The 135,311-nt window shown below is 54.2% G+C and overlaps 4 protein-coding genes across 6 annotated transcripts; 3 read left to right on the forward strand and 1 right to left on the reverse strand.

The window, feature by feature from the left end:
• Positions 1 to 9,217: 9,217 nt before the first annotated feature.
• Positions 9,218 to 52,210, forward strand: CREB3L1 (cAMP responsive element binding protein 3 like 1; the record flags this gene model as incomplete). The annotated part of the gene is made up of 12 exons (XM_080619517.1): positions 9,218 to 9,325; positions 33,113 to 33,341; positions 37,786 to 37,946; positions 39,561 to 39,639; positions 40,575 to 40,735; positions 41,344 to 41,493; positions 42,217 to 42,275; positions 44,109 to 44,177; positions 46,129 to 46,228; positions 50,921 to 51,041; positions 51,480 to 51,726; positions 52,127 to 52,210. 12 exons carry the CDS (start codon positions 9,218 to 9,220, stop codon positions 52,161 to 52,163), a joined length of 1,521 nt encoding a protein of 506 aa, XP_080475643.1. The 3' UTR covers positions 52,164 to 52,210.
• A 13,743-nt stretch (positions 52,211 to 65,953) lies between these two features.
• DGKZ (diacylglycerol kinase zeta) lies at positions 65,954 to 108,043 on the forward strand (the record flags this gene model as incomplete). Of its 3 annotated transcripts, none has more annotated exons than XM_080617938.1 (32): positions 65,954 to 66,012; positions 73,634 to 73,732; positions 86,854 to 86,962; positions 87,661 to 87,756; positions 88,520 to 88,597; positions 88,894 to 88,950; positions 89,276 to 89,344; positions 89,800 to 89,871; positions 90,179 to 90,295; positions 90,388 to 90,459; positions 90,745 to 90,840; positions 91,106 to 91,188; positions 91,522 to 91,582; positions 92,449 to 92,562; positions 92,970 to 93,110; positions 93,595 to 93,673; positions 93,975 to 94,030; positions 95,396 to 95,458; positions 95,667 to 95,740; positions 95,852 to 95,963; positions 96,265 to 96,464; positions 97,077 to 97,177; positions 97,301 to 97,380; positions 98,838 to 98,907; positions 100,710 to 100,750; positions 101,327 to 101,517; positions 102,015 to 102,046; positions 102,794 to 102,834; positions 103,187 to 103,307; positions 103,809 to 103,845; positions 104,121 to 104,220; positions 106,956 to 108,043. In XM_080617938.1, the coding sequence occupies 32 exons, from the start codon at positions 65,954 to 65,956 to the stop codon at positions 107,070 to 107,072; spliced, it is 2,838 nt and encodes a 945-aa protein (XP_080474064.1). In that variant the 3' UTR covers positions 107,073 to 108,043. The 3 variants fall into 3 exon arrangements, with proteins under 3 accessions (XP_080474064.1, XP_080474063.1, XP_080474062.1); XM_080617937.1 differs by lacking the exons at positions 65,954 to 66,012; positions 73,634 to 73,732 and adding exons at positions 85,386 to 86,140; positions 98,503 to 98,547; XM_080617936.1 differs by lacking the exons at positions 65,954 to 66,012; positions 73,634 to 73,732 and adding an exon at positions 85,401 to 86,140.
• Positions 108,044 to 115,805: 7,762 nt separating this feature from the next.
• MDK (midkine) lies at positions 115,806 to 116,762 on the forward strand (the record flags this gene model as incomplete). The annotated part of the gene is made up of 4 exons (XM_080618460.1): positions 115,806 to 115,884; positions 115,978 to 116,139; positions 116,216 to 116,377; positions 116,737 to 116,762. 4 exons carry the CDS (start codon positions 115,806 to 115,808, stop codon positions 116,760 to 116,762), a joined length of 429 nt encoding a protein of 142 aa, XP_080474586.1.
• Positions 116,763 to 119,250: 2,488 nt separating this feature from the next.
• CHRM4 (cholinergic receptor muscarinic 4) lies at positions 119,251 to 133,431 on the reverse strand (the record flags this gene model as incomplete). Its single annotated transcript, XM_080618526.1, has 3 exons — positions 119,251 to 120,728; positions 120,947 to 120,988; positions 133,377 to 133,431. The coding sequence occupies 3 exons, from the start codon at positions 133,429 to 133,431 to the stop codon at positions 119,251 to 119,253; spliced, it is 1,575 nt and encodes a 524-aa protein (XP_080474652.1).
• Between the last annotated feature and the right edge of the window lie 1,880 nt (positions 133,432 to 135,311).

Below are 135,311 nucleotides of genomic sequence, written 5' to 3' on the forward strand. Positions count from 1 at the left end.
AATGTGGCTCAATCTATGCAGCCATAAAAACATTTCACATGTTCAAACTCTTCTCAAGCTATTAACTTCAAGATGTGGCTGGGTACAGTGACTGTAGGAGGTAAGGTTAGTTTCAAATCAGCTGTGGTAGAAAAATGGCTTGGCACTGCAGCTGGGGAGACATTAAACCTACCAGAGGAGGATTAACCTAGAAACCATTCCCCAGTCTTAGTCATCTATGTGAGGAGACTGGATTCTTGGTTCAAGTTGTTTTCTGCCCCTTCCAAAGTGTCTGTCAGGGTATATGATGCCTCTTGGTGCAGCTCAGGTCATCGGGAGGGCACCCAGATACCTCCCTGTGAGCACTCTGCTTGCTCAGGATCCAAAATGAAAACCATAATTCAGAGCTCAGTCAATAGGGGTGGTCTAAAAAGAACAGGACTGAAACCAATAAATGATGGTTTCTTAGATTTGCCCATCTGTATCATAGCCAAGGAGGTGCGTTTGCAGCCAGTGCCCTGCAGCCGTAAGAAGTCTCCTAAGAAAAGAGCAGGGGAGGTGAGAAGCTTCCATGTTCCCAGGACTCCAAGTGCTCAGACTTTAAGGAAACTACTGAATGTCCTGAGATGCTACAGAAAGAAAGACCTGGCAGCTCTGTTAACCCCCTTTGCCACACACACCAGAACCTCTCATTTCTCTGGTACATCAGAGACCGTTAGAGAGGCACAGGCACAGTGCCACAGGTGGTGAATTCCAGCACTTCAGAGAGCCTTTTCCTTAGTGCTGCTGCCTGTGGGCATGTTTCGTGCTTCATGTTTTGGGCTGCTGCCATCATACTCAAGCTCCCGATGAATCAAAAGCTTGTGTACAGGACACAGCAGCACCAATGGGACCATGCTCAGCATGCCAAGGAGACGGGTACTCTGGATCAGAGGAGCCAGGGACTCTACTGCCTTGCCTAACCTATCTACACCCGAGTCAGCTGGAGAAACCACATCTCTGCATCTCTGTTTCCTTGCTGGGCATCTATCTAGCAAGGGGGTTCTTTGCTCAAAGGGGCTTCTGGAAGGCAGCTGGTAATCTCTTCATTTCGGAACTTGATCAGTTCATGAAGGGGGTTGTGTTACACGCTTGGCTGCAGCTGTATGAGACTTGTTGACCCAGGAATTCCCTCTCTTCCTTTTTGCAGGTTGAAAAAGCCGCACAAGGGCTTTTCAGCCTGGAAATGCCAGTCAAGCAGGGAACTCTGCAAACACCAGAGCTTCCCCAAAGTGGTTCTTGCTCAGCGAGAGGGCTCAGGTGAGCTCTCCCTAGGCTGGGAGAACAGCAAGGCCAGCACCAGGCTGCTCCCAAGAGCAGCAGCATGCCCAAGGAGCACGGGCAGTGCCAACTTCACCCTGCCCTCCTGCAGCCAGCCCCTGTACTGCACGGGCAGGGAGAGCCATGCAGGGCAGTTCTCTATGAGAGTGACACGTCCGCATGTGCCTGACAGCATCTGTTACCATGACGATGCGTATTTGAGCCTGAGCGGAGCCGCATCTTCCCTGAAGTTGTGAATTGAGCTTAGCTTTATTTATTTAAGCCCAAACATAACGAGTGGTAGAAAGAGAAGAGACACTACAAATCCCCCTGCGCAGGCCATAGCCAAGTGAGTCAGAGGCACTGCAGGCTTTAATCAGCCCACCTGACGTCAAAGCTCTCCATCAGAGGAAAGTGCTGCCTGGAAATGTCAACATGCACAAATAGAAGGGCCAGAAGGTAAATCTTTTCCTGTGCTCACTCACCGAGTAGGAAAGAACAATTAAAATGCAGCCTGTTCCCCAGACACATCTTAATAGCAATCTGATTGAATGCTTTCCTCCTCCCAGTCCTCTCCCATCCACGCTGTTAGCTGCCAGGGGACAAGGCCTGTTGGTTTGAAGGATCTGCCTAATGCAGCATCAAGATCCTGCAAGAGCAAGGTGTTACCAGCAGCAGCAGGTAAACTCTGTCACTGAAATGAGCTCTGAAACAAACACTGAGCTAACCATGCCATGGTAGTGGTTCCCAGTTTCACATGTGTGAATGCCCAGGGGTAGAAAGAGCAACTTAGCTTGGAACTGTGTCACTTGATGACAGAAAGTTGGGATGAGGAAGAAAGCAGGAGGAATGAGACCATATTTGCCAAAGGTGTCAGCCACCTGTAAGCAGGTCAACACCAACCCTGAGAGATGCACCACAGTGACAGGAAACAGTTGTAGGCTGTAACAGAAGCATGTCCTACTGGGGAAAAAAAGTCTCCTGCATCCTTTGTAACAGAGCTTAAACTTTAGGCCCCTGTGATACAGCCAAGGTGAGAAGGAGCCCCCGGACTGGAGAGGGACATTTCGCAAGGGCATATATTGACAAGACAAAGAGAAGTGGCTTTAAACTGACACAGGGAGATTTAGATTAGACATTAGGAAGAAATTCTTCCCTGTGAGGGTGCTGAGGCGCTGGCACAGGGTGCCCAGAGAAGCTGTGGCTGCCCCATCCCTGGCAGTGCTCAAGGCCAGGTTGTACGGGGCTTGGAGCAACCTGCTCCAGTGGAAGGTGTCCCTGCCTGTGGCAGGGGGTTGGAACTGGATGAGCTTTAAGGTCCCTCCAACCCAAACCATTCTGTGATTCTATGATATAAGAATCCTGGTTTTGCCTGCATACCGTAAGTTAGGTGTGCAAAGGGGTCAGCCAAGGACACCTACAGATTTATCTGCTCCTTTGAGGAACATCAAGCTGGGAAGAGAAACCATCCCTTCCCAGCCTGCTGCTGTTTGCCAGGGGTGACAAAGGGACACATGCAGACACCAGGGGACAAGAGCATGCAGAGCAGGAGGAAGGAAGGAAGAATGTAAGATGCAAACCACACCACTTAAAAGCAGGGCAGCTTTCCAGTTCCTCCAAACTGCTCCCCACACCCAGCACTGTACAGCAGCCAACCTGGTGGGCTTCTCATCTTCCCCAATCACTTAACACTTCTCCCTCTTTTATTTTTGTCCTTAATGTCAGCATTTTGCTTTGGTGGCTGATGCTGGCAGCGTGCCCCAGACATTACACTGGGGTTGCTTTTACTCTAGGAGATAAGTCTGTAATGAAAGTTTCCTCTGCTGTGTCTCTTTCCCCATAGTCAAAGTCTGTAATTACCACTGAGGGGCGAGGCGGAGAGTGCTCAAACAATGTCATTTGAAGGGGGGTGAGACATGCCTGAATTGCTGGGTTGTGCTTTTCTCCTCGCAGGACTGCTTGTGAACCCGGACCTTGCTTTTAACCCTTGGAACGCTGTCACTTCACTTCCACAGCCAGCCTGCATGTGCTGGATCTGCTTGGCTGCCGTTAGGGCAGATCCTGTTAGATGTAGCCAAGATGTGAGTGTCCGACTTTTCACTGTGCTCATGGGGTCAAGTGGCACAAAACAGCAGGGATTGCCCCCTCGTCATCATGTGGGTAAATGGGGGGTTTGGAGTTGGCTCTGTGGCAGAGCTGTTGCAGTCTCCTTGCCCTGTTCAAAGAGCTCCTGCTCCTTGATGCAAGGTATCTTCTTGGCATAAAATTCAGTCAGAATTGGGTGTGCAGCTACAGCCCTCATCCTTCCCAGGAAAAGGTTTCAGATGTAGGAAATTATTAAGAGAAATAAGGCAACACAGCCCCCTCGGAATGACTCTTCATGTTGCCTGGGTCCCTTCTGCAGTCTGGCCTTGCAACCATGCAGGATAGAAGCCGAGTAGAGTAGAACAGAGTAAATACAGACTAGTGCATGGGAACCTGAGGCAGTCACCCTCCTCTGCTGTCCTGCAGCTTCCCATTCACCTGAGTTTCCTGAAGGGGAGTGAGTGGCAGCATTTTCAAATGCTAACAGACAGGAGATGCCCTCCTACTGGAGTTCCTCTTTATTCCGTTAGTCACCCTGAAAGTTGTCTGGAATTCAGGGAGATTGACAGTGGAAAAGAAAGGGTTCTGGGGAGTCTGCTCTTTCTGAGGCACACAGCAGGGAGGGCAGACTGTGTGTGACAAGGTAAAGAAGCAGTCTTAGCCCCCATGACGAGGTAAAGGAGGTACAAAGAGATTTTCCCCCTTTATCAGTTGCCTTCAAAGTGGTGAGTTTTCAGGTTATATCTTTTGTTCTAGTGCCCATTTACTATTTTGGAGCTTTGCTTTCTGACATACCCAATCCTGCCGCAGGCAGCTCGGCTGCCTTCCCAGGAGTTCTATGGAGAGATGTTCCTGGGATCAGGTGTCTTGAATTCAAGGATTTCCTTCCCCTAGGTCTTGCATTCCCCACTTCCCTGCCTGTCACTCACTCCTTGTTTGCAAGGCCAACTTAGATCTATCCAAGGGCCTTAAGTTCACCCCTGAAAGAATAATAATTGCAGTGCTGAGCTCTGTGGCTTCCCTTTCATTCCCCACATAGCATTAAGGTGCTCACTGAAACCACAGCATTCATGGATCCCTGCCATATGCAAACATGCAATTAATATGCTCTTCACTTTCCCCTTTACTTCCTAAGCAAGAGGGGAGGGAAAAAGCACAAGTCGTGGTGTACATTCCCTTAGCACACAGGAGTGCTCCAGCATGGCTCACACCTATCTCGAGTTGATGGTTACTCACGTGCAGGCAGACTTGTCATTCGATGCAGCACCAGTTCTGTGTAGCTGCACGTGAAGCAACACTCAGAACACAACTCGTTCCCTCTTTGAGCTATGGCAGCTGATCTATGCAGGCTCTGGTTTTAGTAGGGGGCTGAGATAGTGATGATGTCCTGGCTGGCTGCTCTCCCTGTCCCACTGCTGCTCACTGGTGGTGGGATCAGGTGTGCTGGGTACCTGGCTGGGAAGGGGCTGAAGCTGGCTGGAGAGGGAAGTGTGTGTGAGAGAGAGTTTAAACCAGCCATAGGAGGAAACCGAAAGGGAGCTGGATTCCTTGGGATGAGGTGGGGCTATGGAGCAGAGTGCAGAGAAAGGCCCCAGCATCTGCAAGTCCTTCCTCAAAAACTACCTTTTGCTAGAGGATGTTTTTCTGGATTCCTTCCCTCCTATCTTGACTTTTTCATGGGTTTTGTATTGCTCCCACAAAACCAAAATGAAGAAATCACAGCCCAGGTGTTGGAGATGTGTCTACTTGTCCCATCACACGTGGCCTGACTCCTAAAGGGCTGTCTGGGGACTATAGTGCCTCTTTGAACGAGGTTGAAAGTCCCATTTCCACCCTCACCTTGTTCTCAGTGGGACTTCAGGAGCAGAGACCTACAACTCAGCAGTTGCTCCCTCTGTGTTGCACAAAACAGTGAGCAAAACCACCTCCAGGCAATGCACTGAGAGGTAAGTGAATCCAGAGGAAAGCCAGAGAGATAGAAAGGCAGAAGTGCTATAAAGAGCTAGTGAAGAGCTGAAGTACGGAGCCTGCATGGCCCCAAAAAGCCTTTGTGGCTGGGAAGAAGGCTTGTGGCAGAAACCAGCTATTCCGTCCATAGGAACACCAAAGCTGGAAAAGCAAACAGGACAAATGGTATTTGTCACCAGATTTGAAGTAAAAGCTCTGCTATGGTAAATCCTAAAGAGCCTGACTCCCGAAGCAACCAGCTATAACAGCGTGGATCATTCCCATATCAGCTCTCCAGCTGCAACCCCAGGCAGACAACCCCTCCTGTAACAACAGCGCCTGCATGCAGCAAACCAGAAATCACCAACGTAGGCAATTCACCCCACATTCCTCAGGAAACAGTCATCCTCCATGAGTTTGGGAAACCTCCTGCCTCTGTCTGGGTGGGGGAACCAAAAGCTTCAGCTTTGCAAGCTGGGTTGCTGGCTATGCATGCAAGCCCAGGGGCTGCTTCCCTTGTGCTCACAACAGTGCAGGGTGAAGGCAAAGTGGGACAGTGAGAGACGTGCAGTCCTCTGTCCAGGGGTATAAAGGCAGGCAGAGGCAGCAAGACAAGGCAGGATGGAGCACAGGCGAGTGGGATCGCTTTCTTATGAGAACAGGGTTGATGATTCACTTCTCAGCACTGATAAAATGAGCTTGGTCAAGCATGTGCATTTGCAGTATCAGATGTGAGGCCGGGAAGGCTTATCTGCTGTCAGTTTGAGACTTGTTCAACCTAAACATACTCGGTTGCTGTTTCAGTCTCCTGCAGTGATCAGATTGCAGATAAATCTAAATAGAAAATGAGGGAAAATAGGGCTGAAGAGGAATTTGAGCAATCGTGTGATTCCAAGCCATAGAATCATGAAATGGTTTGGATTGGAAAGGACCTTAAAGATCATCCATTTCCAAACCCTTGCCACGGGCATCTCTATAGACCAAAGAAAGCCAATTCCAATGTGGTATTTTGGCTAATGCCATATTCTGCACCAGTCCTCTGCAGAGCAGAAGGGGAACTTCACATGCTGAAGGCTTTGTGGGAGGATTCCTACACCTGTATCCTAGTTTGCCATTTACCTTTTTCATGGCCATGTGATGCTGTTAACACCATTCACGTGTTGCAAGCACTGTAGTTGCTAGGCCTCTGCTGTCCTTTCCCCATCGCTGCAGCAGCACATCTGAGTCTTCCTGAACTGCAGCCACCTCCCCTCTCCCCATCAACACTTCCCCTGTTTGCAGGTCTCTTCTGGAGCACAAAACTGCAGAAATACCTCCAGTTTAGGCTCCAGAGGCTCAGCAGCAACACCCTGAACACAGGGTAACGTTTGCATTGCCTTTAATGGACTGCACTCCTGTCTGACAGGGGAGAAATGCTCATTCCAGAGCTCCAGTGCCAGGGATGGGGGTCCCTATCAGAGCTCTGGGATATGGGACAGAGCAGCTTTGCAGTACCAGAAAGGGAGGTTGATTCTGAGCCTTCCTTGCCTACAAAGGTAGTAGTGATAGAAGTGATAGAAAGGAGTTGCATCCACACAGCTCTTCTCAGTGGTAGAAGTACTAACAAGAAGCAGGGGCTCCGAGGAGGCAGTTCCATTTCTTCCCGAGCTATTTGAATCTCCAGAGCGGACCTCACAATCCCTATCTGAACGTGCCGAAGCATTTCTCCTTCAGAGCACAAACAAGTGAGGTTTACTTTGCTTGACCTCTCCTGTGACACTGCCACCCATGCTGTGCAAGCAGGCACTGGGGCTGACACCATCTGAGCTTCCTCAGCCTGGTGCTGAGGGTAAACACAGCGTGTGGCCTGAGAAGAGGCTTCCTATTGTTAACTTGGAAGTTAACTGAACCAGAAACTGTCATCGGTGAGTCTTCACCGTTAGGGAGGTATATCCGTGTTTGGATAGTGGCAGGAGGTGAAGCTGGCCCTGGTGTGGCTCTGCCTGTGTTCTATGACTCTGGGCTGTCACACCACTGCTCTTGCAGAGCTCGGTCCTTCTGCTCCTAACAGCAGGGAGCCCTGAGGAAAGACTCCCTTCTCCTGGCTGGAGATAGAGGTTTGTTTCTTGATGAAGGGTCGGGATGTATTTCTTCTCCCCATCTTCCCATGGCAAAGGTTTCTGTGTTTCCTCCTTTCAACCTGCTGGCACTCACACTGACAGAGGTTTCTTCACCATTAAGGAAGGAGGAACAGCATTATTTTCTCAGCACAGCTCCATCCTGGTTGAATTTATGTTTCTGACCTTTTACCCAAAGGCTCTTTACACTTGACTGAAACATAAGGTAAAAGGAAATGTAACTGAAAGAGCCCATTGTGTGTGCAAGTATAAAGGCTTTTGTGTGCAGGAGGCAGCACGCGGAGTCGCCAAGGAGCACCTTGGGTTGCTGTTGGTCCTGAGACCCGTGGGGCAAGAGCCTGGATGGATGGAAACCCAGTGTCTGGTGCAAGCACAGGTTAAATCAGCACTTCTCAACCAGGACCCTCACCACTGACAACTCTCTGCCAGGTTTATTCCAGGAGAGATGCTGCCTGTGGGCTTTTTCTCTATACTCCTGTGACCAGGAAAGCCACTGCTCAGGGCTGGGACTCCAGTTCTCTATGGAGCCATAAAAGCAAGGACATTAATAAAACCTCAGTGCTTCTTCAGCAGGATTATTATAAGTGGTTTTCCTGAGTGTTGGTTGGAGTAAGGATCAGAGAGGACAGGGATCCATAATCCTGGTTATCTGAAGCCATATAATCTTCCTGAAGCTCTTTAATGGTGCCCAACTCTTTAATGACAGAGCAGCCACATGGGCTGCTGCAGGCAGGCCTACCTGCAAGCCAGCTTTGGAGAGCAAGAGCAGGGGGATATCCATGCTGCTCCTCCTTGGGCATGCACCCTGCTCTGCTCCAGTTCTGCTCCCTGAGGGAAGCTCACCTGCAGAAATACCTCTCCTTTCTGGTTCCAAAGGCTCAGCAGCAACGCTCTGAACACAGAGTGATGTTTGCATTGCCTTCAATGGACTGCACTCATGGCTGACATAAGGGAAACGTCTGTTACAGAGAAGAGTCTGGAGCACCAGTCTGATGAGGAGCAGCTGAGGGAACTGGGGGGCTTAGTCTGCAGAAGAGAAGGCTCAGGGGCGACCTTATCGCTCTCTACAACTGCCTCAAAGGAGGTTGTAGTGAGGTGGGGGTCAGTCTCTTCTCCCAAGTAACAAGTGATGGGACAGGAGGAAACAGCCTCAAGCTGCACCAGCAGAGGTTTAGACTGGATATTAGGAACCATTTCTTCACAGAGAGGGTGCTCAGGCATTGGAACAGGCTGCCCAGGGCAGTGGTGGAGGCACCGTCCCTGGAGGTGCTCAAACACCGTTTAGATGAGGGCCCCAGCGATATGGGTTAGTGGTGGCCTTGGCAGTGCTGGGTGAGCTTAAAGGTCTTTCCCAACCCGGCTGATTCCATTATTCAACCCTGTGGATGGGGTCCCTATCAGAGCTGTGGGAGGGTCTGCTCCGTCCATCGCCCTGCCGGGGGTCGGCACCATCCTCGGGCCTTTAGGGAGCCGCTGGCGGCCGCGGGGACTGTGCTCGCCGTCGGTGCGGGAGGATGCCCGGGAGGCGGGCGCGCTGCCTTAAGGGGGTGTCGGCGAGGGAAGTCCCGCCCCGCCGGCTCCCGGTGCGCGGCCGGGGCCGTGCCGCAGCCCGCCCGGCGCTCGGCAGCGGGGCGCTGACAGCTGCTGCCCCGGGTGCTGCGGGCCCCGGTGCGCGGCTCGCTGCCCCTTGGCCCCGCCGCCCCATGGACCGGCGCCGCCGGGGCGCGGGCCGGAGCGTGCGGCCGCAGTGAGCCCGGCGGAGCGCGGCGGGCGGCCGAGCCGCGGGCACCATGGACAGTATCCTGGAGCCCTTCCCCGCCGAGCGGCTCTTCCCCGCCGCCGGCAGCGGCTTCCTCGACCTCAGCGACTTCAGCGAGGCGGACTTCCTCAGCAATGTGGTAAGGGACCGCCGGCAGCCCGGCACCCCCTGTCCTCCCCATCCTCCGCAGCGCGGACGGGACACGCCGGGGCTGCGTGCCCCGGGGTCCCGTCCCCGAGCGCGGGGTGTGCGGGGTGTCCGGTGTCCCCGGGCGTCCTGCAGAGGGGCGCCCGCCGCGGAAGCACAGGGTTTTCCTCTTACAACGCGCTTTGTTGGGGCTCGATCTTAAAGGTCTTTTCCGATCTCGTCGGTTCTGTGATTCTGTGAGTGACGGCTGGGGGCAAAGCGAGCGGTCCCGAGCGGGGAGGGAACAACCTGCCCGGCTCTGCTCGGAGGCACGGCCGGTGCCGTCGGGAGAGCTCCGGGCTCAGCGCCTCCGCTCCCGTCTGCTTCTAACTTTCCCTCAGAGCGGCGTTTGGAGATGAAGCATCTCCTGCTTGGCGCTGGGGCTGGGCTGATTTACTTTGGAGAGAAGGGTGAGGGAGGAGAGTGACTTCGGAGGAAAATGTGTTGCCAGTCCCAAGGAACCAAAGGGGCATTGTTCACCTCTCGGGAAGCTGCCCAGCGTCTCCGAGGAGTCAGGCGAGTCCCCAGACCAGCAGCTCTCCCCTTGAGAGGCTTTCTGCTGCCCTGCCTGAGCTCCCTGTGGGAGGCTGTGCTGCGGATCCTGCAGCACCTCTACCACAGGACCCAGCCCGGAGGCAGAAGGGGGGACCCGGGCAGCCTCTGAGCAGCCGCAGCAGTGGGGCAGTGCCTGCCCTGGACACAGGCTTTAGCCATGGATTGTTACTTCCTTGTCACAGCCCTTCAGCGATCCCACTGTAGTGCTATGAGTGACTCTGGTGACTACCTTTAGACCAGGATCAGGGGAGATGCCAGCACCGCCACACAGAAGTAGGGGACAGGGAGAGGAGGGCTGTAGCCATCGAACATTTGATGAACCCATTTCTGCTTTGCTACCCAATAGATATCTAAAGCCTTTTATGCTGCCTCCCTTGTGGAGGAGACAGTGGAGATGCAGAATGTGCATCAAGGTTCAGTGCACCACAGTTGGGGTGTGGAGACCCAGCGGGTCTGGGAAAGAGATTTTGCAGCCCCGTACTTTGTGACAGGACCATTTATTCCCTTAGCAAAGTGAAAGCCATACGGACGGGCACCAACCCTTTTACCTGGGTGCAAGGTGGGCTGCAGTCAGAAGCCAGGGAACCCCTAACCAATAGAGGTGGTATCTCTATAGCTTCAACACAACTTCTGCCTGCGAGCAGACCCTGTGAAAAGGAGCTTTTGTGTAAGAGTGCCATCTGGTGCCACCTGCCAGGATAGTGTGTTTGAAGCGTGAGGTGGCCGTGTGCGGGCTGGCTCTGTCCTGCCTCATTTAACCGGCCTTTCGCTGCTTCTGGAAGTAGCCTGCCCTTGCCTTCACGTTAACTGGATTGAGTGACTCAGGCATCGTTGTGCTCAGTTTACAAGTACAAAGGATCATTAATTCTTTGTGTGGGTTTTTCCCCAACTGCCAGCCCCACAAACTGCTGCTGGAGTGTTAAAGCCAAGCTGATGCTTCCTCTTCTTGCAGATGATAAAAGAGAAGGGATTCTGTAGCCGCTTCTCGCCTACCAAATCTGTTGGTGATCCGGGAGCCAGAACATAATACATCACCCTCTTTGTTCTCCCTCTGCATGACAACATGGGGGGAAGGAATACACTTACATTTTCTTACTAAACCCAGCAGATCTCCTGGGATCTTGAGATGTGTTGAGAAGTTCTTTTTGCAAAGCATCACCGTGCACAATAGCTCACAAAGTTGCCAGTGCCTTTGCTTCAAAGATGGGCAAACTTTTCCAGATATTGTTCAAGCATTTTCTTCTTGGAGCAGGCCAGGAATTTTGGTCATAAAATGCCAGTATGAGACTGAGTCCGAGGGTAATCTCTTCTGTTCAGAAAGGAAGCGGAAAGAAAAGATGGATGGACCTTTGCTGCAGAGGCTGTGCTCCTTTGGGACAAGATTCAATGTCTCTAAACTACTCGCCTTTCCTGAACATTAGCACTCCTAATGAGTCATCTTGGTCTTTAAAAAATGGTTCTTTGTATTGTTCATCTAAATTGTGGCAAAGAAGTAATTGTGGCAGGTCTGTAGATGTGTCCTCAAAAAGGTCTGTGTGCTTGACACTGAAACAAATGAATACTAGTCTGAATAAGTGTGGGGCTGCCATTCAGAGGGAAGGAGGAGGAATGGGTTGGCAGAAACCTCATGGAATTCCGCAAGGACAAATACAGACTCCTATCCTGGGGATGGCTGCACTGACCCAGTGCCTCTGCCCCAGCAGCAAAGGCAGCAGCTCACAGCAGGAGGGTGGTGATAGCCAGGCAGTAGGAAGGGATTATCCCTCTTTTCCTGACAACTGTAAAACTGAAATACAAATCCATGTCCAGCTCTGGACAGAAAGATGCTGGTGAATCTGAGTGCATGGAGGGGTGAGCACCGAGACAGCTGCGGCTGAGAGCTTCTCCTCTGAGGGAGCCGGGCTCAGCTGGAGGAGAAGCAGCTCAGGAGGAGTAGGAGCTGCCTGCACTGGTGAGGAAGTTACTGAAGAGATGGAGCCAGGCTCTTTCCATAAATGCATGGCAGGAGGATGAGTGGTCATGAATTGGAACAGGGAAGGTTTAGACTGGATATAAGGAAACTATTTCTCACTGTAAGGAGAATTAGGAGTGGATGAAGCTGCCCACAGACACAGTCCTGGAGGTTTCCAAGACATATCTGGACAAAGCCCTGAGGCTCTGGTTTTAGTGTTGGCCCCGCTCTGAGCAGGAGGTTGGATTAGAGACCTCCTGAGCTTCCACCCAACCTGCAAGAGCATGTGATTATATGATGGGTTTGGATTTTGGTGGAGAATCTTAAGGAGACTGATGTCTGCTTGGTACTTGGAGGGGAAATCTCCAAAGGACACAAAATGCTTCTTTTACTTCACTTACCTCTGCTAACAGGACTTACATACAGTGATTGCTAACAGCACTCTCAGTCGCCTTTTGCTCAGGAGGCCGCACACTGCTCTTGAACTTAGGCAACTTTGCTCATCTTTTTCTGCCAGAAGGACCCACCATAACTGAATCTAACCCTCCATGCAGTGCCTGCTTATCCATTTCACCTGCCTCTCTCCTGCCCAGGCCAGCATTTCTGTTCCTGTGAGCACCCATCTCTTCACTTATGGTCTCTTGCAGCTGCATTCAGAGAGCTCCTACTTTCTCTCTCAGCTCTTATCAGTATGTGAAACTCTTCAACAGCCTTATCTTTTGAGTCACATTCACCTCTGCGCTTTACTGGTGTCAGAATGAAGCCAGAATAAACCAACCAAACAGGAGCTGTGTTTCTTTTTAACCCAGTACCCCAGTGGGTTTGCTTCTTCACTATATTTCTGTGTTTCATAGTAGGAAAAACATCTTCAAAGATGACTTTGGGTGTTCATACAAACACAGCTCTGTTTTGACTCTATGCTTTTCAAAGTATTTTCTTTACCTCCTTCTAAAGAGAGACATCAAGACAAGAAAACAGCCTACATGCTAGTCGAGGTCTTCACTGTTAGAAGTTGCGAAATGGCAATTCAGGCTGTCTCAGTAGTGCTAACCCAGCTTCCCCAGGGAATGCACAGTGATGTGCTCCCTCACTGTGTGATCCTGTATGCCTGGGCAATGTGACAGGCAGCATCTTCTAGAGCTCATGGCGGGACCACAGAATGGGAAACTATGGGCTCTATGGGCTGCTGCTAGAGTGCAGACTGGGTTTAGTGTCTACTGTGTGCTTCCCTTTAATGTTGCCCTGGCCAAAAGAGAGGAGGAGAGTAGCAGGACTGTGTGTAGTGAGCAGTGCTGGTACAACTCATAAGGAGAGCTTCCCCTGAAGATAAAGAGAGGCTATTCACTATGGATGACCATCACTCTTGAAAGAAGTCTGTACACACTTCTACTCCTCTTATGCCTACAACAGGGACATAAATAGCACTTAAGTGGTGTTTATGTCTTGGACTAACCTTTGGTCTGAGTGAGTTTCATGTTGGGTAAGCTCCTTCTCACCATCTCCGCACACAGGGAGGATGAAGAGCTCAGGCAGATGTGGTCATCGGCTTCTTACCTCTTCAGCTCCTAGACAGGGGACCTCTCCTGTAATGGGAGGCTGGGTCTCTGGGACTGATGGTAATCCCTCACGGGGTCACATGCAGCATTTTGGGGCTCTGTTCCATGCCTGCTAAACTTGGTCAGTGACACATCCCTGGTTAGTCAGCCAGGTACTGGGTAAAGCAAGACCTTTTTCTTTACATTTTACTTGGAATTTGCCAGTCGGAGATTCCCACGGGATCTGGAGCACAGACATAGAGAGACCTGGTGCAGCCAAAAACATGAATCCTAAAATAATAGTTCCCACATTTCCTATTTCATAAGTCTATTGGATCCATCTCATGGTTCCTCCATTTCATGTCCATGATGTTCCTTACTGTCTCAAAGTGGTACTTACACCTGCAGAAATGCTAACAGCAGGATGAAATCAGAGTTGAACACACAAGTTCCCTGAGCCTACAGCTTTGTTGCTGCAGGGTTATCACCAGGAAGCATGTTTGCATTATGGTAATGAAGACAAGGAGAGACTTGAACCTCCTTTGGAAGACTCTAGGTCAGTACTTCCCCACGGAGGTTGGGGATCATTTGTATGTCCTCCCAAAGCTGCCAAGAAACTGATAAACATTTGGGATACTCTTCCTAAATCAAAACCTTCATCTGTGGGACAACTGCCTGCATGTACTGGGGATCCATTGGCCTAAATGCTCATCTCGGCAGACATGGCAGAACCCTTTAACTGCACTGGGAGGCCAGAGCTAGGAGAGAGGTTGCAACTCAGAGCAGGAGGGCAGGAACGCATGCATCCAAAGCAAGGTTAAACAGGGGAGAGAGAGCCATCATCTTGGTGGGGAGAAGCAGGAAAGACTTTGGGGAAGTACTTGGAGAGTAAACAAAGGGAGGGCTTGGCAGGAGGTGGAAGCACATCTGTGCATGCAGTCCACTCCCCCTGAAGGAGGATGTCACCAGCACCAGATGGGAGACGCTGGAGTCGTGTACAGTATCTGCCAGGTGATCCCCATGCAGTCTGGCATAAGGCAGCCCTCCAATGCCATCACCACTTTCAGAGGGGAGGAAACCTGAGGTCTCATTTGTACAGGTGAGATTGTAGAAAGCCTCTGAGACTGGCTCATTGAACCTGCTCTTGGTGCCAGCATGTGTGCATAGTGTCTGGTGGTTTCTGAATCCCACGGCATGCGCTGGGTTCATCAATGCAGTATCTGCTGCCACCCGGGAGCTCATCTAGTGCTGCACTGCTCCCATCCCGTGCTGTGCTGGTCCCATCCATTACTGTGTGGTCTCGTCCTGCACTGTGCTGGTCCCATCTGGTGCTGTGGTGGTCACGCTGAAGCCTGGAACAGAGCTGTCTGTGCTAGAGAGGGATATTTGGAAAGAAAAGCGTTCTCTGCAGCAGTCCCTTAAAGGGAAATTTGGAAATAGGGATTTCACAGCCATGGCTGCAGCCCCGCTGTTCAGAACGTGGCCAGGCTGACACCTCTGCAGTGTGCTCCTATTCTTCCTCTGAGAAATGTCTACTCCTGTGCTTGCTCCTTCCTACCTTGTCTCAGCACTTCCCTGTGGGTTTTAAGGCTGTAGCATTTAAATAGCATTTAGTCCATTACTTCTTTACTATTTAAAGAATTCTCAGTGTTAAAGGAAGCGAGCGAAAATGCTCAACTCTCTGGAGATGTCTTTATGATGGCCACAAGGCACGTCCTCTTCTCATAGCCACAGGTAGGATTGTGCTGGATTTGAATATTTGATTCAAGACTGACGTGTACCTGACTGCCTGAGTGCGTTTCAAGGAAGGGATGAGTCACCGCACTGAAGCCTGTGTGCTGTGCTTCTGTTGTGGACAGTCCACTGCAGGAAACCAGATGGCTTGCAAAAGCCTCTCCTCGCTGCAGAGTTACAGGGGAACAGGTTGGGCACCAAGGATGAAGCAGGTCGTTACAGCTCAACTAAGAAACGGCCAAAACTGTCTCTCAGCCTGACCTAGCATGGAGATTTACCAGGGAAATCCCAGGTCTGTGCTGCAAGGTGATGCCATCACCTATGCTTCACAGGCAGCCTTGTGGCCAGCATTGTTCTTCTTCAGGAGAGGTGGCTCTTGCAGGAACCAAGTGCATTAGTCCTCACTTCCAGCCGATCTGGGTTTACTACATCCCACCAACCCCAGCTTTCTGGTGGGGACTCTATTTATCCTCCTTCACACATCTGCACTGCTGGGACTTCATGTCTCCACGTGAGACGAGAAGTGAGAGCAAGGGTGGTACCAAAGCTGTGTTTCTCAGCCGTCCCCATGCTGGCACTATGGCTGTCCTGCTGTAGCAGTTGACTTCTGTGCATACAGCTTTAATGTCACTTGGTGTTCCCTGGCTAAGGACCCTGTTTTCAGGACAGGGTGGGTGCTTGCATGGAGCCCTTTTCTTACCCTTTCCTGTCTCTGGAGCTCAGCTTGTGTTGTGAGTTGTTGGGTGTTTTCCTGGGTTGGTGCCTGCACATTTGGCCTCATCCCTCAGATCAGAAATAGCTGAAGGGTTGTGAAGAGCCGAGGTCGTGGCTGGGGTGGCAGGGGACTGCAGGTAGCATGCTGGGAGGCACGCTGTGTCTTTCAACCCAGTTGCTCCCTACACACCTTCAGGCAGTGTTTACATCCAGCTTATTCCTAGCTGATCAAGAAAGTGATTTCTTTCTTGCTTCTGCTTTCCTGTAGGGTCACATCATTTAAGGTTTTCCTTTCCCATAGTCTCCTGAGCTGACCTGAATGCTCCAGCCTTCCCTTCTCACCCACCCCTTTCTAACTTCTTCACTCACCTCTTTCTTTGCATCTCTCCTTTTATTCCTATTTTCTTACATCTCTCCATGGGTTTCCTGCCTTTGAAATCATGTGGAGCTGCTCTGCTCTGGTCAATGTCCAAGTGACACTTGACACTGATCTTGACACATGTCGTGAAGGCTGGAACCACAGATATCCAAACACTCTTTCACTCCTTTCTTTCTCTTCCTATTTTATCTTCTCACTTTCTAGGATTACAGCAATTCCTCGTTCAGGATGGAAGCAATGTGCATGGCTCCTCTCCCTCAAACTAGTTCGTAATTTAAACCAGTGCTGGGGTAATTAGTACCATCTTTAGGGCTCTAAGGTGATGCCTTATGTGAGGTCATTCATTATGATCACTGTCCAGCCCGTTCCAAAGGAAACTCACCCCTGACTACCTCAGCAAAGTTGCTTTTGGCTTCTTCACACTGTGACTTTGTCTTGATTAGGAAAAAATGTTCGTTTAGGGCAGCCTGGCTGACCCGATGAGCAAAGCTCAAAGCTCACTTAGACTTTTCCTTGAATAGATGCAACGTAACACGTTCAGCTTCAGCGATCTGTGTCAGGAGTTCCCCTGCATCAGGAATGTCAGGGCTCCCTTAGGAAGAACCTGGCAGGCAAGGCTGGAGGAGAAATACAGCTTGGGCCTGATACCAAGCACGTTACACAGCAGGGAGCTGGCTGCAACACTGGTTTTGGACACTCAGAGTGGATTGTCAGCATCCCTCCTGCAGGTGAGCTTCCACAGACTGATGCCCAAAGAACTTCCCCTGTGCTGGGGGGCACTGGCTTCTCCTCCCGATGCCATGGTACATCCAGGTGGGTGCTCAAGAATAACCCATCTCCGCTGGCCAAGGGCTACCCTGCAAACCTGCTCCTCAGTGCAGTATTTGCAGCCCTCCCTCTCGTGGGAGGAGAGCTTTTCCACCCAGAAGGGAAAAGGGAGACTAGGATGAAGAAGAGGAGCCGGGTCCAGAGCATTGACAGTTAATTGTTGCATGTCAGAGCAGCTTGATGTTAAGTGGGTCCAGTAAACTCATGGCAGTTGAAGGAAGGAGCTGGGCAGGTGCTTCTGGCTGGGCTCAGTGCTGCCCCAGGGGAGGGACTGCAAGCCAGGCAGGAGGAAACCAGCTCTGACACTTGTAAAGGCTGTTGATTGAAGGTTTCTTTCAAAGCCTTTTCAGTCTCTCGATCTGAGAGCTCTTTGCCCAGGGAGTGCTGGAAATCTGGCTCTTCTTCCCAAGCAAATGTGGCAGACTCTGAGAGCTGATGAGGTGCTGTTGAGCCACAGATATTGAATTGCCAACTGAATGATGCTGGGTTTGTTTTTGTTGTGCGGGTTTTTTTTCTCTCCTTACGGACAGAGGTGCAGGGAGGATGTTGGGAATGGAAGAACTGTATCTTAGTCTCAGCTCTGCCTGTTCTTTCATGTGTGATCCTCAGGGTGTCACTTGCAGTGATGCAGTTTTGCTACTATAAAATAGTGCACACCCTTATTCTTACTGACATGGAGCTCTGCCATCAATGGGTGAAGCAGATTAACGAAGAGTTAGATTGAAGTGGGGTTTTACTGGTAAGTATCTGCTGGGAAAGGTCCATATTGAAGTCTCTTTGACTGACTTTGTGGATGTACGTGATATTTGGAACCTTTTCGAATATCAGCATCTGAAAAACCACCAAAAAGTTTGGTGGGTCCATCCTCTGCTGATGTTCCAGCTATCCTTCACCCCTCTCCTGTTCTTTATCCCTATGGACTGCATGTGTCTGATTCTGACCTCAGATACTTCAGGCTAATCCAGAGTAATCTTCCTGTGTCAGTCTGAATGGTCAGCAGCAGGATTTAAAGTACTTGGTCCACGCTGTTGCTGGTCTGACCTCTTTGGGCCTTCCTGAAAACCAAACAATTTGTGCTTTATAAATCCAGTGACTGGGCTGTGCTTGTACCTCATCCTCCACTGCACAATTTGTGCTTTATAAATCCAGTGACTGGGCTGCGCTTGTACCTCATCCTCCACTGCACAATCAGGTCCTGGCCCGGTCACAAACCCCAAGTTCTCCCTGAGAGCACCCTGTTACATTTCTGCCCCAAACTGCTCCATGATCAGGGCTGTGCCAAATTCCGAGGCTCCCAAACTGTGTCTCACCTGGTTTGTATCTGAGAAGGATGTCATAACCTGAAAGCGCCAGCGTGCCATGGCTTTATCAGTCCCCTAGCAGGATATTTAAGTCCCGTGTCAGTCCCTCCTCCTGCTCAGTGCATGGTTTTGCACTTCCCCCTTCTCTTTGGAGATGCCTTTTCCCCAGACTAAGTCTGCATGACCCATTGTAAAGTCAGTATCACCCTCCTCCACTGGGAAGAGTGATGCAAATGTTGCTTTTCCATTCTCTGAAGCTTCTCCTGCTCTTCAGGATTTGTCAGATACAGTTGGCAGCAGCCCAGCAGCTGGATTAGCATCAAATAATGAGCAAAAGGCCTGCAGCCCTTTCTGGCACCCGGCAGAGCACACACACCTTTCATTCTTCTCTTGCATGTCTTTGAGCCCAGTTTTTATCACACTGGGGGAGAGCTGAGTACCAGATGCTGCTCTGGTCAAGGCTGAGGACAGTACAGAGGGTGCTGCACTCATTTCTTTGTCACTAATTAGTACCAGGGTGGTAGCTAGAGGCTGCCAGCTGCGAGAGCAAAACTGTTTTCTGCCTCCCTTTGTAACTGCAGCCAGGGGCAGCTGTAAGCAGCTGGGGCGAGCGGCAGCAGAGCAGGAGCAATGCTCATTCCTTAATTTCCCTGAGTGCTTCAGGCTCCAAGGGAGCAGCCCTGGCAACCTCCTCCTTTGCAGCCAGGGGCTGAAGTCCCAGGTGGGATCAAGGCACACATTCCTATGTCAACCCCAGCAGCTATGAAGTGCTGTGAGGTTGCCCAACAGCCTCCTTACCTACAAGTAAGTGTCAGAGAACCATTCCCTATCCACTGGTCTCGGATGCCTTCCTGATAGTCAATGAAACTGGATTGTGTAGAGTTGCCAGAGGATTTATTTATTTATATTCTGGGAAAGGAAAGAGGGAAGGAGGCCAGGAGGAATGGAGAATAGGGAAAGAAAGAGGGAATAGAAAGCAAAGACAAGAGAGAGGTAGCTATGCAGTTAGCATTCCTGCGCCATCTGGACCTGTTGGCATGGCCCCAGCTGGACGGGCTCACAGGTTTATCCACAGCATGATGTAATCTCCATCGTCCAGCGTTTTTCTCCTTGCTCTGGATGGCTTCGTATCTGGTGCATGTCTGGAGCGGGCATTTTGATTTCCTGTTGCTATTCATGGACTTTTCCTGGCGGATCCTCAAGAGCAGCTCGGGCGGCTTGCATTCCTCAAGCTGCAGAAGCAATGCCACCCTGCCGGCACAGAGCCTGCTGTCCAGGGAGGGGGAACCGGCTGTGGTTTGCATGGTGCTGTGCTTGGACAGAGTGGGACACCTCTGCCTGGTGCTGCTGCTGCAGCTCAGCTCAGAAGTCAGCTTCAGCACCAACACAGAGAGAGTTGTGGTACCACTTCCCTGCCCTGGTGGGTCTTGCAGCAGAACAGGAGGAAGGAGAATTTTACTTGGCCCAAGACCTATTCCTCTTGGTAGATGTCAGTAAAAAGCAACTGATGATCTCAGCCCTTCTCCCTTGCTAATGCCAGCACCAGAGAGCATGAAGACTCTCGGCTACCCTGTGAAGCAGGTGGGAAGGGGAGCTGGGGAGGTTGTGGTCTGACACTACCATTGCCAAGGCCTGTGATCTTCTTGCCTCCATCACTCAGTGCTGTTTCCAGAAGGCAGTGCAGGGAAGGATCCAAACTTGTTTTCCCTTCATCGTCTGTGGGACACAGCCATGCTTCACCAAGACCAACCATCTCTTTTTTCTTGGGTCCTTCCCAGCACATGAAATGAAGAGGGGTTTGCACATCCGCCCCTATAAAAGCACACTGTTTGAATATATTTAAGTTACAAGATCCACACAGTAGCAAAGTCATCTTCTTCACTACATAAATTCAATGTGTGGAGTGGCAAACAGTAGAACTGTAGGTCCCCTTCTGCCTTTAGAAACAGAGCAACTCTCTCCCTCCCACTGTCTGGAAAGGTCTGAGATGTCCAGAGGATGAGGATGAGATTTCTCTGCAGTGTACCACTGCTGCAAGCAAACCTCAAACCCAGCGATCTGAGGGGCCTGCTTCAGAGTACACCATTCTCTGACTCAAGAGATGTGGGTAGCTGTGAGATGAGCCATTAGGCAACAGTACTCCCTTCCTCATAATGCCTCATCCTGCCCACATACCTTGCTTCTCTTTGTATCCTTCAGGGGCTTGGGAATGGAGAAGTTGAGTGCAGTAACCCCCTGGGAGAATCCTCCTGCCTGGTGCAGCAGTTGTCCTGGTTGCACCCGCAAGGAGCAGGGCTCTGCTTTCATAACACCCCAGGGATGGCCTGTCCACCAGGGATGGACTCACTGGAACCACAGAGCTGAGGTTTTCCACCCAGCTCGGCTCTGCTGAGTGAGAGAGTAGCTGAGAAAAACGATGGCCTCTTTATAAACCAACTGGCAAAACTCTTGCATCTCTCCTGGGAGCAGGCCAGGGATTCTGAGTCACTGCTCAAGTGGGTTGTGGCCAAGGTAGTCTTACCCAAGACTTTAAGTGAGAGAGGAGAGATCCACCCAGGAGCGCCAGCAGAAAGAGAAACAGGCATGACCATAATTAATAATAATATAATGATGAAAAGATTCAGAAATGCATTGCCCACTCCAAAAATAAAGTTTGAGGGCAATTCAAATGCTATAAAGAAAGGAGAAGAGAGGAAAGAGTTGAGAAAGACCGCCAAAGCCTGCATGTCAGCTGCAGTGCGAGGAGTCCCATCCAGCTGGCCTGGGTTCAAAGAGCTCCTATTGTCCAACAGCATTTCCAAGACACCATTCAAAACTTTCAGAAAATGAACCCAAGATGCAGGGTGAGATTTATCACACAATAAAGGCAAGCCAGATGTGTGCACCCTTTCGGAGAGAGGAGACAGGAGGAAGGCAATGGAGGAGCAAAGCAGGGGAGAACCAGGCAGCAGAGGTGTGAGGGAAGAGGGTGGCATGAGAAGGTCTGGTGCTGTGAGCATCCGGGCAGGAGCACGGTCTGGGTGCATCGGTGCTGAGACACGCAGTGAGCACTTGTGAAGGTTTTATGTGCACAAGAACTCCATACTTAGGAAAACTCACTTGGTGCTGCGATTAAGGGACAGAAAGGAAAGATCTCGCTGATGCTTTTTCTCTTCTGTTGCACATAAACCCATGATGGATACTAAGAGGTTATTGTTGCTTCTGGTCCTGGGTTATACCTGCATAGTAAGGCCATGTAAGAAAGGATGCCCAGAAGCCAAACCACTATAGATTTTATCTTGATTTTCTAAGCTCACACCCTTCGTTACTGCTTTGCAGCACTGGCCACCATGGCAGGGCTGTAGCTTTTGCCACAGGAATCACTCACTTCCACCTGTGATTTGATTAGGTTAAAATCTGGCAATTAATTATAGAGAAAGATAATTTAATCTTTGAGTCTGCTGTTAATGTGGAGTTCCATGACTACAGCCTGCCATCAGTCCTCAAGTTCTCCCTGCCTGCAATAAGACCAGTGTGATTTCTGCTGTCTGCAGAATAACCCAGGAGGGTGGCCATGCCATGCTACACTCCTCAGATTAAGAGGTGACTTGGTTTTGTTCTCAGAAGGGTCTCTCATAGTAAGGACTTGCTCATCTAAGAGCAAAAAGCCTGAGAAAATATTTTGGAGGCTTAAGCTCGAGAGTCCCTCTTTGCAGTGACTCATGTTTGGTGACTGCAGTTAGCTTCTACAACAGGGTTTATTTTAGAAAGGGGTGGATTTTTCTGAAGCCTTTAAACTGAGATGAGATATTTGTTTCTGTGAAGCTCAGTTGCAGACGATGAGAAGCAGGAGGCATGAATGTAGGTCCTCTACTCAGCTATGTAAGGAGCCATGTTTGATTACCTCAGTGGTTCCTCCAGGCCCCAAACCCCATGAAGCCATCTACCGCCTCCTTGGGCTGCCCCAGGGATGTCCAGAGAATGGGTTTCCAAATCCACTGGTTTCTGCAGACACCCCTCCAGTGATGGGTTGCAGATGCCTGCTTGATCTCAGACATAGGAGCTTTCAGGGTTTCCTGTCTTCAAAGAAACATGGGATCTCTTCTTCCCAGAAGCTTCTGACCTTACTTGAGCTTACAATCCCGGGCCTCCTCACGTTTATACTTCTTTTTACCAGCTACAGGGTACTTGGCTGCTGGGCCTTGTCATGTAGATGTTCAGCTTGGAGAGGGGACAGCTGGAGAGTCAGGCATTTGGAAAGGGTTTTCACAGGCTGCCTTCCTCCTTCAGCCTTGATTTTCATCCCATGGTTGAAGTGACTGCATTACCTCTGACCAAGCAGACCTGCACCCTCATCTTTGGAAACACATGGCGTTGACTCCTTGTTCACCAGCATCGCATCTTCATTCTCTCCCCCCCAGGATGTCAGGATTAACAACAGGATGGTGTTAATCCAGGCTGCTCCAGTAATGACGAATTGTCTGAGAGGTGTTACTGCCCTTTGCGGGCTAGGAAGGATTTCCCCATTCTCTAGAGACTCTGGTTTCTGCAGCTCCACCGCTGAGGTGAAAATGATACCCTCAGCATTGGAGCTGAAGTTTAATTTCCTATCTGCTGCTCAGGGCACAGATTTTCCACTGTGATATTGGCAGCAGGTCAGAAATCTGCATTCCAAGCTGAATTGCTTTGAAAACATTCCTGGTGCGGGTCCCCATTCAGTCTGCTCTTTGCAAAACCCAGCTCTTACCCTGTCTCGCCACTGAAGAGAGTCCCAGCTCTTGCTCTTTTAAGATTTTGGGTGAAAATCCCTCACATCCTTGAGTGGCAAATCAGCTGGTCCAGACTTAGTTGCTCTGTAATTGCCCTTTACAAAGTCCCAAGGAATGAAAGCCACCAGTAATGTTTGGTATTAGATGCATGCCTCAGCCCTGGGACTTAAACAGAGCACAGCTATCTTCCTCTTCCAAGGCCTGATTTTCTTTATGGGCCTCCAGGGACCTGCCAGAGGACAAAATGTGAATTATCTCTGATTTTGCTCTCTGAACACTAAAGTGAAACGGTTTCAATGAGACATGAAACTGATTGAAAAGATAATACTTCCTCCTCTGGTTATCTCCCAAAGCAGATTTCCTCTATCTCCCAAGGCACCTTTCGCATTGCTTAGATTGTCTTTCCTGCAAGATACAGAAAAAAGGCCTAGAATCATAGAATGGTTTGGATTGGAAAGGGCCTTAAGATCATCCAGTTCCAACCCCCCTGCCATGGGCAGGGACACCTCACACTAGACCATGCCACCCAAGGCTCTGTCCAACCTGGCCTTGAACACTGCCAGGGATGGAGCATTTACCACTTCTTTGGGCAACCCCTTCCAGTGCCTCACCACCCTCACAGTACAGAACTTCTTCCTTAGATCTAACCTGAACTTCCCCTGTTTAAGTTTAAACCCATCACCCCTTGTCCTGTCACTACAGTCCCTGATAAGAGTCCCTCTCCAGCATCCTTGTAGCCCCCTTGAGATACTGAAAGGCTGCTCTGAGGTCTATGGAGGTGACAAGTTGCATAAGAGCAAAGATCTGCCAGCTCTGGTGGCTCCAACCCCATATTGGGCAGGGCCAGAAGCTTCCAAGAAAGATGGAAGAAATGGTGGAGTGGTGTTTATCCCAGTTTATACTGGATATTGAATCAACTTCTCCCTCCCACTGGCTGGTGACTGGTTTGAGTGGTACCTCTCTAATTTATTTTCAGTTATATTGAACGTTCCTGCTGTATTTCATGTCTTTTGGTGATCCTGTGACCTGGCTCCACTGCAGCACAGCAGTACAGTTCACAGAGTCACACAGAGTAAACTAGTATTTTCTTTCATTTGCTCTGCTTGCTGCCTTTCATCGCACTGTGTGTCCCTCTCCATCAAGCAGAACTTTCCCCTCAGCTGTCCAGGCAGACATACCACACACAATTCAATCCATGTAGGCTTTCTCAGGGTGGATTTGCCTCTAGATTTGCAGGGCTGGGCTGGAGTTGCATCCCTAGGTTGTGCTGCACACCAACAGGCATGGCTGTGGAAACCCAATGGTGTTGTGGTGTTGGGGCTCTGTGGGGATTGAGAAGCGATGGATGTGTTTGGGCTCTGCAAAGGGCACACCTGGGTGGAGGTGGATCAGGGTAACAGCAGAATGGGCCTTCCGAAAGATGGTGGTTTACGTTTTCACACCTGAGGAGGTAAAGTTCACATGAACCTCCTCCTCTTGATGCTACAGCAGCTGAGACTCCTGTCCCCTGTGTCATGGTGTGGAGTTCCAGTGTCACCAGGAGCCTGCTGAGGCTGCCAAGCCAACACAAAGAGGTAAAGCACTCATTCAGACAAGAGGGCAGTGACCTGGGGCACTGATGATGATACAACTTCTTTCAGAGCTACTGCTCATGTGAAGTCTCTGCCCAAAGGCTGTAGTGACCTCGGCTTGGGAAGGAGCAAAGAGGAAGAGGCCCCTGCCAGCTTGCTCAGGGGTACCTGCATTCCCACAGGGAACACTTCCCACACATCTCCTTTCAATGGCTCAGAAATAAAGGCAGATTTGTTGTGCAGCAGCCAGGTGTCTTCTCCAGTTCTGTGAGCTCAAGAAAGGCCTCGAAGGACAGACTTTTAATTGACCTTTCATGGACTCCTAGAAATAACCCCCAAATCTGCCAAATGAGGGCTAATGAGCAGCCAATCTGCATGCTTCACCCGGAGAGGGCTGTGTCCACTTCTGCTTATGCTTTAAGTCCTGGTCTAATACTTTTTTTATCAGAGTCAGCTGCAAGGCAAGCTGTAAGCCAAAAGAAATGTGGGACATTCATTGCATATGTAGCATACACGCAGCAAAAAGCTTGCTGGAAAGCAGAGGCATTCCTCTTTATCCTCCAGGGTACTGCTGCTGGGAGGAGAGGTGCTCCTATCTCTGCAGATTCAGCAAGTCTTGTGCAGCAGACACAAGACTTTGCTTTCTACCCCAGGCTAGCAGAGCCTTGCTTGCCCTAGGAGAGGCTGACATGTTCCTCCTCCTTCCTAGCATGGACATACCTGCTGGGCACTCTGGCATCTGCAGGCAGCTGGAGGGCACACAGAGAGCCACACCACTATGGCCACACTGACACATGTCTTTTGAACCACCTCAGCTTGGGCTCTGCCCCTCTCCACAGTCTTCCTCCTCGCAGGGTGCTTCCAGTCTATCCCCCATCACTGCCCATGGTGGATGCTAATCCCGGTTATGCTGAGCACACCTACACCAGTGTCCAGACTCCTCTGCCACTGCAGCAGCAAGTGCTGTTGGTGCCTCCTTCTGAGCCGCTGGGAAACCCATCCACAGGCTCTCAGATTTCAAGCTTTCCATGTGCCTTTTTCTCTCCTGTTTTTCTTCATGGCAAACCCATTTAAGTCAAAGACCCATTCCTGGGTGCCTCCCCAGTGAACAGCCAGCTCACAAGCTCTGAGCTGGTGTTACAGTCACAGCCACAGAAGTTTGATGTGGTCTGTGTGGGGTGTGTGCTGTTAACAGCATCGCCTGTTCTGTCAGCTGATAGGGCAATGGAGCTGGTGAAGAGTCTGGAGCACAAGTCCAATAGGGAACGGCAGAAGGACCTTGCAGGGGTTTGGTCTGGAGAAGGCTCAGGGGGGACCTTATTGCTCTCTACAACTGCCTGAGAGGAGGCTGAGTGAGGCAGGGTTGGTATTTTCTCCCAAGTAACAAGTGATGGGACAAGAGGAAACAGCCTCAAGCTGCACCAGCAGAGGTTTAGGTTGGATATTAGGAACCATTTCTTCACAGAGAGCATGGTCAGGCATTGGAACAGGCTGCCCAGGGCAGTGGTGGAGGCACCGTCCCTGCAAGTGTTCACAAACCGTGTAATAGAGGCCTTCAGTGCCATGGGTTAGTGGTGGCCTTGGCAGTGCTGGGGAACGGTTGGACTGGGTGAGCTTAAAGGTCTTTTCCAACCTGGTTGATTGTATGATTCTATTCGATGATTCTCATTATTACACACACACACACTGCAGTTGTATGGGAGGAGGGGGGGGAACCCCACAAAACCTTTACGCCTGCCAGAGGTCACTGCAGACCGTGGGAGCAGCATGCACCCGAAGGGGCATCTTCTCAGTGAGGCAATGTCCTCTGAGGCACTCATTAAGACATCCCAGGATGAGAAAGACCCACGGAGGGGCAGAGGCGAGGCGTCCCCTCCGGCCCCAAGCGCCCCGCCGGGCACCGCGGGGAGCCGGGGCCGTGAGGAGCCGGGCCCGTGCCTGAGGGGCCGCGGCCGCTCCGTCCTAACCCTGCACTCCTCCCGCCCGCCTCGCGCGGCCCCGCTGGCAGCCGCCTCCCATTGGCCGCCGCTCGGCGGTGTCGGCCAATGGGCGGCCGCGGCTGCCGGCCGTTGGAAGCGTGCCGCGGCGGCCGTTAAGCGCCTCACGGGGCTGGGGTGGGGGGGCAATGGCTGAGGGTACCTCAGCGGCCCCGCAGTGCTGCTGACCCCCTTCAGGGCGCCGTGCCCTCAGTCGCCTTCCCTCGGTTGTGTGTCGAGCCTTTGTCGTCCCTCCTTAGGTCCTGTGGTGCTTGGTGCTGGAAATTGTAAATCCAGGTCCTTGGCGCGGGTGCGTGGTGGAAGGAGGTTTTCACAGCGAGCTGTGCTTCAGCCTTGCTAGGACTTCACAAAGCACCGAGGACATGGTGACTGCTGCCAACGGAGGGCTTGTGGCACCTTTGGTCTGAGGAGGGAGAACTAATGGCACAGCAGGCCTGTGGGGAGCAGGTCACCACGTCTATAACCCCTCCTGCTTCTCATTCTGCATTATTCTACAGACAGCAGTAATCCTGGGCCTGGTTCCAGGTCAGGTTCAGTCAAATCCTCCATCACTTGGAGCCTGGGTGTCAGGGAAGCTGACAAATAAAGACTGGTGACTGGGGCATTGGTGACAATCTCTGAGAAGGACTGGGGGGGTGCTGTTGGTCAGGATGCTGCCCCGCTGCTAGAGGGGAATAGTAGGGTTAGCAGATGGTTTGGGTGCTTCAGCCATGCCACGCAGAAAGCAATGGGGTAGCTGGTCAGTGGCGAGCTATCCAGGCAGTGGGAGAGCAGCAGGGAGCCGTGGTGTGAGGGGAGAGACCAAGGGCAATACAAGCCAGCACAGGGGGGTTTGAGAGAGCCAAGAGCTGGCTGGCTGATCACTTGTGCCCCTCAGGGTGCACATGCACTGACTAGACTGTGAGAAGTGTGCGCAGCATCTGTCCATCCTGCCTGGATCTTGTTAACACTGTCAAGATCTTCCCTTTCATAAGGTCTAGAATCCACTGTATTTTAAAGAGAGCAGAAGGACTGTCTGGAGTGTACGGGCTCTTCTTTCCTGGAATGTAAAGGAAACCTCGGCTGTGCAGCTGGAGTGCAGGGGGCTTCATTCCTTAGTGAAAGCAGAGAAGGGAAATGCAGATGTCACAGCTGGGACAGGAGATTTATCTTGGCAAGCAAAGAGGAAAAATACTTTCAAAAAGAAAAGAGAAAACTCAGAAGAATCCCCTCCCCATCTGCACCGCCTGCCAGCACGAGCACAACCTCCAACCTGCAAAAGCCCTTCGTCTCCTGGGCCTGGGCTGCCACCCAGCTGGATTAGCCCCCTCGCCGCGTTCTCTTTGGAGCAAGACCATTGTGGTGGGAGCAGGGAGGCTGTGAGAACCAGGCTGATCCTGACGGGAGATTGTCTCCAAACAACTCAGCTGGAGGTGGGAAAGGGAAAGTCACAGTCCAGGGATGGAAGCATGAAAGAGAAAAGAAGGGATAGACACAGCCAGGGTGACCATAGAGAAGAAGTGAATTCAGGGAGAGGAAACCGTTCCCTCCTCAGCCATGTGTGGTGTCACTGGGCTACAAAAGTGACACCTTAAGGCCTTCCATGCACACTGGGGCAGGGGAAAAGGCTTAATGTCTCTTGGTATAATGCCAGCTCTGGGTGGGGGGAAATGGAGAGCTTGCATTGGAATATCTGAATGCCTTACATTAGCTCCCAGGATAACTGTTGTACAACAGGAAAGGGTGTTCAAATGAGGAGTGCACGCACGCACATACAGTGTGCTATTTAGACAACCCTAAGCATGAGGTCAGGATGAAAACATGTGGTGGAAATATGTTTGGAAGAGTCGGTGCCTGTGCCGGTCACCAGGAGTGGGAGGGAGCAAAAGCCAGCAGCTGACAGATTTGCACTCTTTCCCCATGGCTGAGGTGGCCTCAGCCCCAGCAGATTCTCCTGTGGCACAACAGCAGCTTAAGGCTCTCTGGTGGGCCTGGGGATGCGGTGATCATCGCCTGCCCCATACCTCCACATGCTGGCTCATCCTGTTTGGGTGCTGCCTCCCCATCCTCCCAGAACTGATGTGGGGGGACAGGCAGCCAGAAGTGGGGCTTGGATCAGGATATCCAGCACATCCTCACCATTGCGTTTCTGTCCCTTGGCTGCCCCCTTCCTGACCGCTCACTGGTAATACAGCTTTGGAAACACATCTCGTGCTATTTCTTGGCTTTGGAGCATAGTTAGAAAGAGAAGGAAGGAGGGTGTGAAAGGAAGGGAGAGATAGCAAGAGCGCATAATGCAAAATGGGACTATGCTGTGAGCTTCCCATCCCATCTGGAAGCTGTTTTCCCCAGTACACTTCACACCCGCTCCCTCTGGGACAGGATGGTAAAGATCATGTTTCCCAGTTGACTGGTCTCCCTTGCTTAAGCCAGGCCCATCTGTGTGGAAGCTACTTGAGATATCTTAAAGGAGAATCTCAGTAGAGTTGCAGAGTCCTTCATTGTCACGATTGGAAATTCTTGGCCAACTCTCTGAGGAGCTGGAGCTGACTGATCTCCTTCTGGCTGGAAGGTGCCTTCGAGGAGAGAACCTTGAAGAGGCTGTGAGAGGATCACCCTGCTCTTATCATAAATCTCTGTTCATCCCACCTTCATTCATGTCTTAATCCTGTGGATTCTTTCTTGGACCAACAAGTGCCACAGCACTTGCAAAAGTCTTCCCAAAGCCCAGCACAGTCTTTTCTGGCAGCATATGAAGGCCTGTAGCTGTGGGGGAGAAGGGAGGGCTAGTGGCTGCTCAGCACTTCCTTTGGCATGTGAGCTGCCAGCCAGGAGAAAGCTACCGTCCATTTGGTCAGGTGATAAACCTGCTTCTGTTTATCGCTCAGGAACTTAGAGCACTGACCCTTCTATGCTGTGCCACGATCCTCACAGGCCTGAGACACCGTACCCTGGGATGTGCAGCTCCCTGGAGCCTTCTCTCTCACATGCATTAAGGAAGAGCACAGCTGAAGCCTTCTCTGAATGTTGCCAGATAGGAGCAACTCCTCCAACGAGGGTGGGACAGAGTTTGCATATTCTGGGTTAGCAGGCTTGATCTAAACTATTTAGCAGCCGTCTTGATGGCATCTATCCAAAATAAACTCTGGGCTGCTCCCCACTATGCCCATCACAGTTGGATCTGGACAAGAGGACACATTTTCCTGTTACCATGTGGTTGCATGCATGCAATTAGTCTTTACTAATCAGAAATCTAAAGTTAATAATACCTGTTGTCATCAGCAGAGAACAGAGCCAACCCAAGAGACACAGCAGCCTTCATGGGATGGGGTGGCTAGCTCCCTGCTTGGCCTGTAGTTTTCATTGTGGATATAACCAGCTACAAAGCCATGTCATTATCTTTGTTTGCTTTACCCTGCCTTCTGCTTGCCTCTGCCTCTTGCCACCTTCTTTGAGTAAAATAGTGACCTCCAGCTCTGTGACAGCTCTAGGCGCTCTCCCTCTTTGAGTGTGTCTGGTCCCTGATGCCCCCTTTGACAATAACCATAGTTATTCCCAATCTTATAGGCTAGCTTCCTTCTTCCCGCTTTCTGTGTCTGGAAATGTTGGAATGGTATATGTATGACTGGTGAGAGCTGAAGGGCAGCTGCTTCAATGAGAAGGCTTTGCCAGTATTTAGGTGCACTGGAGGATAGGACCCAGGAGCCTAGACTGGGCTACATGCCCCAAAATGTCTGGATTCCCAGGAAATCTCTGCTTATCACCCATGTTTTTCCCATACTGTGCTGTAGGTCTCCATCTCTTGGGGAGAACATCTCTGGGAAAGCAGTGTTGCCTTCATCCTCACTTCCAAGCAGTGATTTCCTCCAGGAAGGCTGCTGTGTGGTGGCTTAAAGAACCAGAAATATGCCATTACTCCTGCCAATGCCGGTGCCCATGTTAAGGCTCCAGTACTCAGCTCCTTGCACTCATTACTCAGCTCTGAGCCCATAGCTGCTGCTGGAGAGATTTTTTTATGTCTCTGAGTAAAACCAGTGACACATCTCTGCCTCTTACCTCCAGGTTTGTCCTACAATGGGAAGACTATTGACTGACCAAGAGGTCCTTGTTCTAAGCATGGGTGGGATACTGCTGAAAGATAGTATGTGGAACTACTGCATAAATGCACCTTCTTGACTCTCTTTGCTCCCACTCTGCCTTTGTTAATACACAGTTGTGAAAGAAATGGGAAGCATGTGGCAGTCACAGCTCTCCCTGCAGCTGTCCATCCAGCTCTGCTCCTCTTCCAGGGTTCTAAGATGGTTCTAGTTTTGGTTAAAACAGTACATCTGATTTGAGTGCCTCTTGTTGGATCCTGGCCCTGCTGTGTTCTCGTGGTGCGCTGGCAGCCAGATCTCTGAATCCCTTCACTTCTCTGTGGTTGCGTTCTCGTCCTTACCGTAAGGCTATCGTATTCACATCCTGTGTTTGCTTGTGTTGTTTAGAGAAAGCAAGACAAAGAACAGCTGCTACACTAGCAGGCACTCTCTGGGGTTAATGCTCCAAACTCTTTACTCCTCCATGCTGTAGGATAGGACAAACCCTGGTTTTCCAGTGCTTTTTAAGATAAATATCTAACTCAGTTCCATCTGCTGACTCAGCTCCCTCTGAAAAACAGTTGTGCTCAGCACAGATGGGAGGTGTTTTCTGTCGCTTGATTCAAGGGCAGAAATGCTTCTAGGCAACTTGGAAATGGCTGGGTAGGTTTTACCAAGCTATCCTGCCAACTCTGCTTCCAGCATGGGAACAAGTGGAGAAAACTTCAGCCCAGACATCCCAGGGAGGGCCTCAACACTGGGATTTAGCATGAGTGTGCCTTCTCCACCTTACCTATGTATGTAGTGTCTGCCCTACCAGGGCTGGCTCACTCCTGGCAATGGGAGGAGAGGACAAGTGGGAAGGAAGCAAAGGGAGAGAAACCTTGTGTCACGTGGCAGGGACTCCCCCCCACTTCCAGTATGCTCTGTGGGCATCTGAGTTTTTACACTGAGTGGCTGAGGGGTGAAGTTGGAGGGTGAAGGGCACTGTTTCCCTCCCCCACTTGGTAGGAAGTGTGGGTCTGTTCATCTGCTTCACTCCCCAGCCTCACCCCAACCCTCTGCAGCCAGCATAATGTTGACAGAGTGGTACTGTGCTCAGGTAAAACAAATAGGAGCAGGAACCTGCAGGCTCCAGCATCCGGGGTCCTTTGGCCAACTCCTCCCTCAGTTCTAGCGCTGCACACACCTCATGCTCCTTCCTGAGCTCATCTCTCACACTGGAATTCATTGGCATTCATATCTCCAGTCTAGGACCTGCATGCTCTCTCCCCCTCTCTCTCATCCATACCCTGTTGCTCTTGGTATTTCAGTATGCTGCTTTCAATGCCTTTCTGCCCACCCAGATGCTTTTCCAGGCAGGGGGGACCCAGTTTGAGTCTGCCGAGCTCTCTCCAGTTCATTTAAGTTGCACAGTTCCGTCTGTGTAATATAGTCACTTGAATGTATCTGTCTTTTCTTTCCTCTCCCTGAGCCAGAAGCCTCATTCTGCCAACAAATGGGATAATTTTTCAGCTAGTGTTTGGCAACCACCATTTTTCTCCCTGCCCAACCAATGCTTTGTTGTAGCAAATGGAAAAGTTAGTGATTTGACTTCTGAATAGGAGGATATGCCTCAAAGGAAACAGGTTCCCTGTAGCATCAGAAGGCCAGCACTGCAGCAGCACTGGCCAGATTTACTGACTGTTACTGGAATGAATAGTGGGATGATTGTTTGTTGTTAACAGCCCATCTGTAGTGTTTAAACTTCATCGGGGAGCTGAATTTCACAGGCATTATCTGGCTGGAGGACAGCCTCATATGGTCCACAGAGGGGCTGTGAAATCCCAGAGGAAATGAAATACAACGGGGGGTCTTCCTGTTATGTCGATCCAACTGATCTTTTTTTTTTCCTCTGATAGAAATCAGCAGCTGGGTTAATGTTCTCTGGGGCATCAGAGTGCCTACTGCTGCTGGCAGAGAGCATGAGAAAGTGTCTATCACCAAGGAAAGGTGCTGAAGACGGTGATTTTCTGCCACACTTGCATGTTGTCATCACAGGGATTTCTTGCCTTGTGCTCTATTTGCTTGTCACAGTGAAGTGGTGCTAGGAAGCCAAAGATAGGTACCACAGAGGAAGGGGGAGATGTGAGAATACAGAAGAGTTGCATGAGTGTTTGTGGCATAGATAAACAGGCAGAGAAGACGTACAGCACCACAGCCCTTTCTATCTTAATTCAAGGTGGTTTTATCAAACTGATGCAGGCAAGGGATAGGAACTGCTTTTTCTCATCCAAAAAGGGCTGTGGCTGAGGTTTGCCTCTCAGTACAGAGGAAGGCTCTCAGATCCATCTTGGAGTTGACACTAAGGCTCTCTCTCTGTCTTCCCTCAGCATTTCTCAGAGAACCTGGATCACTTCTCCGACAACATGGAGGATTTCTCCAACGACCTCTTCAGCAGTTTCTTTGATGACCCAGTACTGGCTGAGAAGAACCCGCTGCTGGATATGGACCTGGATCCACCCACTCCGGGCATCCAGGCAGAGCACAGCTACTCCCTCAGTGGAGATTCTGCTCCCCAGAGCCCCCTCGTGCCTGTCAAGACCGAGGATAATGCTAATGGTGAGCGTGAGACATGCACACTGCACAGCTTTGGGCACATCTCTTAGCAGAGGCTCCAGCTGCTTCCATGTATAAGGACAAACTGGCAGTTCCTTGGGCTTGATCCACTGTTGTCAAATACAGCCCACATTTTTTTCCTTCAGTTTGTGCTCTCACAGCCACATTGCTCCTTTGCTGAGCAATGATAATTGGCTGTGGTTGGGTGTGCTGCCAGCTTCTGGCAAGCACTAGGCAATGTCTCTTAAGGACCCTGCAAACCTGGGTGTGGATGCCCTAGATCTAGGTCTGTTTTGGCATGAGGCAGCAGGGGTTTGGATTGAATATAGGAAGCATGAGTTTCTGGCTGCAGCCAGTGCTGGTACATGTGGAAAGCTAAGTGGCTTCTTTACCAGCAAATCTTTTAGCGGGAGACAAAGAGGAACAGTCATTTCAAAGCCTATTTTTAAAACAATTCGTTTCAGGATAATTTATGATGGTTGGATATTTTTAGAGCTGTCCTTGCAGAGAGTCCTGTAATTTGTGGGACTGTGTGGGTGTCCCAACAGCTGATGGGCACCAGGCTGCCTGAAAAAGCTGTGGCACAGGCTCAGTATACACAGAAGAAAGACATTCCTTTGAGTGAGAGTGAGACCTGGGACAGAGGTTTCCCTCTCATGGCCGGGAACGGTCCCAGCAATCTGGTACAAAAGACAAGGCAGAAGGAGAGGAGCTGATCCCCTGCCTCTTTGGTCCCTGCAAAGGTGCAGCCATCAGTTTGGGGCCACTCAGGGAGGTGCTGGGAGAGAGGCTTGTGGCAGGCCAAGCAAGCTCTGCCTTGTATCAAAAAGCTTTCCATTTGCATTCCTTTTTCCTTAGGTTTAGTCCCAGTATGATCTTGGAGGGCACTCAGCCCAAAGAGGCAGCCGGGCGACTAACAGAAAACAAACCAGCATGAACAAATAAACACATCCTTATTTTGCCCCTGCATATGAATATGAGAAGATGAGGCTTGGTTATGGGAGAAGCAAAAAGCATGAGTTTGTAGAAGGCAGTGAAATTAAGTCTGCCCACATGAAGCTACCGCTGAGACTCTCTCTGAGACACTTGTCAACACTTCTGCTCCTCTCCTCTGTGTCTGGACATGCCCCAGCTTCAGCTGCAGTGTCTTCAAAGCAAGACCATGACTCTCTTGAATGGAGTGTGACACTGATCCTTGGGCAGAGGCCATCACAGAGTGTACAGTGCATATCCCAGGAGAGCTTGACATGGACCTGGCACTTGCTCTCAGAGAGTGCAGATCAGCTCTATACAGGTAGTAAGGCCTAGTATTAATGTGGTAGGTATAGAGGTATCTATGCCCCTATCCCAGTCCTGCAGTGGGATAATTCAACCCATCTTTCCAGGGCTGTCTTGACTCATAATTGGATGTGAGTCATATTCTAGTGTAGCCCTGAGTCAGGTCCAGTATTTGCAACACTGTGCAGTCCTTTTGGCACAGCTCCATCCAGTCTAACTCCTTTTAGACATTCATTTCAAATTAATTACCCAGAAATGGCTTTTCTTTGACATTAAGCAAGCTCTGCTTGGTCTGCAGAGCTCCTCAGGAATGCTTGGGCTCTGTCTAGGCTTGGAGCTGGCTGAGACTTGCTATTTATCAGCTTTCTCCCAGCTTTTCTACAGAACTCCATAACACTTCCAAATCCTGCCCCTTCTCACATGGTTCCCACTAACACAGGTCAGCTAGGGCAAGCCATTGGGTGCATCGTGACCCTGCTTATCAGTGGAGTCTGCTCTCCAGATGGCTTGCACATGCAGACTGGCTGCTTTGGTTCTCAGTACCAGCCCTAAGTTCTGCAGGGTGGGATTTGATGCCAGGAGCAGGGGGGAGCAAAGACTGTGGGTGCTGGACCAGCCTCAGGCTGGTGCTTGCACCCCTATACAGGTCCTGCTCTGTGCCTCACCTCCTCAACCCAGGGCAGCTATGGATGTCTCTCAGCCATTACTTCTTCCCATTATGCACAGAGTATCTGGAGCAGGAGATGAGCTTCCTGGTATGCCTCACCCACCAACATAGAGTGAAACCTTCAGTGGTTCCAGACTGGCCATACCTCTGAAACACCTTCTCAGGCAATGGAACATAGACGTGTCCACACAAAATGCCTTCTTCTCAGTCCCTCATTGACCCTCTGATGTGTTCTGATTCTATAACCCAATCACTCCCCAGATAAATCTCCGAGGGTGGGAAAGAGAGCAGAGTCAAAATGTAGACAGGAAATGGGAGGACAGTGCATATGTATTTGGGTGTCTGCTCCTTTGACTGTCTGGACTAACAGCACTGGGAACTGCTCTCTTGCTGAGTCAAGTCTGCACAGGGAGAGCCCTTGGTGGTCTGCTCTCCCCTGTCCAGCAACTTGCTTCAGCAGCAGCCCTCCCAGGCAGAGGATGCCCCAAGCCTCTGAGAAAAAGGGAAATACAGAGCTTTGCAACAGAAAGGGAGGATGAGGAAGAGGAAGATTGAAATCAAAGTAAAACAACTTCAGATTAGCCAGAAGGCAAAACGTTCCTGTGGTGGGCATAGTGAAAATGTAGAAGAGATTTAATGGAGGAAGCTGTGGATTCTTCACCACCTTTCAGAAGGGTAAGATCAAGTCAGACAACCATCTGTCAGGACTGACACAGGTTTAGTTGAACTTGCCTAGACCAGTGGGATAAATGGGAAGGCATCTGAATGTCCCTCATCTCTGTGACAGGCTGAGACCAGGCAGTTGTCAGTCCACATTTTGTGGCTGCAAACACCTGTGGCTGTGTTAACACCTCACCTCCTTGTATCAAAAAAGGCTTGTCTGCATACTAGGGGTAACTGCTCCCCAGCACACAGAGCAGCCGCAGGAACTCATGGCTGTGCTTGAAGATGTCCAGTCACGCGAAATGAACCTCTGCTAGAGACACCTGTCTAGGCAGCAAAATAAGAAGTGCTTGACCGAAGAAATATTCCACTGGCAAGGGCAGCACTGTCTTAGCTGATACAATTCTTGTCCAAACTTTAACATCACTGTTTTCAAGTAATAGCCAGAGGCAGAATACTGTCATGTCCTTTCTTGATGGCAACAGAGACTGAATTGGGGAAAGATGATGTTAAGCTTCCTTTAAGTTTAGTTCAGATGGCAGCTCCCACAGGAACAGCTACTTGCTTGTGCTCCTTTGTGCAGGTTTTTCTGGAGCTGAGAAGGACGTTTTTCACCCTCTCCTCTTGCCAGGACATCTTCTAAACTGAGACCTGCACTGCAGAGCTGCTTTGAGCAGCAGGCAGCTGGGCAGCATCCCTGAGTGCTGAATGCAGAGTGTAGTGCAGAGGAGTCAGGGATTAAGCCTGACTGTGGTCTCATGTTCAGCCAACTAAGGCACTGTCTGGTGACACACTTAGTCTGTCCTTTGTCAAGCTAAATGAGTTTCTGCTTGTCAGATAAGAAGGGGAAGAGGAGGGATGAGGATTAGGGAGGAGGATGCAGGCTCCAGGCCAGTAGAGGAGTAACTTTTTGGCGGGCTGAAGTCTTTGAAGAGCAATGAAGGGACCAAAACTTCAGAGCAGAGCCCAGGCAGCTCTCCTGCCTAGCAGGTTTTTGTTTCCATCTGAGCTGCAGCTTATCTACCACTGCCTGAATTCCAGCTCCTGGGATCTCTGGTTCCAGTGACAAGCTGGGCTCACACCACAGATGCACACAGGACAGAGTAGGCAGGGGGTGAGCAGAGTGTGCCAACACAGCTCTGTTCACGTCTCTTCAGATACTTCCTTTCTCTCACTGCTTCTTCTATCTCTGCCAGCAATGGCAGCAGAGCCCCTGAGCAGCGCAGGATGGAGGAGGTAAGACTAAGCAGAGCAGCCATGGGAGCAGCCTCACAAGCAGATGCTACATTGGACTTCCACAGAAATGGACCTTCCTCCTCTCCCATCACGCAGCAAAGCTCTGGTACCTGGCACAACATCAGCAGGAGACCAAAGCAGCACTGTCAGCCTTTCACTGCCATCGTGCTTGCCCTCTCACCAGCTCTCTAGCACAGAGATGGTGCTATTCTTCGTAACCTGGCAGGTCTGTGATGCTGGCCATGCTGCCTAAGGAGCAACAGCCCTGCATTCTCCTCTCATTAAACTCTAAATAGAAATAAGCTGCAGAGGACGAGAGGGATACATCACTGGGGGAAGAAACCCTGCAGCTCTCCTCCAGCGCTTGGGCTGCACAGTCAGAGCAGAGCCACAACCCTTCTAGCTCTGTCCTGTTTGCTCCCTGCACGCTGGGGGTTCATTCCCTTTTGTACTCTGTGTTGTGGGCCTGCACATGCTTGTGTGGTGACAGTGCTAAACTTGGAAAGGCAGCCTCACCAGACGGGGGGAAGCTGTCTGCATGGCTTTTTATTTCTCTTGTCCTATTCTTGCTGGAGTTTGACTCTCATGTTGTGCATGTTTCAGAGCTGGAGAATGGAGTGTGGTCGCTGGGGCCCAAGCTCTGCTCCATCATGGTGAAACAGGAACAGAACCTGGCTCTAGACCTGCCTGAGTCCCAGCTAGCTGCCAGCTCCATACCAGTGCTGAACCTCAACCCTCTACAGAGACTGCCAGTCCCCGAGGAGGTGAGCCCATCTAAGATCCATTGGGAAGCTGGGCTCTCACACAGCAGCACCCCTGATGATGCAGGCCCTGCCATGTGTCCTGCTAGGGGATTTAGCTGCTGACAGACAGGAGAAGGTTATGCAAAGCCCAGATACTGCATTATTTGTCATTCTCTTCTTGAAATGGCAGTCAGAGGAGCAGCACTACTGATTCTAGGTGGAACTGTGTTCTTGATTCCTGCAGTTAAGCTACAAGACAGCTTATGCTTCCAGAGCAAACTTTGGAAGGAAGGTTTTATCCAGCACAGAATGCTTTACAGTCTTGGTTAAATGCAAGCATATTCCCTTGGCACAAAAGCCAAAGGCATTTCAGCTTGCATGTGCTGGAGGCCTCCAATCTGCCAGTATTTCTGTAGCCACTCTTGGCTTACTTTAATCTTTCAGAGAACAGTGTCAATTAAATGTGATGCCACTGACCCCATGATTCTTCAGTATAACCCCTGCTCTGCCACTGCCTTTTTCATGGCCTTGGGCTTATCATATGGCCTCTCACTTTATCAGTTGTTCACTGGAAGTAGAGGTCCCACTCCAGATCCTGCTTTGCTTTTCCCTATGAAGCAGCAGGAATCATGATTTCTAAGAAAAAGGGGCCAAGTCTTTTGGTGATATCTAAGTTCCTAAGAAGTCTGTTTGTCTGGAGGAGACTCACTTATGCCACTGGTGATGGGTCTAGGTGGGGGGCTCATGTCTTCAGTCCAACCATGTTGGATGGGAAAGTCTGACTCATCTCACACAGACCTTGGCTATCTTATAGCAGCCCAGTAGATAACAGTAGAGCATCTCTGGGGTTCACTTCCTTTTTTCACTCATGCTGAGCATCTTCCCATTTAAACAACCATCCAAAACAAATGGGTACTTCCAGCCAAAACTGTGCACAAACTTCCTCCATTATTTATACAGCTTGAACTTGCTGTGCCCTCAGAGCTCTGCTCTGTGCACTCAGCAGCCACCCTATGGCGCTCTCTCAGCTGTATTTACAGTCTGGAGGAGTTTGCAGTGTGTCTGTTTAGTATAAAAGCTCCCCCAGACGCTGGGGGGCTGGGGGCTGGTGAGCTGAGGGGCAGTACAGCCCAGATGGGAATAAATCTACTCTTTATTTAACTATCAGTCCCCTGCAATTGGAACCAGCTGCCCAGCAGCCCTGGTGAAAATCACGTAAGCAGGACAAGGGTGGTTCTGGCTGTTTCTGTACAGCCTCTATCCTCCCATTTCTAATGAAGCAGATCAAAGAGGGTAATGTATAGGTTGCTTTAATTTCCACTGTCTGGGTCTAGCAGATTGCCAAGGATAAAAGTCATCTCCCTTTTGGAGGTACTCAGTGCACCGCTTGGCAGCATATCCATTTGCCACTGCCTCTTCCTCTGCAAAAATGTGTTTGCACTGTGTGTGCCCAGCAACACAGGCCATGGGGGCTTATGTCTGGACTCTTTGTTTCTGTTACATGTGGTGAGAGGCTGCTTTGGGTCAGAACTGTGAGATGGGGTGCGACAGAGAGCAGGGGAGCAGCGGCTTGGGAGCCCTCTGGACAGGAGAGGTAGCAGCACCCAAGAGCTTCTTTCTGCTTCTCTTCCACAGACTCCCATAGAAATGACTCCAGCACCTGTGATCAAAGCTGAACCCAAAGAGGTGAACCAGTTTATAAATGTACCTACAGGTAAGAGGATAGAATTTGCTGGTCAACTTACATCCCTCTATACTACTCGGATATAGATCATTACTATACAGTGAGAAAAGATAACAGCTGAGAGCGAAGCCATGCAAGGTAGCACTGGGGCACAGCTGAGTAGAAGAGTGAGTGCTGCACTGTTCCAACTCAGATCAGTGTCTGGATCAGCAGTCACACACAGAATTGTTCATACAGGGACTCCCAGGCAAGCCAGGCTACTTCAGAGTTGGAAATATGCAAGAGAGCCTTTAAAATCCTCAGAGAGACTGCAGTGTTATCCAAAAACAACCATCTGAAAGTCAGGAAATTCAGGATCCAGTTTAATTTGAAAGAAACCCAAGCATCTGAAAATCTGCCGATGCACAAATGAAAGCACTATAGGAACTCCCACTGCTGCAGAGAGACATTCCTTAGGCATATTCCCACCTCCATGAAGGCCCCAGGGCTCTTCAGTACAAAGTGGGGACAGTTTTCAAGTGCTTGGAAACCAACCGAGTGACCGGAGCCCCTTTGGATCAAGTGTGCTGGCAAGTGTGTGAACCCTGCAGTGTGTTTGGAAGAGCTCTTGTCTTACAGAGCTTCCTGTGCTTGTGAGCAAAATATCACAGGCTTTGTATTCCGTTTTGGTTGACACCGGAGTACCTTGTTGCTTTGTAAATATCTTTAGTGTGTTGGCAAAGCTCCTGCCAGCTCTCTGACTCCTGCAGTTCCAGTTTAGCACATCTGAGGTCAGCCTCACCCCTGTCTTGGGCAGTGCTCAGTCCAGATCTGCTCTCAGACCCACCTTATCTTGTGAGAGGCTCATCACCCTCTTTTCCATCTTCTGTTATGACAATGCCTTTTCCTGTTGCTGTTCAGGTCCTTGTGCCTGTACCAACAGGCTGACATGAGAGTCATTGACTTGATCTCCTTTTATTTCCCAGTAGATGACCTGGTGCAGATGCCTCCTACTCCTCCCAGCAGCCATGGCAGTGACAGCGATGGATCTCAGAGCCCCCGGTCCCTGCCTCCCTCCAGCCCAGCCCGACCTGCTGCTCGCTCTTCTACTGCCATCTCCTCCTCACCTCTCCTCACAGCACCACACGTAAGGAGGCAGGAGGATGTTACTGGGACACAGGGCTCCTTGGTGCTCAGAGGGGGCTGGAGGCTTTCCAAGGCTCATGATGGGTATCCTGCTCTTGTTCAGGTCTCTGACCTGGAATGCTCTGGCAAGGCAATGCTTTAGCACAGGGAGTGGGAACAGGATGGTGCTCACAGGAGTGAGGAGAGGTGCAGTAAGTCTTGAACAGTGCCTACCAGCAGCTACCCTGCTTTAGCAAGTGCTGTCTTTCACCCCGTACTTCAGGATGCAGCCTATGCAATGCAGGACTTTCTGAGGAGGTTAAAGAAAGAGAAGGGAATAACTGAGAATTCCCATAACCAGGCTGTGTTTTAAACATCACCCAGAAATTCTTTGGCAGGGTCCTGCAGTGCCAGTGTGTAGCCAGCCTTACTGTGAAGGAGCAGATGCCCTCCCAAGTAAAAGAGGAAAGCAACTGCTGAGCTGTGCCCCCAGGATCAAGTTGAGAGTAGGAAAGAGCACTGCCCTGCACCTATTTGTACTGAGCCCTTAGCTGCTCTGCAAGACTTTAAGGAGGGTCACTGGGATAGAACTCCTTGCTGATGCTGATGGCTGCTCTCTGTGTGTTTCAGAAGTTACAAGGGACCTCTGGCCCACTGCTCTTGACTGAAGAGGAGAAACGCACCTTGATTGCTGAGGGCTACCCCATTCCTACCAAGCTGCCCCTCACCAAAGCAGAGGAGAAAGCACTGAAGAGGGTCAGGAGGAAAATCAAGAACAAGGTGAGTGCAAAATATGTAATCAATGCAGTTCTCATGATTCCAGAGCATGCTCAGCTGCAGTGCCACTCAGAAAAGGTGGGATCCTGCCTTTGGTACTCTGGAACAAGCCTCCCAACTCACAGAAATGGTGCCATGGAGCATTTCTCCATGCGTGCTGGGCATGCAGCTGTATCTGGGAAGTGTGGCCTTTGGTGGGACCCCCAAGCTAAGGTCAGACAAATCAGCCTGGTCAGACCTTGCTGTGGGGGCTGGGAAACAAGAGCCATTGCATGGTGCAGGATGAGTGATGCACAAAGCTCATTAGTCAGGCAAAAGCTGTGAGACGTCAGACTGTGATTAGAAAGCATCCCCTGGGACAAATAATGAGACCCTGAATTAGTCACTCAGTGACTCAGAAGTGATCTGGGGCAGAATCTGACCAGATGACCACAGCACGTACCCACGTGAGTCAGAGGTGTTCAAAGCAACCCTAAAGCTGCTCTCAGCAGCAGGGGGCACAGGCATGCTGCAAGAAATGGTTATGGCCTGTAGGCCGCATACCTACAGCATCAATCCCTCCCAGTTTTGGCCTGGAGACCAGTAGGAATGGCAGACTGGAAGGCGACTTCCCCATTTACCTTTAGGGTGCTGTGTGTGCAGGGAACAGACAAGATGAAGAAGCCCCAAAGCAATGTCTAGAGGCTTCTGATTCTGACTCCTCTCTGATGGCTGTCCCCCTCACAGATCTCTGCTCAGGAGAGTCGCAGGAAGAAGAAAGAGTATGTGGAGTGTCTAGAGAAAAAGTAAGTTTCTTCTTCTCAGCCTTACCTTTGAAAAGGAGCCCTGTCCATGCACAGCCCCCCTGGCTACTGCTTTTGTCTCTGAGTTGCTCAAAGAGCACGACTCCTTGCAAGGCTGGCTGCACAAAAGTTTGCTTTGGGATCCTGCCCCTACTCCCTTCCCTCCTAGAAATCCTATTGCAGGATAAAGATTGCTCTAGAAACCCTGCGTTTCCAACTGCTTAGTTTGGCTGGTCCCCTACAGAACACAGGCCATTTTGGCTGCCAGCAAGGTGGGATTTTGGGTAAGAGTCATGTTTCCCCACTAGAAATTGCTTTTATTTTGTCTGTCCCATACGCAGCAGGCCCTCTGAGAGCACTGACCACAGATTTTCCCCCTCTCTTTCCATAACGGTGGACACACAAGCATTTGATAGCAAGAAAAACCTTGCACTACAGTTATTCCCCACATTCCCTTCCCTGCATGAGCTCTGGTTTTCTCCTTGGAACCCTGAGGTCCTGCATATATGGTAGGCATAAGCCTAAGGTGACATTACATGACACTGATAGGGTGGAAAATAACAATTAAGGACCTAATCCTCTGATGCCTTCAGTACAAGCAGCCCCTGATGGGCATTCCCAGACAAAAAAGAAAGCCACAATCCAGGTGCAAATTCCTATTTCTGTGCAAATACCATCTTCTTCCCTGTTATTTACACCATGTGAGATCAGCAAAATGGAAGAAAACCAATCCCCAAACCCAACTTCAATGAGCTCTTCTCACTGATGCTATTTATTTATCTGCTCTAAGCGTGCAGAAACACTGATGCCTCAAAGCACCTTCAAGTTCTCCTGTCCTTCCATAAGCAGCACCTCTGTGTGGATGTCCAGGCATCAGAGCACATCACCCACAGCTCGTGTCACACCCAGATCCTTCAGCTCGGGCTGGGTTGTTGGTTGACTCCGCTCCGGTGGCAGGTCCAGAGCATCCGAGCTGCCGTGGCTGCGGTGCTTGTGTGTGCTCAGCGGTTTGTTCCGCTGGTGCATTGCTGTGACAGATGGCTTTCAAACAATGCCAGGTTTAAATGCGAACCAAAAGCAGCATTCAGTGGATTCTTTTTAAATGGAACAAGTCTTCAGTCAACTTGGCTTTCTGGCAGAGCTGGTTTGTCAAAACCTCCGCTTGGGCCCTTCAACATTCAGTTTGACACCTTCGCTGCAAGCCCAATTTTTACACGGAACGCCTGCTTCAGAGGCCGTGCTGGAAACCTCCCGCAGGATCAGGCTATGTCCCTGGCCTGCCTTCCTGCCGGCCTGGAGACACTTCCCTTCACTCATCCCAACCACTTTCCCTTCAAAGCCATGGGATGGATCCTGCAGGTTCTCTGCTGCCCTCGTGTGCCTGCAGCGGGAGCTGGCCCAGCATCTGCTCTGACCTGCCCGGTTTTCACACACAAGGCGCACAGCCAGGGCAGCTTCTCAGAGTAGGGCAGGTTTGAGTTTGTCCCCCTGTTCCTTTTCCATGCTCCTTAGGGGGGTTTGCAAATGATGGAAAAGCCTGTATAATAACTGAGTCTGTCCTGACTTGACCTGCCTGTAACCAGGTGCTACTGGCAATCCAACCCTTGGGAAAGCCCGAACTGGGAACTGTCACACGTTAACTGTCTACCTGCAATACCATCCCTGGTCCATTGGGGCTGGCTGCAACCAGATGGGCCAGGAACATCTGGCTCCAGGACCATATCTGCAGGTGATGGATGAGGCCACTGAGCTTCCACACACCAGGAGAGACAAGGATACACTTCCTTTCTCTGTCTGGCCTTTGTAACTAAGTTGCTGTGGGTTTTATTCCCACAGGGTTGAGACATACACCACAGAAAACAATGAACTGTGGAAAAAAGTGGAGACCTTGGAAAACGCAAACAGGTAAGAAGGGCCAGAGCTGCCCATGTGTGGGTAGGGCAGGGGGCAGGAAGGGAGGCAGGGGGGCAGGAAGGGAAGCAGGGGGTGAGCAGAGAAAGGCAGCTCCCCAGCTCCTGGCAGCACAAACGCTGCTCAGTGAGGCTCTGGGTTTGAGCCCATGACAGCAGCTGGGTTTGGTTAGAGAGCCTGGAATGTTTGTGTTGGGAAAGCCAGGCTGCTCCACAGCAAGGGGAGGGAGGGAAGGAGCATTTCTCATATCCCTTCCTCCTTCTCCCTGCAGCCCTTTGGGCTCATGCTGCCCTCCCCTTGCCCTCCAGCCCTCTCCTCTGGCCGTCTTCATGGCAGCTGCATCTAGGCAAGCCCCTCACACCAGCTTCTCAGACCAACTGTTTCTGCTCTTGGGCTCTTAGGAGGAATATAAGGCCCTGGACACAATGTGGCTGTTTCAGGTTTCTCTTGAGAAAGAGCTGAACAGACTTGGTGAATATAGGGGAAGCCCATTCCCCAAATAAAGGTAGAGATCCCAGCTGCCATCAAATCCAGGACAACCCCTTTGTGCATGTGGTACCCTGGCCTTTGCCATGCCTCTTCCCCTTGCAAAACAAGCCCAGAATCTCCCTCCTATCTGCTGCTGCTGTTCACTTGAAAGCAGAAAGCTTCCTTGGAAGCAAATAATAAAGACTCCCACCCTTGCCCTGGGAATGGGCAGCCCAGCTCTGCTCCCTCTTACTGGGGGCAGCACATGTGAGCAAGGGCAGTCAGCTCCAGGGCTGGTGAGGTGGGCACTCATTTTTATAGCCCCATTTCTATCACCCCAGCTGAAATTGAAGGGGAGAACTGCAGCTAGAGAGCCAGTCTCACACCCTGCCACACTCCCCCCCGCAGCCACTGCAGCTCATGAAGCCAGGAAATTATTAGGGGTTATTTTGTTAGAATACACATTGTGTTCTTTGTAATTGGGTTTGGTTTTTGAGCGCTGCCAGTGGGACACTCTGTGCTTCTCTCCACATTTCAAGGAGCAGAAGAGGATTTGGAAAGAGATAAAGCTGGGATTCTCCTGCGATCTCCTGGCTCCAAGACCTTGCATTTTATAAAAGCTCGAACATATCTGTGTTAAACAGTCAGTGCTCCCAAGGGGAAGCATGCAGTAGTCTGCATGTGAGTAACTTGCAGCCCTGGGGAACTATGTGCTCTGTAGTCTCCCTCATCCCATATTTCTCCACCAGCCCAGTGAAGGGTTTGGTAGCTCCTAGTAACACACCTTATACCAGTTTGTGTTTATGTGTGCCAGTACCCAGGTCCAGTTAAATGGGGCAGAGAGACCTTAGTACATGTTCCAGCCAGAGCAGCCAGAGAATGAATCTGAACTCAAGATCTGGCTTTGCCCATGTCCCTGTGCAGGGTTTGCAAAACTGAAGAAGCTGGAGGGGATTACAACTGTTTTCTATTTCTCTCTCCACCACTGGGACACAGGTTGAGCTCCAAAGTGTGTGTCTGAGTGAAAAGGGAGCAAACGGGTCTGTGCTCAGGGTCTGACCTGACCACAGAGTTCAGTCTCCATCCCAGAGCCTGGTTTTCATGGTAACCTGCCTCTCCATGGCTCTGTGAGGTGACTGCCTGGGCTTTGAGGCACCCAGGAGTCCTAAACGGGTCATTCATAATGGTGGGTAGTTGCAGTGAATGTTGTGGTAGATCTACTAGTGAGGAGATGGAGTGTATTACCTTAATGTAACAGCATCTTCGGGCATTCCTCCCACAGTTCCTGCACAGTTTATATCTCAAACTCACCCATTTTTGTTTCCTGCTTCCCAAGCCTGTTTGGTTGGAGAACACTTGTTCTCTTTGGGTGAGACACTTGTTTTCACAAGAAGGGAAAATCAGGGTAATATATGAAGGGAGTACTGGTACTCTTGTATCCTTATCAGGTTGTGGTTTGGGTTGTTTCCTGTCACAGGACTCTGCTCCAGCAGTTACAGAAGCTGCAGGCTCTGGTAGCTGGGAAAGTCTCCAGACCCTACAAAATGGCTTCCACACAGACTGGGACCTGCCTAATGGTATAAGCTTCATTTCCATTCTCCTTATGGGCCATGCTTCCCCAGCCAGCTCTGTTGATTGCCTGTCTCTGCCCTCTTCCCCCCTGCTTAGCTCTGTTGCCAGTTACATCTGTCTCCTTTTGTGTCACAGTCACCAGAACTGGGCCCTGTATCATAAGTACATGGGTAGTGTCAGCTGTTCATGCAACAGCATTAGAATAATTCCTGCATTTTCACTGCCTTCTTCTCTGGGCAAACCAGCACTTTGTTTGCTTTGCATTAGCTATTGGCCATTCAGAAAAAATCTTCAATGAGTTTCCATCACAATGGGGAGAGTTTTCTTTTGCTCAGTTGGTGATGCTTAATGTTTAAACCAGCAGGACAGGCCAACAGTTCAAGTATTCTTCCCAGTGGGCATTATCTTGTGATTATCAGCAAGAAATAGCATCTGTTCTTGCTATGTCTGTACATCAGGCTTTGTTAAGCCCAGCTGGAATTCTCTTTGTTTGCCCTTTTTGACTAACCAGAATTATTTGGGGTAGTCTGATCATTTTGGTAATCCTGTTTGCCTCTCCTTTCTCAAAGTGAAGCAATATTTCACACAATATTCACACGCAATATTTGCTTCACTGTGGAGTTTTGGGGCATGCCAGTGTGTGTGGCTATAGATAAGAATCAATTGCTTATTCTTCATCTAATTTGTTTGCTAGGGTGAAAGTTTCTGATCCATGATAAGAATATAACCTTCAACCCTAGGATGTCTTTGCAGCATTGTCATAGTAGCTGCTTGTGACAACTTTGTCAGAGTTAGTTATCTGCATCTAGAAATCACTTCAGTACTGTTAACAGGCATGAAATGCAAGCAGATGGTGAGGTGCTTGCCCCACTTTCTCAGCACTCCAGTGTCCTGAGGGGTTGTTTTTCACTCTTGATTCAGTTCCTTGGTTCGAGAGCCCCTGCTCTGTAATTTCCAGCACTTTCTCCTTCCAAAATCTGCTCAAATTTTGCTACTCTTTGCTGCCCCCGTGTCAGACCAGATTTTAATGCCTGACTCTCTTTTCTGTTGGCTGCTCTGTGGCTTCATTCCCAAGTTCTCTCCACATTTTCGGGTGTGACCCAGCTGAGCTCAGTGACTCACTGCTCCTTAATGCAGCAGCTCATCAGAGCACCCCTGGCTCCTGAAATCCTTCATTGCTACTACCTGGAATGAGCAAGTCCAGAAGAGGTGCCCTCCAGACATCCCCTGTGCTATAGGCTGATAAAATACCTAATTTAGCTTCCCAGCAATGTCTTATCTCTCCTTGCTGCTCCCTTCATTCCACAGCATCCCAGCCCACACACCGACTCTCTCAGGCTTCCTGGCTCTAAAGCATTCAAAGAATTTGTCATTTGCTTTTCTATCTTTGGCCGATTCCTCTCATAGGCCCCCAAGTTCCCATTTCCAAATACAGCACTCCTTATCACAACAGATATGTAGAATTATCATGCCTTGCAGCATGGGAGTGGAGCAGAGCACCCTTCTTTTTTAGTCCTGAGTCATTCCTGCTGGATATTTGTCCTTAAAGGCCTTCAGTGATGAACAGAACTCAGCTTCCTCAAGCAAACCATTCCAGTCCCTTGTTATCTTTCCCAGATAAAGCTTCCTTGCATTAGCTTAAGCCTATTAAGCCTATTGCCCACTGTAAGCAAGATGAGTTTACCCCTCTTTGTGTAGCTGTATTTTATATATTTGATAACTATGGGTTTTGAGCAACTCTCTTCAGTCTGCTCTGCTAAATCACCACTCTTTCTTCAGTCTTCCCTTGTAGGCTGAATCACTGCTTGTTCCCAGACTTCTCTTCCAGACTTTTTCCAGTTGCCCCACATCTTTATGGAAGCACAGGGCTCAAAGCTGGACACAGTGTTCCACCTGAAGGCTGGTACAGAGCCAGCCAGAAAGCCTGTTCATACTGCATGGGCTGAAGTTTGCCCTTTGCAACGTGACACTGACTTATTCCCACCATGTGCTTCATTTTAACTCCCAGATCCTCTTCTGCCTGGCCACAAAGTCATTGATGTGCTTCCTCTGTCAATCAGTCCTGCTGCCTCCAGGATCTCAGCAGGTCTTGACATTTGTCTGTACAGATCTGCTGCTGTTCTCTTGGACCACTTCTCCCCATGGTCAAGATCATTCTGAATTTGAATCCTGACCAAAAGCCAGTCTGCTTGTAGGCTCTCCCATCTGTAGATCTGACACAGTCCGTCATCCAAGCCAAGCTTAAAACTGTTGAATCTTGCCAGAGCCATAACAGCGCTCTCTGCTCCTCCATCTGCTGCTTCCCCTCAGTTTGACAGTGAACCATGTGAGAACTCTGCTTTCAGGATGTCTTTTTCTGAGTCATTTGGCCTCCACCTTTCCAACTGGTTTTTCAGTAGTTTCCCTCACATTTCAAGAGGGCAAAACAGTGAGATGGTCAAAAGCTGTGGTGGTCAAAGCCAAACCAAGAGTTATGAAGTGTTGTAGAGTTTGAACTGGAACCGAACCAGAGCATCAAAGTTAATCTGAAACAAAACAGAGTAAAACCAATGCTGGTTTGCAAAGTCCCAGTTGAAAGCCATGTTAAAGCAAGCTGTTAAGTGTACTGCTCTTTCCCAGCCCATAGAGCCTATATTGATGAAGAAGTGAAGAACAGGCTTCACAGGGCTGGCTCCCCTTTCTGGGAGCTGTGTGTTTGGCTGTGATAATTCCAAGCAACATCTATTCAAAGTTTCTTTTTCCTTCTCTTTTTTTAGTGGAATAAGAGTTCTAAATTCCTTGTGTGCCTGATATGATGTGCTTAGACATTTAATTTCCTCACTTTAAAGCCAGCCATGAACAGTCTGAACAATTAAAATCCCTCTTCACATAGCACAGTATCTCCATGCTGGTATTTGATCTTCCATATGTCCTGGAATCCACTGGTGGTCAAAATTACCTTGATGTAGCAGCTTCTGTGTGTTCGTTAGGCATGGCTATTCCTAAATGGGTGACTGTTCTGAAAAGCAGTCAAGCAATTGCTGGCTGTCCCCACAGGTGTCCCCACAGGTCAAATTTAGCTGGTTTATACATAGATGCATTGCCTCTTTGACATGCTCAGTCTGAGCACTGAGCTGGCAGCAGCTATACACCACCCATGGCACATGGCACATGGGTGTTCAGGTAACAAGCATTTGGCTCTGTATTGTTTCCCATGTGTCCCCTCTTGCTCTATACTGGTAATTAGAATCACAGAATAGTTAGGGTTGGAAAGGACCTTAAGATCATCCAGTTCCAACCCCCCTGCCATGGGCAGGGACACCTCACACTAAACCATGACACCCAAGGCTCTGCCCAACCTGGCCTTGAACACCACCAGGGATGGAGCATTCACAGCCTCCCTGGGCAACCCATTCCAGTGTCTCACCACCCTCTCAGTAAAGAACTTCTTCCTTATATCCAATCTAAACTTCCCCCATTTACGTTTGAACCTGTTACCCCTTGTCCTATCATTACAGTCCCTAACGAAGAGAACCTCCTCAGCATCCTTATAGGCCCCCTTCAGATACTGGAAGGCTGCTTTGAGGTCTCCACGCAGCCTTCTCTTCTCCAGGCTGAACAGCCCCAACTTTCTCAGCCTATCTTCATACAGGAGGTGCTCCAGTCCCTGATCATCCTCGTGGCCTCCTCTGGACTTGTTCCAACAGTTCCATGTCCTTTTTATGTTGAGGACACCAGAACTGCACACAATACTTCAAGTGAGGTCTCACGAGAGCAGAGTAGAGGGGCAGGATCACCTACTTCGCCCTGCTGGTCACGCTCCTTTTGATGCAGCCTGGGATACGGTTGGCTTTCTAGGCTGCAAGCGCACACTGCTGGCTCATGTTCATTTTCTCATCAACCAACACCCCCAAGCCATTCTCCGCAGGGCTGCTCTGAATCTCTTCAGAATCTCTTAGAGTTCCCTAAACTCTATAGAGTTCTTTATGATCAGCACTGGCATCTCAATGTGAAGCTTTACTGTCATGGCAGAACCTTCCGGAGGGGAATTTCCAGGGAGGTTTCATCTGCCTCTCTCCTTTCATCACTGCCCAGTAGCTCTGACTGATCTGCCTGACAGCAGAAGGTACAAACACATGGTCCTGAATACGTGCATGTCAAGCACATATATGTGCTGAATACGTGCATGTCCTGAATACCTGCATGTCCCTTTCCTTGGACTCTCCATCATTGCCATCAGGTATTAGGTGGCTGCAGTTCTGCTGTCATTTCTGTCCTCACATGGACAGTGGCTTCACCTTGCTGTGTGCTGTGGTACCTCACAGATTCCTGCCAGTAAGCTTGTTTTCTTACAGCTCCTACTGAGCCAATGGCCAGGTTCCCTTTGGTCAAGGCATAGTTCATCCCTTCTGTTGAGTCTCCCTCTTTCTCACCTTGTTCCTCAGCTATGCCTTCCACCATCTTTTATCAACTGGACAGGCAAGTTCTCACCATTGAACCAGAAACACTTCAAATAAAGCAACACGAGGAAGCTTCTGACCTCCCTTCTAAGATTTGCAGCAGAGATAGGCAGAGCAAGCCCTTTCCTTTTGTGAAGGACCACAGGAACCCTGTTGTCAGCCTGACCACATGCTCTCACACAGCCTTACGTCTGTGTGCTTGGGGGGAGTGTTTTTTTAGGGCTAGCAGCACTAACTCTGTGCTGATCTCCTCCCTAGGTGCTGGCACTCTGCTTCGTTCTGATCCTGGGATCCCTGATGCCCTGTCTCCCAGAGTTCTCTTCAACATCACAGACAGTGAAGGCAACACCAGCACCAGACATTTACACAACTAGTAAAAGTGAGTCTAACGTGATTCCTCCATTTCACCCTGACAAACCATTTCCAGTTCTTCTCTCAACACTCCCAGTTCAGGGATAGCATCCTCCTCTTAGTGCCTACCCCATATGCTGGAGCTCTGGCGTGTCAGTGGTACAAACTCTGATAACAGCTCCATATTTGGACCTGTTGTAATTCCCTACTAACCACTGCCCCGAAACATGACAAGTGTCAAAGGAAGGAACGTGAGGGAAGAGTCCTAGGGCAGATTGATTGTCATCTGAAGAGGCTGTGTGTCATGGAGGGCATTTGCCTCCTGAAGCTGGGGGGAGGATGGGTATCCTCCAGAACACACAGACAAGGCCATAGCTGGGTGAGCGTGTGCTGAAACCACCACTGTGACCCTCACCCATTGCAAGAGACCTTGTCCTCATTGCTAACCAACACTCCTCTTTTCCAGTTCAGTCACGGAGCCTCCTCTTCTATGATGAGGGTGCTGGCTCCTTAGAAGAGAGCTATAGCTCTTTCCTAACCGTGGACCATCCTGAGGGGTGGGAGCCTGAAAAAGGGCAGTCTGAGGAGGGAAGACCTCATCTGGCCAGGACACATGAGGCAGCCAAATATCTGAGCAAATCCCACATGGAGAATCCTGACCAGAACATAACTGACCCAACTCTCACTCACCTCAAAGAGCAACTCCACGAGAGGTAAGCGGGTGCTGGGGGAGACCCTGCAAGCCCTAAAACACAGCATGGTGTCTGGGAGTGAGCAGCAGCTTATGTATGTCCCTTCTGCTGCAAGCCAAGGACAGCTGAGCTGCCTGGGTAGTACATTAGCTGAAGAATCATGACTGGATGAGGCCAGTGCTGTCAGGGAGAGTAAAACCAAGTTTATTTGCTAGAGCAAAAGTTTGGGACTCCATCAAGCACTGGCATAGAGCTGAGAAGGACTGGGTGATTCAAGTAGTCCCAGGCTTGCTGGTCATTCGGTTCCCTGGGGAAGGGCTCCCTCCTGGACAGAGCAAACCAGCTGGGCACACAGAGAGGTGAACTTGCATAGGAGGTTGCAATAAACCTTGACTGATGCCTTGTCTTTTCTTTTCCTCAGGGAGACAAGCACCAGTGAGACAGCTGAATACTTGTAGCAGCTGCTGGACCTCAAGGCCTCATCTGTCTGATTGCAGGATTCCCTCCTCACTAAGCAACTGAGGGGATCTGGCAGGAGAGGACACTGCATTCAGACCCTCCTAAACTGGCCTTGGGTTCAGCTCCTCCCCTTTCCCATGCTCCCTCTTAGTACTGATCTCTCTGAGGGGAGTCACAGGAGTGCCAGAACCAGCAATAAACATCTGGCGAAGCCCTGTGACACCCTCTTCTCCTGGCCTTACCTCCTGATTAGATGAGCACTACCCTATGGATGTGGGCCCACCTTGGGGTGGAGGGAGATCAGAGGAAGCCCTCAAACTGTTCAGCTCACTCCCCAAGGCCTGCAGACCAAGGGGGCTGTCCCCAGGTACATCAGATGCTGTCCCTTGGCTACATCAGATGCACCTGAAGGAGAGAGAGAGAATGCTGGATTGACTGTCCTGCCTGGGGGGCTTAGGAGTGGGTGATGCTGGTGCTGAAGAGATGGCTCTGGAGAGTTTGAGCTCATTCCTTCCCCTCCATCTGTTAGTATACTTCTGCTTCTGTTGAGAGAAAACCTAGATCTTCCTTTGCTCTAGTTTTCTCTTGATGGACATGCCAACATAACTTCCACACCAACTATCTGCAAAGATCTGCACACAAATGGAGTGGGGGAGACAGATCCCAGACAGATAAACCACCATAAAAATTAGTCAGCAGCTTCTGGGCAGCCAGAGCTCTGAAATAGAGAACAATTTTCCCCCACAACCCACTTCTTCCCATGCTCAGCACCCTTGCTTTGTCAAGGGTGGTATTTTCCTTGCTGTTCCCACCTTGGGCCCTACAGTGCAGTGCTAACCAGGTCAGTGGCCTTTTCACTTTCCATTCTGCAGGCCTCATCCTTTGGGACTGAGAGAACCTGATCCCCATCCCACTTCTCCATCCCCAATTCTGCTTCATGCCAAATGGAGTCTTTCTAGGAACCTCCAAGGAGAGCTCTGAAGACCATTGGAGGACTGTTGGATAACCATAATTCCCCTCGCATCCTCCGTGTGAACAGCAGTGTTGTGAAAGCCACTGAGGACCTACTGGTATCTCTGGTGACAGGTATATCTGTCAGGAAAGAGGTGGCATGTTGGAATTGGCCAGGGTTACCAAAGACTGCTTTAGACCTCTTCCTTTTAAGTGCTGGCACCAAAGTTAGCATACTCTTCCCATACCACCCTTCAGGCCAGACCTGCCAAGTTCGGTGCTGAAATGACCTCATCTCAAGCCTATGCCATCCTCTTTAGCACCCAGACACCCACTTCTGACCCTTTTTCTTCCCCAGCAAAAGCCCTGCTGAAAGGCTCCAGTGTCTCCTTGCTCTGTTCCCTCAGCTGCCATTTGATGGAAGGACAATGTGGGACATGAGTATGGGAGATCTGGGATGTGGCTGCTTGCCCCGTGTTTGTACCTGTGCACTCTGGCAGATCTCACAGCAGGCTCCTCTTTGGCTTGTTTCTCTTCTGGACTCACTCTGCAGTGCCCCAGCCTCTCCTCTCCCCCCAGGCTGTGAGTGGAAAGGGCCCCCTGGAGAAGAAGGATGGGACGGCTCTTGCTCAAGGACTGGGAGAAGCAAGGGAAGAGCCCTCACATCCCTCTTTTCTCCCTTTTAAAACCGGTTTTGCCCCCTGAAGCCATTCAAGACAAATTTGGACACAGCTAACTGCAACCAATGCGTGGCTAGTGGGATGAGGAAGAGGAAGGCCTTCAGCATAGCCCTGCTCTTCCTGAGGTTTCCACAGGACCCGCTGGTCAGCAGATACCACTGCACTCCCCATCCTTCACCCCAGCACAAAGAATCACTGCCGGGTCCAAGCACGCCCTCCTCCACCCTGCCACCTCTACTGAGCATGTCCCTGTGCCTCCCACTCCCACGTTGTACAGAGACAAGAGCAGAACTCGTTTGTACATAATGAACCTTATTTTGTATTATTGCCAATCCCTTAAGATATTGTATTTTGGAGACTCTCAGATCCTATTTTCAGTATTGTATTTTATTAAGAATTAGTGCGGGCTTGGCATCTATGAACTTCTTCCTTGTTAGCAGCTCACTTTCTCCTTATACTCCAGCAGCTGCCTCTTCCCTCCTGGTTTTTGTTCTTTTTGTTCTGGTTTGGTCTTTTCTCAAGCCACCTTTTCCTCTCCTATCCCTGGCTCTGCATTTGCTTAGTGAAGCAAAATGAAAAAGAAAATAAAAAGATGCAGCATCAGCCCTGAGTTGACGGGTCCTTTCATTGAGGCGTGGTTGTGCCACCAGCCCGCATGCAGAGCTCCTCACCTCCTGCTCCCCCCACTGTCCCATGTGCAGGATTGGTTCAGTGCTCGGGCCTCGCGCTTGGTGTCAGGGGCTGGAAGCAAACTTGGATGGGATGTTTCCGGCAGCGCTGTGATTTCTTCTGCAGTTCTGAACAAGTCAGACCTGTTCTGCCTCAGTTTCTTCTCCCCCTCATAAAAACCACTAACGTCATCCTCTCAGAAGGAGGAAGATCATGGAAGAGAGTTTATGAGGTGCAATGAGCTCCTCCAATGAAGGGGCAACAAAGACACTGGTAGTAGCACCGTGGCTCTGGTCCCATCCTGTCTGAAAGAATACTTAAATCTTTCTGTTAATGGTAAAAGCAGAGCAGCTGAGCTCAGATTGCGGTGACTTGAGACCTCTGACAGCCCATTCACATCTGCAAACACCAGTGGGTTTTGTCCGGATTTTGTGTGAAACACGAGGCAACAGAGGGCCTAGAAAGCAAATCTTCATTTTCTGGAAAGCTCCCTATGGTTCTGTTAGAATTTGGCCATTGGGACAACTCCTTGCAATGAGGCCTCCACATCTGCAAGGCAGCCCAAGCAGGAGCCCCTCTCAGAGATGCTAACAGGTGGCTCCATCTCCCACCTCCAGCAGGGCTGGTGTAGCAGAACTCTGCCACAGGAGGAGGTTGAGGCTTCCAAAGATCTCTTTCTGTGGATTGTGATCTCTTTGTGGAGAGAGCAAAGCACTGAGCTGTTACCACCCTGCCGTGACAGGGCCGGCACTGAAGCGTGGCTGATGGAGAGGAGCTCTCTCTTGTCCTCTGCAGAGGGGTTTGACGTGGAGTCCATGCCGGGTTAGCCTGACCCGGGTTTTACAGATCCCTGCAGAGCTCTATTGCCGTACACACACCCATGGATGGATGCAAGGGAAGCCTGCCCTTGCTCTGCAGTTGTGTCCTGCACCAGAACAAGTTTTAAGTCGAGGGTCTGAGGTTTTCCCTCTGGCACATTGTCCAAATCAGCTTCCTATCCCTGCATCAGTGTGATGCTCCTTCCCGCACCCTGCAACCAGGCTTCTCTCTGCAATCACCAGATCCCATCTGAGCGAGGGGCTCCTGCTTTGCTGCCCCTGTGAACCATCACACAGGCCGATTGCGGCCTGTACCCTCCAAAACGCCAAGGGAAACGGGTGCAGGAGAGGAGCTCTTAAAACGGTAAGTTCTCAGGCTTTGGCTCCTTTAACACTGATGCAGCCAAAGCAACCAGAACTCCCATCCATCAGGAGCAAATTACCCTTCCATTGACAAATCCTCCTAATCTACAGTCTACCAGATAATTGAGCTGCTCAGAGCAGGCACATCAGGATCTTTTGATCCCTGCTATGTCTCCTGAATGGAACCAGCCAATCACACCTACCAGTCTGGCTTATTAGATTAACTAGAGCAGGACGAGAGGGCACCTTCTTTACAAGTCACCTTCAGCCTCACTCAGTTACACTGGGTCTGCTCTAAATGCCTCCAGCCAAGTCCTACCACACCAAGCTGGGCTTTTGCCCATTTGGGGCCACATTTCCAACAAGCCTCTGCACTATCGATACGTTCAAGCCCTGAACAAAATAACACCAACAGAACACGGGCTTCGTTTTTCAGAGACAAATTATTCCCAGCTGTTCTCTGTTACCAGGCCAACTTGATAAGAGAAAAGAAAACAGAATTGGCTCCTGCAGCTCACTGGGCCACTGGCAGTGCGTGGTGGGTGTATTGAGTTGGTTACAGAAGGATGTCTGGATTAGGGCTCTCAGGAGAGCATCTCCTCTTGCTGTCATGTTTTGGGACTGTGCAGGGAGTCCTCACATGAATCCACCATGGGATTGGCAGGCTTCAGTCGTGCTGCATAGCAACACCCTGCACTTTTGGACACCTTCTGTGGAGAACAGGGTGTTTGCACCTCTTGACATCCCCAGGTACTGAGGGCTTGTTAATAATGATGGAACTTAACCCAGCCTGCCTCAGCCTCAAATCCGTGTGGATTTTCTAACCTGGTGGCTGAAACAGTGCTTGCAGGTGAGCAGGGTGGAGGTTCCTCTTCTTGTGCCCAGGGGAGGCACAAGCTGAGGGCCTTGGACTCCTCCCAGAGCTTTACTCGCTGGGAATGCTGCTTCCTAGAGAGCCCGTATCCTGCCTGTGCCTGCAAAAGCGAGGACAGGGTCTGTATGACAACACCGAGTGTACTTGCACCGTCCCATGTGCCCATGCAGAAGGAAATCCCTTCCCAGGTCACAGAAGCAGCCCTCCCCTGCCTATGCTCCACGTAAGTGGGTGACCTTGTGCCAGAAGGAAGGGACTGACCAACCCCACCACCCAGCCACAGTGTCCCCAGCAGCGTCTGCCTGCACTTTCCGGGTCCTCAGGGAGCTCTGATGGCATCCTCCAAGGGAAGGATGCCCTCATTAGTGACAGACATGTGAAACATCCTGGGTGGGCACAGACGGATGCAGAAGCCTGAGCAAACCCTTCCCTCCCGTCATTCAGGCACATCCTCTGATGTCTCCTCTCCTCCACACACACAAGATCTGGATGCACAGCCTGTGTGAGAGCCCCTCTTTGACACATGGGTAGAAAGGGACAAAATCCTCTGATGGTGGCTTCTCCCCCGAGAGATGCTTTACATAGCACAGGATCAGCCCCCATGGGAAGGCAGAAGGCACCCACTGCCCTGCTGCTCTCTGCCTCAACCAGAGATGCTGTGACCCTGCACTCCGCTGTGCCTGCCCTTGTGAGCTTTCCTGCAATAAGGGCCTCTGTTTCCCTCCCAGAAGCTCCTGTCCTATGGCACCGATGCAGCCCCAAATAGCTCTCCCCTCCTTCCCGCACCCTGCGCTCCCCCAGCTTCCAACTCACGTCACCCCAGCCTGGCCATCCCCTTCCTTAGCCACTGACTCCAACTAAGAGGGACAAGACAGAAGTTTTCCAGAATCCAAGGACATGAGTGGACCTGCATCCCGCATCCTCCATAGCTCCTCTGAGCAGCCCAGCCAGTGCAGATGAAGGCGGCTCTCATAGCACATGGCCATCAGGGCACCTTCGGGCTAGGGTAAGCCCCAGGGCAAGGCAGAGAAGCATCAGTGAGTGCTGAGAAGCAGCGAGGTGCCACACATCCCTCTGCACCACCCAGTACCTGCTGCTTCTCCCTTCCCACAGCCAGCTCCCAGCATCTGCTGTGCCCGTGGGTGGCAGGAGGACACGGAGCAGGGCCATGCATCGGTGCAGGGAGCACTGGCTGGCTCCTAGGCAGGTCTCCATCACAGCAAGTGAGCATGAAGGTGGTTCCCCAGGGCCAGCTCTGCCCATGCTCCGGCTTCCAGGGGGAACAAAGCCCCTGTGGGGGCTGAAGGGGCTGAGTCATGCAGCGAGGAGGGTGCAGGGCTCCTGCAGTCACGACTGTGCGGAGGAGTGGGCCCGGGGGCTGCCGTGCCCGGGGATGCACAAATCAGATGCAGGATGGGGAGATGTCACCGTGACATTTAGGGCCAGACAAGGGTTCTGTGAGCTCTGTCTGGTTACCTGGAGCCCTGTGGTTACCAGGGAAAGGAGCTCTGCTGCTTCCCTGGATGGGGTCAGGAATGTGCCCTGCCACAGGGCTGCATAGAGGTGGCAAGAGGGATGAGCTGCTCCTGACAACTCCCAGAGTGATAAAACCATCAGAGCAGGCTGATGGCACACTAAAGCTCCGGTTGTGCCAGCCCTTCGTGGAAGACACTGGGGTTAGGGGTGACAGCAATGTGTTCTTGGTGTAATGCTTGAACACAGGACCTTGCCGTGGGTACTTGATGCACGGGTGGCTCTTACAGGCCAACGTCTCAAATTTTCCAGTGCCCAGCAGGTAAAGCCTCCGCATGTAAATCTGGGGCAGAACAAATCCAAACCAAGCAGCCAGGCACATATGGGAGCATTGTGGGGATCTCTCACCCCAGCAGCACTGGGACAGGCAAGGCCGAGGCAGCCCAGAGCTAGGACTGGGGCCACAAAGTCAGTCCAAACCCAAGACAGACAGACGATGCCACTCTCCTGATGGATGTGGGCAGAGGACAGAAGGGCCTTTCTATCTCTGGGTGCCAGGGTTGGAGGAATAATGCCTTGAATTAGTAAAAAGCAGGAATAATGTGGCTTCCCAAGTGGCAAGGACCTGAGTGAGCCGTGCTACAGCCATACCTCTCCTTGGGTACCACTGCCCAAAGCCAGGGACAGCATCCCTGGACACATCTCACCCATGTTGTACTGTCGGCCTGAGCAGCAGGCACTTGGCTCTGCTGAGGCTGCTGCCTTCCAGGCTGCCTGACCTTACCTGAGGAGTGGTTGAGACCCAGCTCCCTGTGTACCCTTGCAGGCAGCAGACGCCGTTGTCCCCGTCCTCTGCCTCCCTGGCCCATGAAGGGTTAAGTGCCAGTTTCTGAGTGTCTCTAAGGTGACACCAGGCTGCCTCTGCAGCTCTCTGCATCCCCCCTCCCCACGCACACCCTCACGCTCACTTTCTGCTTTGTCTTTTGAGGGCTGCTGCAGGATCGGTGCACAGGCACCTTCCTCTCTGCCTACCCCTGCCTGCCTCTCCTGCTGCTGCTGCTGGGGACACCGAGGGACGTGCCTGGCCCAGGGGGACCCGGCTGGAAGTACCCCAAGCTCTTCATCACTTGCTGGGAGCATCCTCATCCCTTGCCGTGCTCTCTCCTAAGACCCCATCCTCAGTAAGTGCTGCGTTCCCCACTGCCCTTGCAGTGCCGGCACCTCCGAGGAGCAGCACCAACATCTTCAGCTTTCCATCAGCTATTCCTGCGCTTTGCAGTGGCAGGGCAGCAGAGACAGTGGAAGGCTGAGCTGCGCTGTCTGAGCTGCCCAAACCGCTATCAAGAGGCTGGTAAACACCACTGCGAAAAGTTGGACTCTGCTTTTCCTCCGTGCTTGTGGAGTTAAGGGTTGTCCCACAGCGCCGGGAGGCGAAGGAGCAGCATCACGGTACCCTGTGGATAGAGACCAAGCTGCCGCAGAGGTAGTGGGAGCAGAGCAGGACCCCCTGCCTGGACAGACTCACTGCAGCATGGCTGAAGGGAGCTGGAGACACCTCACCCCGGGCAGGGACCACGGCGAGGCGGGCAGAGGGGCCACGGCGAGCCCCTCGGGAACAGTGGATGCAGCAAGCACGGGGCAAGTGCAGCACTCGGGCCTCAGCTCCCTGGACCCGGCCTGGGGGGAGATGAGCGGCGCGGTGGCGACGGCAGGGGTGGAGGAGCAGGTCCTGCACTTGGCCATCAGGAAGCAGGTCTCCTACAGGTAGGAGTCCCTGAGCGCCGGGGCTGAGCTGGGGCAGAGGAGTGCCCTGTCCCGGGGCATCTCCCTGCTATGGGGTCAGGGCTGGCTTTTCCCAGTGCCACCAGCAACCACCTCAGCAAGGGGACAAGGGGATGGTTAGCCCCTTCCCTTCCCATCCTTGCAACACCCCCTCCGCAGTGGCTGTCCCCTTGGCACCCTCACATGCCCCTTATTTCTCTTTCTGTGCAATTTCCCTTTCCCAGCCTGTGGCTGTGATGCTTCCCAGGCCCCTTTCCAGGCAGTTTGTGCCCAACAGCCTTCCTCAAACTCTGGCATGGGCCATGGGCTGGACATTTCCCTCTTAATCGGCTTATTGTTCAGTGCACTGGATAACAAGGGACCTCTGATAACATTGATTCTCCTCTTCCCTGTCCAAGGGGACAAAGCAAACATCCCCTTGCTCGATTCCCAGGTCCAGAAACCTCGATCCCACCTGGGAGACTGAGCAGCGCTGCAAAGATGAAAGGGCTGAGACTGGGGCTCAGACTGGAAATGTGCCCTTTGGGGACACCTTTCAGCACGAGCAGTATCTGTGCTGGCTTTTGGTGTGACCCCTCTACTGTGACTGCTCTGCTTACCCACCCCAGCAATGTCAGTGGAGGCAAAGGGCAGATTTCATAGCTCCCAGGGAGCTTACAGGAGCCACTGCTGGTGATGCTCAGGTGAGCTCCTATTCCCTGCTCCATACTGTCTGAAATCCTGCTTGGGTCAGCACCTCCAGGGGCTCAGCTCTGGTGAATAAGGTCTGGTCTCACCTTCCCCTTTCTTTCACTGTTTAAGCCCTTCTACCATTTAGCACCCCCAAACTCTGCAGAATGGCTCTCAGAAATCCTTCAACCCTGTGCCTGTATGCAGTATAAACAGCACTTGCAGGACTGCCCCTGAGCTGCTGCAGGGTCTGGGACCAAGTGAAGGGCAGAAGGCAGAAGCCTCCTCCTTACCCTTCGGCTGAGCTGGCTTGGCCAAGGGACATCTCTGTGTCCTCCTGGGCTGTGTCACCGCATCACACTGTGCTCAGCAAGCAGCAGGCAGGTTACAAGCAGGTGGAAAAGTGATACTGAGGATGCTGGTGCCATTCCCACTGCCATGATGGGCTCTCCTGCCACCAGTCTGGACTCAGGGACCCTGGTGCACAGAGCCCTGCTTGGGGGCACATTTGGGGCAGGAGCTATCAGTCATCCCCTGGTTGTGCTCCTACTCATACAACACCTCTCCCTTTGCGACGGCTGTGCAGCAAACTGAGAGCAAATTGCTCTCTAATACTGTGGTAATGGGAAGTAATGGGAAACTGTATTAGTGCCTGCAGAGCAGGAGGGGCCCAGGGCTGACTCATCTCCAGCACTTGTTATTCCTGCAGTGGGTGGCGAGCAGGAGCGGGGTGGCAGAGTCCTCCCTGAGGCAGCCCTGTGTCCCCGAGCCTTGCTGTGAGTTGGGGCAATGAGGGCCCTCATCTGGTACCCAGGACTGCTCTGTGAGGCGCTGGGAGCATCTCTGCTCCGATGTCACTGAGGATGAGGGATTACTGTGCCAAGCGCAGGGAGCCAGAGCAGGATTTTCTCCTCTTAGCTGCCTTCCTCCAGATGTGCGCAACACGTTTTGCAGACGGATTAGCCAGCTGCAATTATCCAGCCTCCCCAGGGGAGGAAGGGACCATATTGCAACCTAATTTGATCAGCTTGAATTCGCTCCAGAACTGTCTTAGGATGCTGGGCTTTGTTTACATCCTGCTCGTCCCCTGACACCCTGTCTCTGCTGACACGCTCCAGCTCGTGCTGCTTGGCCAAAGCACATCCGTTCTCCTCCACCATCACAAGGGGTGTCTCTGCAAGACACTTTGGTCCATCCAATGCAGGCTTTGCAGAAGAGAGGGGTCCGGTGGGGTTGGAGGGGGTGCTGCAGCTACCTGCAGGCCAGCGATGAGGGTGGTGTTTGGGATGAGCTGCTTCCTCCACGCTGTGCTTGGGACAGAGGAGCAAAGAGAAGGGGAAATGGGAGAAGAAGTGTCTGGGGGTGGAAAACTGCTTGTGCCATCCTTGTGACACCCACGCCAGGTCAGGCTGTGATGGATGCATTGCCCAGAGCTGGGCTAACCCTTGAACCCTGCAGCATGAGAAGCCCTGGGGGTGCTGATATAAACCCCTTCACTATGGTGCCTGGCTCTGGGGGCACTTACCAACCCCTGGTACAGAGACTGGAGGACTTCTGTGAGCATCATCAGTGTCCTCAATGTCAAGCGAAGGTTGGAGGCCCCACTCCTCCTGCTGCCAACCTGCCTGTTCCTGCTGTGACCCATTAGTCATCACAAGGGGCAGGCAGCATGAGCTGCTATATAAAGGCTTTGAAATGAGCAGAAATGATATTAAGCCCATGGAAATAAAGTTCCTTCCATAAATAGCTGCTGCGGTGTAACGGAGGCGCCTTGGGCGGGTGGAAGAGAGCTCAGCACTCAGGTTATATTTAGGGCTTTGAGTAGCAGTTTCATGCCAAACTCATTAATGATGCTGGCTTGTGCACCAGGTTTGCACGTTCTGGGACAGTTTTCCCAGCAGGGAGGTGCCTCTGCAGTGCCAGAAGGACCCCGTGCTCTGTGTCACCATAGCAAGCCCTGAGCAAGAGCCAGGGCTTTGTGCCTTGCTTCCTGGAGAGATGCTTCGGCCAAGTCCCAGCTCAGCTCCTGTGAGCCTCCAGTGTCTCCATCAAGGGTTAGTGGTGGGGCAGGAGCATCTCTAACTCCCCAAGTGGAGCAGTGTCCATAAGGACAGTGGTTGGAGGAACTTTGCTGTGCAATCTGGAGCCGGGGAGGGTTGGGGCAGGCGCTGGCTGGATGCAACAGCACCCTCAGCCTCTCTGGTGCAGTTCAGGGCTCGCGCTCATCTTCAGCATGTTGTCAGCTGGTTTCAGGGTGATCTTGCAGCAGTGGCCTTTGTTCATTGTCGCTGCTCCCAGCAACCCAGCCCGCAGGGGTGTTTACCCAGAAAGGAAACCACAAGCACACAAAAGCTCGGGCTCCCCACACGCTACATCTATGGGTGAGAGGTGTGCTGGGCTTAAACCAGTCCCCTTCTGCCCTCAGCCACCTCCAAAGGGCTCCTCACCAGCACCTTGTGGTAACGGGTCCCTGTGGCCCTCTGTGCCCCCCGGGCTGGCATCAGCCCCCGCAGGGCAAAGCAGGGCATCCCTTTGCCAGCTTTCAATCCTGCTAGCGAGATGTGTCGGCAGGGTCCCCATCTGGCAGATGGGATGCAGCTAATGCATCTCACAGGCTGTTCTGTGCCAGGGAGCTAAATATAACCCAGAGAGCGGAGGGGGCTGCTTTGTAATGTAAATAGCAAAGGAAGCTTGGTCACAGGCACAGGCAGGGCAGAGGGGAGAGCTGGCAGGGCTTGCTGGGGAGCCTGTGGGGCTGCTTGCGGGTCTCTGCTGTCTTCTCTTCCTTCTGCCTTCAGATCTGGCTGGGCTCTGGGTTTTGTCAAGTCCTGGGGCAGAAGGTGGGCAGCCCCTTGGTCCAGGCTGGGGAAGAAGGGAAGGAGAAGCCTCTGTCAGCAGCAGGGAGAAAGAATGGGGCAGAGAGGGGGCTCCTTCCTCCGAGTCCTGCTTTAGAGCCCTTAATCGTGTTAGTGGGGCTGTGCAGAGCAGCATAATCAAATTGCCATTCATTCCCAGCAAGCCGAGCCCGCTCCGCTCTGACAGACACATCTGTCTCTGCATCCTGCTCTGGATCCAGGGAAAGGAGGTGCCTGGCACCCGCTAGCACAGCTGGAGGGAAGCTCTCAGCACTGGAAAGTCCTAATGAGTGAGTGACAAGCATGTATCTCAGCATCCCATCTTGATCCTCTCTGGAGCCATAGATACACTCTGCTTCCTTGGAACATCCCATTGTCAGGCACAGGCTCTGGCGGATACAGGTGGGATGGGTTTGGAGTCAGCATCACGCGTCGTGCACAGTTCTGGTGTGCATTCACTCCATGGCTCTCATCCTGGTTGTTCCTAGGTGTAAGGCAGTGCTGAACTGGGGATCGGGCTGTGTGTAAGAAGAGATGGAAACATCCCAAGAGGCAGCTCTGGAGCAGCTGGAAGGCTGTGGGTACAGCCTGGCTGTGCAGGGACATGCCAGGGCAGGGCAACACGGCCCCAAGCCTTCATCTTAAACCAGTCCCTGTTTTAAGCTGGTCCAAGATGTGCTGCTGCCAAAGGGGAAGCCCCAGTTTTCCCCCCTGCTGATGTTTTTCCACATTAGGGGCCAGGCCAGCTCCCTGAGGCAGCAGAAGTCACCCAGTTAGCCTCCCTGGGCTGTCCCACGGCAGTGGGGTGCAGTGTGGGCTGTGGTGTGGGACTCCCCGAGAGCAGGCCAGCAGGGAGGTGGTGCTGGGAGCAATGCTCTTGCATGCTCCTGGGTGGGAGAGCTGGGATCCATGAACAAAACATGGCCACAACAGTGGCCATCCCTTCCCTTATCTGATCCCAGCTCAGCATGAATCCCACAGGCAGGTACCCTGCTGGGTTTGGGAGAAGCAGGCAGCTCAACCCTTTCCTTACCAGGGAACTGCATACACGAGCACAGAGAGATGGGGTGCCAGATCACAGCACAGTGACCCACAGCCTGCCGCTGTGCTGCCTGCAGAGAAGTCAGCAGCAGCAGGATACGTCCCTCTGGTCTCCCGACCAACAACAGCCAAAACCTGGGCTTCCTGTGGGATCCCTGTGGTTTTGCACCAAGCCCGAGGGGCAGGACTGTGGAAGGATGCACAGACACAACACCCAGAGGGACACAGCACTGAGAGGAGGGTGAAAGTCCTGGGCCAGGGGGTGTTACAGCCCCACCAAGCCCCTGTCAGAGGACTAGACTCACTGCCATGGAACAGAGCACCAGACATGAAAGGGAAACATCTGCAGGCTGGGAGCAAATATGCAAAGCAGTGGGGATGACGAACCCTTTCTGCAGTAACAAAACCTCTCCCCTCCTGGATCCCTGAGCAGAAGTTTGGCATCCAGGACCTGCCTTCCCCTCCCTCTGCACTGTAATTAGAGCTGTGGTTGTGTTCGGTTTCAGAGCTCACCTGGTGAGATCAAGGTCTGCCGATTGTTTTCCTTCCGATGATGGAGCCTAAAGCAAGACCAAGCGTCCCTGTAGAAATGCCATCCGTGAGGGCTGCAGGGGCTGGCTCTGCTCTCTTGCTTTTGTAGCCCCACAGAAGTCGTGCACAGACCCTCTCCTTGATTTGAAGCTCTCCTGGAGGCAGAGCTGACAGAGCAGTGCCTGAATGCAAAGGGTTTCTGGAGGTGGGGGTGGGCTGAGCCCCCAGGCTCATGTTGTGCCCTGCAGACCCTGACCACCGGACGGGTGATGAATGTCAGCCCATCTCTCCACTCCTTGGAGCCTGGCCTGGAGCCTCCGAGATGCTTGTGCTTGGTTTACCTGGGTGGTTTTCAATGAGCCCCAGTGTATGGCTGGAGGGTGTTCGGAGATGAACAGCACAGGACACATGCTGCCAGCGGTTGTGAGTGCTGTGGTGCTGTGCAGGATGAGGCGGCACAGGGTGGCAGAAGGACGACCCCACTGCCACAGCCTGGTTTGCTTAGTGGTGCTGGGGCAGCTTGCATAGAACCATAGAAGGGTTTGGGTTGGAAGGGACCTTAAAGCTCATCCAGTTCCAACCCCTGCCATGGGCAGGGACACCTTCCACTAGAGCAGGGTGCTCCAAGCCCCATCCAACCTGGCCTTGAGCACTGCCAGGGATGGGGCAGCCACAGCTTCTCTGGGCACCCTGTGCCAGTGCCTCAGCACCCTCACAGCTTTGGGAGAAGCTCGAGTCCAGCGGCTCCCGCAGAGCCACCCGCAAGGGAGGTGTCTGCGGCAGAGCCCGGCGCGCCAGGGCATGCTGCTGCCCGCCGCGGGCGCACACGAGGCTCCGTCGGAGGCGGCGTCCCCGCGCCATGGGCTGCAGGGGGAAGCCGGCCGCGATGACAGCAGCCCTCACACTTCCAGGAAGCGCAGCGGAGGAACCAGGTGGAGGGTGCAAACAAAGCCGGGCCCCGGGCGGGCGGCGGAGCACTGCCAGGGACCTGCCCTCGGGATGACTCCGGAAAGCAGCCGCCGCGGGAGGAAGAGCGAGAGTGAAGCCCGGGCCGGCTGAGCGCATCAGCCCGTGCTGCGGCAGATGTGGCGGCACCGCTCCTGGGACGTTCCCCAGAGCCCTCCGGGGGACGAGGATACGAGGTACCCGCCGAGCCGGGCCCTGCCGCCTGCCCCTTGCTCTCAAGGGGACGAGGCGCTGAGGCTGGTGCTGACAGCCCGTGTTTCGGGGGTTGGGGGAAAGGCTGCCCGTGCTTCCCCATTGCCCCGCCAGCAATCCCCTGCCCTCTACCAATTCCAGCGCCCGGCTTGTGCAGCACAACCTCCCCAATGGGGATGTCCGAGGGCTGCTGTCAGTCCCGAGCCTGCAAGGGCATGGAGTCAGCCTGAGCTGTTAGGTTCCTCCTGGAGGCAAATCCCCGTCCCCACCAGTCCAGCTGGGGAGGGCTGGTGCTCCAGGAGGACCTGCCCTGAGGGGGTTGCGCTGTGCTTCCAGCCTGCCTCGGTACCCTTGGGGAGCACGGGAAGGGGGCCATCACGGCCAGCCCATTCCCCATGCACAAGAGGGCTGCCCATCGCTCCTGCCCGGCGGGGAGAGCGCTCCCGAGCTGACAGCAGCCCCGGCCCTGCCGTGCGGAGCAGGCTCCGGCCCTCTGAGCCGCACGGCCCCTGGGAGAGAGGGATGAGGGCGCAGGCCGCTCGCCGGGCAGGGGCCGCAGTGTCCGCCCCGGCTGCAGGGCCGGCGGAGGCTGCCGGTCCCCGGAGAGGGCGGTGGCGGCAGCGGGGCTGCTGGCTCCGTCCCCCCGTCCGGCGGTGAACAATGGGAGGCGGAGGAGCAGGAGGAAGCGGGGGGAGGCTCCGCGTCTGCCGACGGGCCCCTTCCCGAGCGCGGCACTTCCTGACCCGGCCGCGCCGGAGCCGGGGCTGGCCCAGCCACCGCAAAGGGCTCCCGGCCCCGCTCCCGCTGCCCGCACGGGGGCGCTGGCGGCCGCAGTGCGCGGCCACTTCCTGCGGCCCCGGCGGGTGGGAGCCGCGGCCGCACCGCCCCTGTCCCCTCCCCTGGCGCGGCCCGAGCGGCGGCGCCGAGCCCCGAGCGCGGCGATGGAGGCGGCGCGGGCCCCGCCGCCCGGCGGATCGCCCTCCGCTGCCGCTGCCGCTGCCGCCGCCGCTGCCGCCGCCTCTCCCACCGCCTCCACCTCCGGGGCGTCGGGCGGCGCTGAGCCCGAGCGGGGCCCGCCGCCGCTGGGCCGCCGGCACAGCAACAAGCGCTTCACCGGCCTCAAGCTCTTCGGGGGCAGGTGAGCACCGGGCGGGGCGGGCAGCGCCGCCGGCGGAGGGAGGTCAGGCCCCGGGGCAAGGGGTGGCCACGGGCGGCAGGAGCATCCTGAGCGGGGGCTGCGGAGCCGAGGGGCAGCCCCTCCGCCGGGCAGCTGTCAGCAGGCAGCCGTCAGCAGGCAGCCGAGACTGACCCCCGGCTGAGCACAGCCGCCGAGGGACGCGGGACGTGGTGCGGGGATGGAGCGGGGGGAGTTTGCGTTGTCCTCCTTTAGACAAGCTGGGAAGCATCGCCCTCGCCGTGCCCGCTCTCCTCCATGGAGAAGTTGGAGCCGCTGCTCTGGAGGATTCGTTTCCACCCGCTTAGAACCGCGCGTCTCTATCCCCGCACACCCCGCAGCTGGTTCCAGCTGCCGGGATCCCCGATTCCAGATCTTGCGATCCCTGCTTCCCTTCCTCCCCGGAGTCAGCCCCGCTCCTTGCACTTCCCGCAGCCTGGCTGTTGGCCTCAAGGGATTTGAGGGATTCTCGGAAGCAAAGGGGTTCCCCTGGCATCCGGAGCTGTGTGAACACATTGGATAACTGAGGTCTGAAGGGACCTCTCGGGTCTGAAGGGACTTGTGAGGTCGCCTGGTCCACCCCAAAGCAGGGCTAGATTTGATCGGGCTGCTCATGTTGTGCTATGAGTGTCACCAGGGGGGAGACTGCTCGGGCTCCCTGGACACCTGCTCCCGTGCTTCAGCTCCCCGGGAATTCCCCCCTCCTTCCAATGCCTATTCAGTGCTTCCTTTGTTGTGGCCTGTGCTGTAGTCACTGTGCACCTCTGGGCAGTGTCTGGATCACTTCTCTCTGTACATCCCCATCAGGTTGCTGAACACATTAATAACGTTCCCCCTTAACCTTCCCTTCGGCAGACCAAACCACCCATTATCTCAGCCTGCCCTTGTATCTGATAACTGAAGTACCTTGGTGGCTCTGTGCTGATCTTTACAGCGCTCATCAGCATTGTTGGTGTATGAGGGGGGACGGGGGGGACCTGAAGCAGAATGCAGTGCTCCTGGGTGAGGAAAAGCCCCGATTTCAACCTCCACAGCCAAGCCAGAGCTGGGAGTGAACTGCTTGTAAGGTCACTTCACCATGGAGCAGTGCTCTGCTCTGGTTTCAGAGCTGGTGGCGGCAGCTGCATGGAGCTCCGTGCAGGCTCTGCCCTGTCCCCAGTTCTGCTGTGATTCTCTCTCTGGCTCCCAGGGGTTCAGGCTGCTATGACTGCAGTGTTTATAAGACCCTGCACCGAGGGGACGTTCTCCGTGTGTGAACAACCACGTGTGGACACATGGGGGAGAGGCAGAGTGGGCCAGGCAGGAGGTGCTGCGCTGGAAGGGGTGAACAAGCCTGCCACAATGGCTGGAAGTGCCCGTCGGGTTGTTGGCTGCGTGAATGCTTCTCTTGCTCTTCTTTCCTCCATCTCGGGATGACAAATGTGGCACCTGGAGCAGAAGAGTGAGAAGAGATTCCCACAGGCCTCCGTGAAGGAAGGGGCTCCCACACATGCCTATGGGAAGTGAGCTTGATAGGATGCCATGCAGGATAATTGGCAGCACACCACTGAATTCATGCCCACCTGAGGTTTGGAGCAGGGGATGGTGTGAAGTGCCACCTCCTGCGAGAGAGCTGCAGGGGAAGGCTTCGCTGTGCTTGCTTTTGGTGGGAAGTACAGCCCCTACCTCCTGAATGCCTTCCAACAGCCACTGGTGAGGAAACGTGCATTCCCTTCCATCCTGGGCCTGGCTGGGAAGCGGGTCTAGAGGAAACTTGAGCACTGGGCCGGAGCTTGCTCACTTGCAGCGTTGAGTCTCTGAAGAGCCCACCTTCCAGGAGAGAGGTTCATAAGGTGGACACATGCTGCTAGGCTCTGCCTGCGGTGATGCGAGGAGGCACAGCCAGGCAAGGGATAGGTCTATAACATGGCAAAGGGCCTCTCTTGTCCCCAGGGGACATGGGCCCCGAGGGCATTTGAAGCAAAGAGCCCTTGAGCTCCAGCCTTGGGCTGTAGGTTAGTCCCTTGTGTTTTGCAAGCGGGCTTATTCCTGTACCTTGTAATTGCCTTACAGGAGGATGGAGTAATTGGCTCCTGAGCTGCTAGAGACAAGTGCACACAATACGTGCATCCAGGCCACGGATGGGTAATTCTTTTAATTGGGCTGATAAAGAGATTGGAGTTGATCAGATAATGGGTGGTTAGGATTATATTTCCTTCCTAGGTGCCCCGTTTCTCATGCTGTGAGTGCACACCATTGCTTCACCCTTTCCAGGGGGAAACTGGGGAGGGAGTGTGAGTGCTGCGGACAAATTCCCTTTTGCCTGTGCTGGAGAGGTGGGATGCTGCAATGGGTTTTCCCTGGGGGCTTTAAGGTCTTTAACACATCCCCTTTAGAGGAGGTATGTGTGACGGCCCGGTGCAGCAGCACCAGCAGGGAGCATGGTGGAAGCACCCTGCAGAGCACGTGTGACCGAGTTTCTGGCTGTGGTCCCGTGTCAGGCGCGGTGCTGGAGGCTGCACGGCCCCAGGGAAGCGCTGTGGGTGGCACAGCCTGTGGGTAAACGGTGCTCGACAAGCGGAGCCGCACGCCCGCCTACGTCTCTCTGCCATGTCGCTTGTCACCATCGTTCTCGCAGCTTGATGCTCACACCCGTGTGAAAGCCGGGGGAGAGGTGGTGCTGGGATCCTCTCCATCCCCTGCCTGCCCCAGCGCAGGGCTCTGGGGCTGCTTGCCCCTAGTGTGGGTGTAGTAGAGGTGGGGTGAGCCCCAGGCAGCCCAGGGGAAGACCAGGCTCTGGTGAGGAGCATGAAGTTTGTGATCTGATGTTGGCAGGCACAGAGCAGCGCTTACCTCAGGACAGGCTTTTTCACAAGGTACCTTGCTGCCAGCTAGCTGTTGAGCAATCCTCCTCCATGCATGCAGATTTCCTCTAGCTCTGAGACACTCCAGCCTCTGCTCCCCATCCTGCTTACAGGCGATGGGTGGCATCAGTTGGGCTGAAGCCAGCGATGCTGGTGGGAGTCCCCAGCTGTCCCTGGGCTTGTTTTGCAGCGCAGGTTGGATGTGCTGGCAGAGCTGTTCCCGCTGCTGCTGTGTTTGCTCTGTGCTCTCTGCTCCGGGCTTGACCTCCCATGAGGAGCTTGGGGATTTCTGATCTCATCAAGGGGAAGAGGAAAGCACCGGGGCAGGCGCCAATTGGGATGGGGCAGGGAAGGATCAGAGCGCAGGGCTTCAGCTGCTCCCTGGTGTGGTCCCTGCTTGCCTCCTGCCTCCTCTTTCCAGCCTCAGGTGCCTGCCGACAGCTCCATGGCTCTCCTGAGATCAGTTCAGATCAGAGGCTGCCACACACTGGAGAAGGTGTCAGGACCTTTAATCTGCTTAGGAGCTGGAGCATCCCTTCCAGGAAACCCTGCAATCTCCTCAAGGGGCTGGGAGGACGGAGGATGATGAACCTCTTCCCTCCTCCAAGCAAAAGTGATGAGAAGGGAGAAAGGCAGTGCAGGGGTGGAGGGACACTGCGGGCACTGGTCTTTGTGAGAAGACAGCATTGAGAGGGGAGAGAAGCGGCCATGGGTGGAGTTTGGGTACGTGGGTACTCCTGTGATCTAACACAGATGCTCCCAGGGTGAGGCCAGTGCTCTGTGATGGTGGGGATGCTCTCATGGAAGGCAGCCCGAGCTCTGGCCCGTGGTGGGGATGCAGTGTAGGGTTTCCTTCACCTGTTGCAGTGCCGTGCCCAGGTCTCCCCAGAGGCTTGGCAAAGCCTCTCAATGCACCTTCCAGCTCCACTCTTGGTGGAGCTCTGGTTTCTTTTTCCCAGGTGACTCCGTGAGCTAAAGCTCGAGTTAGCTCTCAGCACACATTCACTTGCTCGCTGGCTGTTGTACGTGATGCTGACTTTGAGATGCTGAGCTCAGGAGCAGAGTGAGGGCTGTGGGCCGGGGCTTCTTGACCCTTGGGCTCACAACCCATCCCTTTTGGAAGAGATGGGGACTGGCAGGAGGTGAATGGCTTCTGCTGAAGACTTTTGGAGGTAGGGACTCGGGTGCAGGACTGACTCGGGGACACAGACAAGGTGTGGAAATAGAGCAAAACCTGTCCTGCTGGTTCTTGAGCTGGCATCAGGTTCTGAGGGAATAAGTGGCTCTGTGATCCCGAGTCCAGCAGCTTTCCCCAGGCCAGCTCTCCAGTATTACAGACGTAATAAATACGCTGTGTTTCTGTTGCAACTCGCAGGCTCAGCAGCAGCTGCAGTCTCTCTTTGGGAACTCGGAGGCTTTATTCTCATCAGGATGTCAGGTGGAGGGCGAAGCTCTGCCAAGTGATGAGGCTTCACTGGCCAGGCCAATGCCCAGCGGGGTTGGAGTCCTATTGTACTGCGTGCATGTGTTAGACCCAGTGCTGTTCTCCTGTTCAGGGGTTGATGGCCTCACTTTGCAGTTAACTGCAAGCTCTGCTCCCATGGGAAACTCTTCCTCATCACACCAGGGACTGACTGAGAGGACATCTTCCCAGTCCCTGCCGGCCCAGACAGTAGGAGTTAATGTGCCTCCTGCCCCAGCCCTGCCTGCCGGGCAGGTTGTGCAGCCTGGGTTAGGCTGCCAGTTCCAGTTTCTACCTGTGGCCATTGCTCCCACACCTGGGAACAGCCTTTCCGAGCTTTGCCCATCACGGCTTTCAGCCTTTCCCAGTGGTTCAAGCATCCTGCATCTCGGAGAAGCCCTGCCAAGCTTCTCGGGGACCGGTGGGAGCTGGGGATGTGTCTTTGGGGGATTGAGGGATGCTGCCCAAGAGCAGTGGTGTGAGAAGCCCTGCTCTGGGGGCAGATGGAGGTCTGGCTGGAGGTATCTCACCCTCTGGCTGTGCCCTGTCCTACACGTAGGGATATGGAGCAGCCGGGGCTCTGACACATGCTGTGTCTTTGTAGGCAGTCACATGTCCCGCTGGCTGTCCCAGGAAGTCAGTGCCTCTAACCAAGAGCCGGTTACAGAGGGTTTTCCCCTTGTTTTGGTGCAGCTCAGCTCCCACAGGAAACGTGGGTGCCGGAGCAGCCTGTCCCTTGTTTACACTCTGCAGCCCAGGTGTGGATGCGGAGCCAGAGAGCAGGGGGACTCCTTCCTGCCCGCTCCCGCACAGCTGGGGGGGTTCCACCTCCTCTCTGGTGGGATGAGGATGGAGAGTCACAGGGCACAAGCGCCTAAGACAGCTTGGAGCCTCTTCTGCAGTCCTGGCCTGCTGTAGCCTGGAATGGGAGCAGGGGGCTGTGGCCGGCCACGTGCCATCCCCTCTGTGTGAAAGTTCCCTCTGGATCAGATCGTCTGTATCTCGTCCTGCCTTGCTTCCCAGCCCCAGCCGGGAGCCTCTTGAATCCAGTGCTAAGCCTCTTAGTGCGCAAGCCTGAGGTTACCACGCATGGGGACGTGGCGCTTGGCACTCTGGTGGCAGGCACCCAGCAGCTGCTGCTGCTGAAATGTGATGGGGGGGATGTTTTCTGCAGGGATTTTGCAACCACCAGAGGCTGGCAGATGGCAGGATTAAGAGGCAGTGGGGCTCCTGTACTATGAGGGCTGCTGGGGGGCACAGTCAGAGGTATCTCACTCCCTAGCACAGCTACTGGCTGGGCTATGGGTTGCACTGGGGCTGGGAGATGCTCTGGCAGAGGCAGCTGGCGAGGACCCTCCTCCTGGGCTCAAACTACAGCATTCCCTACCCATAGTTTTCTTGTTTGAATGATAGATGAAGTATATGTGCAGGAATGGGTGTCAGAGGGGTTCCAAGAGAGGTGCTCCCCCTTTGTGCTGGGGTACCTTTGCCCCCCAGCCCCTGGCTGGCTGTGTGTTGGGGTGCCCAGGTCTCAGTGCCCACACGCAGAGGCTGGAGGGTTGGGAGCAGTGGAGCTGCCCTACCCTGCCCGAACAATGCTCCTCCGTGCAAGGCTTGCCCAGTGCCTGCAGGAGTTATTTGAAATTCAAATCCATGGTCGAGGTGAGGCTGCCAGGAGGCAGGAGGAGGGAGGGAAGCAGAGCTCCCATTGTGCCAGCCTGGCCCTGGTCCCCAAGTTGTGCACCCCATGGAGGTGCAGGGCCTGGGCACCCTTAGGTTCTTGTAGCCAGATGGGTCTGGCTGGAGTTGATGATGGACTGGGCCAGGTTCATATACCAGAAGTGTGATGCTTGATGTTCACTGCCTGGCTCCAAAGGAAGAAACAGCCTTGCTGACCCCAGCTCCATAGGCCTGTTGCGTGCACTGACCTCCATGTCTGACAGCAGGGACGGTGGTGCATGTGCCATTGGACACACTGGGGTCTACAGATACCAGGGCCATTGAGTGCGGGGTGGAGGGATGGCACCAGGGCAGCAAAGCCATGGATGGGGAAAATGGTGCTGTGTGCTGGGCAGCCAGGTGTGTTTATGGGGAGGGCTTGCTGACCACTCTCTTTGTGTCCCTAGACTCCACCTGCCCCACAAAGGTGTGTTCTCTTGTCTCCCGGGCAGCCAGCCCAGCCGATGGGGATCCAGGAGGATAAAGCACCGTCCGGCGGTGTATAAGTACGTGGTATTTTCCTTGGTTTGCACAGGCTGTGCAGTCCCAGCAGCTGCCGCAGCGTTTCTGCTCAAGAGCTCCCCTTCCTCCCTCCCACGTCTCACCCCACGTCACCCTCTTGTGTCTGTACTAACCAGGCCACCAGAAGCCAGGCTGCCTGCCTGCTGCTGCCTGCGTCACTAACCTTGTTCTGGAGGGCAGCTCGCTGCTGGACTTTCATCGGCTAACCTGGCAGCCCCCGTTGCGCTGCTGTTTGGGGTGAAGGTCGCTCGAGGTCTTCCTCCTCTGTGTGCTAACCGGTGTGGGCATGAGGGCCATAGCACCTACACCCTGTGCATGCTGAGTGCTTTGAAGACCTAAGATGGCAACGCTGAGAGGGTGGTTTAGCCAAATGGCTGAAGCAGCCTGAAGTTCAGTATGGCTGGGGTTGACAAACATGGTGGGAAAGCAGGGCTTGGATGGGAAAGCAGGGCTTAGGAGGTAATCATACACTGCTAGGATGTAGTTGCAGTGTGGAAGCCAACAGCTAGGCTCCCATGGTGATGGGGGCTCACGAGGAGATGTGGATGTAGGGATGAGTCCCAGGATCTGTTCCCAGGCTCCCTGCACCATGACCTTTGTGGAGCAGCACATCTGCCTGCCCAGGTTTTGGCTGCACTTGTGTGAGTGCCATGCAGAAGTGCTGCAGTGGCAGACTCCCGCTGAGGACTGCTGCGTCCTGGCTTCTGCTGGCCGGTGTCTCTGGGTATCAACCCATCTGCACAGCGTCCTGGGCCTTTCAGGTTCCCCGCTCGGTCTCCAGCTTGCCCAGCCTTGTAGACACAAAAGATCCATGTCCCAGTCTGCTTGGGAGTCCCGTGGCTGGAGGTGGTGGTGGGAAGTGGTGTGCGCAGGGAGGCAGAGGGGTTTCAGAGAGGCCCAAAGTGCCGTGCGTTGAACACCAGAGGGCACGGTCGCTCTGCGGAGCTCCTGGGTGCTCTGCTGAGCTCTTGTGTGCTCTTGCTGTGCAGCTCCAGCCCGTGCCCTGGGGCTTGCTTCAGCTGAGTGTTGTGGCATGCTGGCCGTGTCTCCTCACTACTGGTTTTGCTTTCTTCTGCAGGGGAGGGCTTTGCAAAGCATCCTGATGGAGCTTTTTTGTGCTGCCGTGGTGAAGCAGCCAGTGGCCAGCTTGCTGCTGCGTGGGCTCGTGTGTCCTGGTAGTACCCAGACCCACACAATGGCACCCACCCAACCTCTGCAATGGGTGCTCCAGTGGTCTCCGGAGCATCCACTGACACTCTGTGGAGTGGGAGCAGAGTGAGGCCACCCTGCACTACCCGTCTGCAGTGAAGTGTCAGCCTGTTCTGAGAAGGGAGAAAGCGGTCTGCCCTCTTCCCCTGGGATCTCCTCTCCAAAGGATGATGGAGAAAAGAGTCTGTCAGCGGGGCTGCAAAGCTGGCAGATGTGGGAGTGTTAGGATGAGAGAAGAAAAGGAAGCATGTGAGAGCAGATATGCTGAGGGCATTTAGAACAAAAAGGGTGGAGGACAAAAAAACATCAGCTTGTCTTCCTGCCCTTCCATTTGTTGCACAGGGACAAGCTGACATTTAGCAAAACCAAGAAGTGATAGATTTAACATTGCTAAAAGGAGTTACTTTGATTTTGACTTGAGTCGGGGGAGAAAAAAACTTGGGAGCTCACTGCCATGAGGTGGAAAAGTGAAACCAAAGATTAGGCTTGGTGTCAGTAGCAGGGTCACAGTTAAACCAACAAATGCCTTTCGGGTGGCAAGTCGACGTGTGCTTTGCTTAGTCACAGGGTCACGATAAAGGCCTGGGACGCAGAAAGAGGAGGTGTCTCTCCTGTTTTAGCCTCATGCTGTGTGTGTGTGGGAAGATCACTGGGGACCGGGTGTCTCGGGGGTGCTGAGCAGTGCCCCCCTTGCAGACACCTGCAGGGGCTGCCCCTGGTGCTGTGGTTTCAGATGCGTGGGACCAGAGTCTTCTCCTCACTTGGAAAGCCTTGCCCAGGGCTGCGTGGGGCTGGGGAGCCTCTCGGCTCGGGGCAGAGGTTTCTGCTTGAACGAAGCAGACTGAAACTTGTGACAGCAGCACGGGGACACCAAGGTCTCCCTTGCTACCCCTCTGCCTGTGTGCGTGTTTGCGTGGGTGAGGGCTTAGTCACAGAGAGAAGGAGAACATCAGCAGGCAGGTTTGCCTGGCTTGGCTTGAGGAGAGGGCTCTTGGGCTTCCCACTCCTGCTGCCTCCAGGAAAAGGGACTTGTAGAACCAGTGACCTGGTCTCTTGCTGCTCTGCTTGACCTGGAAGAGATTTTGGGGCCAGCTAGAATCCACCCTGGGCATCTCTCTGGGCTGTTCCACTTGCAAGTCTGGGTCCTGCTGGCCCAGGAGGAAGATGAGCCAAGGTGAGTGAGGCTTTGAGCACTCTGCTCTGGTGGAAGGTGTCCCTGCCCATGGCAGGGGTTTAGAACTGGATGAGCTTTAAGCTTCCTTTAAGCCTTTCTGTGATTCCATGATAAGCTCCCTTGGCAGGAGATGGGGCTGGGGAGGGGCCACTCATATATCTTATGAGGCTTCTTTGCTCTGAATTGGCAGCTAGTTATAGCGTGATTTTAATTTCCTCTTTGATAGAACATCCTGCTCGTCCCACTGAGTCTTAACAGCGATGGACTGGGGACTGTTCCTAGGGGCCCTTCCATGGTCTCTCCTCCTCTTGTGGCTATGGCCTACACTGTGACTGCCCTGAGGCTGTGAGAACACCAGGACCTGCTCAGTTTCTAGTGGCAGCTGGCCCTTTCCTGGCACTGGGAAGGGAAATCCAAAGGACACACAAGAGGCAGAGCCCTCCATCCTTCAGCAGCTGCTGGTCTGAGGGAGGGCTGAGCAGGGGTGAACACCTCCTGCCTGCCCCGAGCATCTCCACCTCTTCCCCTCTGGTGCTGTGAGAAAGGAGCTGAACCCAATGCAGCACCTTGGGCTGTGGAGAGGTTTGCTCACGTGTCCTCACCCATCTCAGCTCCTGCTGCTTTGCAAAGGCCACTCGCTCCTGCCGTGACAGAGGTGGCGGTGGCAGTGGTATCTCAGCCTTTGGGCTTCTGGTTAATGGTTTCCTGTGAACCACTTCCAAGATACCTATCAGGGAAGGCAGCTTGACTGCCTTTGCTTTCACTGTGCTGACAGCCACCTCCCCGATGCTTTGTTGTGATCATTTTACTGTGGTCTGTCCCCATGCCCCGGGGAGCACTGCATGGTCCACACATGCTCCTACACACAGAGGATAAGAGCTCCCTGTCTAACTTTAACCACGACATGCAGGCAAGGGGAAAGGGCAGGCAGGAGGAGGCAGGGGGTGAAAGGACGAGGTCTCGGCTGTGGCTGCCTGCACTGACTCACTGCAGCCATGTGCTTGGCTATGGCTCCCATTGTGGGATAGATGACCAAAATAACAACCGCTGGTGACTCAGGCCATGCAGGCACCCTGGAGTAAGCTGGCCTTCAGTGTGACCCCCCCTCCACTCTCTGCAAAGGCCAAAGTGGACGTGGGTTTTGTGGCCCCAAAGGGGAGCTTGGGCTGTGTTTGGCCAGGAGCGGGTCCCTGGGGATGCCTGGAGGACCCAGATAGCTGTGGAGCATGACAGGGAACTCCTCAGCTTGGCTCTGAGAAGTCTCATGGGGGGCTCTCATGCAGCAACAAGGGGAGCTAAACAGCTCCTGAGATGTCTGTGGAGCTGGCCCAGACCAGGCACAGGAGTAAGTGACCTCCTATGCACGAACACAGGCTATGGCCGGTAGCTTGGCTCTCATCAGCCGCACAAACCCCTTTATGGATGTCCCAGGGAAGCAGGAGAGCATCCCCTCCTCGGTGTGTTCCTCCCCTCATCTCCTGCTGCTCCGAGAGAAGCACAGCGGCATCCCTGGGTGCTCGGAGGGCAGCTGTGTGCTGGGGGGGGGGGGAACCCCTCTCTTGCTGTGTCCCGTCTGATGCGTGCGCTCCGGCCGGGGGCCCGGCGGGCTCGGGCTGTTGGGAGCGGAAGTGCTGTTGGTTGGCTTGAGAGCGCTGTCAGGGCGTGCAGCGGGGAGGAGGCGGAGGGAGCAGCCGAGCGCTCGCTCGCCAAACTAGGACTTGGCTGGGGAGGGCTGGCCCGGAGCTGCGCGGCCATCGCCACCGCTCGGCACCTGCGGGGACCCCGCGCCCATCCGGACCAGGTCACGGGGCTTTGCCCCACGCTCTCCCCTTCTCTCCTCTTCCTCCTTGTCCCGCATGTTTGCTGCTTCTGTTTGTGCCGGGCTAGGGGGGGAAAGGAAGGGTGCGGGGTGGGGGGGAGCCAGCCCTTAGTTTGTGGGAATGGTCTGAGCAGGTCCCAGGTCTCGCTGGGGAAGGGCAGGGGGGAGCAGACCCCAGGGTCATCCCCAAGGTGCTCAACCTTGTTCCTGCTGAGCAGGGTTTGGGGTTTGCTGCTGCGGCTGGAGTGAGCACACGGGGCTATGAGCAATCCCCAGGGGTGCGGGAGGGGCTTTGTGGCCCTCACGCTCAGTGGTACTTGGCCATGGCTTCCCTGCGGTTTCCCTGCCAGAGGGGCATTTCCAGATGCTTGTGACAGCACCGGACCCCCATGGGGATGGCATCAGGAAATGTGCAGGTGGCAGAGGACAGTGGCATGGGGAGCCAGCCCGTGTCTCACTGCGACTCCCAGGCCCTATCAGCTTTGCACTGGGATAGTTTAGGGGAGCAGGACAGACCTGGAGGCTCCTGGCATCATCCCTAGTGCTAGTGCCAGCTGAGGTTCCCTGTTTCTGCAGTGGGATGCCCTTCCCAATCCCTGCGATGGCCTGGAGGGAGGCACAGACTGGAGGGAGGCACACAGCTCCCATCTTTCCATTATCAGTGCCTCTTACTGAGCCCCTGCGACTCTTGGCTTTGCTTTGGGTGCCAAGACTTCCTAGCCCTGGGAATTGCTGCTTGTGTCTGCATCTGCCACGCTGGAGCTTCATCTTTACACCAGGTTCATCACCTCCCCGCTGGGGCTGCTGCCCTGGGCAGATGCTGTGTGTTGCCCTGCCTGGGGCAGCACCGTGCCTGGATGTCATCCGTGCACCAGGATGTTGCCCTTATGTGCTGGGGCTGCTTGGGGAGTTTGGATCACACAGCTGGGCTGCGGGACTGGCCTCCCTTTAAATAGCACGTCCCTCGCATCTCCAGAAGGCACAGAGGGTACTGAAGGAGGGGACCAGCCCTGGGGAGGACGGTGGGAATCAGCTAAAGAAAGCACAGCCTGGGCCCCCAAACTACTGAGGCACCCTGCCAAGCCTCCCACCGCTTTGCTTAGTGCGTGTTGCTTTATAAAGGGAGCTCAGAAAGAAAAGAAACACTCAAAGTCCCTCCCGGCCTGCGCTGCTGGTGCTGATAGGACTGAAATAGAAACTGCGTGGCTGGCCTCTCCCCCGACCCCTGCTCTGCCTTGGCCCCAGCACGCTGATGGTGGTGGCTCACCCACTGCGTTTCATCCCCAATTAACTCACTGCTCGGGGCCATCAGTCTTGCTGTTTGGCTCCCCTGCCAAGCACAGCAACAGATTGTTTAAGTCAGTGCTGTCGGGTTTCTTGATAACCAGGAGGCAGATTATTTACTGTAGTGGCAAATAAACTTCATAATGTTATGATGGTGGAAAGTTGTCAAGGGATATGAACGCCCCGAGTCAGCCCAGGCGCCTCCAAGGAGATGACTTCGGTTTAAATTAAGACAAAACACTGACTTCCGTGGATTTTGGGAAGGAAATCACATTGCTGTAATGGGAACATTACTCTGAGCCTTAGGGCTGGCAAACTTTTGACTTTATGAAGTGTAAGTCTGAGCTAGTCTGGCAGATGTGCCTTAAAGCACATCTCAGGTCTGTCCTGTGAGGGCAGTGATGGGGAGGCAGCATCTGGGCATCCTGCAGACCCTGGGGAGAAGCAGGATGGAGCTGCCACCAGCAGGATGTCAGAGTTATGCTAGGAACTGTAGGAAAAGTCTCAGGCCCTTCTGCTCCCAGGCCTTGCTCTTCCCATAAACCCAGCTTGAGAGCATTTTCTTGTGAAGGGCCAGGCATGAGGGCGGAATGGCTGATCCCTTGTCTTGGTTAAGGCATGGCCAGGCAGTAGGAACCATGCTCAGGTTGCTGTGTGGCCTTGGGCAGTTCTTTCCACCTGGCTTTTCCCCTTGGAGAAGCTTCCCATGGGAAGCTGCAAAGCTGTGGTGTTGCAAGGCAGCTGGTTCCTGGTGCTGCATCCATTACCATGCCTTGCTCATCCAAAGAAGGCAGCTTAGAGGCTGCATCACTTCCATGTGGCATCCCCAACTCCCAGTGGAGTGTGAATGCCTAGAAAATGGAGTGGGGTTAAAGTTAGTGGCTGTGTCCCATCCCTGGTGTGGGCTGTGTGGTGATCTGCCCTGGGTACCAGCAGTCACAAGTGATGCTGAAGTGGTGATGCTGAAGTGGTGATGCTGAGCTGTCGCTGCCAGCTGGGGTGTGCCCTGAAATTACTGCCCCCAGAAATAAACCCCAAGGGTGAGTTTTGCTTCTGGCCATCTTGTGCAGGTATTCCATTACCCTTTCCTGTCTGGGATGTGTCAGGGTATTTGCATGGCCACGCCATGGAACAAAGGTGTGTATGTATGTGTGGAAGCAGGAGGCTGCGAGTTGTGCTCTTCTGCCCTGTGCAAGATACAGATACAAAGAGGCCAGACTGATGTACCTGCGGGTCCCTTGTGAAGCAGCGCAGTCCTGGAGCCTCCAGGTTGGTCAACCAAAGTGCCCAGTCACACTGGCAGGCTTCTGAGCAAGTTAGCAAAGCCCTTTGACGTTGCCAGGGGTGCCTTGCTCTCATTGTCCATGCCCAGTGGCCTTGTCAGGGGCCCCTATGCAGCTCTCTGCGGAGGGGGATGCTGGGGCTGTATGTGCGGAAGCCACAGGGCTGAGAGGACGTCTTCTGTAGCTGCCTGTGTGTGACCACCAGGCAGTTTTGAAGCCTTTGCCTTGCTTTCTCACTAGGAGGGAGGTCTGAAGTCCTCTGCATCAACCGCAGGGCTCACTGAGAGACAGGTGAGGATCTGTTTCCCTCCGAGTGCCCTGCAAGGAACAGAAACTGCCTCCTGCAGCCTTAAAGTTGCAGCAGGAATCTCCTGCTCCGCGGTATGAGGGTGACAGCACAACTGAGGATGTCCTTGGCCACAGTTTGCCCTGGGAATGGCATGCTCTTGCAGCTTGGGAGCCTAGGAGTGAGGTGCTGTGGCACGTGTAGGAGGTAGCACTTGTTACAATAGATCAAATGAATGAATCCTAAAATAGAGGGTGAGCGCAGTCTGTAGGTCCCCCTTTGCGATGCTTTGATAGGTGGTTTGGTCACATCCTCCCTACCTATATGCTGGGGGGAGCTGCATGTCCTGGTTCATGCTGGACCCAGCACAGGGGAGCTCCTGAGTCTGTTTTATTCGTGTAATGTAGGGGAGATTACAGCTGGAATGGAAACTTTGGGTGGAAACAAACTGCGCGGCTTGGAAACTTGCTGATCACTGCTCACCTCTCTGCAACCAAAGCCCTGAGGGCTGCATCACATCTTGCCCAGCGTGCTCCCTTCCCTGTTTGGCATGGGGACTTCCTCAGCACCTCTTCTGTGCAGGTTGCTCTTGTGGTGCATCAGAGAGGGCTGGCTGGGGAGCCTGAGGGAGAGGAAGAGGTCGGTGACTGATGCCTGGGAGCGGGATGGGAGAGTGGATACAGGATTTCAGCAGGGATGGTGTGAGCACAGCAGTGTTCATGAGAAGCTTGAGTATCAGAGCACTGAAAGGAGCAGGAAGGGGGCTGTGAGCTTGTGATGGAAACCAACACTGAAGGCAAGTGGTGGTGTGTCAGCGAGGCGGGGATGAGCAGCAGCTCCCTGGATGGATGCCTGGGCCCTTGTCCCTCGGTCCCTCTGGTGTCCTGGCAGGGAGGAGACAGACAGCAGAACCCCAGGAGATCTTTGTGTCACGCAGGGGTGGCTATTAATAACACTTGCACTTTCCCTGAGATCGAGCTGTGGAAGCCGAGCGTCCTTGCCAGGAGAAGAGAGTGTGTAAACTGAAACGGGCTCCTGTTTGCCTGCTGCCAGCTCCAGTGCCACAGCACCTCCCCATTGCCTGCAGCAAGCTGAGATGCAGGAACACAGCCAGATGCCATCAGGATGAGCACTCCTCATGGAGCAGGGCGAAACTCTTGGACTTGTTTCCCTTGCTGTAGCCATGTGGTTGGAAAAATGCTTTCCAGTCGACGAACTGGAGGTTTGCTGAAAGGTCAGGAGAAGCTGAATGTGTTTTTCAGGTTCAGACTTATCTAGGGCTCAAGGCTTGTGTGTTGTGCTGCTGGGGGTGGTGTGCACTAGTGTCCTCTTGCCACCCCTGGTGCCAGGAGAGGGGATGCTAGATTTGGCACTGAAGGTAACCTGGGATCTCTCTTTTTCTGGGCTCTGGCAGGAATAGACCAGGCTGCTGGAGGGGCAGAGGGAATAATAATACAGAGGAAGGGCTGAGCAGGCATATGGCACAGGCAGCATCCCTCCACATGTCTTAAGGGCACAGAGGGCCTCTTCAGTCTGGTAAAGGGAGTTTGTTTGAGACTAGTGAAGCAAGGCAGAATAATGGAGCTGAATGTCAAGATCCTCCTGACATGGGCAGAGCCTGTGCCTTGAGAGACCATGTATGCTTAGCTGTAGGAATCACCCTGTCTGGTTTTGGAGCTACCACCACTGTAGGAGGGATGCTGCTGGCCGGCTGGATGGCAGGATCTCCACATCAGTCAATCCATGAGCTGTGTGCACTGACCATGAGCTGTGTGCACTGAAGTTACATGATGCAAGTTTTTCCTCTTCAATCCCTGCTTGACTTTCCAGGGGCATTTACCTCCTGCCACCGAGGTTAGCTCTGCCCTCAAGAATAAGAGGTAGCAGCTTGCTCTGAGTGCTCAGGGAGCTTACTGCAGCAGCCCCTTCCTCCTCCAGCTCTTGAGCACAGCATTGCTGCCTGCCTATGGTCTGGAGCATGTTCCTGCTTCAGCAGCATCTCTGCCCATTGATGCCAGGCAGGGATAATGAGGATCTCGAGGGGTCTGGTTAGAAAAAAATCACCTCCCAAGAGCTCTGATTGCAGATTCCGAGCAGACCAGAGCTACTCCTCATTCACAGAAGGAGATAGAAATGATAGTGCATAGCTGCTTGTAAGTAGAGCTGATATCCTAGTGCATGCAGTAGTACTTCCTTTCCCTGCCACCCTGCAGATGCCAGACTGCCTCCGTCCAGCCTCCTTACCCAACTGAGCTGAGTGATGCCATCTGAAGAGCAGCCATGGATGATGGCTCTTGTCCATCTTGTCTCAGTGACAAACAGTGGAGATCCCAGAGATGTGCTGGTGTTAGGCTGGGGGCTTCCAGGGATTAGCTCCTTTCAGGCTCCTCTCCACCCAGTACCTGGTTCCCTGGCTGTTTTGCATGCAGCTCTGCTGATACAGATCAACCCTGGGCACCCCCAGCAGTCTGTCCATCTGCTCCACCAGCAGCAGCTCTCAGCACCTGCCGTGCACCATTTGGAGCTCAGATTGGAAGTAAGTTGTGAGAGATTAGGATATCTTCACCCATCGTATCTGAGCTGTCATGTGCTGCTGTCAGATGGGTTGCCTCATAATAACCTTAAAGACTGGTGGCCAGAGTGTGAGCCCATGTGTCACTTGCAGACAGCCCTGAAGATAAAAAAGGCCCTGATCAGCAAGTACTCAAACATAAATGTCAAGCTATTCTAGCAGATTTCTTCACAAGACTGTGGTGCAAAAAGGAAGGAAGCTGTGTTGAGAGATCTTCCTGCCCATGGCAGCAGCTCAGCAAGCAGCTTCATGCTAGTGGAATATGTGGGGCAGGAAGGAGCATCTGTTCGGCTCATTTGGGATGTAGTTGGACAGTACATCTCCCCCGGCAGCTAAAGCTGGCCAAAAAGGGTCTGCTGCAGTGTGCCATACTCAGGCAGTGTTCTCTCTTGGGTTTCTAACATGTTTTATTTGTTCAGACAATTTTAAACACCTTTTGGTGATGATGCAATTTACTGTGCATCACCCTGCAGGTAATGGGGAGAAGGGGCAGGAATGGAGCGCTGTCGTGTCAGGGGCAGGCTGGAAGCAGAGTGAACAGCAAAATGTGTCCTCTGCAGAGCTGCATGGGCCTCAGTGGGGTGATAGGTAACCTGCTGGTAACCAAGGACCTGCATTGCTGCTGTGCTGAGACTGGAGAAACCCCTCTGAGGAGGTGGCACTTTGGTTTTGCATTCAGTTCAAGCAGGTTTTAGCTGCTCTGGAGGGCATTGCTGTCCTTCCTTCCCTCCTTGGCCTATGTTACTGAGTGCTGGCTTGGCAATGAGACTGTAGAAACAAAGAGCTGGCTTGCTTGCCTACCAGGCTGGAGGAGAGAAAACCAAGCCTGGCCTTTTCCAAAAATACAAGCTCAGCTTTGTAGTCATCTAAAAGATGACTCTAAAAGTCATTTAAAAGTCATCTTAAAAAGTCATCTAAAAGTCATCGAAAAAGCCCAGTGGGTTGTTTGCCTTACAAGCACTAAGGAAAAGCTCTAAATGGTCATCCAGAAAATAACACATGTCCCATCTTACATGCAGTTCCCAAACGAAAAGGGAAGCTTTGACAAATTTTCCTGTTTGTGTGGGCCTCAGGGCAGTGGAGGTTTGGGTCCTCTGGTATTGCTGCAAGCAAATGTGTGTAAGAGCATGAGGAAGGTAGAAGCAAGTGGAAAAGATGGCAGTCTAAGTGTGATGATGGGTATACCCCGTACCCTCATGATGGGTAGAGGAGCCATTGTTGAGAGTGATGGTGGTGGCCTCTGTGTGTGCCTGCAGGCTGCCATGAGCCAATTCCTTGCCTTGGGAGCAACTGAAGAGCCAGAAGTTTGCTTCTACCAAACTGTGGGTCTTGGTGGGGTGTTTTTTGAGTAAATCCTCTCTATTTAGTGGCTGAAGAGAGGTGGTGGCTGGAGGGTGGGAAGTGAAGCACTAACACTGGAGCGAGCCAGATTCAGCCCCTTCCACTTCATCTTTGCATACCGAGCTGTCAGTGCTGAAACTGCTACAGCACCATCCACTTGTGGCCTCGGGCTTTCCGTGGAGTGCTGCAATGTCCAGGCTGCCTGTCAAGCATTGAGGACTGGGCAGGAGAAGCTCGAGAGCCCCACTAAAGCTCTTTCCACCAGTTTTGCGCAGGACACATGGGATGATTTTCCACCACACTACTCCATCTCTCCCAGCTAACTCCTACCAAGTCTGCCTGTCCTGCTTTTGCTTTCCTCTACTTGCTTTCCTGCTCTTGCCTCACTTTGGTTTTCTTCTCTGGGATTCACAAGAGCTCAGTTTCAATTTGCTGCAAATTTGATGGGGCTGGTGTTTAGCCAGAGCAGTTCCCATGGGAAAACCAGGTGGACCCGCACGAGGAGTGATGCCAGGGCTGATGGGTGCCTTGGGGTGCAGGGGATCTCCTGATCCCACAGCAGGGGATGCAGAGGGTCCCAGCCATGCCCCCCACCTTCTGTCTCCATCCATCCCCCTGCCTGCGGACTCCCGTAGGAGCGTATTTAATTCCTGGTCTCTGTGTCAACAGCCGAGTGCGGGTGCCATGGAGACCTTTTTCAGGCGGCACTTTGGTGGGAAGGGGCTGCGCCGTGCCAGCGCTGTGGCCGTGCCCACGGGCAAAGCCCGGCGGCGTTCCCAAGCCGGGCTGCCCTCATCCTCGCTGGCCCAGCGCCGCCGCGGCTCCGGAGCCCCGCTGCCAGCCCTGTCCTGCCTGGGCCAGCCCCGCAGCCGCCGCCGCCGCTCCAGCACCACGCCGCCCTGCCTCAGCCCGCGCTTCGCCGTGCAGACCAAGCACGGTGGCTGCGCGCGAGCCATCGATGCCCATCTGATGGGTCCCTCCATCCTGCTGGCCAGCCTCATCCCCAGTGGAGAGGGGGGGATGCCCTGCGCTGACACATCCGAGTCTCCGGAAGATGATGCCGAGTGGTGCCGGCAGGAGCGGTGTGCCGAGGAGAGGTGGCTGGCCATGCTGCCCCGGCTGCGGCCGCTGCAGGCTGGGCTGCTGTCGCGGGGCCCCCGCTGCCTGCGGCGTGCATCCTCGCACTGCCTGCCCACCGAGGTCATCCATGGCCGCGCTGGTCACGGCTTGCCGGGCCGCTACCGCCGCCTCAGCCAGCGCCGCCGCTCCAGCGATGCTGCCCGGCCGGGGCTGGTGCCCTCCGGGCACCTGCGGCTGCTGCCCCAGCGCTGCATGGGGGCAGATGGAGCCGGGTGCTCCTCTGAGCGCTTGGGACTGGAGCCTCCGTGCCGTGCTGCCTTGGATAGCTGGAGCCCCCGGCTGCTGTATGTATGGCGATGCCGCGGGAAGGGGCGGCTGGGTGTACCCAGGCTTGGTGGGGAAGAAGGGAACGGGGTCTGTTCTGCTGGCCCTGGCTCCCATTGGTGTCTTGCAGTGCTGCTCACATCCCTTGAGCATCTCCCACTTAGGCCAGCGCTGCCTCTGATGTGCTCAGTGCAACCCCAGGGCTGCAGCGTGTCCTCTTCTGCCAGCCTGGGGAGAGAGGGAGGTGGCAGGCCTGGCTGTGGGCTGGAGATGCAGACCTGCACACATGGGAGCAGCCCGCTAGCCCCAAACCACTGCTTTTTACTCCTCTGGTTGTGCTTGTCCCTGAAAATGCCTCAGGCTCTGGAATGCATTGGAATGGGAGAGCTGCGGGGAGCCTTGGCAGGGCAAGGGCTGTGGGTTGTCCCCATCAGCACAGCTCGGTGGAGCATCCCAGGCTGGTTTGCAATGGACCTGTCATCCTTGAGGGCTTTGACTGAGCTGGCCTAGGCTGTGCCTCTTGCTGGGTGCAAGGTGCTGAGCCATCAGCAACACGGACAGCACCTCTTCCATCCCACAGGAGTGGGTACTCCTCAGCCAGCGGTGCTGGAGGTTCACCTCATTTCCAGCCACTTGGTCCTGAGGATGCTTTTCTGCTCCATCCTAGAAGCAGGTTGTGCTTTGCACGTTTCTCCTCCCCTGATGTAATAGCCAGCCCTCCTGTGTCTTCCAGGAAAGCTATTGCCAAGTCCAGCCTCCAGCACATGGTAGCCCAGCCGAACCCTGCGCTAGCCCTGAGGAGCGACTCGGAGAGACAGATACGCAGCACTGTGGACTGGAGTGTAAGTCGTAGCGTGTTTTGCTGGGCATTGCATGGAATAGGCTCCCAGCCAAGAAGCAGCAGGATCTTCCCAGGATAAGGGTTCCCAGGTGACTTTGGCTTTGACACATTTATGGCCTCTGCCATTGCCACCAGCTTGTGCCAGCATCTGTGCTGCTGGCAGCACCCTGCAGTGCTGCAGAGAGGCTGTGCAGGCACATGTAGTTCCTGGGAGGGTGGCAAAGCTACTGCACTGACAGCTCTTCTGCTCCTGGCAGCTGAAGTCTTATGGTGGTTGAGGCCAAGCAACAGGAGCAAGCCCCTGCTCCTTCACTTTCAAAGCCCATCAGACTTTAAGCTACACTCTCAGGTCATAGAACAGAAGCTGTTTCAGGAGAGTCCTCTGCATGGCGTTTGCTCCAGTGCCTCCTCTCAGGGGGAGATGGAAGCAGCTCCCCTGTGCAGGACACTGTAGGTTTTGGAGCTGGTTTTCTTGGGTCCTCATTTCCAGCAAGTGGGGCACAGCAGCAGCTTCATGAGGTTTCCTTTATCCGGATGTTGGCCCTGGTTGTTCTGTACATCTTGTCTCCTGGTCTACACCAAGCTCCAACCTCTCACCCCCCCAGCAGTGTCCAGTATCCTGTCCCTCAAAGCTTTTTAGGGGCTTGGATGTGTGTCTCGGGGTGCTCTCAAATAAACGTGTTGTCTTGTGCCTTTCAGGAGACTGCAGTCTATGGGGAGCACATCTGGTTTGAGACCAATGTCTCTGGGGACTTCTGCTACGTTGGGGAGCAGAACTGTATGGCAAAGCTGCTGGTGAGTGGTCACGCACCTCCCTGGCAAGGACCCCAGATGCGAGTTGTGCTGCTGCCTGGCAGGGATGCCATGAAGGCCTCTGCTGGGGGACATGTTGGGGGCTCCAAGGTGAGGAGTGTGTCACTCCTACCCTGGTGTGCTGGAGGGCTTTGACCTCTATTTCTGCCAGTGCTGATGCTCAGTTTGCAGTGAGAACCCAACACAGGGCAGCCACTCACCCAGAGGTGGTATGATAATATTCCAGGGAGAGGCTGTTGGGATCCCACACCCTTAAAGGGACAATCTGAATCCAAAACCTTTCAATAGAGAAGACTGAGCACTGGAGCCCCAGGTCTGCTGCCTCCTGACCCTGCAGGCAGCACTGATTTTATGGTGCTGCTGCAGTCCCCCCTCCCAGCTTGCAGGCTCAGTCCTGCTTGTGGTGACCCAGAGCCCTGATGCCATCCTGTGCCTTACCATGGGAGCCCTGCAGGTGCCTCCCAGACCAGCTTCTATGGTGCTCTCCGGCTGTGCCAGAAGAGGCCAAGGACTGCAGAACAGGACAGCAGGAGACCACCTCCCTGCTCTGCCCCAGAGCTGAGAGCATCTGCTCTGTGTATATGCTTAGATCCCTTCCTTTGCAAGGAGTCTGGTTTGTGTCTACTACAGGACTTGTTCTGCATCCTGAGATACACAAAGGAGGTGTGACGGGAGGCTGAGCTTGCTGGCATCTGAACATTGCTATTCACATGTATGTTTTTCCTTCTCTTTTCTTTTCCTCCAGCAAAAACCTCTTTCCAGGCGTAAGTGTGCAGCCTGCAAGATTGTAGTGCATACACCCTGCATTGAGCAGCTGGAGAAAGTGAGTAAAGCCTGTTAAGCCCTCTCTGGCTTACAAAGCTGTAACAGCCTTTCCTTGGGCATCCTTTCCTCAGGCAGCCTTTCCTCTTGGGTAGTGAAAGACAGTATCGAAAGGAGCATCTAGTGACATGATTTGGGGCCTCAAGCCCTGTTTCGTTCAGTAACAGAGAGATGTGAAGGGTTTCACAGCAAGCACCAAGTATCTCCAGAGGCTCTGGACCTGCTGTAGTAAACTCCAGTAGGTTTCCTTTGGGTCTGATGGGTTTACTGATTCCTCTCTGTGTGTTCAATCTACAGATAAATTTCCGCTGCAAACCTTCCTTCAGGGAGTCAGGGTCCCGGAATGTACGGGAGGTGAGATATGCCTTGGATGCTGCCTACGCCTGCCCCCCTTTCCAGTGTGCCTACTCTCCACTGGGTTTGTTTTGTGGGATTCTTAGTCAGTTCCGTCCCCCTCCTGTTTTTTCTGGCTTTAATTCCTTCTTTGAGCACCTTAATTTGGCCTCTTGCTCCCTGATTCTTCTCCCAGAGGGCTGGTGCTGTTGCCTGTGAGCAGTGGGCTTGCTGCAAGAGCAGAGGTCCTGGTTGGCCTGGTTCTGTTCCTCCTGCCTGTTCCCACATTCCCTCACGTGTTGGACATTTCATTCCATTATTTTTCTTCTTTTTCTTTCCCCTTTAGCCCATCGTTGTCCGGCATCACTGGGTACACCGGAGGCGGCAGGAAGGGAAATGCCGGCAGTGTGGCAAGGTGAGAGGATACCTTCTTGTTGCTTTGAGTTTCTTTCTCAGCCTGAGGGAAAGCGAAGGTCAAACTGGGGACAAGAACAGGACTGGGAACCAGGGACATCCCACCAGTCCTGTTTGGCAGCAGTAGCCTACAGCAAAACCAATACATGTGCCCTGTTTTGCACACTGAAGCACTACATAAGTCCTTCCCACATAAAGTTCTTCCCCTGGGACAAATCAGTCCGGGAGAGGACTGTCTTCCTTACATGCTTCCCTTGAGCAATAGAGACACCCCTACAGAGCTCACTGGCTTCCCTGGTGCCATAGTGGTGGTTGGGACTATCTGGCAGGGACACAGAGGGCTCCAGCTGCAGGCATGCTGTCTTTGTTAACATCTCCCAAGGTGGTGGGAAAGGCCTGATGGGTGGTAGAGGGCTGGGAAGGAATTCTGTAAGCCTCTTATCCTTCCCTCCACAGGGCTTCCAGCAGAAGTTTGCCTTCCACAGTAAAGAGATTGTAGCCATCAGCTGTTCCTGGTGCAAGCAAGCGGTGAGCAAAGTCCCCATTGAATGTCTTAACCAGCCTGTTCTGCACCTCATGATGTCTGCTTTCTGCTGGGACTCCCCAGGCTGCTTCTCTGCAACCTGCCCTTAACAGCTGCTCTTACTGGGAGAGGCTGTACTGTGGCAGCTGTGAGCTTCTCCAGGAAACTTCCTCTTCATTGCTTTCCCATCATCAATTCCTGCATGGTTTCCTCCAGCACTCCCTGCACTGGCATGGGGGAGCTGGGAGGAGGAGACAGTGGCTGTCCCCGTCAAACTGAGCCGCTGAGTTTTCTGTCTGTCTTCTTCCCCAGTATCACAGCAAAGTCTCCTGCTTCATGCTGCAACACATCGAAGAGCCCTGCTCACTGGGAGCTCACGCTGCTGTCGTCGTTCCTCCCACCTGGATCCTGCGGGTCCGGCGGCCCCAGGTAAGGCACCTCAACTCCTGTGGGTCTTTCATGGCTGCTGCTTGCCCAGCACCTCCTCACAGGACTTGTGGGTTTGTTCCGTTTCTCTCTAGAATCCCCTGAAGTCAAGTAAGAAGAAGAAGAGGACATCATTCAAGCGGAAATCCAGCAAAAAGGGGGCTGAGGTAAGGGATGAAGGGACAGGGAATGACCTTGTCTTGGAAGCACGGAGGGGGAGGGCGGTGAGGAGCAGAACTGGGAAACAAGGGGCTTTGCTATGTCTGCATGGAGGTTAAGGAGGTTGAGGTGGAGGGAGGGTGTCTGCTGACAGGGCAGATCGTACCTATAGGCTTATGGGGTGGCTGGGACGTTGTCTTCCTCCCACTCCTGATGTGTGCAGTGTTAGGGCTCAGCTCAGGTGGAAGTTTGTGTTTCCCTGTTTGTTGAAGGACCTGCAGTGTCTCTTGCAGGAAGGGAGGTGGAAACCCTTTGTCATCAAGCCCATGCCAGCTCCTCTCATGAAGCCCTTGCTGGTGTTTGTGAACCCCAAGAGCGGTGGCAATCAGGTATGGCCATGTCCTGCATCTCCCTGAGAAGGAAGCTCTGTGAGGGCATTGCCATTTGGCTGCTGAGGTCTCGCCATAGCTTTGGTGATGTCTCAGCTGCAGAAGAGGCAAGGCAACCCCTACAATGCCAGCTTGGTGCCTGGCAGCGCCCGCCTAGGCCAGGCTTTGCCTGAATCCCCTGAGAACAACATTGTCTTGGCCTGTCCCCTTCTTCTGCCATCCACTGGGAGCTCCCTGTTACCTGAAGTCTTTCCTCTCCCCACAGGGAGCCAAGATCATCCAATCCTTCATGTGGTATCTCAACCCACGGCAAGTTTTTGACCTCAGCCAGGGTGGACCCAAGGAGGCGTGAGTACTGATGGAGCAGCACTCTTCCATCCCCCATCCCTGCCCCAGAGATACCTCCCCAGAGCTCTTCCCATGGTTGGTAGAAACCTAATGCTCCATAGTTCCCTTGTGCAAAAGAGACCTCCACCAAGGTCATGCTTTGAAAGGCCTCTCTAGGATACCCTGTGATCAGTCAGTGTTTCCTGATGGAGGGCTGGTCTAATCTGTGAGCTGCTGTGGCGGTGGGGAGGGAGACATCCACATGGCATGAATGCAGGGTGGGCAGGGACCCCCTGCAGCTACCTGTAACACCTTCAGTGCCTCTTCCCTCCTCACCCTCCCTGTTCCCTGCAGGCTGGAGCTGTACCGCAAGGTCCACAACCTCCGGATCCTGGCATGTGGGGGAGATGGCACGGTGAGTCCCCCAGCTCCTCCGTGCCTTTCCAGTGCCAGCAGCAGCCCTCCTCACTGTAATCCAGTGTCTGTGGTATAGCTGGTGCCACTGGATGCTGTGGGTCCCTCATGCACAGCTCCAGGGAGTCCTAGTCTGTAGCATGTCTGGACTTACAGCCCTTCTAAGAATCATAGAACCATAGAATGGTTTGGGTTGGAAAGGACCTTAAGATCATCCAGTTCCAACCCCCCCTGCTATGGGGAGGGACACCTTCCACTAGACCAGGTTCCTCCAAGCCCTGTCCAACCTGGCCTTGAACGCTGCCAGGGATGGAGCATTCACAGCTTCCTCGGGCAGCCTATTCCAGTGCCTCACGACCCTCACAGTATAGAACTTCTTCCTTATATCCAGCTTAAATCTTCCTTGAGTTTGAACCCGTTACCCCTTGTCCTATCAGTAGAGTCCCTGTTGAAGAGTCTCTCTCCAGCATCCCCTGTAGGCCCCCTTCAGATACTGGAAGCTGCTCTGAGGTCTCCATGTAGCTTCTCTTCTCCAGGCAGAACAGACCCAATTTTCTCAGCCTGTCTTTGTACAGGAAGTGCTCCATTCCCTGATCATCCTCGTGGCCTCCTCTGGACTTGCTCCAGCAGCTCCATGTCCTTCTTATGTTGGGGACACCAGAACTGCACACAGTTCTGGGGGCCAGTGTCCTCACTGGGGTTACTGGCATCTCCCACAGCATCTGTTTGGAGCGCTAAAGAGAATGAATAGCTTCAGTGGTGGCTAAGGGGTCCCCATCTCTGCTCCTCTGCTATTGTTAGTGCTGCGAGGTGGGACTTGCCTGCCATCCCTGGAATAACCATTTCTTTGCACTCCTGCCCGAGCAGGTAGGCTGGATACTCTCCATTCTGGACCAGTTACGCCTCAACCCACCTCCTCCTGTGGCCATCCTACCTTTGGGGACAGGGAATGACTTGGCCAGGACAATGAACTGGGGTGGGGTAAGTGATGGGCGCAAGAGCCTGCTGTTGCTGTGGGGGATTGAGCGCTTCATCTCTGGTTCCAGACACATGGGTGGGAATTTGCATGGGCTGGGTGTTTTGACTTGCCCTAAATACAGACCAACAAAGAAGTGCCATTTGAATGTCACTGGTGTGACATTTGAATTATTCTGCATTAGATTATAATCTATTAGGACATTAACAAAAGCAATCAGTATTTTAAACTTTGGGAGACTTTTAGAAGGAAGATGTATTGTTTTATATTCATAGTCCCACTTTGTGGTGCATTCAAGTAGTCGGTCTTTTCCACGTCTTTTGTTCTGGGATGTCTTCCCAAAGCCCACTGTCTTTGGGGACATCTCTGCAGGAGGCAGGTAGGAGACTTGCCAGGTTCTGTTTTTCACCAGGGTTACACGGATGAGCCTCTGTGCAAGATCCTGTCACACGTGGAAGATGGGAACATTGTGCAGCTCGATCGCTGGAACCTCCATGTGGAGCCGAACCCTGATGCAAACCCTGAGGAGAAGGATGAGACAGCTGCGGACAAGGTGGGACATCTCCTGTCTGTTTGTTCCTTGTGTGGGAGTCTGCATTCCTCTTTCTCCCACTGGTTCAGGCAGCCTTAGCACCTGGGACTACTGCATTGGGTTGGTCTTTCCCTCTCCTTGCGCCAATTCCACTCCTCTCCTCGTGGCTCTGACCCACATCACTCATGGTGAGGCACATAGAGATCAGCACTAACTGTCCACCAGAGGTTTTATAACCACAGCTTGCATCAGGTCTAAGCCCAGTCCCCACTGAGATGGTTTCTTTAGTAGAAACATATGTGATTGCAGAGTGTGTCTTCTTATCCCTAGGAGCCAAGGGCCGATCTGTCATCTCAAGCTTATGTCCTCTATATTTTCCTGGGGGGAAAGCAAATGGGCTCCCTCAGCCTGATAAGCACCATACGTGGCTCTGCAGTAGCCTGACCTTGTCTTTGCTATGGCCACACACTGGCAGCCTCATCCTTATTCCTCCTTTCCATTTCAGCTCCCCTTGGATGTCTTTAATAACTACTTCAGCCTCGGCTTTGACGCACGGGTGACGCTGGAATTCCATGAATCCCGAGGTACGGAAGGGTGGCACAGCTTGGGCAGGGTCTGTGGCAGGGGGGTGCCCCAGAGGTGGGCCTGTAAAGCATCCCTTAGGAAAGTGACCCAGAGGATTGCCCCAGGGACAGGGCTGGAGGAGGAGCAAACCTGAGAAGCAAGTGGAAGCTGCAGAGGGGGACGAGGGGTGCCTGCATGGGAAGAGAGCTGGGGGCTGCCTTCTGGCCGAGGCTGGCTGGAGAGCTGTGTCTGGGGAGAGCTGGCAAGTGAAACATTTCCATGTGCAGGCCAATGACCTGGGCTTCTTTCTCCTTTCCCTAGAGGCCAACCCAGAGAAGTTCAACAGCCGGTTTCGGAATAAAATGTTCTATGCTGGGGTGAGTGTGTGGAGGATAGCTGGGCATGCCTTCACAGCAGCCACAGCATCAGCGGGAGCACAGGCACGGCCCTGCCTCCTGTCTGCACCCTAAACTCGCTCATCTGAGTTACACAAGGCTTCATGTGCACCCAAGCTGAGCCCCCCCAGAGCTGGAGAAAGGCTGGAGCCTGGGAGCTGCAGCTCCTCGTTGGCTGTGAGCACTGCTGGCAGTACAGCTTGCTCTGTCCTACGGTGCAGTTGCTGTCTTGATCTCCTGCCACTATTGTTCTTGTTCTCCGGCTCACGGCCGGTCACCCAGGCAGGACCTCCCTGGAGCTGTGGGGAGCCAGGCTGTCCCCCCTGCAGAGGAACAGGAAGCCTTTCCATAGAGTCACAGAATCACAGAATCCCAAGGGTTGGAAGGGACCTCAAAAGATCATCTAGTCCAACCCCCCTGCAAGAGCAGGGTAACCTAGAGTACATCACACAGGAACTTGTCCAGCCGGGCCTTGCTCCAACGTAGGAGACTCCACAACCCCTCTGGGCAACCTGTTCCAGTGCTCTGTCACTCTTACAGTAAAGAAGTTTTCCCTGATGTTCACATGGAACCTCCTATGCTCCAGTTTACACCCATTAGCCCTTGTCCTATCACTGGACATCACTGGAAAAAACCTAGCTCCATCATCCTGACACTCACCCTTTACATATTTGTAAACATTGATGAGGTCACCCCTCAGTCTCCTCTTCTCCAAGCTAAAGAGACCCAGCTCCCTCAGTGTCTCCTCATAAGGGAGATGTTCCACTCCCTACATTTTATAGCTTGGGCCAGTTACAGCTCTCTGGCTAATTATGCCACCCTCCTGTATCTCACCTATAGAGCTCTGCCTCAGTGTTGTCTTTGTTGTCCATCCCCCATATAATTCCTTACCCAGGTGGCATCGTGATGGGTATTTGAGCAGTTCTAAAAGCCAAGTGCTGCTCTGTACCATCTCACATCTCTCCTGTTTGTGTCTCCCATCCTCTCTGTACAGTTAAACCCAAAGGGGACCCTGGGATCTGTGTAACAGAGGACGTAACTGTCTCTCCTGGTGTCTCTAGGTGGGGCCACATCAGCTCTGTTTTATGGTGCTTCATTACAGCTTGAGACTGAATTTGGCTCTTGTGACTCAGATCTCTCACTGGAGGAGACCAACCTTGCCAGCTCTTCCGTAAAGCCAGGGCTGAGCTGGCAAAGGAGTCGTCGGGCATGTTGCTGAGGGTGCCCCGTAGTTTTTGATAGGCAAAATAGCAAGTGAAAGAGAACAGGTGGTTTTCAGCTGAGGTCTGAAGGTCGGTGGCATTTCAGGAAACATGTGGGCGCTAACACTGTCTCTTGCCTTGGCAGACGGCCTTCTCTGACTTCCTCACCGGGAGCTCCAAAGATTTGGCAAAGCACGTCAAGCTGGTTGTAAGTGCACAGGGTGCTCTGGGCCAGGGAGGGGGATGAGCTGTGGGGGTGTGAGGCACACTGAGTATCTCAAGGTTGGGAGAGGATGTATTTCTGCGAGCGTCAGCTTCCCAAGTGGCTTGGAGAACAGTCACTATAGGGAGCAGAGGGGCTAGGGAAGGCCAGCATCCCATTTACAGCAGTCTGAATGCCCCTGTGTTGTCTCCAGTGCGATGGGACAGACCTGACCTCCAAGATCCAGGAGCTGAAGCCCCAGTGCCTGGTTTTCCTGAACATCCCCAGGTGAGCAGCCACAGGACCTGCCCTCCTGTGCTGGGCTCCTCATCCCCATGTCACATATCCTTGCCTGGGTTTGGGGTGCCTATCTGTGCATCACTCACCATCCCTTCACAGGTACTGTGCAGGCACCATGCCCTGGGGCAACCCTGGGGAGCACCACGACTTCGAGCCGCAGCGCCATGACGATGGCTGCATTGAAGTTATTGGCTTCACCATGACATCCCTGGTGAGTTGGTGCTGTTGCTGGTTGTAGCTGGCAACCAGGGGAGCAACTGGTCCCATTGACTGGGCAACTGCCAACCCAACAGGCCCACAGATCCTCTCCTGAGGAGTTGTGCTGGCCTGTGTGACAGTGCTCTCTGAGGTTTAGGTGAGGTGCTGTCATGCTGTAGTCTCTGTGGGTCCCTTCCCACTGAGATCAGGCCTGAGACCCTCAGACTTCGGTTCACTTGCAGCATCTGACAATGTGTGCTCCTCCCATCCATGCCTCAGTCCATGCCCTGCTCTCACTCTGGACCCTTTCACAGGCTGCCTTGCAGGTCGGTGGCCATGGGGAGCGGCTGTATCAGTGCCGGCAGGTGGTTCTTACCACGTCCAAGGCCATCCCCATGCAGGTAGATGGGGAGCCCTGCAAGCTGGCAGCTTCCTGCATCCGCATCTCCCTGCGCAACCAAGCCAACATGGTGCAGAAGACCAAGAGGCGCAACTCCATGCCTCTGCTCAATGAGTAAGCTCCAAGATCAAGCTGCCACCTCCTCTCCAAGACAGGATGGGGAAAGGGGATCTGGGACTGATCCATCACTCTCAGAGACATTTTGATCCTTTCTCAAGGGCCTGGGAAGGAATTAGGTCACAGAAGTATGGCCAGAACCTTTGTCTGGGATGTACAAGGATGCTGGAGGGGGACTCTTCATCAGGGACTGTAGTGATAGGACAAGGGGTGATGGGTTTAAACTTAAACAGGGGAAGTTCAGGTTAGATACAAGGAAGAAGTTCTTTACTGTGAGGGTGCTGAGGCACTGGCACAGGTTGCCCAAAGAAGTGAATGCCCTATCCCTGGTAGTGTTCAAGGCCAGGTGGGACAGAGCCTTGGGTGACGTGGTCTAGTGTGAGGCATCCCTGCCTGTGGCAGGGGGGTTGGAACTGGATGATCTTAAGGGTTCTTTCCAGCTCTACCTCTTTTATGATTCTGTGTTGGAGAAGCTGCTGGTGCCAGTCTCCCCACCCCAGTCTGTGCACAAGACTGTGCTCTTGCCTGTTCTGGAGGGGTGAGTGGGATAAGGAGAAATTTGGCTACCACTTCCTGATCCTTTCCCTTTTCCTTCCCCCCTGCACGCAGCCAGCAGCCAGTGCCCGAGCGCTTGCGGATCCGGGTGAGCCGAATCAGCATGCGTGACTACGAGGCACTGCACTACGACAAGGAAAAGCTCAAGGAAGCCTGTGAGTGACCAACTGAGTGACCGGGGGGTGGGATCCGCAGTCCCTGAGTCTGGCAGTGCCCTCAGCTAAGCTGTGGGAGGTGTTGGTGCTGCTCCCTGAGTTGTGTCTGTGCCTGCCGTGCAGCCGTGCCGCTGGGGATCATCGTGGTTCCAGGAGACAGCGACCTGGAATTGTGCCGGACCCAAATCGAGAGGCTGCAGGAGGTGAGCTTCTGCTTGGGAAGTGGTCACGGATGGATGCTGAAGGTGGATGGGTTTGGGGGAGGGATTTCTAAGCTTCCTTGACCTGCACACTTCAACACATAGGCTCCTGCTTGTGGTAACAGGTCGTGGTTTGCCTTCACCATGTGGTGGCAGCAGGATCGCAAGCTGGATGGGTTGTTGGTCCCTGCTGTCTGGCAGCTTCTTCCTCAGCATTGCTCCTCTGACCTTGTTCTCCCAGCCCAGAGCATCAGTGGCCCAGAAAGATTAAAGGGCAGCAGAAAAAGCCAGCACACATCCTATGGATGCCTGTCAGCCCCTGGGGGCTTGAGAAGGCCCTTCCTCTGTCCATTGGTTTGCTGTGCTGTGTTCCTTCAGCCTTCTGTGGAGTCTGTGCTTCCTGGCATGGCTCTGCCCTCCCCAGGTGCCTGGATTAGGTTTGTCCCCTCTCCAACTCGTTATATTTGCAAACACTAACTTTTGCGCTCCTGCCAATGTGCTAATGCGTGTCCATGACTGGACATGGGCTGTGTAACCCTTGCTCCTGGTGAGCAATGCCTTCTGAGCCCACAGCGTGCCTCCTGGTGCTGCGCTGTCAGTCTGATTTTCTCCCAGCAGACTGAAGGGACCTTGCTCAGTGCCCAGTTGCCTGGCTCTTGTGCCTGAGGGGATCCCATCCAGTGTGTGCATAGTGTCCTAGGGCTGAGTCACAGAGCTGCTCGCCCAGGCTGGCACACTGGCATCTGCTCCTTGCCCTGCCTGCTCTGCATACCTGTCCCCTGCTTGCCTGGTGCCCAGGCAGTGGTGAGAGCATGCAGGCAGGCACATGGCTAGCAGCTCCCAGGCTCAGAGGGTGATTGTTTGTCGTGGTGTCAACTTGGTACACTGATGCCTCTGCAGCTTCCTAAAGGTGTGCGCTGAGGCTGGTGTTCCTCAGTCACCTCATGGTTTACTTCTTCTCTCTTCTTGGGCTCTCTGCTCTGGCCTCAAAGCAGGGCAGGGACCAAGGGCCACAGGCAATGTTTAAAGCCAGGTATGGCAGCACATTAAGCAGCTCCAGTGGGATGAGAGGGGATGGGGGCCACTCAGACAAACGCTGTAATGGCACATCTTGCCTTTCTGCAGGATTTCCCTCCCCAGCTCTCTGCTTTAGAGCGCCTGCTCTTTCAGGTGTGTATGGCCTTGCTTTGTCCCCAAGGCCCATCTGTCATGTCCACCATGCCAGTCTTGTGGGCTCATCTTGTGGCACATCTTCCTCCAGGGAGCTGGTGTGTGTCAGCCCCAGAATGTCCCATGCTGCTCCCCATGGCTGCATGCTGTGCCTGTGTTCAAGTTCCCCTTGCCATCCAAGTGCCTGTGGTCTTCCATGTCTGCAGGGATCTCCAAGAGTAGGAGGGATCCTCTGGAGATTGATGGCAAGCCCAAGAGACACAACTTCATTATCTCTTTTTGTTATGCAGGAGGGAGATGGAGCCAAACCGAAGACACTGTCATCCCAGAAGCTGTCACCCAAGTGGTGCTTCCTGGACTGTGGGTATCATCCTCCCCTGGATGTGCTGACAGTGTGCTAGTGGGGTCCTTCAGCCTGCCATCTTAGTGGAGGGAGAGGACAGAGATCCATGGGGCAGCAAAGACACAAGGGTTATTGATGTGTTAGAAACCATGGAAGCACATATGAATATGGTCACGTAGGAATTTGGGCTGCTTCCCCCTGAAAAGGTGATGGGATCAATAGCCCAACTGAAGTGCATCTACACCAATGCACACAGCACGGGCAACAAACAGGAAGAGCTGCAAGCCATTGTGCAGCAGGAAAACTATGACATTTGGCATCACAGAAACAGGGTGGGATGACTTCACAGCTGAGGTGCTGTGAACTCTTCAGAAGGGATAGGCAATGAAGGAAAGGCAATGGGATAGCCCTGTAAGGGAGTGTTTTGATCGTCTAGAGCTTAATGATGGTAATGATAAGGTTGAGTGGTTATGGGTAAGGATCAGGGGGAAGGCCAACAGGGCAGATGTCATGGTGGGAGTCTGTTATGGAGTTCCCAACCAGAATGAAGAGGCAGACAATATGTTCTGTCAACAGCTGGGAGAAGTCTCACAGTTGCTAGCCCAGGGAAGTGGTTCAGTCACCATACCTGGTGTTGAGGCATTTAAAAGCTGTGTAGACATGGCACTTAGGGACATGGTTTAGTGATGGATGTGGCAGTGATAGGTTAGTGGTTGCAGTCAATGATCTTAAAGGTCTTTCCCAACCTAACAATTCTATGATTCTATGAATTTGGGGGGGTGATGGGACAGCCCTTAGTGACAATCCACTGAGAGCCATGTGAGACTTAGGACTTAGGGATGTTGGGGTATTAGTGTCCAAGTGCTGCAGTGCTTTATCCCGCAGGCCATGTCTCTGGCTGCAAGTGGAGCAAGGGGCATCTGTTGGTATCCTGCCCACACAGCCAAAGGCAGCTTGGCCGCATGTGTCTGCAGGACTTCTGGGGTTGCTCTCCTGTGTCATACAGGCAGGGGGCCCCCTGCTCCAGCACACTGCAGCAAGGCTCACCAGGAGCATCCCAATGATATGGGCATCAGGCTCCTCGCTGGGCTCCAGTTGCTTCTTCTGCCCTGCATCAAAATATCTTCTTTCCTTTTGCCTTCACTGACCAAGAGGCTCCAGAGCTCCCCCTCTGCACCTGGAAGCTGACTGAGAAATCACTGCTGTTGGCACTTCACCTCCCTGACTACCCAGTAGCAGGGCTTAGAGAACAGCAGAGCACAGCCACGGGTTGCAAAGTGAGCCTGGAAGGCCTCATGCTATGCAGAGAGGATGCACCTTCTCCCTTTGGAATTCCAGCCCTGCACATGGGGTTGATGGTGCTGCTGCTCCAGGTGTCCCTAGCAGGACTGCTATACCAGGGCTGTTTTCCATCATCCTGCCAGTCCCACAGCAGCAGGTTCTGGCTCAGGAAGGTATATCAGGAAAGGGGCCAGAGCCTCATTTAGGACAAAGGGATGCACTCACTCAGGCTGCTGCCAGCAGCAGGCTGGTCTGAAGCTCTCCTGCTGTCTTCGGAGACAGGGCCTTGGATCTACAGCTGGTGGCACGCTCTGTTGTGCCTGGCAGTCACAAGCGCTGACACTGCCTCATGGTGGTCCATGGGACCTTATTCAGTCAAGTCAGTGGGAGGCTGAGCTCCCTCTTCTCCCAGCCCTGCTGTGCCCTCAGTGCATGCTACAAAACGGCTGGACAGTTCACTATCACTCAGTGGTGGAAATGGCTGTCTCCTCATCTCACACCAAGAATCACCCTGTCTCTCTCTGTCCCTATTTTACAGCAACCACAGCAGATCGGTTCTACAGGATAGACCGTGCACAGGTGAGTGCAGCCTCAGCCACCATCATCCCCTCAGCATCTACTGGGAAGGTGCTGTGTGTCCCGTATCATGCAGACTGAAAGGCTTAGCCTTGGAGACACACAGGTTTCACACCCCTGCCCTGTGGCATCCCCCAAGGGGTGGTGTGATGAGCCTGGCCTAGGACCAGCCCCAGCACCTCCGGGTTCCCATGGAAAAGGGAGAAAGTGTGGGTAGGAGCACAGAGACTTGGGTTGGAAGCTGCCTGCAGGGCCCTACAGCAGAGCAGGTAAGGAATAGCCAAGCAACAAGGCTGGCCAAGGGACCCACTGACTGGGGTCATCTTAACCGGCATTAAATACTTTCCTTAATGATCTGGAGAGGAAGAGGACACGGTGATGAGGTGTATGGGTCGTCTGCTAAGTTGGCAGGAGATGGGAAGCCTGAAAAGGACAAGGAGGCTTCCCAGGCACAGGTCCCAGGACTCCTCAAGCCACCATCACTGTGCTGCGAGTGGGCTACAGGGCACGGGATGTGAGGGGATGGAGCTATGCAGAAGTAGGTCTTGCTTCTGAGGGGGGCCGGCTTGTGTCTTTCAGGAGCACCTCAACTATGTGACTGAGATCTCTCAGGATGAGCTCTATGTGCTGGACCCAGAGCTAGTGATCACCCAGACTGTGGGCACATCTCCTGCCATGCCTGACCTCGTTGACTTGTCTGCTGCACCCACTGGGGACCATTTTGCATTCCCTCCCTCTTCCTCTTCTCCACCCTCCTCTCCTGCCCCCAGGTGAGTCTGGAAGGGGTGTCCTGGACCTCAGGAAGGATGAGCAATGATGGGAGAGCTAGGGTTGGCTTCACAGCATTGATCCCTGGACCATATTACAGGGGGGCTCCCTGGAAGCAAGCAGGAATTCAGTGCTGAGTTAAACCAAGGAGTGAGATGGCTTCCTGTCTTCCCTGCTCCTCTGCCAGTGCTGCTGGAAGGTGGCTCCACTTCCTGGTGGTGCAAAGGGCATGATTGATTCTGAGCCCAACTGGGGCCACCCTTGGGTATGGATGAGCAGCAGGGCTGGGAGCAGCAGTAGAAATGGGAGTGGGGATGGGTTAAAATCAGGAAAGGAGAAGATGACATGGCCAAAGAGCAGCAAAATCCCTTGGCCTGCCTCTTCTCCTTCCTGCTAGAGTAGTGTCATGGGCACGCTCCTCTGCAGCCATCCTTCTACCTATGCATGCCTGCTGCCAGGACCAGCAGGATTAGTTACACCATTTCTTCTTCCCTTCCAGCACCGAGCCTGAGTGCTGCCTCCCGCACAAAGGTGAGTGCTGTCCCACCCCTCTCAGGTCACACTGTTTTGGGTCCCCAGCATATGGGGTTTGGCTGTCCTTTCCCTGGTGTACAGCAGCAGCCCTGCAGCCTGTGTGTTAGGTGGGAGCATGGAGCCCTGCAGGCAGGTGACCCCAGAGGGGGCAGGAGTGACCTGACTGTGATTTGTGGAACAGCCCGGCCAGGCGCCTTCCTGCCTCCTCCATGTGGGAAGCGGCATGGCAAGGGGTTAATCCCCCACCTGCAGAACTGAGCGCTGCAGGCTTGGTTGGGGGCTGTCTCTGCCAGGGGCTGGCTGGGGATGGGGAGGTGGGAACACAAGGTCAGGGGCCTCACCAAGCTGAGCAAATGGAAAGAGTTTCCTGGAGCTTGAGCGGAGCCCAGTGCCTGGAAGTGTGAGTGAGTCATGGATGAGAGGCGTCTCGGCTGCTGGCTGACATCCAGGAGGTCTGCTCCCCGCTTCCATCACAAGTCATCCTGCCCTTAGGCAGAGACTGCTTCCCCCCTGGGGCTGGGGTCCAGCTGTGCCCCCAGCTATGTGCTGTCTCCTTCCTTCCCCTGTTTGTCCCTTACATCCCTGAGGTTGTAGGAGCCGTGTAAAACCAGTCTGATCAAGCGGTTAGCACCTGAGGGTACACCTCGTGTCTGTGCCTCTGGTGCCTAACTATTGGCTCCAAGGTTAGATAAATGGTGTTACAGCTTGACTTTTCTGACCCCAACCCTTCTTCCTTCTTTGCAGATGACCTGATAGAAGCTGCCAAGAGTGGCAACTTCAGCAAGGTAGGCGCTCCTGCTGCCTCTGCAATGAGCAGCCAGGGCTGTCTCTGGCTGGTCTCCCTGTGGCCTGCTTGGCTATGGGCAGCCCTGCCAGCCATGCTGTGATTGCTATGGAGCAGCTCCTGTTGAGGGCCTTCCTCCAGGATTGGTGGCTGGAAACCAGGCAGACTGCTAGCAAGAAGCCCTGTTCCTCTGCTGGGGGGCATGGAGAGAAGGAATTTGGTGGCATGGCTGAGCTGAACTAAGCTCCCTGCCAGGCCCTGAGTAGCCACACAACCTGCTGGGCATCCTGGGGACACGATACCAGGCTTTGGGGCAAAGCAACTCATCCCAAGCAATCTTGTCAATCCTGTAGTTCCAAGAGCTGCACCGGGCTGGAAGGGACCTGATGGTGCGAGACTCCTCAGGCCAGACCGTCCTCCACCATGCTGTCAAATCAGGGAGCAAGGACATTGTCAAGTACATCATCGAGAACGGTGAGCTGGGGCCAGAGTACCACCCTTAGCAAAGGAGCCAAGAATTCCCAACCGTCTGCTCAGAGGGATGCTCCTGGGCTTAGATCCCTTCCCTCTGGGTTTGCCACATCATCCTTCTGACATGTGGGCTTTCCCTGGCATCTCTCTGCCAGCAGTGGGGTGCTCCCATGGCTGTCGCTGCACCCTGGCAGGGACCAGCATGTCTCTGGGAAACATTTCTCAGTGTCCTGCTCTTGCCTTCAGGGCAGCTGCCCTGTTGCTTTTGGCAACTCCCACTGAAATAGGAGCTGCTTTATTTTTGTTTAGGTATTTCTCTGTACTGAGTCCAGCACAACACTTCTTCCCTGGTCTCAGCTGGGCTCAGGTGCTGCTTTGGAACCAGGACTTTTGCAGGCAGCATGGATATAACAGCCCATATGGAAAGATGCAGAATGTGATTGGGGAGTAGGTGGTGCCCCACAGTTGGGTCTCACTCACCCTGCACTGTTTTTGTCTCCACAGCCCCTTCAGAAATCCTTGATGCCACAGAGGAGGAGAAGTAAGTTGCTGGCTGACTTGTGTTACCTGTTGGCTGGACCCTCTGCAAGGTCATCTGGGCATTTACCGGCTGCCATCACTTTCATTTCCCAGCCATGGCTCCCAGTCCACTTTGAACTGAGCATCCCTGAGTAGCACCCCATCCCCTGCCTGGACAAGCACACAACCACCATCAGCTCCCGCTGCTCTGAATTGCTGTCTCTTGCTGCCACACGCACACGCTGCTTGTCCCCGTTCAGGGGGGACATCTCACATCTCCTGCTTTCTCCTCCCCAGCGGTGAAACCTGCTTGCACCAGGCTGCAGCCTTACGCCAGCGCACTATCTGCCACTACATCGTGGAGGCCGGGGCTTCCCTCATGAAGACGGACCTGCAGGTGATGCTGGGAGGGATGGCAGTGGGGCTCACTGGGGGCTGGCAGGAGAGCAGAGCAAGATGCTTTGGGTGGTGTCTGCCAACCAGAGAGGAGCTGACATAGAACCATAGAGTGGTTTGAGTTGGAAAGGACCTTAAGATCATCTAATTCCAACCCCGCTGCCATGGGCAGGGACAAATCACACTAGACCATGTCACCCAAGGCTCTGTCCAACCTGGCCTTGAACACTGCCAGGGATGGAGCATTTACCACTTCTTTGGGCAGCCTGTGCCAGTGCCTCGCCACCCTCACAGTGAAGAACTTCTTCCTTATATCTAACCTGAACTTTCCCTGTGTTTGTTTGAGCCCATTGCCCCTTGTCCTGTCACTGCAGTCCCTGATGAAGAGTCCCTCTCCAGCATCCTTGTAGGCCCTCTTCAGATACTGGAAGCTGCTCTGAGGTCACTGCACAGGTTCTCTTCTCCAGGCCCAACTTTCTCAGCCTGTCTCCATGCGGGAGGTGCTCCAGCCCCTGATCATCCTCATAAACACACGAGGATGCACATGAAGCACCCGTGCTTGCCCAGCTGCAGAGGGGTTAAATCCCTCTCCTCCCCGCGCTCCTCTCCCTGTTGTTTTATTAAATTAGAAGCAAGGGGCTGGAATGTCTCATCCCTGTCTCCCCCTTCCCACCCTCCGGGGTCACAGCGAGGACACTGTCGCTGCACGCTCCCTCCCAGCTGCAGGGCTCCCCCTGCTCTCCCCCGCGGGGATGGGGGCACTGGGAGCTCCTCTCAGCGGGTGAAGTTGGCCCCGAGTTAACCGGGACGTGCCTCAGTGCCAGGGAGTTGTGCCAGCCCCAGCAGAGGAGACACAAAAAGGGGGCTCGAGGCTGTGTTTTGGTACAGGAGGTTCCCAGCACTGGCATGCAGCAGAGGGGACACGGTCATATTTGTCTGGCAGAGGCTCATAGTGATGGGGTGTAGCAGAGGAGATGTAGAACAAGCCAAGGTGCAATCTGTGGGTCTGGGCACAGTGTAGGAGCCCAGCTGAGGGACCAGTGGAGCTTGGGGCTGCTTCAGACAATGTGCAGCTCTGTTGCCAGCTGCCAGGGAGGTGCTGAGCAGACAATCTCTGGCTTCCCATCACTCCTCCTCATTCCTGGCTAAGGCTTGGGCCTCGCACAGCACCCAGAGTGGGGCTGGTCTGGCTGGCGACTGAACCAGCATAGCCCCTCTTTGCCCCCAGCCCCTTCATCTGCTGAAGGAGAGGAGCAGCCCCCAACCTGCCAGCACAACAGGGTGTCCTGTCCAGGCATGATGCTGCCGCAGGGAACGGGCTTGCACGTGCCTGTGCTAATGCATGTCGGGGTTTGTGGCTGCCTGGGGACCCCTCTGTGCTGCTGCACTGACCTGTATGGGCTGCGGGTCACAGCCTGCCTGCACAGGCAGGAGCCCACCGCACATGAGGGTCACAGCCTCATATGTAGCATAGAATCATAGAATAGTCAGGGTTGGAAAGGACCTTGAGATCATCCAGTTCCAACCCCCCTGCCATGGGCAGGGACACCTCACACTAAACCATGGCACCCAAGGCCTCATCCAACCTGGCCTTGAACACCGCCAAGGATGGAGCATTCACAACTTCTTTGGGCAACCCATTCCAGTGCCTCACCACCCTCTCAGTAAAGAATTTCTTCCTTAGATCCAATCTAAACTTCCCCTGTTTAAGTTTGAACCCATTACCCCTTGTCCTGTCACTACAGTCCCTAATGAAGAGTCTCTCCCCAGCATCCTTATAGGCCCCCTTCAGATACTGGAAGGCTGCTCTGAGGTCTCCACGCAGCCTTCTCTTCTCCAGCTTTCTCAGCCTGTCTCCATACAGGAGGTGCCCTGTAGCAGGGGTTTGGAGCAGGCTGATCCTGCTCCCTGCAGTGGGAAGGGGAGCCAGGTCTTATCGGTTGTTGTGCCTCAGCCCGGCTGGGCAGAGGGGCCCGGGCAGCTCCGGTTTCAGGCTGCAAGCAGGCAGTGTTGTAGAACAGCAGAGATCAGTTCCTCCTCTGTTTTTCCCCACTACTTCATTAAATGAAGGCTTGCATTCAGAGGCAGTGGGGAGGAGGCAAAAGAACGGGTTCCTTAGTGCATCGCACCTCTCCAGTTGCGCACGGGTGTGCTTTTATCCACGGCTACATCCATGGATACAGGCTCTGCGTGTCCGACCATTGTTCCCAGCCTGGAGGCCGCAGCACCCCAGTGCTGTGCACCAGGGGACGAGCCGGGCAGGCCGGGTGTCCCTTGCAGGGCTGGTTTTCAATGGCAGCGGCGAAGCGCCAGGTCTCTGCGGCACAGCAGAGCCCCGGCAGTTGGCGAGGAGGAGCAAGGGGGAGGGAAGGGGGAGAGGAGCCGGAGCTGGGAGCTGTTAACAGATTGGCTTTTTATGGAGTGCGGGAGTTCATTAGTGGACACAGTCCAGATGGCTGCAATAAGCTGGTGAAACGTGATCCTCCGCCGGGAGCCGCAGCGCTAGCCAGGCAGCGAGAGGAGAGGGGGGTTGGTATTCCAGGGCATTCCCCAGACATACCCCTCATTCCTCGCCCTCTCCCGCCTGCCTCCTTAGTGCTGGGGAAGAGCGTGTGTTCACCTTGGCCGTGGGCTCTGCAGCCACCTCTTTGGTTGGGGTGTAGGAGCACCTTTGGGTGCTGAGGCATCATTTAGGCAGTGCTTGGTACTCTGACATCTTCTGCCTCCTCTGTGCAGGGAGACACCCCCAAGCACCGGGCTGAGAAAGCCGATGACCCCGACTTAGCTGCCTACCTCGAGAACCGACAGCACTACCAGATGATCCAGCGGGAGGACCAGGAGACTGCTGTGTAGTGCTCGGCGTGCCTTAGCCCAAGCCAACTCGGGCAGGACGAGAAGAGGACAATGCTAACTGGCAGAGCTGTGAGTCTGGCCCAGCCCTCCCTACGTGTCAGCCTGGCCCCCAGAGGAGATGGAGACAGCAGAGCTCTGCCCCAGGCTGGGCTGGGACTCTGTTTATGAGGACAGTGGGTATTTGAGACTTGAAGCCTGGTTCTTTATGTGTGTCACCCTTCATCCTTCTTCCCTCATCCCTGCTCTGGATGAGTTCCATCCCGTAGCCCTATTGGGCTAGGCCAGGCTGACGGCCCTGGTCACCCTTTGTGCACAGGGATTATTCCGGTGCCCCCTCCGCAGGCTCCTACCTATGATCCTTGTGGGATATTGTTGCTTGCCCCTTCTCCCTGCTGGCAGTGCCCTCCTTTAGATGCTTGTCTAGGCCCATGTCCTGTTCCTCCTCTCCTGTCTGGCACAGCCACAGGAGGCATAGGCTTTATGGGCAGACAGCAGAGACCATGAGCCTCAGACTTTACCCCAAGGGAAGCACCATGACTTACTGCCCCTGCCTTCACCTCCCTCCTGTTGGTTTGGGGCTGCCATGGGTCTCTGTGTTGCCCTACCAGGGCCTTCTGCAGCAGGAGGGATGTCCCTTGTGCACCCAGCCTTTCCACAGAGCATCATCTGGAAGCAGGGCAGCCACGGTCCTCGTGGTTGCCTTTAGTGCTGTGCTTGGCCTGGGCAGTGGCTGTGATGGAGCCTGTTTTATTTCCCAAATCCCAATTTGTATTTGGCTGCCCTCCCTGCTTCAGACATTGTGCAGGGGTGGAGGGGCAGCGATGGGGTCACTGCCACTCTCAGGGATTCCTTCCATGCCCCCCAGCCTGGCAACACGCATCCTCTGAGTTGTGACTCCTGCCATCCTGTAAACAGGGTTCAGGGCTTTGCAGGGAACACCTGGGAGCTCACCCAGCCCAGACACAAGCTCCGTGGGCAAATACCAGCTCATCTCCTCCAGATTTAACAGAAAGAGGGATTTGGATGCATAGAAAGCATCAGGGCTCCCAGCCCTGAGTCACACCTGCAGTGAGATGGCATTTCACCTACCACGGGCAAGAGGCACCATGACCCATCTCCCCTGCAGATGCTGTGGGTGCTGAGCATTCACAGAGGCATCAAGCCAGCCCTTCAGCAAGGGTTTCACAGAACTGCCCGTCTCTGGGACCAGGAGGTGTCAGCGGAGGAGGAAACCTGGTGGCTCTGGGCCTTGCAGACCTGCTTGGCACCAAGGGATGAGCAGTGGTTGTGAAGCAGGTTGGTGCTCGCAGCTTGGGTCCCAGGAGAGGAGGTTGCTGCTGTTGAGGTCTGTGTGGCCTCTCCTGCGCTATGCCCACTGGTTGGTGCTGGGTGGCACCATTTGAACCCCTCCTAATACCAACACCAACAAAAGGCATGAGGATACCACAGAGAGCCAGGACACCCTTCAGGCTTTTTGGCTGGGGGGCAGAGTTCCCTTGGAGGATGGCAGTTGCTGTGATGAGGAGAGAGGCACAGAGCAGTGCAGAGTGCCAGGGGCCAGCAACTGTTAACCATAGCATCCCAATGTGATCAGAGCCGGGATGCTCCAGCAGCACCCGGAGTTCCCATCAGCACTGCTCACAGGATACAGACAGACAAGGCACTGTCATCTTCTCAGAGGTCCAAACCACTGCCCCCACCCGGGACACCCAGAGGCGTTTACAGCCCCAGCTTCCCCTTTCCTCCCCAGTTTTGTATCTTCCCTTAGAGTTTTTGTACAGGTAGTTGAGAGACACACTGTTCCCCTCCCCTGGCCCCTCCGTGCCGAGTTGCTGTGCAATTCCAAGCCTGGCTTGTGTTGTGGCTAAAGGCGGAGGGGGTGTTGGTTGCCCTGCTCGCTGAGGGCAGGGGTTCTGTGCAATACCTGGGTCTGTGTTTCCTAGATGCTGTTGTAGGACTGTATTTTTGTATCTCTGCGAGGGTGCCGGCTCCAGCAGGCTCAGGGCCTGGCACAAGGCTGCGTTCCCGTCGCTTTTTGACTTGGATCGTTCGGATGTTGTTGTTTCTTGCTGTTGAAATAAAGAGGTGGATGGTTTAGTTCCCATCTCCTGCTGCATCCGCAAGAATGCGGTGGGTGCTTCCTCAGTGACACCCCACTCAGTGCAAACAATGCTGTACCCCAAAGCCTCTACTCCCTTCCAAACTGGGGGTACTCTTAGGAGATCCTTGCTGGGCCAGGTCCTTGCCTGCTTCCCTGCACAGCATCCCCATGGGATGGTCGCTGGATACAGGGCCTTTGTCCTGAGGGACCTTCTCCCCCATCCTGTGGCATACATTGATATTCAGCGTGCCATGGAACAGGGAAAAAGCTCACCACCATCCCAAGCGACCCAGAAAGGCTTGGAAGTGTGAGTGAGGAGCTGGGAGCCTGCTGCTCCTACCCAGCTCGGGTTCCTCCCTGGGCTGGAAGGCAGCATTCCCAGCGGCAGGCCTGCCCTTTGCAGCACAGCTCTCGGTGGGTACTACAGCTGCATCCAACCTCTGGATTTCAAAACCCTTCTGCCAGCCTTTATTTGTGGTGAGCTGTGCCCAGCCATGCTAGGGATGAACCTGCTGGGGGGCTCTTCTTGTTCATTCCCAGCTCCAGAGGGGAGCCTTGTGGTCCTGCCTGCAGCGCTGAGCACTGAGGGCTGGCAGTATCTCCATTGCTCCACTCTCAGATTACAAAAGCAGGGGATTAGGGACACTTCCAGCCCCAGACTCCTATGGATGAGTGCAGCCAACACCGTCTCTCCTGCAGCGTTTCCTTTATAAAAGGGAGGCAGTCACTCTGGCTGGTGCGGGAGCAGAGATGCACACGGTGGCTGATGGGAAGCTACACTCATACCTTAAGCTCGGATTCCTGAGGGCAGCTTGGCAGCCTGCCTGCTGCTCCCGCTGCCCCCTCTCCACCCGGAGCAGCAGCCTCCTTCCCCTGCTGTCCCTTCCACCCCTGCACCTCCCTTTCATCGGCTTCAGCCTTTCAGCTCCTGCCCAGCGCTCGCAGTGGGGGCCTGTGGCGGGTGTCAGGCACACCAAATTGTCCTGGCCCCGCTGGGCTGCGGCCCAGGGACTGGTGTACGTGAGACTGGGAGGAGGGGGCCCTCTCCGCTTCAGTGCCCAGACCCCGTTGTGTTGGCTCTTGGCCCGTGTCTCGGTGGCGAGGACCATCAGTCACCATGGCAGTGAGTGCTTTCTGGCTGCCCCTGTGTCAGATGTGTGGTGGGGGAGAGAAGCAGCCCCAAAATGGGATCGCTGTGATGAGGGGTGTTGGGAAAGGGGCAGTACCTGCAAGGGAGAGTGCTGCCCTTCTTCCTGAATGCCTCAGCATCCCCTCTTTCAGCCAGGTGTCCCAGGTCTGCCTGGCTTCCCATGGGATGGAAATGCATCTGGGAGTGTATGGATGCACACATGGAGGATGGGAAAGGTGCAAGCCCAGCCCCAGTAAACGGAGCTGGGATGACAGCAGTTAGCCCTGTTAATGATTACCTGTCCCTCCCCTGCCTCTGCAAGTCTGAACAAGGCAAACATGTGTTGTCCCCCTCATGCACAGCTGTGTCCCTGTGCACTAACAGTGCCCCAAGGACCAGGCTTCGACTGGAGATGGAAAATGTGGAGCTGACATGCCATGAATTATCTCGTGATAGTTTGAGAAGTAAAAGCTTAGATTAAGCCATGGCAGGGAAAGGCACCTGGGTTGGTCACGCTCCCTCCTTCCTCTTTCTGTCGGTATGAGGCCCCTCTCTGCAAACACAGCTTTCTGCTGCTTGTTTGAGCTGGGGAAGGAGCCGTTCCCCCCCCTCCATCCCTCACAAAGAGCCCAAAGAGACCAAGCACAACCCCTGCAGAGAGTAATGTGCACCAATGCATCTCTGCACCCCAATGCAGTCAGCACCTATGTTCTGCTCCCCAGCCTCAGGAGGCAACAGAAGGAGAATGGGAATGGATGGAGATGAAGGAAAGAGGGAAAGTTTGCTTCCCCATATCTTGTGCTGCTCTGCACTGGGGACCCCAGCAGGGTCTCTGGCTCCTGCCCAGGGTGGCGAAAGAAAAGCAGAAGCATTCACCCCATACCTATCTCTTTCACAGCTCCACCAGGCCCTGCTTTGCTCATCACAACCCCATAACTCAGGCTTGCGAACCTGATGCCACTGAACCCCAGCCAAAAGCAGCACACCTAGGCTTCTTTTTGACCATGAAGTTTGTCTCAGCAGCTTGCTTCAGCTTTGGTTTAAAGGCCCAGCGATGGGGCTATTGCCTTTGGTACCCGTCCAGGATTCATTTCTGCACCCTGTGCAGCCCAGCACGTCCAAAGCCCTCACCCCCAGAGCAGCACCCACTGCTGTGTGTACATCATGCAGGGGACAGGACATGACCCCGTGGTTGCCATCCCTCCTCAAAACCTCTGCAGATGTTCAGGAAGCCGCCGGCACGGTGTGAGTTAAATGCGGGAATCTCTTGGAAAGCAATTCCTGGTTGTGAAGCAGCTCATAAAAACCAGCCCCCACCCCACCTGTGGCTGCCCTGCTCTCAGCAGCCTCCTTCCAGTGTGAGGGGTGGAAAGACGGCTCTGTTCCCTGCCACAGCCCCATTCTTCTGGCATGACACTCATCTTTCTGGCTGGTAACTCCAGTAAAGACTTGGCTTGGTCCCTGCCTCTCCTCACCTAAGAAAAAGGGGTGGAAGGGGGGAAGGGAGCAGTCACATCTGCAAGGTCCTTTCATCCCCAACCAGCCTGATCCCGTGTTGCTGGTTGGACCAAGGGCAGCAGCACGGCCGAGCTGGGGGCAGGCAGGTCACCAGGATTGGGGCTGCGGAGGCACATGGACCAGCATGAAAGTGATGCGCTGCTTTGGGTGCTGAGCTGGTACCTCCTCCTACAAGGGGCACTGGAGTGGACAAGGGTGAAAAGGGCAGAAGAGCCATCAGTGCCTGTGGCTTTGATGGGGAGGGAGGCATCTACGGAACTGGTGGAGACACGGTGTGGTTCCCTTCACTCCACCCAGCCGCAGGAGCGCCCCAGTGGGTGTCCCTGCTCTGCTGCTCCTCTTGCACCCCTCCAGCCACCCGGTGATGCTGGGGACCACGCCGCGGGTGCGGGCTGGAGACAAACACAAGGAGAAGGTGAACCGGGGCCGGGGGACACGGGGCGTGCGCCCCACACTCACCGGCGGAGCGGGGCCGGCCCAGCCCCCCGGGGCCGCCCCTCCGCCGGCCTTTTGTGCCTCATGTGCAAGAGGAGGAGCTTGCGGGAAGTTTTGGGCTAAAAAATCACCTTTTTGCTGCCAGCCGAGCCCGACGTCAGGGGCCGCTGTGCGCTGCGCAGGGGCTCCGCACGCGGCCGCCACACAAAGGCAGCAGCTCCGCACCGCGCAACGCTCCGCGCATCGCACCGCAGGTGAGTGTGGGCACCCCGGCTGCGCGGGGTCCGACCCTCACCCCAAGCCCCAGCGCCCGCCCGACGCCACGGGGATGGGCGCCTGCGGCAAGGCGAGCGGCGACCTCCCGCTCCTTTCCCCCGGGTACAAATCCAGGCGAAGGGGTCCCCGGGTGGGGAAAAAGGGATTTGCCTGGGTGTGGGATATGGTTCTGGATGGGGAGGATTTGAGGCAGGAGTCCCGGGGAGCCAGGAAAGTGGCTGGAGGTGCAGGAAGGAGTTCTGGAGGGAGGCAGGACTCCTGGAGAGCAGGCAGTGGCCTGGGATAGCAGTCCTCACCCTTGGGGGTACCCCACATCCATTCGGAGAGGGCTCAGGTGGTGGGAGATGCCCCGGCAGGAGCCCGGGAAGCCCGTCGGGGGGAAGGGTCTGTACGGGGCGCAGGGCACAGCGCCTGCCCCAGCGCGCACAGACAAAATGCAGAGCAAGCCCTTTTCCCCTGGAGCATCTCCCCAGCACCTCCTGCTCATGGTAACGCCTTGGCTCACGGGGAGAAGCTCAGACTCCCCTCTCGTGGCAGGAGGGAAGTTCCTGCTGTTGGGGCACTGGGTACCCCGACCCGTGGTCTCTCCAAGCGCTGGGTCTCTGCCAGAGCCAGCTGCCGTCTAAGCCGAGCTGGGAAGAGGGGCTGCCAGGGGGGTGCCAGCCCAGCAGTAGCCCCGCTCCATAGAGAGCATCGGGGCAGCAGTGAGGGGACAGGATGGTGCGGCCCCTGCCAAGAGAAAGACTTGCAGTGGCACAGCCTGGCCCTGAGCGATGTCCGGAGGGGAGTCCATGCTCTCTCATTGCAGTGATGGGCGTTTGGGACCTCCTTCAGCATCACCAGTCAATCTCTTTTTCTATATAGAGGTGATCCTACCCTCCAAACGCAGAGCAGCTAGAGGAGGGGAGTGGGAAAGGGAAACAGGGACTGCCATGGTGTGGCCAGGCTACAGGCTGCTCCGCTTGTGCAGCCTATTCCTGGGAGAGGCCAAGGCAGTGTGAGAACTAGCCAGGATCTGAGCAGGAGAGGAGCCAGGGCCCCGCAGGGATGCGGGAGGAGCTGGGCTGTGTGAACATGCCTGAAGGCGCTGGCAGCCTGGCCAGGAACAGCTCTTTTTCCACCAGCAAAGAGGGGATAAGGCTGTTTATTTGGAAAACCAGTTGGAAAACAGCACTCTTTATAAATGCTTTAGGATGAGCTCAGGGTGCCTGCAAACCTTTGACTGTGGAACATGAGCTGGGCAGAGACAGGGAGCAAAACCAGGAGTGCCTGGGGTTGGAGCTGGGCTGCCTCTCAGAGCCCCCATTCCCAAATCCCAGTGTACACATAGGCAGGGCCCCACGGTATCTATGCTGGTACCCAGGGATGAGCTGCATCCACAGGACCTGAGCTGGAAGGCACTGGACAGGGAGGCGGGTGCATCCTTGCTCTGCAGCAAAGGATGGAAGAAGTTTACAGAGCACCTGAGACTGGGGCTGCTGTGAATAGAGTGAGTGTCAGACCTGCTGCCCCATACGAGCTGCTGCAGGATGTGGGACAGGAGTGCCCTAACTCAGCTCAGCCCCAGCCTTGCCATCTGTAACTGAGCTCTTGCCCCCTTGGAAGGCAGCAGGGTGGGAAGAGGCTGAGCCGTGCTGTGCTCAGCAGGATGGCTCCAGGCTGGGCTGGGTGAGGGGGAAGGCAGCTCTCACCCCCTCTGCTGCGCCTTCAGCCAGCCGGGCTGTGTAATTCCCTGTGACAGTTCAATGCAGAGCCAAGCGGCAGCTTCACGGCGGCCCATGCATGAAAGGTGAGTGCGCTGGAGCCTGAATAATGTGGGGAGCTCCAGTACACTGCCTGGGGAGCCTGGGGGCAGGGAGCTGACCCCAGCTTCTTCCCTGCACTCATGTCCCCTGGGGCACATGGTGCATCCTGACCTCTACAGCCTGGTCCCACCAAGCACATCACGGAGCCAGGGCAGGTATGATGTATTTGCTGCTGTAAGATAATGGATGTCATTGCAAAGGCTCTGGGAGAGCAGGGAAGAGGTCACCAGACTTGATTCACTGGCTGTGCACATCTGCACTCCTGTTGTGAGCAGGAGCTGGGACCCCAGGGCTGGCAGCAGTGTCCTGCAGGTGCTCATGGTGGGAGCCAGAGGGGAGCCATCCCCTGGCCCAAGGACATAGCTCCAGGAGCTTCATCCTTGTGTGTGTGCACCCTCATCCTCGCCCTGCCCCCAGGTACATGCACAAGTCTGCACACACCTAACACACACTGCATGCACGGGTGCTGTGCTGCCAGCTGCGGTGCCAGCAGTGGGCGCAGCGCTCCTGCTCCATCTCTCCAACCAGCTCTAACACAGTGAGGACTTAGTACTTTGGTGTTTATCCTGCTGGTTCAGCTCTCAGACCTTCATGGCATCAGGTCGGGGTTTGCTGGGCTTTCTTCTTCCCTCCTTGGATTCCTCAGGAGAAAGCTACTATGGCAGTGGTGCTCTCCCAGCACTGGGGCTCGTTGGTGTGGGATGGCAGCCTGTTGGGTGCTGGGTAAAGGATCCAGGGAGAAAGGGGGTTGTGTGGGGATCCCTATGGAGAGCATTTCAGCTGTAAAGGGCAATGTGGAGCTCCAGGAATGGGAACAAGCTCCCAGCTCAGCAGCTCCCTAGCTGGAGGCAGTTGCAGAGACAGATACACAACTGTGAAGATGCTCCGAGGGCTGGAGCATCTCTTCTATGGAGCCAGGCTGAGAGAGCTGGGCTGGTTCAGTCTGGAGAAGAGAAGGCTCCTTAAGGGAAGACCTGAGAGCAGCTCCCAGTGCCTGAAGGGGCTACAGGAAATGTGGAGAGGGGCTTTTTAAAGGGGCATGTAGGGACAGGACAAGGGGGAATGGCTTTAACCTGACAGAGGGGAGATTGAGATCAGACAGCAAGAAGTTCTTCCCTGTGAGGGTGCTGAGGTGCTGGCACAGGGTGCCCAGAGAAGCTGTGGCTGCCCCATCCCTGGCAGTGTTCAAGGCCAGGTTGGACACAGGGGCTTGCAGCAACCTGCTCTAGTGGAAGGTGTCCCTGCCCACGGCAAGGGGTTTAGAACTAGATTATCCTTAAGGTCCCTTCCAAACCAAACCATTCCATGGTAATTAATACACATGGTCTAATGGCTGGCAGCGAGCAGGGTGTACACATGCACACACACATAAGCTGCTATCTCAGTCCCATGCAGGCTGCCTGCAGCCCGCTGTGCCCCTTCACTGCCACACTGCATCCCAACCCCTGCAATCCCTCTCCCCAGGCAGGATGCAGGTCCGGAGCCTCCTCCTCCTCCTGGCACTGATGCTGCTGGCTGCCACCACCGAGGCTGGCAAGAACAAGAAAGGTGAGGGGCAGAGGGGGGCTGGTGGCATGGGGGGCACCCTAGGACGTGCTCCCATGTCCCTGCAGCGAGCACCCACTCTGCCTCCCCCCATAGAGAAGGTGAAGAAGGACGTGTCCAAGTGCGAGGACTGGCGCTGGGGACCCTGCGTCCCCAACAGCAAGGACTGCGGCCTGGGCTACCGCGAGGGGACATGCAAGGATGAGAGCAAGAAGCTCAAGTGCAAGATCCCCTGCAACTGGAAGAAGAAGTTTGGAGGTGGGTGCGTGGGACCCCCCTGGGCATGCTCACACCAGGTCCTGTTTGGCTCTGACACCTCTCTCCTCTCTTCCAGCCGACTGCAAGTACAAGTTTGAGAGCTGGGGGGGGTGTAGTGCTCAGACGGGTGTGAAGACTCGCTCTGGCATCCTGAAGAAAGCCCTGTACAATGCCCAGTGTGAGGAGATCGTCTACGTGACCAAGCCCTGCTCGTCCAAGATCAAGTCGAAGACCAAAGGTGAGGCCTCACTGCTCCTGTCCCCAGAACGGTCCTGCTGGGACCACAGGCAAGGGCTCTCCAGCCTGTTGGGCTGGAGGTGTGTGGGATCATGCAGGATGCTCTGCCCCGTGCACCAGCACATGTGACATCCCCAAACTCCAGCTGCTGGGTGGGATGCAGGTGCTGCTAGGAAAACCCCTGGTTCCCCCACAAGTCACCGTTAGCTTCGGTGGGAAAGAGACTTCCCCCTCTCCTCAGTGGGGCTTTGCATGGTGGGAGGAGGCTGCCTGCAGGGATGCGCTGTCACAGCAGCGCTCGGGAGAGCAGTGAGCTGCCAGCAGACACTAACTCTTGTCTCCTGTGCTTCTTGGATGCAGCAAAGAAGGGCAAGGGGAAGGACTAGAGCGGGAAACCAGCATCCTCATCGGCCCCTCGACAAGGTGCCTACAGGGCTGGACACCCAGCTGCAACCAGCCCATGCTCCAGTCTTCCTCCTCCTCCTCTTCTTCCTCCTCTTTCACTGAGATGCCTTGTTTTAATCACTAGTGTTGTAGAGAGCAAACCCACCCACCCCACAGGAGTGGCTGCCCCTCTGCTGGTGCCATCCCATTCGGCTTTTCTCGGCTAATGTTGGGATTCACTGGGATGGGCCCGGAGAGCTGGGATGGGAGCACACATCTTTTCACCCTCTGGCACAAATGAGGCCTATAGCGCATCCTTTGGCCCCCAGCAGCCTCCTCACTCCTCCACTGGATAGCAGTGCTGGAGGGAAGGGCTGGGAATGCCCGAGTTATCCCGTCACTCATGGTCCTTATTCACATGAGGACTGCTCTCAGCTCAGGGTGGCTTCTTCCCACATTCCTTCAGCCAGGGCACAACTTCCCTGCAGCAGCTGGGGAAAGCAAAGCCACTGTCCTAAGAACTCCTGCATCCCTGTTCTCCATCACTTAAAACCTTGTGTGTCCATACCAGGGCTGTGTCCCCTCTTGCCTCAATGCAGTACCACCAGTGCTGGGTGGGAGCTCTCACTTCTTTTGGAAAATGGGGCTTGTTTTCTTTTCCAATAAAAACCTTTTACAAGAAGTATCAGAACCCAGCAGTCATTCCCACAAGGTGCTGCTGGGCTGGAAACCCAGCCTAGCAAACCCCAGCTCTGTCAACGCCATCAGGACCACCAGTGAAGTCCCTGTGGCAGTGGCTTGGGTGCCACACACACATGGTCCTGGAGAAGGCAGTGGTCAGACCTTATGGCCTCGTCTCAGCACTTCAAGCTATCCCCACTCCATCTCAGCGTTAAGGATGGGGCTGCCAACCATGCACAGCGGGGGCTGTCACCAGTGGGTGACACTGGGAAGGCTCAACCAGGTAACGACTCATTCACTCCTCACGCTGTGGCCACTGAGTTCTGGTCCAAGGTCTTTATTTATCAGGGTGGGCTGGGCTGTGGTTTTTAACAGTTTAAAAAACCCAGACCCCAAAGCCCAGCAGGCTCTCTGGGCACAGCTATTGACTGGTGCTAAAGGCAGTGGCGGGGTGTCCCTCTGCGCTGCGGTAGCCTTGCTCCAGGCTGCACAGCATCGCCCTGGCACGGGGACGGGAAGGACATAGAGACAAAGGGTTTGCCAGTGTCAGCGTGGCCCCATCCCATCCTTCACCTGCACCCGGCTGTGTCCACCAAGGCTCACAGAGACCCGGCTTTGGGACAGGCTGAGGAGCATCCCTGGGCTGCGCACAGCGGTGGGATGGGGCTGGAGGTGCTGGATGAAGCCCGCATGCTGAGGGCTCCACCACAACACCGACAACAGGGTTATGTCCATTTACAAAGCTCGGCAGCAGGCTTCTTTCGCCTCTCTCGGGTTCAGCCTGTGGGGCTGGGGGACACCCCAAAGCTGTGCATCAGGCCTCCAACACCCACCGTGGGGAGAGCTGAGGCTTACTCTTGGCCCTGATGAGACACAGGGCACCTCGACCACATTGCAGCCCCTCTCCTCGACCACCCCATCCCTCCCAAAGACAGTTACTTTCAGTCGCTGCTGCCCACTTCTCAAGGGCCTCCTTCCCCCAGGGCTGTGAAGAGAAGTCCTGCACCACACCACTGCTTTGCTTTGCAGCTGAGTTTCCATTGCTGAAGGAGGAGACTGGGTTTCACACTCCTCACCAGGAGTGAGATGCTTGGTTTATCTGTCTGTTGTTCAGCCAATTGCTGGCTGAGGGCAGAAAGGGCATGAAGGGAAGAGCAGAAACGAAGCCCAGGGAACAATTCCCCCCATGGCCCCTGGGTGAGGATGTACGATGGTATCTCTCACTGGAAAGGAAGGAGCTTGCCACGTCTGGTAGGGTGCAATCTTGACTGCCTTGGGAGAGGGCCTGGCTGGGCCAGCAGGACTCCTTGTGTCCATGCCCGAGCCAGCCTGATTCAAGATGCTGGCAAATGTTTGGCCCTGGTTACTTGTCATTTCTTGGGTAATAAAGGGTTTAAAAGCCTATTGAAATCATCCCGCGTTAGGCCGTCTGCATGCAGACAAGCACTGATGTCCGAGAGGGTCATCCAGGGGGGAGAAAAGGCATCCAGTCTTAGGACAAACACTGATGCCATTTGGCCAACCTCTCAAGAGCAGGGTGCTGGGGAGAGCTCCTGGTGACCACATCTCCTCCTCTTGCCTCCTGCTTTCCTGCTGGCTCCCCAAGCTAGTCCCCAGGCCCAGTGTGACTGGAAAGAGCTGCAGCTCAGTGGTGTCTTGGACCTTTGTCAGCACTGGATGAAGAGCATCATCTGCAATCACTGCACAGTCTGCACTGTTGTGAGTGGGGAGCAGAGGACACCCCCTGGCAAAGGAGGCAAAGGGAAGGGCTTCCATAACCTTACTGAAGAGTGGTCCCTGAGTGCCAGTTTATCTGGCTGTGCCAATGTTCCTGTACTGGCACAGGAGAAGGTGCTTGAAGGTTTTCTTGAACGTGGCATTGCAGAGGGCATAGCAGGCTGGGTTGATGGTGCTGTTGACGTAGCAGAGCCAGTAGCCGATGGACCACACTGTTTCGGGTACGCAGGTCTCGCAGAAGGTGTTGATGAGGACCATCACATTGTACGGAGTCCATGTGACCATGAAGGCCAGCAGGATGGCAAATATGGTGCGGGTGACCTTCTTCTCCCGGGCTGCCATCTGCCGCTTCTTCCGTACCTGGCTCCTGGCGATGCTGGCAAACTTCCTGGCGACGTTGGCCGGGCGGCTGTTGGCCAGGGAATTGCGGTCAGAGGATCCTCCCTTCCCAGGGACAATCTCGATGGCAGTGACACATTCAGACCCACTCTGCTTGGTGACGATCTTAATCTTGGACCACTTGGAGGTCGGGTTCGTCCGGCGGTTGGACGGGCTCTGACTTTGTGCTGCCGGCAAGATCTCTGCTGTGGGCTTGTCTTTTGTGGTCTGGGTCATGCTGACAGTGCTGGACTCATTGGATGTCTCCTTCTCCTCCTGATGGCCAGTGCCCTCTGTCTGTGCTGAAGTCTGGTCGTCCACTTTGCCATTCCTCACCTCCTCCTTCACCTCCGTGGCCCTCTTGGGGGAGTTATTGTTGTTCTGTTTGATCAGGGGGGCCTTGAAGAAGCTGAGGGACCTGCCTTTCCTATCTTTCCTGCTTTCAGGCTTGTGCCTCCCCACCCTGCTCCTGCTGGCCAGGGAGATGTGGATGTACAGCACTGTCATGATGACTACAGGCAGGTAGAAAGCAGCGATGGCCGTGCCGAAGGTCACCGCCGGGTTGGAGAGGAACTGGATATAGCATTCCCTCTCCGGGACTGTCCTCTTGCCCACAATGAACTGCCAGAACAAGATGGCAGGGGCCCAGAGAACAAAGGACAATACCCACGCGAACGCAATCATGAGCCCTGCCATCTTGGTGGTCCTCCTGGCCGGGTACGTCAGGGGCTTGGTGACACAGAAGTACCGGTCAAAGCTGATGATGAGCAAGTTCATGACAGAGGCATTGCTCACCACATAGTCCAGGGCCAGCCACAGGTCACACACCACAGCCCCCAGTGGCCAATAGCCTTTGATGATGTAGACCGTGTAGAGGTTCATGGAGAAGACCCCGATGATGAGGTCTGCACAGGCCAGGCTGAAGAGGAAGTAGTTGTTGACAGTCTGGAGCTGGCGGTTCACCTTGATGGACAGCATCACCAGGATGTTCCCCACCACCGTGACGAGGCTGAGCGAGCCAGTGACCGTGGCAATGAAGATCAGCTCCACCGTCTTGTAGTTGGTGGGAGGCTGGATGGCCACCTCGGAGTGGTTGCCCAGGGTGAAGTTGTCGTAGGTCAGGTTGGCCATCTTCGCCTGCCAGGGCTGAGCAGAGAAGTTGTGCATGGGGTCTGCAAGGGGGGGGGGGACAGAAAGGGAGAATGTGACATCTGCCAGCGTGTGCTGGAGGAAGGGGGATGCGGAGCAGAGTGGTGATGTACAGCACTTGCTGCTAGGATAGCACAGCACGGAGCCAGTGCCCTGCCACAGGGACAAGAGCAGGTCTATGGTGTGCTGCCAGCATCCCCAGAGCACCCACAAAGCCCATGCCATGGTCCTCTTGGCTCACCTGTGTCTCTGGCAGCAAACAGCTCCTTCTGGAAGATGAAATCTGGGACAGGGAAAACAACAAGTTATATTACAGCTTCAGCACAAGGAATCCATGTGAGTCCCAAGGTATCTTAATGGTGGGCACCAGCCTTCCCAACAGAGGTAGCCTTGACAAAGGGGTGACGCTGCCCGGAGGCAGACACTGAAAACCCAAACAAGGGTGAAACTGGGTAAAAGAAGAAGAGGAAACAGCCTCAAGCTGCACCAGGGGAGGTTTAGATTGGATATTAGGAACCATTCCTTCATCAAAAGGGTGTTCAGACATTGGAACAGGCTGCCCAGGGCAGTGGCGGAGTCACCGTCCCTGGAAGTCAACACAAATTGTATGGATGAGGCCCTCAGTGAAACGGCTTACTAGTGTCCTTGGTAGTGCTGGGGAACGGTTGGACTTGATGATCTGTGATTCTATGGTTCTAATTTGGGTTGGCCTGGTCCACAGCCCAGCCCCAGCAGATGCGGGAGAGCAAAGGGCTGCACCAGTGCTGTCAGCCAGCAAAGCCAGAAAATACTGGTTCCTTCCCCCAGTCCCACATCACACTGCAGCCGCAGCCACACCAGCCATGGAGACGTGTGTGCTGGAGCCAGCATCTCAGCCTGACACATGCAATTATTAATGAAAGGTGGCAGGAATTACGGGCAGAAAGAGTGCCTTCATCCAAACCGAGATGTCTGCGGTTAACCCCCAAGGTGAGAAGAGAATGGGCATTCAAAAATAAAAACCCAATGCATCAAAACTGATCTGTTGCCTTCCAGTATCTGAAGGGGGCCTACAAGGATGCCGGAGAGGGACTTTTCATCAGGGACTGTAGTGATAGGACAAGGGATGATGGGTTTAAACTTAAACAGGGGAAGCTGAGGTTGGATATAAGGAAGAAGTTCTTTACTGTGAGAGTGCCGAGGTGCTTGCACACGGTGTCCAGAGAAGTGGTAAATGCTCCACCCCTGGCAGTGTTCAAGGCCAGGTTGGACAGAGCCTTGGGTGACATGGTTTAGTGTGAGGTGTCCCTGCCCATGGCAGGGGGTTGGAACTGGATGATCTTAAGGTCCTTTCCAAACCAAACCATTCTATGATTCTATGAAGAGGAATTTCCTGGAAGAGCAGGGGGAAGCAAAGGTGCTTGAGGAGCTGTGCAGGACAGAGGAGCTTCCCATAGGACCTGCCTCACCCACACTACCCAGACCCCAAAGCCTGCTGGGCTTCACCTCACCCTGGGTGCTAGGAGCATCCTGACCCCAGCAGCCCAGCCAGGACAGTGTCTCCAGCAGCTCCACTCGGTGCCTGGGGCACTGCCCCATGGGCACTGCTGCTGCTAGCCCAGTGGGAGCTGGGTGTTCACACCATAGCGCATAGCAGAGCATTTGGCACAGCGGGTCTCTGCGAGCTGGCATGGGTAACGGTGCTGGCTCTAAACACCTGGGACTCCTGAGGCTGATTTTGCTAAATGTATAAACATGCTAAAATGTATACAGACGTGCTAAATGTGTAAACATTAACGCACGCCTCTCCAAAGCAAGGCTTGGCAGGCTTTGGGATCAGTTCGTGTTTGTAAAGTCCTTTAAAAGGAATGCCCTTGCTTTTTGTTTGTGCTGAGGGTAGGAGATTTCTGCCATCAGCAAACAGCCAAGGGTTTAATACAACAGGTTTTTAAAGAGGTGCAGGTGTGAGAAAATGGGAGCAGGGCTGCTGTGATGGGGAACCAATGTAGCTCTTATGGCAGCTTCTGCATTAGCAAGGCTACAGCTGCAGCAGCGGCTGGGCTTTGCTTACATACACTGGGGAAAGAAGTGTGTGAGGGACAAGGAAAAGCATCTGTACCATTATCCTCTGAGCCTGGCACACGCGGCCCATGAAGTGCTCTGAAAAGCAAGAAACCCTTCAGAAATGCTAAATACTGATGGGGCAAGGAAGCCCTGTGGCACTGCCCAGCTTAGCACCCAGCTCCAACACAAGAGGAAAGGATACATAAAGGGAGAGGGAAAGCGTTTTGTGCTGCCACCCTTCCTAGGCACCCTGCCAAGGATGCAAGAAGAGGTGACAAGTGTATAAGATGGCTTAGAAATCTATAATTGTGGCAGTTTGGGGGTTGGTTTCAGTACAATTGAAATGAGTTTTAAATTCTTCGCTTTGGTGAGATGGGGAGATTTAGCTGTCATTCCTGTAACAGCTAATCAAACCAATCAGACAAGCTAGCAATCAAGCAGACATCTACCCCAGCTCTTCCAGGAAGAACTTGAAAATCTTAAAAGAAACCTCTCCTTCATCTCTGCTAAAATGAGGGTTTCAGTTTTTCCACTTCACTTCGCGAACCAGCATCCTCATCTGAGTGCATTTAATTCATTACCAGCCTTGACAGAGGTTTGTGCTCTCAGTTGCCCCAAGTAAGAAAAGTCCGTCTCATTCCACTCCATAGAACCGGTCACAGAAAGGAAGGAGGAAAACACTGGCGTGGCCGCGCTCGCTCGCCTTCAGATGCCACCCAGAGGTCACGCTGGAAAGTGATGGGCTGAGACAACTGCAGCCTCAGGGTGAAGGACTTCAACGGGGACTTGGAAATGAGCCTTCACTGAAGGGCAAGTATAAAGCAATCATCTCTCGATTGAGGGTAGGAGGGGGACTGGCAGTGGTTAAGGATGTGAAGATGCGCCCAACACAGATGTACAACAAGCTGGAAGATGTGCACGCAGCTCACCCTCACCTCAAACGCTGGCTGTTTTCTGCCATGCCACAGCCTAGTGGGCATTCCTCTTTCCCCGTCTTCTGCTCTCTCCATCCTGCCATCTCTCTTCTGCCCTGACACCCTCTCTGAGCTCACCCAGCACTGAGCAGGGCAGGCAGCTCAGTCCAGAGCTGGGATCAGGTCTCGGACCGGCTGACCAAGCCATGGATCATGCCTGCATAGGCACTGGGGATAGATCCTGCTGTTTGCCTTTGGGATGGAGAGCACCGAGGTTGCGCAGGCGGTTATGCATGGAGGACCCCGGTTGGGGTACAGCCCTTGGGCAGCCCCAGCGCTGCCTGTGCCCCAGGATGTGCCTGAGAACACAGGGAGCACACACGAGAGCTGCAGCGCTGCAGTGGAATCGCACTTGTTAGTGTGATTCCATCTCCACTCTCACACCAGCTGCAGCACTGTCCCCAGTGCTGTGAAGCCCCCAGACACCCAGAGACCTCTCCAGACCTGGGATCTCCCAGCTAAATGTCTCTCCCATGCCCTCCAGTGCCCATTTCTCTCCCCTGCACCTCCAGAAGCACATTCCTCTTCTCCATCCCCTCATGCCCCTGTCCCACATCACCTTCCCTGTCTCCATCCCCCTTTGTCCACCCATCTCCGTGCTGGCACCATAGCCAGGGAGGAGACGCAGCCTTCTCAAAGCCCAGAGGCCACTTCAGAAAGGTTCCTGGTACTCGGGCCCCTACCTGTGACACCAGTTGGCTGTTCAGCCTGCACACACCATCCCTTGCCTGTGGCACGCAATGGGTGCTCTCTCAGACCTGCTCTCACCAGCCAGCTACAAACTCCATCACCAGCCTTCTCCCTCCTTCGGACTTCCAGCGGTGATTTATGTCTGGCTTTCTCCTCTCCATCGAAGCCATTAGGAGCTTCTAAATCTCCACTGATAGAACCTTTTGGTTTAAGAGTTTCTGTGGCTGCCGCAGCACTCAGAAAGCACGTCCTCAAGAAAGCGAAACACTTTTCCCTTCTCACCCAACATCTTGCACGTTATGGATGAAGACAGGCACAGGCAGCCACAGATCCAAGATGAAAAGGTTGTAATTTGGTTGGGGTCCACCTATTTTGGGCAGTGCTTGTCGCAGCAGCCTGAGATGCCACCACAACACGGCCCAAGATGCCATCACTGTTGGGCAAGGAGACAGCTCCAGAGCCAGTGACCAAAGCCAGTTCTGCCCACCCCTTCTTGGTCACAGGGTGATGTCTGGAGGCACAGTGAAGTGCTCCTGCTATTTCCTTGCTGCACACCTTGTGTGTCACTCCAGCAAGCCTTCAGCCTGCCAGCCCCTGCAAAGAGCCTTGCAGCACGTTGCAAGCTTAGGAAGGAGAAAGCCCTCTCATAGACCACTCCATCGGGTGACCTGCTGAGCATTCAACCTGTATCGGACAGAGGGGTCTTGCTCCCTCCTGCCCATCCCTGCATGTCAGGAGCTGGCCACCGTCCCACCAGCATGGAGAAGACAGCAGGAGAGGCTGGCATTCACACACACCCATACAATGGTGGCACCTTGAGCTATGGGATGAGCTCCTGGAGCAAGCAGCCCTACTGCCACAGCGTCCCCTTCCTCTGCTTCCTGCACTGCACAGCCCCCCTGTGCCCCTCCATGGCCCCTGTCCCTCACACCACCACCCTGCTCTGTCACTGCCACCATTCCAACCCCGTTCTCATCCTTGGGGCCAGGGGGAGCAGGGGCAGATTCATGGCTGGTCCACATGCAGCTTGAAATGAGGTCTATAGGAATGAGCAGGGCTGTGCACGCACCCAGCACACTCAGCAAGCACTGCCACCAATATCACACCACTCAGAGAAGATGTTCATAGGGGGAGGAATGGAATTAGAGAAAGCATCGCTTTCACAGCGGCTTCCGAGTGTGAGCTGCTGCCAGGGACATCCCCAGGGGAAGGCACACATCACTCCCTGCTCTGACTGTGTGCACAGGGCTGGGGTCAGGGCACATCAGCTCTGGCATTGCTGTTGGAAAGAGCAGGGCCAGCCCTCTCAGCCCTGCTGTCGGCCCCCTGCTTGTCTTGGCTTTCCTTTAAGCGCCGAGAGGGTGAACATCTTAATGGGATTAGTTCCATCATGTCGAACTGCTGATGGGATGTGGGGCAGGGCAGTTAGTGCAGCCGCAACCTGAACCCAAGGAGAGGGGGGATACAAGATGCGGAACAGATAGTTGTGTTTATGGCTCCTGCGCACAAAGGGAAGGGACTCTCAGAGACGGGTGACAGTTTTCAGCGCTAATTGTGTTATCTAATAGCCATTAATTAGTCCCTGAGTCATAGCACCAGTTTTCAGCCAGCGAAAGATTGCTCAGGTTGACAGATTCACACCCCTCGGAGTGTGAAAATAACGCTCCAAGGTATCAGGAACAGGCACCTTAGAAATACAATATATGGGGAGGGGATCAAGGAGGGTGCCTGTGCCTGGCGGGGGATTAGCCTGGCTTTGCCCCATCAGGGTGTGCTTTGCCTGGTGCCAGACTGCTCCATGCCTCCACATCAGGAACAATGAAGGCAACAAACCAACCAGGAATGCAGGAAGGAGATGAGTGTCCAGGGGGATTTGCTACGCTGGGATAGCAGGGCTTCCTCTGGAGCTGGCACAGGGAGAGTCAATGGACCCCTGAAGTCCTTCTGCTGCTCCAGAGGAGATCTGAACCATCTCACCAGAGGAATTGCATCTTGCAGTAATGCACAGGGTGCACCTGGGCATTTTGTTTTTCCATTAAACAATTCATTCCTCCTTCTTCCTCTACCGTTCAACCGGTTCTCATGACACAAGGCAAATTCCTCTGTCCTCTCAAGCTGGGAGTCTCTGATGGCTTTTCCTGGAGCTACCAGAGCAGCAGTGAGCTCAGTGGCACAGGAGTTGACAGTTGTCGGGGGCAGGCAAAGGGGCTGGAGACACTTCCCCATGCTCAGCACGTTTGTGCATCAGGCGTTGAACATTTGCTGTGGCTGGGGCCAGAAGGGAGCGTTGCAGTCAGGCAACCTGACCACCACTGTGAGCAAGCCAGGAGCCCCCAATGCTGCTTCCAACTGGGTGGTTGCTGCTGGGTTTCAGAGCGAAACTGATGCACCCCGTCCACAGTGGCATGCACCCAGCTGCAAGAAGGGTCAGAGCGAGGGCTTACAAGCCACTCACTTAAGCAGTGCCCAGCCCAGCATCCCACAGCTGCCTCCCCACTGCTTGCCTGTACCCATACCATGCCCTGAACCATAAGAGGCTACACACCATCGACCCACAGCATTACCAAACAAGAAGGAAATCAGTGAGAAAGTGGTTTTAAGTGGTTAAAAGTGACTTCTATACATAACCAACCAGCATGCTGACCACACTGACACTGATTAACCATCTCCCACTCAATTATTAGGCCCAATAAATAACCTATCAGTTATTATGGAACACTAATAGCAAGCATGCCAGGCAAATGTGATTGAAGCCGATGTCCAGCCTTACTCCACTGTACCCATCCCGCAGCTCTCACAGTCACACCAGCTCCAGTGGGCAGCAAAAGGGGGGCAGCTTTGGGCTGGTGGCAAAGCTCAGCCCATGCTATTGAGCCAGGAATGTGCTTGGCTCTCAGCTGAGCCTGAGCCACGCTTCAACTACTGCATTAATACTCTCTGCCTCTGAGAGATGCTCACGTTCTTTTATATCCCTGGGCTGAAGCTTTGATAGGACCCAGCTGTTTCAAGGCAGCACAGCAGAAATAACCCCGCTGCAGCTACAGGTCCTGCAGGGAAGGGCTTTGGGCTCAGCTGGCAGAGCTTCCCCTTGAAGGAGCAGGGGGATTACAGCAACAAGTGCCTGCCTGGATTAGCCGGGCTCTCCCCAGAGAGAGGTTAGTGGCCAGGATCAGATGCCTGCAGGAGAAGGCAGTGGGCAAGAGGGCAGGGAGCTGCAAGACACCAGATCTGGTTGCTTCTAAGTGCAGCTCTCCCTGCCCCAGGGACAAGGACAGGCCTTTCCTGGGGATGGACTCAGCCCCTCTTTGGAGAAGCCCATTGCAGGGAAGCCCCTCATCATGCCACCGCCCCTGGTCTCCCATGCCACCATCCTACCTGGGTGCCATCCTCTTGTCCCATATAGCACGATGAGGCTCTGCAGGGCTTTGAGAGCCCAAATAAGCCAACTGAGCAATGAGTGAGTGAAAAGAGAGCTGATGCCTTGAGCTGAGGGCATAAATGATGCAAAGGCCCTGCTGGATGGATGTGGATGTGACAGAGCCCTAGTGCTGGGGACAGAGAGCAGAAGGAAAGCTTTGGGATGATAATGAAAAAGGAAGCTGAAAATATTAGACCCCTCTTGGCCGCAAGGCCTGCCGGGGGGGTTAGTGTTGGAGGTTGTGCCTGAGCAAGGGGGACAGAGCGAAGGACAGGAGCTGCAGCAGAAGGTGGGCAGGGGAGACCAGGGCATGGGCTGGCAGTATGGGAAGTGTGGGAGCCAGGCGAGGAGAGCAGGTATGAAACCCTGGTCCATAGGCACAACAGAGGAGGGGAGGGATGGAGAGGAAGGAAGTGGGAATTGCTTCGGCTGCCAGGGAGGGATTACACATTGCCCCCGCAGAAGAGCCTTAGGAAACTCTTCCAAAAGGGACAGACCTCATGCAAAGCTCTCCCTGCTGCCTTCCCTGGGTGCTCCCGCCAGCTCCTTGATGGGCAGAGCAGGAACCATGCTGGGGATGGAAACCTTCATGGGCTGCAGCTCTGCCTAGGAGTCACCTCTTGCCGCAGGATAGTGGTCCCCAGCCTGACATGGCCCTACACTAAATCCCACCAATTCCCTGCAGCACTGGGTAGGGGTTTAGCACCTCACTGCCTGCGGCTGCACATGGTAGCAGAGGGTTTCATGAGTTGGACATCACTTATGGGCCATGGTGGGCGATCTGAGCTCCACAAGCAGTCTAGGGATGGCTGTGCTAGGCACTGCTGCAGAAAGGCAGCCCCAAGCCCAGGCACCTCACGCCTGTTGTCAGGAGAAGGCTGATGCGAGTAGGGTTTTGTTGCTCTCCACCCCTCCCTGCACACACGCACACACTATTTTGGCTTTAATTTGGACTGCAGATGACGTGACTGCCAGCAGAGCAGGGATCCAGGCTACCCCCAAGGCACTAGAGATGGAGAGATGCCGGATACGCTCCTTCCCATCTCAGTCATGCAAAGATCCCGTAAGGATGCTTGTCCTTCCGCGCAGAGCCACCCCGCTGTGCTGCCGGGGGGGCCAGCTCACATCAGCATTGGGAAGGTCTGGGATCAAGGGGTCACTGAAGCAAGGCGCCATGCAAGCCTCTCGAGAGCTGCCCCGTGACCAGGGGTGGACACGAGGGCCCGGGACATGGTGTTTGCAGAGCGGTGTTTTCAGACTCAGTGTTGCACAACTGGAGTTTCCCACAGATGAATCAATCTGGTTCTGCTTAAAGAGCCCAAAGAGGTTAATCCGTTAACTGGCGGACACAAACCGGCTCCGCCATGAGCCTGAACCCTGCAGACAGCACATCACTCTGCACCCCTCTTCTCCAGATACCTTCAGCTGAGGGACCTGGTGCCAGCTCCCGCTGCCTCCTCTGCCAAGCTGCAAGGTGCTATGAAATAGATTATATTTAATAGGAATTGTGGTAGCAGGGGGCTGCTTCTCTGCCTGGCTTTCTTGGCTAGGGGAGTGCAGCCAGCCTTGATAGCGCTGGCCGAGGAGCTCCACGGTTTACACTGAGTCCTGCCTTTAAAGGACAAACTTCCAGCTGCTGCTCCTCCTGCGCCAGCTGACCTGGGATGAAACTGCTCTGCAAGGCTCTTGGAGACAAGCAAACAGCCCTGTGGCTCCCCATGGTCCTCTCCAGCCCTCTCTGAGTCATGGAAACAACACCCGGGGTGCATGTGGGTCCTCTGCACCAGCACGGCCCAGCCTGTCTGATGCTGGGGTGGGAAGGGAGCAGGCACTTGGGCACTGAGCAGGACTGAAGCCCACACTGCACATGCCATGCAGAGGTGATGGGGACAGGCTCACAGCAAGACAGGAGGGACGGTGACACTCCCACAGCTCTGATTTGCAGGACCTTCAGCAATGGTTTTGGGCATTGACAGTGACCACGCTCAGTGCCTGCAGCCACTGCGTTTGGAGGCTTGGATAGGCTGTGAAGGTAATTTCCTCAGCTAAATTACATCTTACGAGGCATAAACCGAGCCTTTGCTGGAGTTCTTCCTCCGTGCAGTGCAGCCTCTGGGCTGAAGGCGTCTCTGGAGGGTCCCAGGAGCATCCCTAATGTGAAGGTGTGAGCAGCTTCACCCAGCACACAAGGGGTTGGGCTGCAGAGCGTCTCCAGCAGACCCTCATTTGCTCATGCTCGCTGTTCCAGGGAAATCAAGGCCTGAAGCCAGGTCAAATGATGTTGTCCCAAGTGGACCAGTGCATCCACCCACAAGGAAGGTGATGGATGCCAACACGCACACAGGGTGTGGATGCCCCAGAGGCTGCAGGGGGGGACAGGGACTGGTTGTGTGTCTGCTGCTAAAACCCTAAATATCAAGGGGGGGGACCTGTTGGCAAGACACCCCCCCCTGTGCTTCTGCACCAGCAAAGCACTGGTGCAGTGGGAAAGTCTGCTGGGAAGCACGGGCTCCAGATTCATTTGTCCAGGAAATGGCAAACTCCTTGAAGCTGCAGCAGATGAATTGGTCTGAACACAGCACAATGGCCAACCTTGGTATATCCAACATCTGGATGCATCGAGCCTTTGCCATGCCTAGAGGGTTAAAGGGATGTTGTGGGAATCGGTGCTCTCCCAGGGAGGGTTAAGGCACCAAGTAAGGCCCTCACTGCCCTGCCTGCCGGGACCCTGGGTAGAAGAACACATGAGTCTTCCTAGAAACTGGTGTCTGTTTGCTGACTGGTGGCCTGAATCCCTCAGGAAAGGGGATGGCTTCGGCATGGCTCCAAGCACCGGCTTGCAGAGGATTCAACCCTGCTCAGGTCCCCGGCACCACCACTGGCGCCTGTCACATTGGTGGGTGCTGTGCTAGGGCAGGCTAAAGAGCAGTCAGTGGGGATGCCAGGAAAGGGATGAAGAGAAGAGGGGAAGTAGGTGGGAATGAGCTGGTCCAAACTTCCACGTCCACACCCTGCATCCTTCATCTCCCTGAAATTCATCCTTTAGACACACAGTTTCAGAGCTAGCCTGGAGCAGATGCTGAAATGCAAAGCAAACCTCCTCCCTTGGCTTACTGGAGAGCTCCATGTCAGACTGAGCAATAGACCAGCTCAAGGACAACCTTGCTTCTCCAGAAATGCCCATGATTTACCATGCCAATGAGAAGGGGTCAGCTTGTGCACATGAAACTCCTGCCGCGTTGTACGTGCATGCGGGAAGGGGAGCTGTGTTTGTGCAGAGAGCAGCAGCCCCTTGCAAACAGGCTCCATTTCCCTCTCCTCTTGCTATTGCAGGGCTGCATCCATCACCTCGGGGGGTACTCACCAACCCTCTTCACCTCTGTGGGTGCTGCTTGCCAGGGCTCAGCAGAGCAAGCAGGGACAGCGTGCTAGGGATGCTCTGCATCAGCCGCTCCTCCTGCTCTCACTATTTTTATTCCCTGTTTTTGTCCTTTTTTCTGTTGTTGTTGGTTTATTTCCTGGGGAGATATTTGTCATCTTAATTAAAAACCCCCAAACAAACAAACAAACCCATCCATGACAAAACCTGACATCAACAGCATCTTCCTGCGGACAGTTTGAGAGACAAACCATGCTCCTTCTGCAAACTCAGAGTAATTGGATCACAGCATTAATGATTTCAGTTAATTCTCTTCTATGAGAGAAACAGACTGACCCACTGAGGTGGGTATGCCCCTCGTGTGACTGAACAAACAGTGTTTACCGGTAGCCTTTCTCCTCCTCCTCTTCCCACCAGCTTCCCGCTCACCTGGTCATTCCCTAGGCCGCTGCCATTCCGTGCAGCAGACCTGGGAACCTGCTGCTGGCTCTGAGCAAGGACACATCAGCTTCAATCCCTCAGGCACTGGGAGCTGCCATGCACAGGGACAGATTCCCCACTCCCATCCCTATGAAGGGGCTCTGCCCGCTGGGCACCAGCCCAGCCGAGGGGTGGCAGGGGATGGGTCCCTATTTCTTAGGGTCTCCATCTGGGTGAAATCAACCCTTGGATGCCCTGCTCTTTGCTGGATGCCTCATGGAGCCCTGCTCCAGGCTGGAGAGCAGCAGCAGGTGCTCAGATCGCAGAAGTCAAGGCATTAGGGAGCAGGCGGTGATGCCCAGCAGTAGTGACAGCGAAAAGCGTCTTGCAGTCGCCTGGGATCTCAACGTGAGCGCTGTCACTGGTGTGCCTCACTGAAATCCTGGGCTCTAGGACCCTGGCATCTGAGCATCTTGAGAGACATCAACAAGCCACCCCACTGGGTGGGAACCGGCCCTCCCAGCCCCTCTGCTCATCCCGCAAGTAGTGGCAGGAGAAGCTGAGCCGCCCAAGTCACCTCAAGGCACCCATGACAAACGCTCATGCAGAGCCCAACAGCTTTGCCAGCTGGGCACAGAGGAATGCTAGCTGTTCCTCAGCTTGGGAAGCATCTCCCTAGCCTTGGGCTTTGCAAGGACCAGCTGGAAAACGAGGCTGTAACACAGACAGAGGGGTTGAGAGCAGGACAGAAGAGCATGACTTTCACATAGAGCATTACAGCATTACTTTTCATGCAAACAAATGACAAGAACTGTTCCCTGACTTGAAGCCCATGACATTATTTTGGGAGAGGTGAAGGGTGGGGCTGCCTGGCTCTCGTCCATGATGGACCAACAAAGAGCACGGGGCATCTCTGCTGTTACCAGCAGGGAAGGTGCAGCAGGGCCAGCAAGGGCTAAAGGGCAAACGGGACCCACACCTAGGAGGAGAGGGGGCAAGAGCTGTCCCCCTTGCAGTGCCCAGCCCAGCAAATGGCTCTGTGGAGAGATGGGGGGCTTCTGCCTAGTCACGTTCTGGGGGGTGGCCAAGGGGCCAGAGAGGTTTCGTCCAGCATGGGGACAGTGTCCAGAAGATGTGGGATCTTGTCCCTGCTGCTTCCGTTGGAATATAGAAGGAAGCACAGCAAGCGTGCAGGTAGTTTCCTGCTCAGAAAGCAAACCTCCTTCCGAAAGCAAGCACCAGGGGAGCAGATACCCTCCCACCCCACAACCCCAGGGATGCAGGGTGCTCGTGTGCCCGTGGCAGGGTGCTGACAGGGCCGGTTCCCAGGTGGTCTGAAGGATCCGAGGCGCCCTGGACCACAAATCGCGGGAGCGGTGCTGGTTTGGATGGGAGCAGGGAAGGGAGAAGCCAGATCTCTTCCCGGCGCCCTGGCAGAGCTGCAACCCCGCACGACTCCCCGCATGCCGGGGCGGCGAACCAAATGCGGGGGTTCTGATCCGCGGAGCACGCCGGGGTTCCCGGAGCGACGCAGGAGTGCGGGAAAGTTGGCAGAGAGACACCCGCCATTCCTGGGGCGACCGGGTGTTACCTCTCCCGGGGTGCGCACCCCCTCCCCATGCACTCTGAAGCCATGCTGCCCCCCCATCCCTCAGGGACTCTCGGAGGGGGGGGCCCGCGGGGATGCCCTGCCCCCCCCCCCCCTTTTTCCTCCCAGCGCACACGGAGCCCCCGAGCAGCGACTCACCGGGCAGCCCCCAGGCCGCGCCGCCGCCCGCCGCCGACTCGTTCTCAGCGGCCATGGTGCAGCGCCGCGCACGCCGCCGCGCCGTCGGGGGCTCCGGCACGCATGGCCCCGGCCCCCGGCTCCCGGCTCCCGGCGGCGCCGTGCGCGGCGGAGGGGCGGGGAAGGGGCGGTGGGAGGGGAGGGCCCGGCGCTGCCGGCTCAGCCCGGTCCTCCCCCGAACCCCGGCCCCTCCCTCCCATGATCCCAGATGTGCCTCCCCCAGATGTGAGCCCCCCTCCCCGCCGCAAAGACGTTAGGGAGCCGCGGCCATTCCACACGCTGCTGTCCCCCCGTCCCAGATGTGCGGACCCGGACCCGCCGGACAGATGCTGAGGGGGAAAGAGGAGACGGTGCCGGGCAGCCCGGCCCCCCCGTCGGGGCTGCGGGCGGCGCTGTCCGCGGTGCTGCAGGGAGCGCTCCGGCCGCCCAAGGACCGCCCGCTGCCCGCTGCCCGTCCGCTGCCCGCTGCCCGCTGCTCGCTGTCCCCCGCTGCCCGCCGCCGGCAGCCTCTGGTGCCTCCCGCACCCACCAGCTCCCCGGACACCGGGAGCATCGGGGCTTCAAGGCGGGAGAGAAGGAAAGAGCGGGAGAGGCACAGCGCAGCCCAGGCAAAGGGAGTCCTCGATGCAGTCCCCGACCCCCAAAATACAGTTAAAATCCGGGCCTGGCGCACGTATCCGCAGACTTGAAACGCATGAAGAACTCTGCTGGGCTGTCACTAACACTCAGTGTTGGGGTTTTCACCCAGGACCAAAACCATCAGCGGGTGCTTTCCCAATCATGTCACTGCCCCATCAGTTCTGCTTTCTCCTTTCATTGTAGTTATGAGAAAGTGACAAGCAAGAAGAAACGAAGGGGGAGGGGGGGCAAGGAGGGAGGAAATCCATCTTCCCTTCCCTCTACACCTTTCCCTTCTCTCTGCTTCTACCTAGACCAGCTCTCTCGCCCCCCCTCTGCCTCTCACTTGCTCTGTCTCACAGATACACATGGGTATCATTTCCCCATCTGCTCGACTCTCACACATACACACATAAATACACATAAACAAATAAACGCCCCACTTTCTCCCTCCTCTGAGTGATCACAGTCTCAAACAAGTTCCCACATCCACTCCTTCACCTCCTCACCCTCCTCCCTTACGTCTCTTGCTCTGGGAGGTAGCACTTAACTAAAGGCTGGTGTTTCAAGTCAATGTCTCATTTGAAATGTTGGCCAGCTGTGCCCAGTTCACAGGCTTGACCTCTCTCTTCCCCACATCCTGCAGTCTGGTGTCTTATCCCCGAAGATGAAACCACATTTCTGAATCCCAGCAGAGAGACCACTGTAAGATAACACAGACACTTTTATCTGATGACACATCTCCAGCTCCGGGCGCTTCTCTGCACACTGAAAAGGTTAAAGCCTTTTGGCACTTGCATCCACCACTCAGCTGCTGCCTTTGCACACCGCGAGGCCCCTGCCACAGAAGCCAGGCAGATACCAGCTTTATTTGGTCACCCTATACCAGATCCTGGCATTTCTTTAGTGAGTGCTCAGTCAACTGCTATTAATTTTCCTGCCTGTCTTTGAGGAGTGAGAAGACAAAGCTCTCCCAGTGTCACCTGCTGCAGAGCCACATGGCTGCACTGAGTGCGGTGAGTCTGCACTGCCTTTTGCCAGCTTAACATCTGCCCACACCGTTTTTGCAGTCACCGGCCAAAACCTGGCAAGGACTCCAGGCAGTCAGCTGGAGTCTCCTCACTCCAAAGCCCTGACCCCAAGTAAATATCACCCTTTCACCTTCCTTCTCCCTTTAATGAAAATAATAATAGATTCACAATGGTTTGGGTTGAAGGGACCTTAAAGCTCATCCAGTTCCAGCCCCCTGCCTCGGGCAGGGACACCTTCCACTAGAGC

This window comes from Psittacula echo (genome assembly GCF_963264785.1).
Source record: "Psittacula echo genome assembly, chromosome: 5".
Classification (NCBI taxonomy): domain Eukaryota; kingdom Metazoa; phylum Chordata; class Aves; order Psittaciformes; family Psittacidae; genus Psittacula; species Psittacula echo.